This window comes from Cnephaeus nilssonii (assembly GCF_951640355.1).
Source record: "Cnephaeus nilssonii genome assembly, chromosome: 15".
NCBI classification, from domain to species: Eukaryota; Metazoa; Chordata; class Mammalia; order Chiroptera; family Vespertilionidae; genus Cnephaeus; species Cnephaeus nilssonii.
The window spans coordinates 70,133,706-70,276,523 of NC_137086.1; the positions used below are offsets into that span (position 1 = coordinate 70,133,706).

The window sequence follows — 142,818 nt, forward strand, 5'->3', positions numbered from 1 at the left end:
CCTGTTCCCGGCGAGGAAGCTGCCCCGGTCTGGGCGCGGGACGGACATCGCCCAGCAGGCACACGGCACCCCCCCTTCCCCCGGGGCCCAGGCCGTGCGGAGTCCTTCCCGTGAAGCCGGGGGGCCTGGGGCGCCCGGAAAGACGCTCTGTCACCGCCTGGGGCGAGAGGGAAGGGGCCGGGCCCAGCGCTGGCCACGGGCCACGGGCCACGGGCCACGGGCCGCCTCGCCTCGCGGTGGAAGGCCAGCCCGCTTCCGGCCCGCCTAGCGGTCGGACCTGCTGAGCTGAGGGTTGGGTTCTGCGGGCCGCCAGCCTCAGGGGAAAAGCAGGCTGTTCGGATTGGGCCTCAGCACAGCTCCTGCGGCCCCCCGGCGGGAGGGAGCACCCCCAGAGCTGGCCCTGCCTCCTCCGGCTCCAACAGGGGTGCCTGCAGCCCCCGTGGAAAACGGCGTGGCGTGTCCTCAACAAATAAAAAGTGTGGCTGCCTTCGGGCCCGGCCATCCCACTGCTGGGGCGCCGCCCAAGGAACCCACGCCGCCGACGCCAAAGAAGGCCGCACCCCGGGGCGTCGGCGCCACCCACACAGCCAGGGGGGGCACCCCACCGGACGTGCAGCAGGAAAGCGGTGGGCATGGCATGCGGGCGAGAGAAGACCGAGTCTTACCGGCCCGGCCCAGGGATGGGCCTGGAGGGAGCTGTGCTGTGCGACCAGCCAGACACAGACAAATCCCCGTGATGTCACCCAGAGGAGCCCCCTGAGCACACGGCCATCAAACCAGAGGACCAAGGAGAGCCGCCCGCGAGCTCCGCTCCTGCAGGCTCTCTGGACCCGCAGGTCCTGCGGCCTCGGCGCCTGGGAATCAGCACCCGAGGCCTCAGGCCGTCCCTCCTCCTGCCCCGGCCCCTGCCGGCTCCTCTCGCCCTCGTGCAGGTGCCCGGGCCCCGGGGGCCACGGGGCCGCAGTGTAACCGGCAGCTTTACTCCGGGTGCCCCCCCCCCCTCCACACTCAGTCCTCCGGGCCTCACCGCCGCTCTCACAGGGTGCGCCTTACAGAACCGGCCGGGGCTGTGGCTCCGGGAGCCCCGCGGCTGGCGGCCGCAGGGATCAGAGGTGGGGCCTGCCCGGAGAGCTGGTCACCCCGCAGCCGGGCAGCCGCACCGCGGCCCAGGCCCCTGCCTCCCGCAGACAACGCCCGTGGGCTCCAGGCCTGAGGGGGTGCCGGTTAGACGCTCGGTGCTCCGGAGTGAGTGTGTGGCCTGTGGCAGTGCTGCCTGGCTGTGCAGCGGACACACCTGCTCCGTCTGCGCCCCACCCCCCCACACCCCCCACACACACTCACCCCACCCCCCCACACCCACCCCACACACACACCCCACACACACACACACCCACTCCCACCCCCCCCACACACACACACACCACCCCCACCCCCAGGGGCGCACGGGGAGAGGAGAAAGGCGGGCTCACACATGACCTCGGCAGCTGCACTAAGTCATTCCCGCCTTCCGCCTGTGGTCCCTGCTGTGGCCCGCACAAAGCCCAGGGACAGGCACCCCCCCCCCCCCCCCGCAGGGTCCTGGTCCATCCGGGAGGGGCTCCCCAGGGACACTGGCCTCAGTGCCTGGGGCACGAGGGCTCCGTTCGGCTTGTGCCCCAGGCCCTTGGCAGAGTCCTCAGGGACAGCTGGGCGCTGCTCTGACGTGTCCGGTGGCCACAGGCCTGCCTTGCCCAGGTCCCAGGGAAAGTGAAACCGGACACCATGGGCCAAACCCCAGAGGCAGGGTTGAATCCTATCTGAGCGTTTATGCCAGTCCTGCTAGCAGCATGGGGAGCAGCAGGTCCCCCTGGGAATTCTGCTCTGACCCCCTCGCCAGCTGCTGGTTACACACAGGAGGGGAGACAGCTACTGCAGCGCCAGTGTCACAGGGAAAGGGGAGGGCGGGTCCGCAGTCGGCCTTCGGGAGCTCAGAGTCCGATAACAAGGTGGCTAATCTTCTGTGATGTTACACACAGCTCAGCCCGCACCTGCGCCCCGAGGACGGTCAGCCTTCCTTCCTCCCCTTCCCCTGTTCCCTCCCCTCCCCCTCCTCCCCTGCACCCCTTGTCCTCCTCTTCCCCCTTTCCCCCACCCCCTCTTCCCCTTACCCCCTCCTCCCCTTTCTTTCTTCTCCTTTCCCCTCCTCCTCTCTTCCCCTCTCCTCTCCTCCCCCCTGTCCTCCCCTTCCTCTTCCTCCCCTCCAACTTCCCCTCTGAGACTAAGAGGAAGGACCATCAGAAGCTCCTGGGGCAGTGGAGAAACTGACAAGTATGCCCAGCCACCAGCGCTCACTTCCCTCTGGGCAAACCTGCCCTCAAGTGTTTCCCCGACCAGCTCATCCCCCACCGCTCCCTTCTGTTAACCGTCTTCTCCAGGAAACCTCTGCCCCCACACAGGTGGGTTCTGGTGGTGCTACCTGATCACACGGCTCAGGCCAGGCCCACCCCACCCCCAGGCACACCTTCACCACCCTCCATGGACAGATAGCATCATCTGGGTGTGCAGAGGGCTCAGGGAGCTGTTGAGAACGTTCTGGAACTAGGCAATATTGTGACTGTGCTGGGAGTCCCTGAATTGCAGTTTTCAATGGCTGAATGGTAAGTTCCACATTAGATGAATTTTACCACTTTAAAAAAAAATTAGGCTGAGTGATAAAAAAGGGGCAGTGTCTGACCTGAGGTTCCTCCCATAAGTGCATGACAATGAGTCACGTTCCAAAGAAAATCTACTCCACCTCCTGCCTAGGGCAATGGTAGTGAGCAGGACAGGACGCGGCACTACTTCTCACGGGTTCTCTGCCTTTGAGCCAGTGGAGGCAACACCTGCCACGACCCACCGTGGCCTGTGGTGTTGTACCAGAGAGGCCATGCGCCCACCCCAAGGCAGGGTCTGGGGAGGAACTACCCTTCTGGTTGGGCCCTGCCATCTGCGTCGAGTCCTCAATGACCTTGGAGATGCGGGATGCCGCGGCCAGAGGGGCCCTGGAGGTGGCACGGGTACCAGAGTGGAAAGAGAAACGCAGCCTCTGGCGGAAACGGGGCAGCGGGTGGGCTAACTGCCTCTGGGACGTTGCGGGAGGGTCAGCCCTGCGAGCTCGCCCAGGGAAGACCCTCATGGCTTTGAGGATCCCATCCCATCCCCACACTGCACACTAGTGAGAAAACGACTCTCATCGAGCTGGGCCACCTGAGGTCAGGTGAGCATCTGGAAGGGCTGAGTCCAGAAATCAGCGCACTTCTCTGTCCAAAGGCACTTTTTTCCAGACGCCCCCAAGTTGCTGGTATTTTGGGTGGCAGCCACTGCCACTGGTTCGTGCTCGCTCTGGGAGAATCCCATAAGGGACAGCTGGTGTCATCGCCGCTCTGAGGGGAAGCAGGGCCACCAGACACGGGTCTGGGTGACCCTCAGGCAGAGCGGGCATGGACACGGGGCCTGGGTGACCCTCAGGCAAAGCGGGCGTGGACACGGGGCCTGGGTGACCCTCAGGCAGAGCGGGCGTGGACACGGGGCCTGGGTGACCCTCAGGCAGAGCGGGCATGGACACGGGGCCTGGGTGACCCTCAGGCAGAGCGGGCGTGGACACAGCTGGCCGTGGGCTGTGCACCACGGCCTCCCCGGGCCCCACCCTTACACCCGGGCTTCAGCTCTCCCTCGCCTCTTTCTTGTCTGGCTGCTTTCCTCTGCAGTTCCCATGGGCTCCTAGAGGGTGTCCAGGTGCGGGTGCAGTGAGATGTGCGTGAGTGCTGTATGGTGGCCAGTGATTGCCTAGACATTTGGCCCAGGGGCAGATGTGGTCCATGGCAGCGGGGGTGGGGCGGGGGGCAGATGTCCAGGGAAGGCAGCAACGTGCAGGCTCACCAAGGCCCTGACCCAACTCAAGCCAAATACTCAAGGAGCCAAACATTCAAGGACTGACAACTTCAATCTGTGCTCCTCCCAGGTCACCCCCACCCGCAGGCTGATGTCTGCCTTTGTGTTAATGTACTAACGTTTTCAATTTACATATGAAAGTCAAATACTTATACTTTTGCCCTTTACAATTTAATCATTATGATCAAATTCACCTCTTCAGAGTAATACTTTCTAATTGAGTTATATAGATATATACATATATACATACATATCCTATATAATAAAAGACTAATATGCTAATTGTCTGGTTTGGTCATCTGTTCAACCAATCAAAGTTTAATATGCTAATGATATGCTAATACCGCTCAACCACTTGCTATGACGTTCACTGACCACCAGGGGGCAGTCAACCAGTTGCTATGACATGCATTGACCACCAGGGGGTAGATGCTCCGACTGGTAGGTTAGCTTACTGCTGAGGTCTGGCTGATCAGGACTGAGTAAGATGGGCCTGACATGCCCTGGAGCCCTCCCAAGATCCCTCCCTGGCTAGCCAACCTCCCGCATCCCTTCCCAGCCCTGATTGTGCACCAGTGGGGTCCCTTGGCCTGGCCTGCACCCTCTTGCAATCCAGGCTGAGGGACCCGTGCGCTCCCCTCCCCCCCTCCCCCCCCTCCGCCACCCAAGTGCGCAAATTTCCTGCACTGGGCCTCTAGTATACACACACACACACACACACACACACACACACACACATGTATGTATACACTGAGTGGCCAGATTAGTATGACCACCCCATCAGTACGTCGTTGGGCCACCTTTGCCTTCAATACTGCGGCGATTCTTGGCATTGACTCCACAAGACGTTGAAAGGTGATGCGAGGAATCTGACACCATGCCTGATGAAGAGCACTGTCCGGTTCTGTGAGATTGGATGGTTGTGGAACCAGCTGCCTGATGGCTCTTTTAACTCCGTCCCACAAATGCTCAATTGGATTGAGATCTGGGGATTGTGGGGGCCACCTAAGCAAGGTAAAGTCTCCCTCGTGTTCTTGAAACCACTCCTGCACAATACGAGCACCGTGGCATGGCGCATTGTCTTGTTGGAAGAAGCCATCTCCATTGGGATACGCCATCAACATGATAGGATGAACTTGATCAGCAATGATACTTAGGTATGTTGTGCTATTCAGACATTGTTCCACACGAATTAAAGGGCCCAAATCATGCCAGGACAACAAGCCCCAAACCATAACACTGCCCCCACCAGCTTGAAGGGTTGTACGCATGCATGTGGGGTGCATGTTTTCATGCTGTTTCCGCGAAATTCTCACTCTGCCATCTGCATGATGCAACTGGAAACGTGACCCATCGGACCACATGACTTTTTTCCAATGCTCGACTGTCCAATCCTTGTGTTCCTGTGCGAATTGGAGACGTTGTATCTTGGTAACTGCAGACAGCAAAGGTGTTCGAACAGGCCTTCGGCTTCCATATCCCATACGATGCAGTGTACGGCTAATTTGCCTCCAAATGTCAGGTGGTCATAATAATCTGGCCACTCAGTGTATATTCACTTACGTGTTTTTTAAACTTAATGGATTTTCAGCTTAATAGATTTCCTAACATAAATAACCCTGGGTGGCCTTCACAGCCTGTGAATTCCTGCTTCCTTTTTCAAAATGCATGGCACAGAGTTGCCTGATCCAAATCCCCGCAGTCCCCCTGGGAGAGCCCCTGGTCTGCGCAGCTCACTGCAGAGCCGCGTGGCCCCCTAAGCGAGCATGGAGACGCGACAGGCTTATTCACTTAGATCTTGTGGGAACCACGCCAGGGTCCCCAGACAGTCAAGGCCAATGGGAGCACAGAGGCCTTGTCAATACATCAGAACGGCCAAGGCCACTCTGAGCATGAGCCTAACCAGGCCAAGATACCACGCACCAGTGCACGGACACAGTGCCCCTCTGCAGGCAACGATGGCTGTCACCGTGGGCAGCCAGCCTTCTTTGTCTTCGGATAACAGACAGGCCACTGACCAGAGCGCGGCTGAGAGCAGCTGGGCAGAGCAGAGCAGAGAGGCGTGGAGAAGCAGAGGCAGCAGGTGCAGGGGAGAGGAGAGCTCTGGCAGCTGAGAGCTGGTGCTGCTGCGATGTGAGGCTGAGCTCAGAGAGCTCAGATACAGCTGCGGCTCCCTGGCCAGGGGCCGGTGCCGGCGCCGGGCTGCGGAGGCTGCGGAGGCCGCTGAGGCTCAGGCTGCAGCTCTAGGGAGAGCGCAGGCAGGTTGCTGTGTCAAGTAGGGGTCTGGGGCAGCGTGCGGCTGCTCAGATCATCGCTGCGGGTGCAGAGACGGATGCTGCTCTGTGGGAAGACAGACATGTTCACCAGCGGTGTCCCGCTGCCTGCCTGGGCAGCGCTGCCGTGCCACTGGCTGTGCAATGAAGACTCGTTTTATGCACCACAGCCTCTCGCGGCTTCTCCGTCTGAGGCCCGCGTCCAGAGGTCCAGCCCCAGGCAGGGGGGCTCGGAGCCAACACCCGTGACCAGAGCAGAGGACAGAGGAGGAACTGGGACTGGGCTCCCAGCAGCCGGCTCAGGGGCCTGCGCTGCGCCGTCGGGAAGGTGGGGGAGAAGACTGGACGCGGCCCGGCTCCCACACGGACGGGCTTGTGGGTCACACCGAGCAGGGCTGCTCCAGCGTCGGTGCATAGGAGCCAGGCGGAGAGCTGAGGGACCCACAGGCCCCGGGCCCCCAGGAACAGCGGGGCGGGGCGGGGCGGCAGGGACCCCATTCAGCAGGCGCGGCCTGGAGTGAGACTTGGAGGGAGACCTGCATGACGTCACTGACCACGTGTGCTGGGGCGGGACAGTGCTCCGGAGAGCCCCTTGGGAGTGTGGCGCTGGGGTTCGCCCATCTAGTCGTATCAGCAGCCACGGGGGGTATCTTCCAAGAGAAAAAGAACTTTTAAAGTAAAAATAGCGAGAGATTTTTAAAACTTGGTTTGAAAAGGGCCTGCGACAGTGCGATTACCGAACGGAGGGGCTTGCTTGGCCGGGTGAAGCGGAGTCAGGATGGGACCCTGCCGGCCTGTCCGTGCGGCTCCCACGGTGCGCCCCACGGTGCGCCCACGGCGGCCAGGACCGACCCAGAGGGAGCGGAGCAGGAGACCCCGGGGGGCTGGGGGGGGGAGCTCCTCTCCTGCTCTGGCTCCGGGCCACCCCTGGGCTGCCATCGGAGAGGGGGGCTTACCCCCTGGGCTGCCATCGGAGAGGGGGCCTCCTCACCCCCTGGGCTGCCATCGGACAGGGGGGCCTCCTCACCCCCTGGGCTGCCATCGGAGAGGGGGGCTCACCCCTGGGCTGCCATCGGAGAGGGGGGCTTACCCCCTGGGCTGCCATCGGAGAGGGGGGCTTACCCCTGGGCTGCCATCGGAGAGGGGGGCTTACCCCCTGGGCTGCCATCGGAGAGGGGGCCTCCTCACCCCCTGGGCTGCCATCGGACAGGGGGGCCTCCTCACCCCCTGGGCTGCCATCGGAGAGGGGGGCTCACCCCTGGGCTGCCATCGGAGAGGGGGGCTTACCCCCTGGGCTGCCATCGGAGAGGGGGGCTTACCCCTGGGCTGCCATCGGAGAGGGGGGCTTACCCCCTGGGCTGCCATCGGAGAGGGGGCCTCCTCACCCCCTGGGCTGCCATCGGAGAGGGGGCCTCCTCACCCCCTGGGCTGCCATCGGAGAGGGGGGCTCACCCCTGGGCTGCCATCGGAGAGGGGGGCTCACCCCTGGGCTGCCATCGGAGAGGGGGGCTTACCCCCTGGGCTGCCATCGGAGAGGGGGGCTTACCCCCTGGGCTGCCATCGGAGAGGGGGCCTCCTCACCCCCTGGGCTGCCATCGGAGAGGGGGCCTCCTCACCCCCTGGGCTACCATCGGAGAGGGGGCCTCCTCACCCCCTGGGCTACCATCGGGCGGGGGGCCTTGCCCCCTGGGCTGCCATCGGACAGGGGGGCCTCCTCACCCCCTGGGCTGCCATCGGAGAGGGGGGCTCACCCCTGGGCTGCCATCGGAGAGGGGGGCTTACCCCCTGGGCTGCCATCGGAGAGGGGGGCTTACCCCTGGGCTGCCATCGGAGAGGGGGGCTTACCCCCTGGGCTGCCATCGGAGAGGGGGCCTCCTCACCCCCTGGGCTGCCATCGGAGAGGGGGCCTCCTCACCCCCTGGGCTGCCATCGGAGAGGGGGGCTCACCCCTGGGCTGCCATCGGAGAGGGGGGCTCACCCCTGGGCTGCCATCGGAGAGGGGGGCTTACCCCCTGGGCTGCCATCGGAGAGGGGGGCTTACCCCCTGGGCTGCCATCGGAGAGGGGGCCTCCTCACCCCCTGGGCTGCCATCGGAGAGGGGGCCTCCTCACCCCCTGGGCTGCCATCGGAGAGGGGGCCTCCTCACCCCCTGGGCTACCATCGGGCGGGGGGCCTTGCCCCCTGGGCTGCCATCGGACAGGGGGGCCTCCTCACCCCCTGGGCTGCCATCGGAGAGGGGGGCTCACCCCTGGGCTGCCATCGGAGAGGGGGGCTCACCCCCTGGGCTGCCATCGGGTGGGGGGCCTTGCCCCCGGGGCTGCCATCGGACAGGGGGGCCTCCTCACCCCCTGGGCTGCCATCGGAGAGGGGGCTCACCCCTGGGCTGCCATCGGGGCGGGGGGCTGCTGGAGAGGACTCTGGTTCCCCCTTTATGTAGGAACGTAATGTGTAGTATGACTGTGGTGGGGCAGGGGCACAGCCGTGTACGAAGCCCTGGTGACACTGAGGTGTTCGTTATGACACTCTTCCTCAGGCATCTGTGACCTGTCTTTGGAAAGTCCCCGTGCCCCCGCCCCATCACCACAGAGAAAGGTCAATGGCCTGTGGTCCATCACTAACGTGGCCACCACCACACTCCTGCCTGCAGGCACACACTGGGCTTCTCTCCCTGTGCCTGTGCTGGTGGCCATTGAATTGCTCTGGTCAATACTGAAACGTGAGTGAAAGTGATGTGTGTCCATCCTAGGAGGAGGCTTGAAGAGCCAGGACATGATTTACCCCTCTCTCTCTCTCTCCACCCCCCCTCTTCTCCCCCCCCCCCCCCCCCCCGCCGCCCCACGGCAAACAGAAAGGCTCCAGATGGTGGCTGATCTATTAGCTTAACCTGGTGAAGAAGACATGGGGAGCAGGATCCCCAGCCAGCCCACAGTGGATGTGTGCACACTGAGAAATCAACCTCATTGGTCTGCATCAGAACCTTGGGGGGTTGTTACTGCAGCCTGACCTAGCACCGCCTTACTGATTCCGTGGTAATGACAATGGTTCACAGATGGCCTTTTCAAGAACAAGGACCTCTTTTCATTTTAATGTCCATTGACAAAGAAAATACTTGTTGTCTAAAACCTACTCGGGCCCTGGCCAGTGTGGCTCAGTTGGTTAGAGCATCATCCTGGACACCAACAGGTCGTGGGTTTGATTCCCGGTCAGGGCATATACCCAGGCTACTTGTTCAATCCCTGGTCGGGGTGTGTGCGCGTGCGGGAGGCAACTGATCGATGTTCCTCTCTCTCTCTCTCAAATCAGTAAATAAACATATCCTTGGGTAAATTTAATCTACTCTGAATTTAATACTATTTTAATACATTTTTTATTAATCATAACCTTTTATGATTAATCATAACCTTTCATATATTTGAAAACTAGTACCAAACCCATGAGTGGCGGACATCAGTGGCAGACAGTTCTTGGTGACGTGGCAGGTAGGTTGGAGGGCCCTGTGCGGTGTGCGTTCCGCAGGGTTCAGGTAACACAGCCTGAGCCGGGAGACGAAAGCCAAGAGGTTCTGGGAAAGCGCGGCCTGCCGTGATCTCACCGTGTGCTTGGAGATGCAGCTTCCCTGCCGTGTGGGCGGTAGTTGTCCACAAAGCAGCGATACGCCGCCTCTCCCCTCGTTCCACAAGGGATCCCACGATAGTGTGAGAATAAGTAAGAATTTTGAAAACAGTAAGAGCGATTTTAAAGTATATAATAGTATTTCCGTTCCCAAGTTTGTGTGTCCTCAAATGACATTTAATCTTTGCCTTAAAAAAATACCCAAAGAAAATGGCTTCATGGCAGTGCTATTATAAACTGTCTGACAATTAGAGGCAAGTTCATTTGTCCTTTCAAAACAGTGCCTCATGCATTCACAACCAATATCTAAACCTCTGAAATACCGACAGCTAAGCAAAGACTCAATATTATTTCAAGAAATGAAGGAAGAGAAACTAGCAAAGCTCAAGAATGAAAGCAAAATAATCAAGACATAAACAGTGAATTCCTGTATAGGGGTGGGCAAAAGTAGGTTTACAGAGTGTATTTTTGTAATATTTATTCTGGCATTATGTATTTGTAATACAATGGTAAACCTATTTTTGTCCACCCCTGTATAAGCATAACACTAGAGTTTATCATTTCTCAAGGGACAAGGTCAAAATCCAAGAATAAGAAAACTACATTTTTCGGAAATTAGTCCATGGTCCTCCACGGCGTGCGCATCGGAAACTCCTGAGGGCTTGCCCAGGGATGCGGGCCTCCTCCCTCCACCCGCCCCGGGTTAGGGTCAGTAGGTCGGGGTGAGCCCAAGAATTTGCATTTCTAATCAATTCCAGGTGATGGCCCTTTGAGAACCACACAGCCACCGGTGGCCACCCTCCCTGCTTGCCTGGACCGGATGTGCTGGCAAGAAGGAAGGTTCCCAGATGCCCCTCCGAGGTGCTCTGGGCACAGACCAGGGTTGAGCTATTATCCATCTGCTCACACTAGGACTGCCTCGCCTGACAGCCAGCAGGGGCCTCTCCGTCACCCTGGAATGCCCGGGTGCGCCTCAGGGAGTCAGGCGTGACTAGTCGGGGGTGGGCCCTGGGTTAAAAGCAGGTTGGGGCTCCAACGCCCAGAGTGAGGCCATGGTTCAACCCCGCGTGCTTGCGTGCTCGCGGGCAGTACCTGAGCTCCTCTCAAAGAACACCCAGTCCCGGCTCCACTCCGGGCGCCTTATCAGAACATCTAGGGCAAGCGGCCGGGCCTTGTCCTGGCTTTCTGGTTTTTGTTTTTAATCAATAGACTTTATTTCTTAGAGCAATTTTATGTTTACAGACAGAATGAACAGAAATTACAAAGCGTTCCCATATACTCCCTCCCACACTCCACTTCTCCTCCCTATTAATAGCGCGTTGGTGTGGTGTACTTGTTACAACTGCTGGCCACTCGGGAATCGGTGAACAAATGAACTAAAGCCCATCGTCTACATCAGCGTTCACTGTGGTTAAGGTCTGTGGTTTTGGCGAATGCATAATGTCACGTATCCACATTGTGTATCACACACAGTGGTTTCAGCCTTGCTGTTTAAAACAAACAAACAAAAAACCCAGGAGATTCAGAGGAACAGCCCGCTGAGAACTAATAATTTATTAATTATCAAGAACAGGTAACAAAATAACTAAGAACTTCTCCATCTTTGTTATTTCTTTAAATTCCTCATCTGGTTCCAAGTAATGATGAACAGCAAAATCAAAAGGGACTGGAGGTCCATCAGAATAAAGAGCAATAAAGAGACGCACACCAAAGAAAGCCACTCGGATGCTGTTTGCCGGCAACTGGCAGAGGCCTAACGTCTGCTAATGCGCTGCAGGGGCACCTCTCCCCTCCCCCGGGGGCCGCTAGTGGAGTGGAGCAGGTAAAACCTCTTTGGGGGAGCATTTTGGCACTACCTACCAAAGTACAACGGCACCAACCCTTGCGCCCACCAATTCTGCTTCTAAAAATCTATTGTGTAAAGGGGCAGAGGTGCAAGGTTATTTGTTGCAAAATTGTTGGTAATGGCAGAAGATTGATGATGATAAGCTAAATGCCCATTAGCTGGGACTGGTTAAATAGATGATGGAACATTCAGGCAGCACTATACAGCCTAACAAAGGCTGCTCTTTGTGAGCCATTATGCAAAGATCTTCAACAAATAAATACGTGAAAATGGAAGGTGCAATGCATTTTTTAATATTCTACCCTTTGGGGGAGAAAGAAGGATAAAAAGTAAATATATAAATTAATTTGTTGTATAATTATAAAAGTAATCATATTGGAATAATCTACAAGAAACTGATTGGTTGCCTCAGTATGGAGTAGCTGGGACAAGGGTTGCAAAGAGTATACTATATTTGTACCCTTGAACTTTAAATCATGAGAATGTATTATACTAAAAAGAATTGGTGTTGTTTTTTAATATGTTTGTATTGATTTTAGAGAGAGAGGAAGAGAGAGGGATAGAGAGATAGAAACATCAATTGGCTTCCTCCTTCCTCGATCCCCAGTGGATTGAGACCAAAACCCTGATTGGGAATCAAACCCATGACCTCTCGGTTCATGGGTTGACACTCAACTACTGAGCAACACCAGCCCTGCAAGAATTTGTTTAATGGGCCCATTTTTAGGTCCAGCAATTTCAACTTTAGGAACTGATTCTATGGGAGAAGAATTAAATTATTGTGCAATTTTTCATTGATAAGTACTATAAATTTAAAATCTACATTATAAAAGGCCAGGGGCCATCACGACCTAAACGACCAGACGGATGACTGGTCACCAGGAAGTGCATGGAGTATCTCTTGGTCCCTCCCCCACGGCCCACAGGCTCCAGGCGGATGGTGCGGTGGGGGGTGGGGGAGGCAAGGTCATTAGCCTCTGGCCCAGGGCCAGGCCAGAGGCCTAATGACCTCGCCGCTGCCGAGGCGGCTGCAGATCAGGCCCAGAGAGAGGCCCGGAGAGAAAGGCAGAGCCTGATCCGCAGCCACCTTGGCTGCTGGTGAGGTCTGGAGAAAGAGAGAAGCGGGTCCTGATCCGCAGCTGCCATGGAGGCTGCAGATCAGGCCTGGAGATAGGCCCAGAGATGCTGACTGGCATAGAAACCGACCAATTAGAACCAAATCTGGGTGAACTGCGAGGAGCCAATGGCTGCCTAGGAGGCAGAGCTTTTGATGCTGACTGGCATAGAAACTGACCAATCAGAACCTAATCTGGGTGAACTGCAAAGGCAGAACCTAAGATGGGGGCTGAGAAGAAGTTTTAAGGGCAACAGCTGTTTGGTGTAAGGTGTAAGAAAGCAGTTCAAATTTTTAATGACTGGTTGGCAGTATAGTGCATATGGCTGGCTATCAGTCCAGATATAGGGATTATGTATTTTTGTCTGCCAAGAGCATCTCCTCCTGATGAAAAAGGCTTTTCCCCCATTTAAGCAATCCTGTCCTATATAATCTACCTATACTAATAAAAGAGTAATATGCTAATTAGACCGAGTCAACCAGCCATTTCCTGGACATCCAAATTCCTTCTGGACAAAGCCATGGTGGTGGGGGCCGAGGCAGATGCAGTTAGGGGCGATCAGGCCAGCAAGGGAGAGAGTTGGGGGCGAGATCAGGCTGGCAGGGGGTTAGGGGTAATCAGGCCAGCAGGGGAGGGCAGTTGGGAGCAACCAGGCTGGCAGGGGAGGGCTGTTGGGGGCGAACTGGCCATCAGGGGAGGACAGTTGGGGCGAGATCAGGCCTGCAGGGGAGAGCAGTTGGGGGCAATCAGGCCAGCAGTGGAGGGCAGTTAAGGGTGACCAGGATGGCAGGCAGAGAGGTTAGGGGTGATCAGGCAGGCAGGCAGAGGGGTTAAGGGCAATCAGGCAGGCATGCAGAGTGTTAGGGGTGATCAGGCAGGCAGGCAGGGAGCAATTAGGAGCCAGCGGTACCAGATTTCAAGAGGGATGTCCGATTGCAGAGGGTGCAGGCTGGGCTGAGGGAACCCCTCCTGTGCACGAATTTCATGCACCGGGCCTCCAGTATTATTATAAATGATAGGCAGAAAAATTTATATATATAAATTATAAACAAAAAAACTGTTTTTATTTATAATATTAAAAATAAAAAACAACTTACATGTCCAAAACCAGGAATTGATTATAAAAACAGTGCTGCTTTCGAACGCTGAAATACCATGTAGCCAATTAAATGGTCGTGGAGAAGTGCATTCATGGTATAGAAAAAATGTTCATGAGACTTTGCTGAGTTTTTAAAAGGCAAATTAAACAAACTATGCATTTATTTTGTCATTTAAACAAATATTTACAGGGTCATAGAAACAAGACTAGAGTGTGGTTTACCAAAATTTGATAGTATTTCTCTGGTATAATTATGGTATTTTTATTTTTTTCAATTTATCTATATCTTGTGGATCATTTTACTTTTACAATGAACATGTATTATTTATTTATTTATTTATTTATTTATTTATTTATTTGTGTTTACAAAGCCAGGGCACAGATTGTAGCCTTTAAAAAAGCATTTTATTTTAAAAAGAAGAAGATTCCCGATAGAAATGGCTGCTGGTCAGCCAACTTCAGAAAGCAAGGGAGACATCTAAGAAGCCCATCAGTGGCAGAATGTGACCTTCAAGAATAACATCAAAGAGTTGGATCTTTGGAGGGAGTTGGGGATTCATTATTCTGAAAATGGAGAAATAAAAGAATTAAACATTTAAACTTGCACTTCTATTGGTTGAGGGGTAATTTCTTTTTACAGTATTCCAGCTCATAAGTGAAGAAGGAATGATAGAATTAGAATATCACTACTTTGCAAATCCTTAATAAAATAACAGATTTAGTTAATGACCATCAGTGGCCACTAACATTACAAAACAGAAAGGCACCCAACATAATGTGCTCTCAGATGGAAGTGCCCAGCACCACCCATGAGGTGTTCTTGCCAAAAATCTAAGCTGTATCAGATCAGATCTCAACCTAACTACCAGTTCTGAGAAAATACAGGGAACAGAAGAATATGCTGAACTGCCATCAGTCAGAATATCAAATACAGAAAGGGGGAAATTATGCAGGATGGGTTTGGATAAGGGGACACAGAGCCCAGAAGATCTAGGATATGGATTGGTTAGGACCGTGGTTGGCAAACTGCAGCTCACGAGCCACATGCGGCTCTTTGGCCCCTTGAGTGTGGCTCTTCCACAAAATACCACTGTCTGGGCAAGTCTTATTTTGAAGAAGTGGCGTTAGAAGAAGCTTAAGTTTAAAAAATTTGGCTCTCAAAAGAAATTTCAATCATTGTGCTGTTGATATTTGGCTCTGTTGACTAAGGAGTTTGCTGACCACTGGGTTAGGGGAAGGACCCAATGCAGCAAGCCCCTGCAGGCCTGGGAAATTGATTGGCTGATTTCAAAAAGCACCTTGTCCTGCCCTGCCCGGTGGGCGTGGCTCAGGGGTGGAGCATTGACCTAGGAACCAGGAGGTCATGGTTGGATTCAGGTCAGGGCACATGCCAGGAGGGGACAAGCAGAAGGCAGCTGATCCATGATTCTCTCTCATCACTGATGTTTCTATCTCTCTCTCCCCCTCCCTTCTTCTGAAATCAATATATATATATATATATATATATATATATATATATATATCCTCTCTAATAAAATGGTAATATGCAAATTAACCATCACTCCACTACATAAGCCATGCCCACCAGCCAATCAGGGCGAGTATGCAAATTAACCCCAATCCAAGATGGCTACAGCCACAGAGAGCAAGGTTTCCCAGGTAACAGAGGAAGCCAAGCTTTCCATAGCCATTGCAGGCCTAAGCCTCCACTCAAGCTACAAAGTTTCAATTATAGAAGGTAAACAAATTCAAACAAATGGCGGCAAAATGGAGCTTGAGAGAGCAGGCCAGGGTTGCCGGCGGCAACAGGGGAAGCAAAGCTTTCCGCACACCCTGGCCGGGCTCACCCGCTTAAGGCTACAAAGTTTCAATTGTAGAAGGTGAATTAACTGCCACCGAAATGGCTGCCGCCCCAGGAATGGCTGCCGCCCCAGGCTACAAAGTTTCAATTGTAGAAGGAAAATAAATTCCAGATACCAGGGCCTCCTCTTGGGTCGCCAGGGTGCGTGGCCGGCCTGCAAACCACCACAGGCCCCTCACTCAGGCTGCCCCATGGCCCAAGGGAACCCCACCCTGATCCGGGACACCCTTCACAGCAAACCAGCTGGCCCCTACCCATGCACCAGGCCTCTATCCTATCTAATAAAAGAGTAATATACAGATTGATCATCACTGCAACACACAATATAGCTGCCTCCATGTGGTCAAAGATCCTGCCCCCATGTGGACACAAGATGGCCACCACAAGATGGCCAGCAGGGGAGGGCAGTTGGGAGGCACCCAGCCTGCAAGGGAGGGCAGTTGGAGGTGATCAACCCTGCAGGAGAGGGCAGTTAGGGGTGACCAGGCTGGCAGAGGAGGGAAGTTGGGGGCAAACAGGCTGGCAGGGGAGCAGTTAAGCATCAACCAGGCTGGCAGCAGAGTGGTTAGGGGCAATCAGGAAGGCAGGCAGGCAAGCAGTTGGGAGCCAGCAGTCCTGGATTGTGAGAGGGATTTCCGACTGCCCGTTTAGGCCCGATCCCAGTAGGATCGGGCCTAAACGGGCAGTCGGACATCCCTCCAGGAGTCCCAGATTGGAGAGGGTACAGGCTGGGCTGAGGGACAACCCCCCGCCGTGCACGAATTTCGTGCACCGGGTTTCTAGTATGTATGTATATATATATTTAAAAGTGCCTAGTCCTTCCCAAGCTTAAAGCAGCACCTGGGGCCCACAGCAGACCACATGGGCCCCAACGTGCCGCGGCACAGAGCAGCAGCCTAAGCCAGCCGGATGGGGCCAGGGACTGAACTGCACTGAGCCCATGGCACAGAGTTTCTGGGTCTGATGAGGAGGAGGCTGGACTTTTTCCAGAGCAGGACAGACAGCTGAGACCTGGGGACATTTATTTCAATCCCAACGAATCTTACCACTAAACCTTATCCTCCCATGTGTGGGTCCCAGAAATGCTTTTCTTACAACTCCATGAAAAGACCCCATTTCCATCAGCAACAGAGCTATGGACAAATTTTTTGTGTGATTATGTTTTTGCTTTTTAAAAATTGTGATAATATCATGATTATGTTTTGTTTTTGAACATTAAAATGTTTACAGGTAAGATGATATGATGTTGTGTAGGTAGAGAAATAGTTTTCTTTTCTAAATTCTTCTGGCTGGACTAGTAATCAAATTAACATGAGACAGATTAACAGGATAAAATTACCAAATATATATATTAAATATATTTTTATTGATTTTAGAGAGGAAGGGAGAGGGAGAGAGATAGAAACATCAATGATGAGAGAGAATCATTGATCGGCTGCCTCTGGGGATTGAGCCCAAAACCCGGGCATGTGCCCTTGACTGGAATCGAACCTGGTACTTTTCAATCTGCAGGCTGATGCTCTATCCACTGCACCAAACCGGCAAGGGCACCAAATATATTATTGAAAGGAGTTTTTTGGGTAAAATTTGAGTTTTTAGGGGTGAAATAGGCAAGTTTAGGAAATTTTAAAAATTAAGGGGTCCATGAAAAAAAAAAGGCCACAGAGTTGCAAAACGGTACATTTCCATAAGACAAGGGAGCCGCAGAAGTTACATTTCCATCAGAGGAGCTGGGAGTAGCAAAAGGTACCAATTTACAGAACAAAGGGAAGGAGGAAGAAGCCCAGAGGGAACAGGACAATGAGGGAGGGGAGCCCAGAGGCCCACAGGAGGTTCCCATGTGGGTTTGACCTTTGCTCAGGAGTTGCCATAATGACCAAATCAGAAGGGCTGGTTACCAATCAGAGGGATATCAAGGCACCAAGATCTGCAGCCTTTATAACCTGCAGGGAAAAGGCACTCGGTGGACTCTCTCCCCCTCCCCACGTGGGAGTCTGTACTTGTTCTTCAATAAATGTTCACCTTTGCGGTCCCATCTTCCATCTGGTTTCATTCTTCTACTGAAGCATAGTAACCTCCATCTTGTATAAAACTGCTGTTTGAATTCTCTGCTATTGTTAGCTAGTCCCTAGTCCTGTAAACTCTATCACTTTAAGACAGTCTCTTATTCTATAAAATGACTGTTTTTAGTTCAAATAATAGAAAAAAATAAACTTAACTGTCTGACCTTGCAAGTTAGCCATCCAATGTAATAGACTAATATAGACTAATACTGATAACAATTCCCATATTCTTATGCCAAGTACTAACTCATTATGTGTTCAAGGTTACAACTGTCTGTAACAAGAACTCACACAGGGTCCTTTGTAATATCTGCAAGCAAAGGGGCTCGAAAAGTATAAATACAGAGACTTCCTGTATGTGGTGCTCAGAGATTTGGAAGAGACACCTCCCTCTGGGCCTCGAGCAATAAACGACTCCTAATTAATTGGCTCATTATGATTGCAAAGACAGACAGAAACTCCCTATTGGAGAGGGCTCCCCTGAGGGCTCCCAGATTGGAGAGGGTGCAGGTCGGGCTAAGGAGCCCCCCACCCCCACCCCCCCACCCGTGCACGAATCTTCATGCACCGGGCCCCTAGTTAATTAGCCAACAGGAAAGGCGCAAAGGGGAGGCCAGTCAATACAGGCAGCCGTTTGTGCCCCAAAGCTGCAGTTTAACACTCCACATCTGTTCCCCACAGACCCTGGGGGAAGGGACTGGACAAAACTGGCAGAAGTCTGCCCAGCGCAGTCTAGGTGACGGGGAAGGGTGCTTGCCTGTCCGTCACCCCTGGGAACAGGGCATTGGCCAGAGCAGGTGTACAGGCATGGTCCCTGCAAGCACAGGGAGATTTGGTGTGTAAGCTCCTACACAAAGCGTAGCTCCTGCCCTTCTCTCTCACTGCTCCTGCCTGACTCCTGGCGTGTGGGGCTCCTGCCCTGCGCTCGCCCCTGTGGCCCACAGCTGCGTGGACCCCACACGCCATGAACTAACGGACTGCAACTAGCCTGGTGCCCTGCCCACTCAGCTCCACCAGGGAACGGAAACTGGACACTGGCATTGCTTTTAGCTCTGCTGGCCCAGCTTCACCCTTTCTAGGACTAGTTTAAGGGAAATGGGACTTTGCAAATGGAGGAATGTAATCCCACTCAAATAAAGATTTCCACCACATCTCATCCTCCTCTGGGGCCTCCGGAAATCCCTATTCCAGCGGCGCCCTGAGAACCCCACTCCCACTAGCAAGGCTCCGGGCGCACTGCGCCTCACTTACCTCCCTCTCCCAGGCATGCGGGCCTTCCCGCCTTTTAACCAACTTCCTGCTGAGAACGGGACAGGAAATTTCAACTTCCAGGGAACCTTGGGATGTGGGCCAGGCTGCATTCTGGAGCACAGTTTTAAACACAGTCCGAGACAGATGGGTAACAAACAGAGAATGTGAGAGCGTCTCAGGCCCAAAAGGAAGGCCTGTGGGAGTGGCAACAGCTGCCGGGCCAGTACAGGCGCTGGGACGAAGGAGGGAGGGGAGCTAGAGGCAACTTCTCCTCCTGCAGAAGTTTCCAGGCAGGTTTATTTATAGCCAAACTAGTTTTTTTATTTATTTATTACTGTACAATTTAAGTTTGATGCACTTACTTCAAAACTACATATTATAGCCCTGACTGGTTTGGCTCAGTGAATAGAGTGTCGGCCTGCGGACTGAAGGGTCCCAGGCTCGATTCCGGGCAAGGGCATGGACCTTGGTTGCGGGCACATCCCCAGTAAGGGGTGTGCGGGAGGCAGCTGATCGATGTTTCTCTCTCATCGATGATTCTAACTCTCTATCCCACTCCCTTCCTCTCTGTAAAAAATAAATAAAATACATTTCTTTAAAAACTACAGATTATATATATTAAAAAAAACACAATAAAAGGGTTCTTGTGAGTATAACACTTGAGAAAAGCCTTAAGGAATCATTAGCATTACAAAATTGGTAACAAAACGTTTCTGGAAAATGAAGCTTTGAATTTTTTAATTGGATTTTTAAGTGTCTTAGACAAGCAAGTCCTTTGCCACAGTAAATTCTTCATAAACAGCCCTAGCTGGTTTGGCTCAGCGGATAGAGCATGGGGCTGCGGAGTGAAGGGTCCCGTGCTCATTGCAGTAAAGGGCCATGGGCTTGATCCCCAGTAGGGAGCGTACAGGAGGCGGCCCATCAATGATTCTCGCTCATCAGTGTTTCTCTCTTCCCTCTCCCTTCCTCTCTGAAAGTAACACAAAAAATTAAAAATTAAATGCTTCTAAAAAAAATTCTTCATCAACATCCGCTGAGTAGTGTTACACAATCCCGCTCCCACGCCTCGCGGAGAAGCTTCCCGTTTCTCGGCGGTCACTTACCCGTGGCTTCCGGGGCACCGGGGGTCCCCCTTGCACAAGGCTGGCCCGGGGCTCCCGCCGCCTGGGCGCCAGCGAGGGCGTGGGCTGCGGCGCGAGCTCCTCGCCCGCGGGCTCCTCCGGCTCTGGGCCCGCGCGACCGCGAGCCACCCGGGGCTCCGCAGCCCACTGCCCCTCCCTCCGCCGCCCCGCCCACTGCCCCGCAGCCCCGCCCACTGCCCCGCAGCCCCGCCCCTCCAGTCCGTGGCCCCGGCGCTCCTCCTGTGGCCCCGCCCCTCCGTCGTCCCACCCACCCCTGCTCTACGCCGCGTGCGCGTGCGCTCCGCCCGCCCACCGTTCGCGCTCTCCCGCCGGCGGCGGACGCTCGGCCCTCGCTCCTCAGCTTCCTCCGACGCTGGCGCTCCCGCAGGCCCCGGGGAGCCCCGCCCGGCCGCTCCTCGCTGGTGGCGGGTCCATGGCGCGGCGGCCCGAGGCCGGCGGCGCGGTCCGCGGGGCGCTGGCGCTGCCGGCGCTGCTGGCGCTGGCCCTGTGCGCGCCGGGGGCCGGGGGCCAGGCGCTCGAGTGGTACTCGGCCGTGGTGAGCCTCCAGTACGTGGACCGGCAGACGAACCGGACCGTGTGCAGCGTCTCGGAGAGCGGCCGCTTCGGCGACAGCTCCCCCAAGGAGGGCGCGCTGGGCCTGGTGGGCGTCCCCCGCGCCGGGGACGGCGACCCTGAGGGTTGCGCGCCCGACACACGCTTCGTGGTGCCGGCGCCTGGCGGCCGCGGAGCCGCGCCCTGGGTCGCCCTGGTGGCGCGTGGGGGCTGCACCTTCAAGGACAAGGTGTTGGTGGCGGCGCGGAGCAACGCCTCGGCCGTGGTGATCTACAACGAGGAGCGCCACGGGAACCTCACCGGGCCCATGTCCCACGCGGGTGAGCGGCTGGGCGCTCGGGCAGGGGCGGGGGCGGTCCCAGACTCAGGAAGCCCTGGATTTGCTGGGCGACCCCCCTGGGGTGCTGTTAGGAGGGACGCCAGCCTACCCGCAGATGACACCTTCGCCTTGGGCCCTTTTCCGAGGGCCGGGGTGGGGGGCGAAAGAAATTAAAACCCACAGGGGGAGGAGTGTGATTCTAACCTGGAAGGTCTCATGATTGCTCATCGTGGGTCCCTTTCCACTCAGCGTCCCCAGTCGGGTGGGGCAGGAACCTGAGCTTCCCCCGGGCACTGCAGGCCTGGCCGTCCCTTCCCCGGAGTAAAGGGTGCTCGGTAGCACCGGTTTCTTGACTTTCTGAAAACATGTCTGAGCATTCTCAACTGAGCCGGAAAATCGGACTTTCCTCTGAGCCAAAAAGCCTGGATTTAAGTTTGGGTATGTTGTCTCACTTACTAAATGTAAGGTTATGACACTGGCTTGACTGCCAATCAGATTCGTTTAGCCTTGAGTTTAGATGAAATTTTTAATGCCGTGTTGATTCCAGAAAAGATCCTGCTTTTTGCCAGGTGAGCCTTCCTACTAACACTCATTCCCCAGGGCAACAGGTTGCATCTTCAAGAAGTAGCGATCGGTTAAAAGTGTCTTTTGTAAGATACCTTCAGAACTGGGTCCGAGTGCCTTTTGACCAGTACGCAGCAGAATGTTTTTCTGTTTTTGCAAGATCATGACTCATTCTGAACTTACTGTTGTCAAAATCTTTTCAAGTTTCTGCTACTTCTGCAACTTTTTCATTCTATTTTGGCTTTCTGAATGCAAGTTCAGAACCTGACAATAAAGTGAAGACGGGAAAGTGTCTTTGGATTTGTCCTACTTTAGCCGAGTGATAGGAACGGAAGTCAGCTGGGAGGTGAGGAAGCGGACACAGGTTGCCTGAAAGGGTGTGGGAGGAGCTGGGACGTGGGCCGAAACTGTGGGCCCGGGAGGGCGGTGGCGGCGGGTGGGGGTATTGGAAGTGGGAAGGGATGGTCTGCAAGAGATGGGATAGAGAAGAGGAATCTGGCAGAGGAGGGTCTTGGAGAGATGGTGTCCAGGACACTTGTGGAGGGCTTGACCTCAGATAGTAGAGGCAAAATTCCTCAGTTGCAACAGAAAGGAAGTGGGTTTGGAGAGGAAATGGAGACGTCCATTTAGAGTATTGGGCAGTTATTCCAATGATTACAAATCTACCCAATTGTCATTGTACTCAAGCCTCATGAAAAGTCCTGCCCGTCAGATTGCACATAGCATTCCAGATCCATCCGATGCCGAGTGTTTCCCGAGTTAGGCAGTTGTGTCAGGATCCTTTCAGTCCCTTCTCAGTCTACAGCATCTTAATGTGGCCATTTTCTTTCCAATGGCAGGCTCATCAGCCTGCAGTTTCCTAAATCTGCATTGTTTTAAAAATATGTTTTCATTGGTTTCAGAGAGTAAGGAAGAGGGAGGGAGAGAGAGACATCAGTGATGAGAGAATCACCAATCGGCTGCCTCTACACACCCCACACGGGATCAAGCCCGCAACCTGGGCATGTGCCCTGACCAGGAATCGAACCATGACCTCCTGGTTCACAGGTCAACGCTCAGCCACTGAGCCACACTGGCGGGACTTAAATCTGCACTTTTTTATAATGACACTAACATCTTTCCAGACTAACAGGACTGGTCCTAACCATGGTTCAGCAGCCTTGCTTGTATTATTGACATACAGTTTATCCAGGCCCAGGAAGACCCTTCTTATTTTAACTCTTCTCCTTGTAAGCATTTGTTCCCATTATCAGTGTCCATTCTAGCCTTGTTGCTGTGGGAATAATTCTGTTTGAGAAAAATGAAGAAAGGAACAGCAGTTTTTTAATGTGTGAAAGTACCCAGTGCTTAGGCATAGCGCTCAGTGTTCTCCGTGCCAGCGGTTGCCGGCCGGTGGTCCGCCGACTACTGGTGGTCCGTGAGGTCCGAAAGGTTGGCGACCGCTGGTCTACAGCAGCACGTAATCCTCCTGACAGCCCTTTACGGTGGTATTTTAGCCCCATTTTGCCAATGAGGAAACTAACATTCAGAGAATGTAAATGACTGGCCCAAAGCAACAAGGTGACATAGGTCAGATCATTCTTTGTTGTGGGAGGGACTGTCCTGTGCATTACAGGGTATTGAGCAGCGTCCCTGGCCTCTGCCCCCTAGTTGTGACAGCATGTCTCCAGATACTGCCAAGTGTTGGGGGGGGAGGGGAGGGGCGTGCACGGAATGAGGAGTGGGGATGACTAAATCATCCAACTTTTTGCACCACTGACTGAAAGGGGGATGACCAGTTTGGGAGCAGTATGACTAATGGATTAGACACAAGAAAAACCGGAAGTAGAGAATCCAGTTAGACTGTTGGGCTGGTCCAAGTAGAAACATAAGGGCCAATGTAGCGGTGACTGTAAAGATGGAAAAGAAGGACCCTCACAGAACTTGATCCAACTGGGGCTAAGGGTCGAATGTATCATGACTTTTTGAGAATGGGATAGAATTAAAATAGAATGAATGTAATTAAGTCAGAAGAACCAGTTGTGCCAAACTTAAATCTGAAATGTTACACACAACCTTGAAGGCAGTGCAGACTTAAGCTTCTAGTATTTTGTCAGAATGAGGCTAGAGCCAGTAAAAACCTTGGATTTTTACTCAGTGCTCCTGTGTAACCCTGGTGTTAGACAAAATCGGTGGAGATGGCCGCTTCTCAAATTGAATCATGAGAGTCTCAGGGAGAATTTCTCCAGTTTTTCTAAACATGTTGCTTGATTCTACTAGAATTCAGTATAAGACATTTTGGGTTTATATCGGTATTATAGTGTGGCTCTAAAGTAAATCATGACTTTAAGATAATTATCTGTCAGAACAGCTATAAGAAGTGTTACACTAATGCCCAGAGTGGATGCCCTTTAGCAAACGGGTACTGAGCCCAGTATTGTGTCTTCTCAGAGACAGAAATACATAAGACATATGCCAGCTTTGAGGAGTTTGTGCCTAGTGAGAGCAATAAGCAACAATGAAGATATTGCAAAGATGGCTAGAAGTCAGTTTGAACATGATCAGTAAAAACTGATACAAATCAAATAATTGAAATGAAAGCTTTTATACAGTAGTAGAGGCCCAATGCACAAAATTCATGCAAGAGTAGGCCGTCCTTCCCCCAGCTGCCGGCACCGGCTTCCCTCGCAGAGGGAGACCCCACCCACCGCAGCCTGCCTGTTGGTGGCCTGGGCCTCCCTCTTTGGGGCGATCATGCAGCTCCCCGATTGATCACCCCATGGGCCAGTGGCCTGGGCCTCCCTCTGCGGGGCGATCATGGGGTGATGGCCGGGCCCCCGACCAATTGCATTCACCTACCTTGGCTGGCCTTGTGCCAGTGGGTGTCATAGCGTGATCCCGGATGGTTGTCCGGAAGGTCATCTAGACAGTCGTTCGATGTTCAGCTGTTCGGTCTAATTAGCATATTACGCTTTTATTATAGACTAGAGGCCCGGTGCATGAAATTCATGCACAGGGGAGGGCGTGTCCCTCTGCCCAGCCTGCACCCTCTCCAATCTGGGACCCCTAAATGGGCAGTCTCACAATCCAGGACTGCTGGCTCCCATCTGCTCGCCTGCCTGCCTGCCTGCCTGATCACCCCTAACCACTCCCCTGCCAACCTGATCGACGTCTAAATGCCCTCCCCTGCTGGCCTGGTCACCCCTAACTGCCCTCCCCTGCCAGCCTGGTCACCCCTAACTGCCCTCCCCTGCCAGCCTGGTCACCCCTAACTGCCCTCCCCTGCCAGCCTGGTCACCCCCTAACTGCCTTCCCTTGCCGGCCTGGTCACCCCCAACTGCCCTCCCCTGCAGGCCTGGTCGCTCCCAACTGCCCTCCCCTGCTGGCCCGGTCACCCCTAACTTCCCTCTCTTGCCGGCCTGGTTGCCGCTGACTGCCCTCCCCTGCCGGCCCAATTGCCCCTAACTGCCCTCCCCTGCAGACCTGGTCACCCCTAACTGTCCTTGCCTGCAGGCGTGGTTGCCCCCAACTGCCCTTCCCTGCTGGCCGGTCACCCCTAACTTCACTCCCTTGCCGGCCTGGTCGCCCCTAACTGCCCTATTGCCCCTGACTGCCCTCCCCTGCCAGCCTGGTTGCCCCCAACTGCCCTCCCCTACAGGCCTGGTCGCCCCCAAGTGCCCTCCCCTACTGGCCATCTTGTGGCGGCCATCTTGTGTCCACATGGGGGCGGCCATCTTGTGTGTTGGAGTGATGGTCAATTTGCATATTACCTCTTTATTATATAGGGTTGGCCTTAGTGTAGTTACTGTCAGTTAATAAGTTGGATGATTCTTTAGCTGAAATCTTGGTATGGCCTTTTAGGATTGGTGCTTTCATTCTGTTGATAGTTGTTTACTAAGTGCCAAGTATGGCAGGGCTTAGAGCTGTGAGCTGTGTTTGGGGAAGAGGCCATAGTAGGGGTGGAGGGAGATGACAAAGATGTGTAAGAAGTCTTTGACCTTCCCCCAACTTGCTAGCTCAGTTGATTGTAGCATCATCCCATACACCAAAAAGGTTGCAGATTTGATTCCAGGTCAAGGCATATACCTAGGTTGTGGGTTCAATCCCTAATTGGGGCATGTATGGGAGGCAACCTATCAATGTTTCACTTTCTACGTTGATGTTTCTCTCTCCCTCCCTCCTTCTTCTCTCTCTCAAATCAATAACCATATCCTCGAGTGAGGGTTTAAAAAAGAAGTCTCTGACCTTAAGAGAGATGTGCATTTTGTGTTTGCAGAGCACAGTAGTCTTTTATGAATAACACTTTTTTTTATTTTATATAATTCTTATTTTTCAGTTACAGTTGACATACAATAATGTATTCATCCCAGGTGTACCACCTGGTGATTAGACATTATATAACTTACTAAGTGATCATCCTGATAAATTTCATACCCAGGTGACACCATACATAGTTATTAGAATATTATTGACTATACTAGAGGCCCAGTGCATGATTTAATCATGCACCTGGTGCACCAGCTGGCTGGCTGTCCGCTGGTGCACCAGGCCTTCCGAAAGCCTCCGGCGCGGCGGAGGCTTTCGAAAGGCCTTGTGCCGGAGCAGACAGCCGGCCAGATCCCCCGCTTTGGCTTTTGATCGCGGGGGAGCTGGCTGTCTATCCGCTGGTGCACCAGGCCTTCCGAAAGCCTCCGGCTCAGCGTCCTGCTGGCCCAATCAGCTACCCCGGCCACCCTGAGTCCCGCCCCCTGCGCCTCCTGCTGGCCCAATCGTGGGCGTAGCGGAGTGATGGTAATTTACATATTACCATTTTATTATGTAGGATTCCCAATGCTGTACTTTACATCTCCATGACTATTCTGATACTACCAATTTTTACTTCTTAATCCTTTTATCTTTACATCCATCCTCCAAATCTCCTCCCTGGCAACTGTCAAAATGTTCTCTGTATCTCTGAGTCTGTTTCTGGTCTGTTTGTTCATCTATTTTATTTTTCAGATTCAAATGTTGATAGATACGTGTTTGTTGCCATTTTATTCTTTTTCTTCTTCAAGAAGACTCTTTAACATTTCATGTAATGCTGGTTTCGTGGTGATGAACTCCTTAAGCTTTTTCTTGTCTGGGAAGCTCTTTATATGTTCTTCAGTTCTAAATTATAGCTTTGCTGGATAGAGAAATCTTGGTTGTAGGTCCTTGCTTTACATCACTTTAAATCAGTTCCTTCTGGCCTGCAAAGTTTCTGTTGAGAAGTCAGCTGACAATCTTATGGGAGCTTTCTTGGAGATAACTAACTGCTTTTCTCTCGCTGCTTTTAAGATTATCTCTTTGTCTTTAACCTTTGGCATTTTAATTATGTGTGTTGGTGTGGGCTTCTTTGGTTTCATCTTGTTTTGGACTCTGAACTTCTTGGACCTACATGTTTATTTCCTTCACCAGATTAGGAAAGTTTTCCAACATTATGTTTTTTAATATATATATATATATATTTTTTTTACAGAGGAAGGGAGAGGATAGAGAGTTAGAAACATTGATGAGAGAGAAACATCCATCAGCTGCCTCCTGCACACCCCCTACTGGGGATGTGCCCGCAACCAAGGCACATGCCCTTGACCGGAATCGAACCTGGGACCCTTCGGTCGACAGGCCGACGCTCTGTCCACTGAGCCAAACTGGTTAGGACCCAACATTATTTTTTCAAGTAGGTTCTTAATTTCTTGCTCTTTTCTCCTTCTCGCGTCACCATTTTGTGAATGTTGGTATGCTTGAAGTTGTCCCAGAGGCTCCTTATACTATTCTTTTGGTTTTTTTATTCTCATTTTTTGGATTCCTTTTTCTGTTCTGATTGAGTGTTTTCTGCTTCCTTGCCTTCCAAATATCTGATTTGATCCTTTGCTTCAGCTGTTGTACTGTTGATTTCCTGTAATGTATTCTTCGTTTCAGTTCATATAGTCTTCATTTCTGACTAGTTTTTTTTGTGTGTGTGTGTGTGTGTTTCTAGTTCCGTTTTTATGTTTCCTATCTCTTTATTGAAGTTTTAAGTTCATCTACTTTTTCCCTAAGTTCATTGAGCATCCTTAAAACAAGTGTTTTGAACTCTGCATCTGGCATATTGCTTGTCTCCATTTTGTTTAGTTCTTCTGGAGTTTTGTGCTGTTCTTTCATTTGGAACATGTGTCTTTGTACCCTCATTTTGGCAGCCTCCCTGTTTGTATCCATGTATCAGGTAGAGCTGCTGTCTCCCAGGGTTGATAGAGTGGTCTTATGTAGTCGGCGTCCAGTAGTAGAGTCCAGTGGCACAGTCTCCCCAGTCATCAAGCTGGGCACTCTAGGTGCACCCCTGTGTGGGTGTGTACACCTTCCTGTTGTAGTTGAGCCTTGATTGCTGTTGGCACGTCAATGGGAGGGATTTACTCCCAGGCCAGTTGGCTGCCAGGACTGCCTGTGACCACCATGGAGGATCAGCTGTGCAGGAGCTGGCCCCACAGAGTAGGACTTAGCAGGGCTCTCGTGCCCGCTAAGTCTGCCCCTAGAATGTGGTGCTTGTGGAGGTGGTTGGTGGTACTCCAATGTGGTCTGAATCTCAGACCTCCCAGGAGGTGCAGGCCAAGGTCAGCCACCACCTTTGCCCTGCTTAGAGCCACCCATCAGGACCTGCAAAGCAGTCTGCAGATGGCTGCTACTTGTGCTGGACTTGGAGGTGCCCAGGAGAGGCCAAGCTACAAACTAAGGCCAGCCGCCACTAGTGCCAGGACTGGGGCAATTTAGTGAGAGGTATGAGGCACACCAAGGCCAGATGCTGCTTGTTTGAGAGATTTTAAGAATGTCTGAGCATGAGCCAAGACAGGCCATTTGTTTGGAAAAGCCAATGAAAATAGATTGGGTGGACCCACAAGTTGGATGGGGCGGTGCTTCAGGGAATCGCCATGGTGGGGCAATAGCTTTAGCTAAGTTGATGGAGGCTCAGTTATGGTGCCCACCTGCCAGCTCTGTCGGGGGAGGACTCATCAAAAGAACAATGGCCTCTGCCAGCATTTCTGTCGGAAGAAAGCTGCCCCTCCAGTTCTCACTCTGGTGCTGGACAATTTAGTTTCTCCCTGTATTTCCTGATACCTTTTGAGCTGCTGCCCCAGTGCTGAAGCTCAGAGGGAGTGAGTCCTAGTAAGTCCGTGTGCCGGCCCTTTAACCTTTTGCACTTGGATGTCGAGTGTGACTCGACACGGTTAGCATCGGTAGCAGTTCTTTTTATACTCTTTGAATGTATCAATAATCCTACCTAATAATAGACAAATATGCAAATTGACCATACCTCTGACACACCCACAAGCTACGCCCACTATCCAATCAGAGCGAGTATGCTACTTAACCCAAACCAAGATGGCTACAGCCACAGAGAGGAAGGTTTCCTAGGTAACAGAGGAAGCCAAGCTTTCCGCCTGCCCTTGCCAGGCCTAAGCTTCCACTCAAGCTACAAAGTTTCAATTATAGAAGGTAAACAAATTCAAACAAATGGCGGCAGAATGGAGCTTGAGAGAGCAGGCCAGGGTTGCCGCCGGCAACAGGGGAAGCAAAGCTTTCCGCACACCCTGGCCGGGCTCACCCGCTTAAGGCAACAAAGTTTCAATTATACCCCCAACACAAATGGCTGCCGGCCTCGGAGGGAGCCCTAGGCTTGGCTCCACTCCAGGCTACAAAGTTTCAATTGTAGAAGGAAAATAAATTCCAGGTACCAGGTCCTCCGCTTGGGTTGCCAGGGGGTGTGGCCAGCCTGCAAACCGCCACAGGCCCCTTGCTCAGGCTGCCCCACACCCCAAGGGAACCCCACCCTGATCAGGGACACCCTTCAGGGCAAACCAGCTGGCCCCCACCCCTGTACCAGGCCTCTACCCTATCTAATAAAAGAGTAATATGCAGATTGATCATCACTGCAACACACAATATAGCTGCCCCCATGTGGTCAAAGATCCTGCCCCCATGTGGACACAAGATGGCCACCACAAGATGGCCAGCAGGGGAGGGCAGTTGGGAGGCACCCGGCCTGCAAGGGAGGGCAGTTGAGAGGGACCAAGCCTGCAAGAGAGGGCAGTTGGAGGTGATCAACCCTGCAGGAGAGGGCAGTTAGGGGTGACCAGGCCGACAGAGGAGGGAAGTTGGGGGCAAACAGGCTGGCAGCAGAGTGGTTAGGGGGTGATCAGGCTGGCAGGCAGAAGCGGTTAGGGGCAATCAGGAAGGCAGGCAGGCAAGCAGTTGGGAGCCAGCAGTCCTGGATTGTGAGAGGGATGTCTGACTGCCCGTTTAGGCCCGATCCCCGGTGGGATCGGGCCTAAACGGGCAGTTGGACATCCCTCAAGGGGTCCCATATTGGAGAGGGTACAGGCTGGGCTGAGGGACAACCCCCCTCCGTGCACGAATTTCATGCACCGGGACTCTAGTTTGAAATATTAAAAAATCCAAATAAATAAGTTTGTATGAGAAGAAACTCCAGTTTTTTATTCTACTGCCGCGCTTTGTAAAATCTGGGGTATTTAAAAAATTAAATCCTGAGTAGAATAAAGGAATCGAGAAAAAAGCAAGTGAGTGCAAAGGGTTAAGAGGAACTGCCTGGGACTCCAGCAGCCTCTGTCTCACTTAGCCACAATCGCTGCAGGTTTTTACAGCCCAGAGTTATGGGAACTTCTCTTCCTGGCATTGGAACCTTGGGCTGAGGGACCTAGTGTGGGGCTGGGACACTTCACCCTGGGGGGGGGGGGACCGCTGTACCTGAGATATCCCTCCTGATTTTATCGGTATACATAGGTGTGGTACCAGCCTCTCGTTCTGCATCTCTTCCCTTCCTACCAGTATCAGTGTGGCTGCTGCTTTAAATCCTTAGTTGTAGGAATTCTGTTCAGCTAGATTTCAGGTGGCTCTGAGTGTTGGCGGTTCTGCAGTTCTGTTGTAATTTTGTTGTGATTTTGGGAGGATTCAAATACTGTCTCAGCCTAGACTGATAAATTCTTGATGATCTTTAATGCTCACTCCCACAAACGATCTAAAAATTTAGCTTTGAATTTAGTATGTATTTTGGTGCTATAACAAGACAGAAAGGACAGCTGACAGCTTCCTAGAAGGTGGAATTAATTAACTAGGACAGTTCGCAGAAAGATTGAGTTTTGGAGGACAAGTTAAGATAATAGAGAAAGTGTCTCTGGGGATGTGTGGTGTGAGGTAGGGGTGGCAAAAGGCTGAATGATTGAAATAAAGTAATGCATTTAGGAAAATTACAGAGTTCTCAGCAAGATTGTTAAGTAATATATTCACTAAATACAAAATATTTTTAAGCAAGCCAAATTATTGAAAACATAATTTAACATTCCAGGAAGAGAACTGCATTTGTTTTGGGGTCCTCTTCACTCTGATCCAACCATAAAAATGTAAAATAGCTTCAAATTTCAGAGACATTTACATTTATATTTAGTGTACTATTTCCCCTTATTGGGTCATTTCAACTATAATACCAGAAGATAATCCATTTTTTTAGATTGATTCATTCAGAAACCCTTCTCTGGGTCATCACTGTTTGATGCTGGGCTACAAAACTAATAAATAAGAACAGGTAGTACTGGTTTAGTGAGGGAAAGAGACCTATAAAGAAATTATAATAGGTATATAAAAAGAAGCATCTCTAAGATGCTTTGACGCATTGCATACTCAAAGGGGTAGATGGTGCTGAAAGGCCGTAGGTGGAGCTGATGCTGAATCTTAACCTGAAGTCTCCAGGTTAAGGGGACAAGGTGGAGAGGGTATAGAAGTTTAAGTTTTTGGAAAAAGAAAACCTGAACGTTCATGGGTTTTCTTGCTAGAGCTTTAAAATGTATTCCTTGCTGCCTGAATTAGTTTTCTAGAACAGAAATCTGATCTACTACTTTAAATATTTCAGTAGTTCTCATCTCTTTCAACAGAATGTTGCGATCTACTTTAAGTAGTTTCCTTGGGAGGAGAAATGGTACGCTAGACTCAAAGGTAACCCTCTAGAATTTTGAAGCTATTGACTGCAAACCAGATTTTATTTTTTATTTATTTTTTTTTACGTTTTTGACAAGGTATAGGAGGAACACAGAAATTTTAAAGGAAATGGCAATATTTCCAATTTTATTTTGGGCATAGAAGAGTTTTGTGGATAATTTGGCTTGCTAAAGAATACTTTATTTGATATTTATTATTATTTTCAAGTAGGTTTTTTATTGTGTACTCTGTGCAAAGACCTTGTGCTAAAGTGTAAGACAAAAATAAAGCAAACTGCCTCCAGTTCTCCTGTCTGATGTTGATGTGTATAGATTTGGGGGCAGCGGGTGGGGGAGAGTTGCACAAGATGACTTTCTTAGTCCAATGTGATTGATAGCAATGGTCAGGCCTAAGGAAGAAAAGTAATTCTAAGGGCTTTTCCTCACCTGTCCCGGGTCTTTAGGTGCGTGTGCCTTCTGTGAAGAAGCCCAGCTGTTCGGTTTGGGAGTGAGCTGTGATGTGCTGTCATAGCCACTGAGGCCCCTGGGAGTGAGGTGCTCCGGGAGCAGGGCAGGGCCAGCGCCCGTGGGGTTGTGCAGGCAGCGACCCAGCAAGTGCATTTTTACTCAGCTGCCCCGCCTCCTGTTCATCCCAGAAACGTCCCAGAAAAGCACATCACAGGGCAGGATGAGTCTTCATTCTGAGTTTTACTAATTTAAAGTAGTTCTCAGAAGTAGTCTTGCTGATGTAATTACAGTATACACAGCAAACAGGTTAGCCTTCATCCTAGGCACAGAATACTTTTTAAATTATTTCTTTTAACTCTCTAAACTAAGATTAATTTCCTAGGTGAAAATTTCAAGTTGCTATGACAAGTGTTTTCAGTTCAGGGGACCTTTCTCATGATGAGCGTGCGTTGCCTCACCCCTCTCCCACTTGATTTTAGGTGTTGAAGAACCTCTCTCCTCTCAGTTCCTTTTTCACCTCTCATTCATTCGTTTGTTTGTTTATTCAAGAAACATTTACTAAACACTTACTATGTGCCAGCTTCTATGTGAAGTGCCAGGGTTCTTGTCCCAGCCTTACAAAGGGTTCAGCAATCTGGAGAAAGGAGCTGCATGTAGATTAAGAAGGAGCCCAAGGACGAAAGATAATTTTGAAAGGCACTGGGGGTCAGAGGAGCTTCAGCTAAAGGAACAGAAGACTACCCCTTGTCTAAGGACCCTGTGCTATTTATTAACACAATTTGTCCTAAGGCAAGGTGGAGACATACACTTCAAAGGGCAAGGTTTCAAAGGGTAGGGTTTAGAACAATGATGGGCAACCTTTTGAGCTCGGTGTGTCAAACTTCGCCAAAAAACTGAGCATAACTCGGGTAGTGTGTCACTTTGAGGAAAAAACATTTCGCAAATGTTTCATCCTCGGCATGTGGCCGCCTCAGCGGCCACGTGTCATCAGAAATGGCTGCGCGTGTCAGTGCTGACACGTGTGTCATAGGTTCGCCATCACTGGTTTAGAAGCATTGTCAGTTCGGGGAATAGCCCACAGCTAGCTGTCCAGGTGTTTGGCCAACAGGAGGTAATAAAATGCCCTGAGCTGTCTGGCAGCAGACAATCCTATTCAGGTTTGGGGGAAGTGCCATTTAGCCATTCCAACATTTGACTCAACCCTTGTTGAGCTCCCCAAGCTTCACAACCTTTTGGTGAAACTCTTGTAATTATGACATGCTGGAATTGGTTCCCAGCAGCGAGGCACTAGGATAATGAGAGTAATACCTTCCGTCACCCAAACCGGACCAGTTACCATCCCAAATATGTTTTTATGTTGGTTTCACAGCCTGGGTGGTTTCACAATTTCCTTTGCTTGTAACCTTTCCGGTCCTCCACGATGTAACTGAAATGCCTGTCTCCCCAGGTAAAACAATCACCTCATTTCTGCAGCTCGGTTTTCCACTTCCTTATTAAACAAGTGACAGTTCAAAATAGAAAATCCTCCTCTCTGTTTTGTAGCTGAAGACATATTCTCAGAGAAGCTGCATTCTCCTGACCCGGACAGGAGTAGCAGAATGAAGTTGAACCCAGGCTGTGCCTCGGAAGCCTGTGTCCCCCATGACGGTTCAGGTGCTGATTTTTCCAGACCCGGCCTTTCCGGGTGCTGGACGACACTGAGCAGCTCTTAAGATTTCCGAGCCTCCTCTGTAAGATGATCGCGTGGCCTCTTTCCGCTTCGAGTGAGATGTGAACGGGAAGTGCTCCAGAGCTCTGCACTGTCACGAGAACGCCGCAGCGGTGCTGGGTGTGAGTGTGGCTGTCAGCATGGCAGAGACAGTTTTGTTTTCTGTGTGAAGGTTGTGAACTGAGGCTGGTCTTCCTGCATTAGTATGTTCCTGAAACTTCCGCAGAGAGGAGCTTTATATAAAGGGCTTTGGGCTTGTGAAGTGCCATGTGGTTACGAGTGGTGGAGCCAGCATAGTGGTTTCTGTACGTGTCTTTCTTAGCTACCAGGTGTTTGTTTCCTGAAGGTGGAAATGCCCAGTGGTTGTGGGAGCGCTGAGACAACGTCAGTTCTTTCAAAGTGCTGCTTTAGGCCCAGTCACAGGATCAGCTTCCAGACGGGCCACTGAGAACGGTGCCCTTCTGGTGTCTCAGTAATTAAATTCCACGGCGAGCGGCGCAGTGGATTTGCTACAGATTAAATTTCTCTCTTAAGATAAAACGGTGTTACAGTGTGGTTTCAGTGTAATGCCGGAAAACATTATATATGGATTTTTAAATTAAGTTTTGGGTAGTAATATGTGCACACAGTACAGAATTCTTCCTATGCCAACTCCTCTCAGAGAGGCTGCAGTCTCTGGGGCCGCCTCCCAGAGGTGGTCTAGACCAGCGGTCACCAACCTTTCGGCCCCCTGGACTGATACAGCCATGTAGATCTCTGGTCCACGCAGTGTGACATGATGCGTTTCTCTCCTCTGTGTAGCTTGAGTGCTATCCGTATTGACAGAGCTGCTGCCTCCATCTGTGTACAGACACTGTTATTATAAGTGGCTTTCTTACTGATGGGTGTTTAGATTGTGATAGAAAAAACATTGGCATTCAATATCTTTATAGGTACCTCACGTGTACATAGGTACGTATATCTGTGCCATTAAGTTCTTGGATGTGGAGTCAATGGGTCAAGAGACGTGTGTTTAGAAAACGTGTTGATACCCATTGCCCTCCACCCCAGGCTGCAGTAATGCGCGAACCTCGGTGTGTAAGGGTGCAGATTTGTGCGCTCTCTTGTCCGTACAGTGTGTCACACACGCTTGTCTTTGGCAGTGTTACAGGTGAAGTGTTTTTATCTATTCCACTACGTTTCATATGTCTAAAATCCACTTACTAGAGAGAAACTGTACAGCTTCTTTTTGAGGTGATAAAAATGGTATGGAATTAGACAGTGATGCTTTCATACTTTCGTAAATATACTTAAAATCACTGGATCGGACCCATTAAAAAGGGTGAATTTTGTGGCGTGGGAATTATATCTTGCTAAAGCTGCTATTTAAAAAAATAAAACCCATTTGTATTTTCCTTTCTGCACATTGACTTCATTTCCCTTGTTTCTCTATTGTTCTTTTTCTTATAGGAAATTAGTTTTGTTTTTGTTATGTTTCATGTATTTTTCCACAGTTGCCCATTTGCTCTTTTAATCTTGATTCCTTGATTTTGCTCCTTAGACATGTAGAACTTTTTCATTTTTATATATGGTTAGTCAGATCCCCTTTTTTTTTCTTTAAAGAAAATTTGGGGTGGATTTTCATACTTGGAAAGGTTTTTCTTTAATATCATATATATTTAAATTCCCATGTTTCTTCTAGCTCTTTTATATTTACTGTTTAAATATATTTAAATCTTTGCTTCTAAATCTTTAGAATTTCTTTTGGCCTAAGTTGTGAGGAAGGGATAATAGCTTTTTTTCTTCAGGTGATACCCAATTGCCCCATACTTAAAAAATAAAAATAATAAATGGCTGCTTCCTACACACCCCACACTGGGGATCGAGCTCGCAACCCAGGCATGTGCCCTTGACCAGAATCGAACCAGGAACCCTTCAGTCCACAGGCCTATGCTCTATCCACCGAGCCAAACTGGCCAGGGCTGAAATTCCACCTTTATCATTTCCTAATTTCTTTTATGTTTTGTGGTCTAAATTCTGGACTTTTTATTCTGCCCCATTCTTGTTATCTCATATGTTACTATCACACTATTTTAATAACTTTAAATATAAAGACTTGTAAAACACTGTTTAAAAGTTTGCCTTATCATTCTTTTTTTTAAAATATATTTTATTGATTTTTTACAGAGAGGAAGAGAGAGGGATAAAGAATTAGAAACATCGATGAGAGAGAAACATCGATCAGCTGCCTCTGGCACCCCCCCCACTGGGGATGTGCCCGCAACCAAGGCACGTGCCCTTGACCGGAATCGAACCTGGGACCCTTGAGTCCGCAGGCCGACGCTCTATCCACTGAGCCAAACCTGTTTCAGCTGCCTTATCATTCTTGATTATTTTTCCCTTAAGTGACATTTTATTGTTCTTGCATTAACTTACAGAGATGTTCATGAACTTGATTATTTCACTCCTTTGCTGTTTCTCTTATTTTCTTGTCTTATTATCTGTTCATTGTCTGTCAGATCGATCTATAATAATAAAAGCAATTCCGAACGAAACTGTGGCGGCAGGGGCCAAGACAGAGGCGGTTAGGGGTGATCAGGCAGTCAGGCAGAGTGGTTAGGGGCGATCAGGCAGGCAGGTGAGTGGTTAGGGGCTATGAGGCAGGCAGGCAAGCGGTTAGGAGCCAGCAATCCCAGATTGTGAGAGCGATGTCCGACTGCCGGACACCCTCCGAGGGGTCCTGGATTGCGAGAGGGTGCAGGCTGGGCTGAGGGGATCCCTCTCCCCCCCCTCCAGCCCCCCCTCCCAATGCACAAATTTCATGAACCGGGCCTCTAGTGTTAAATAACAGTGATCACAGGAGACATCCTCAGCTTGCCTCCCTTAGTGTAGTGCACATGCTTTAGGCATGAGATAGTAATATTCATACGTGAAATTGGGCTGTGTGGTTCTTTTGCTTGTTTTTTATTACCAAGTTTGGTTCTATTGTCTTAGAACTAATTTTAAAATGTATTTTTTAAATCAGCTGTGGAACAATTTAAATGTCATTGGTGTTGCTCATCCTTAAGAGGTTTGGTGGTAGAATTCACCCATGAACCTGAGTGGGGCTCTTGTTCTTTGGGGAGGCAATTCTTACTGATTTATTCTACTTCTCATGTAATCACTCTATTTTCTCTTGTGGGACCACTATGTTTTCCTTAAAAATTACCCATTTTATCAAAGTTTTTGGATGTATATGCATGGATGAGTCATACTATTCTTAAGTTTCTCTTAACTTTTTCTATCTTATTTTGCATTCTCTATATTGATTTCTTTGTTCTTTTTTACAGGAACAGGAAATATAGTGGTCATTATGGTTAGCTACTCGAAAGGCAAAGAAATTTTGGATCTAGTACAAAAAGAAATTCAAGTCAAAATGACCATAGGGGTTGGGACCCGCCATGTCCAGGAGTTCATCAGTGGCCAGTCAGTGGTGTTCGTGGCCATCGCCTTCATCACCATGATGATCATCTCATTAGCGTGGCTAATATTTTACTATATACAGCGTTTCCTTTATACTGGCTCACAGTTTGGAAGCCAGGTAATTATGGATAATCCTTTTTAACTTTGCTTTTTAAAAGATAGTTTGTAGATATTTTCCATATATATTGCTTGAAGTTGTATTGGACCCTATTCTTAATTTCATTTTCACTCATAATAGTTAAGTATTGATATGATGGTTTTTCTGCAAATAACTTTTAAATTAGAATGTATTAAGATTTTCTGTTCTGTGGGGAATCAGATATCTTTAAAGCCAGGTCACTTTTTGCATGTTTTGCAAACATAATGGAATGACAAAGGGGCATGAGGTAGAGGGGACCTGGTTCTGTTCAACAAGAGGACTCTGGGCCCTACGCCGGGGAGGACCGGAGGGGGCTCCCTGTCTCCTGTGGAGCAGCTGCAGAGTCAGAGCTCCAACACCGGGTTTCACACTCTGGTCTCTGTTGTCTGGAAAAGTCACCCTTCCTGACTGGAGGCATGAGAGGGGCATTTCTGAGTCATCTTCTGCTGTTGGCTAGGAAGCCCCTTTCCTCTTAGGAAAGTTAATAGGAGGTAGCCCCATCCTTAGCTTACTACTTTGTAGCCAATATTTAAACACTAGAGGCCAGATGCACGAAAATTCGTGCAAGAGAAGGCCTTCCTTCCCTCCGGCACCCGGGACCAGGGCTTCCCTCCTCTGGCTGCTGGCAGGCACCCGGGACCCAGGCTGGCTTCCCGCCCACAGGCACCCAGGACCCAGGCTTCGTCAGAAAAGACGTCCAGAATGACGTCCAGAAGACATCCAGTCTAATTAGCATATTACCCTTTGATTATTATAGGTAAGAATTGGAATTGGGTTCTTGTTAGGCATGGAATTGAAAATAGTATCTCCCCCCCATTGCAGTTTACATTCAGTATTGTTTTGTACAGCTTAGACAAACATATACTTTATAAAGTGCTCCCCCCCGCCCCGATATTTCTAGCACTCGCCTGGCACTATTCATAGTTATCTATCTAATAAAAGAGTAATATGCAGATTGACCATCACTCCAACACACAAGATGGCTGCCCCCATGTGGACACAAGATGGCCACCACAAGATGGCCAGCAGGGGAGGGCAGTTGGGAGGGACCAGGCCTGCAAGGGAGGGCAGTTGGGGGCAATCAAGCCTGCAGGGGAGGGCAGTTAGGGGTGACCAGGCCTGCAGGGAAGGGCAGTTGGAAGGGACCCAGGCCTGCAGGGTAGAGCAGTTGGGGGGGACCCAGGCCTGCAGGGGAGAGCAGTTGGGGGGGAACCAGGCCTGCAGTGGAGGGCAGTTAGGGGCAAACAGGCTGGCAGGGGAGGGCAGTTAGGGGCAAACAGGCTGGCAGGGGAGCAGTTAGGCATCAATCAGGCTGGCAGGCAGAAGCAGTTAGGGGCAATCAGGAAGGCAGGCAGGCAAGCAGTTGGGTGCCAGCATTCCTTGATTGTGAGAGGGAAGTCGGACATCCCTTGAGGGGTCCCAGATTGGAGAGGGTGCAGGCTGGGCTGAGGGACACCCCCGTGCACGAATTTCATGCACCGGGCCTCTAGTATATATATATATAAAAGGCTAATATGCTAAGTGTCCGTCTGACCAGTAGCTATGTTGCACACTGACCACGGGGGCAGACGCTCAATGTAGGAGCTGCCGAGCTGCAGTGACTTGGCAGCGGTGGTTCTCAGGTGACACACCCCGAAGCCAGAGAGGAGGGAGCCCAATTCCTCATGGGGCTGCGCGATTCCACCGTCGGCCGTGGATTATGTTGTTGCTGGGGCACTGTCAGCCCTGAATCTGGTTTACTGCACACTTGTGTTTGTGTTCCACACCCTGTATGCCCGCAACTTTGAAGAGTGCCCTCTCGCATTCCGGGACCCCTCGGGGGATGTCGGAGAGCCGGTTTCAGCCTGATCCCCGCAGGCCAGGCCGGGGACCCCTCTCACTCCGCAGATGCCCTTCAAGCCACGTCATCACCCCAGGGGCGGCTGGCCAGGGAGAGTCCATGGGATGTTGGCTCCAGGGCGTGTCTGGCCCAGTCCCACCCCACTGGCCACCTTCTAATTAATTTCCTTTCAATGTGCACAAATCCATGCACCAGGTCATTCGTTAGTTATATTTCCTGTGCTACACTTTGCATCCCCATGACTAGTCTGTAACTACCAGCCGGTACTTCTCAATCCTGTCACCTTTTTCGCCCAGTCCCCCAACCCCCCTTCCATCTGGCAACCCTCAGTCTGTTCTCTGTGTCTCTGAGTCTGTTTCCATATGTGTGTTTGCTTGTGTTGTCCTTTAGATTCCACATGTAAGGAAATCACATGGTATTTGTCTTTCCGTGACTGGCTCATGTACAGCAGCATAGCTGGATCTGGAGGGTGTTATGCTAAGTGAAAATAAGTATTCTTGATCAAATAGCTCTTAAGTTATATGTGCTTATTCTATACATTAAGACAAATGGTAATTTTAAAGTTATTTCATTGTAGTCATTTAACTTGGCTTTTTAAATGAATTTCTTCTATAAGCTTCCTTATATTTTATGAGTTTTTTTTAAATAATGATTTTACATAAATTTTCAATAATAATAATTTTTTTCCTACTTAAGAGCCATAGAAAAGAAACCAAGAAAGTTATTGGCCAGCTCCCACTTCATACTATAAAGCATGGAGAAAAGGTAATATTTTTGTGGTTTGTGCTTTCTGTTTTGTTTTTGTTTAGACTAGAGTATATGTCTGTCTGTGTCTAAGTAAGCCTTTCCAGTCTGCTATATTCACAGTGTCGAGCGCATGAAGTTTTAACTAGTTGAGTGAATACTAACTCATTTTATATGTGTTAATTTTAGAGCAAGGTTGTCAGAAATAATTCGGTTGCATATGTGATGAGCTTTTCAGCCTAGGGTAGCCACGAGCCATACACAGCTACTTGAATTAAATTAACCCTAAAGTTCAGTTCTTTCGCCGCACTAGCTACATTCTAATGCTCCATTAGCCACAGTGGCTGGTAGCTACACCCTGGGCAATGCAGGTATGTCCATCATCGAAAACCTCTACCTGGTGGTCAGACTTAGATGACGCTAAAGAAGATAAAGAAGCTAAAGTCCCTACCACAGACCCTTGGAAATTTAAATTTATCTTTTTTGAATCTGGGACTGTTTATTCTCTCAAATACCTTGGATATGTATTCTCTCAAATTCCTTGGATATGTGAAGAAGGGGAGAAATGATGTTTGTAAAAGTACTTTTTTACAAAAGAAACATATTTACATGGCCAACCTGAGACTCAGCAGGACAGAATCATACCACAGTTTAACCATTTTTAGAATTGGACAGATCCTGGATCTAGAACCTCAAATTTTGGAGGGTAGATTCCTTAAAAGGAAAACATTTGCTAACACAACAGTGTTCATTCTTTTAATAGTCTGTTTTTTGTGCCATGAAATGTTGATAGCTATGTTGACATAGCTGTAGGTTTGTTCAGTTTTGATCTTCATTTTATCTCACTAAGTTGAGACTCAATCTATTTCACCCTCTAGTCTCGCCTTAAAAAACAAACAAACTGTACTTGTATTTATTTCTTCCTCAGACCTACTTAAAGAATCAAAATAGAAATAACACATTAAATTATAGACCTTTGGTTTGAAAGCTTTGGAATCTGATATTAATGGTTTATGTGATGACTTTCACATTAAGATACTAGAGGCCCGGTGCATGAAATTCGTACACTCAGTGGGGGTGTCCCTCAGCCCAGCCTGTGCCCTCTCGAAGTCTGGGAGCCCTCAGGGGATGTCCGACTGACAGCTTAGGTGGGAGCGGGCCTAAGCCGTCAGTCAGACATCCTTAGCACTGCTGCGGAGGCAGGAGAGAGGCTCCCACCACCGCTGCTGCGCTCGCCAGCCGTGAACCTGGCTTGTGGCTGGGCGGCACTCCCCCTGTGGGAGCGCACTGACCACCAGGGGGCAGCTCCTACATCAGTGCACGTCATAGCGACTGGTCGACCAGTTGACTGCCCCTTGTGGTCAGTGAACGTCATAGCGAGCAGTTGAGCGGCCTTAGCATACCATTAGCATATTACACTTTGATTGGTTGAATGGATGACTGGACACTTAGCATATTAGGCTTTTATTATATAGAATTCCTGGAATTGTATTGTTGGCTGCCATTCTTTGCCTAAAGCCTTCACATTGTAGTAGCAGTTGAGTTTGAATAGTTTATGCACGGGCTCTTACAGATGTACTGAAGAGAAAAAGTTAAAAAACATTTCCCTTCTTAAAGGTTAAGGTTGGCCTCCAGTTTATAAAGCAAGGTCCTTGGGGAGAGAGTCTCCAGTGGTGAAGGCCGTGACAGCCACGCCCTTGGTGCATGGGCACGCCGTCTCCGTGCCTCCCGCACTAGGTCTTCCACTCTCCGTGGCAGGATTTCTCACCCTTCCGTGAGAAGACAGATTAACCTTTTGCACTCGGATGTCGAGTGTGACTCGACACGGTTAGCATTAGAATAAAGGAATCGAGAAAAAAGCAAGCGAGTGCAAAGGGTTAATATGTATAATTTACTGAGTTGAGACTTTGAGAACATAAGTAAATTGATAGTATCCTGTTTCTATACAGAACATTTTGGAAAATATACTTCCATGGAGTGGTTTTTGAAAGTTGTCAAAATAGTGGTTTAGAAAAGAGGATCCATATAAGTGGCCCATGAGATATACAAATGAATTTTTTTGACAATTTTATGTTTTAAACTTGTATGCAAAAATGTTGTTATATATATATATATATATATATATATATATATATATATATATATACCCACATACACACACACATATACACTGAGTGGCCAGATTATTATGATCTCTGAACGCATAATAATCTGGCCACTCAGTGTATATCCTATATAATAAAAGGCTAATATGCAAATTGTCCCCTCGACCAGCAGGCAGGCCAGCCAACTGCCCATGTTCCCTCCCCCTGGCCAGGCTGGCAGGACCACACCCATGCACAAATTCATGCACTGGGCCTCTAATACACACACACACACACACACACACACACACACACACACACACACACAGTGGCCAGATTATTATGCGTTCAGAGATCATTATAATCTGGCCACTCAGAGTATATATACACACACATTCTGTGTAATAAAAGACTAATATGCAGATTATCCCCTCAAGAATGCAACTGCTCGTTTTGACGAGTGCTGATGGGGTGGGGGGGGAGGTGGCGCAGAACAAAGGAAGGCCCTGGCCAGCAGCCAGGCCTAGGGGAGAGGGAGAGGGAGAGAGGAAACGCTGATTTGTTGTTCCACTTATTTATTCATTCATTGGTTGCTTCTTGTATATGCCTGACCCCTGACTGGGGATCGAACCCCCAACTTAGCGTACTGGGACAACACTCTAACCAACTGAGCTGCCTGGCCAGGGTCTTCTTAACTCTACATCTTGTCCAGTTCTGGAGACTAGTGTTTGTTTTCCAACTCTTCTTTTCTTGTGGACTCGTTCACAGTCATGTATACGTTTTTAAGTCATTACAGACTTTAAAAATGATTTCATCATCTTGCATGGCATATGATAAATAGTGAGTGATATTTACTTTAGTTGTAACATAATTTAAGTGTTGCTATAAAGTTCATTTTAATACAGTCTTTGATAACCATATCTACATATAAAATCAGTTTTTATTGCTTATTTGTTAACAAGTGATACACATGGCTAAATGTATTTTAATATAATTACGGTCTAACTGAATTCCATACAATTAACTTGCCAAAGTCTCAGCCACCTGACTGATGGGTGATTCCTGAATCCTCGTCCCAAAAGCTTGGGAATAAGCGTCTCCTTGGTCTTTCTGGGTCAGAGGGTCGTCCGGCCCCACCTGCTGTGGTTGATGGGATGAGGCCCGGTGGGTAGACCCCGAGGGACCGGGAAAGTGTCGGGTAGTGAGGTTGACCCATGGATTCTTAGAAGTGGAAATGTTGTCAAAAGACAGCGTCTCCCCTGCCATTTTCGTTTCTTTTACCTTGTTAACTCGATAGGTGAGAAAATGGTGATGTTTCCCTGTGTGATTCTGTCATCACAGCGGAGGCATTTCCGGAGACCGCCGCTGCACCTCCTCTTGTGCAGGTTGACGGCTTTAGCAGCCTCTCATGACCGAGCTCTAGTTTTTCTTTCTAGTGATCCCAGAAAACAAGCAGCCTGCTGGATATTCTTCCTCTTCATAGACTTCCCGACGATAATTAGTTTTGTCATAGTAAAGCAGGTATTTGCATTTTAAAGCCCTTAAAACATGAACACTTTAAAAAATGAACACTAGCCTAGTATATAAACGCTGTTTGTGTCTGATTAGATAGTCAGTGACTTTTTTATCTTTTCAGCCACATTCTTTAAATATGCTCTTGACAGTGGTAAAAAGGAAGTGCCAAGTAGAAACGGTTTGTTCAGTTTCAGGCTGTACCCAAGTAACACTGAACTGGAGTCCACCCCAGTTACGCAGGAGTCAGGGGGCTGTCGCAGGACATGCTGCTGGGCCCGGGTTAGTAACTCCTCCTCTTTCCACAGGGACTCGACGTCGACGCTGAGAACTGTGCCGTGTGCATTGAGAATTTTAAGGTGAAGGATGTTATCAGAATCCTGCCGTGCAAGTATGTTCTTTTACCTCCTGATTCACGGCTTAAATGAATCCGGCTTCCGGGCCGCAGGAGTCTCGTGTCTCTAGCTCAGTGATGGGCAACCTTTTGAGCTTGGTGTGTCCAACTTCGCCAAAAAACTGAGCATAACTCGGGAGTGTGTCACTTTGAGGAAAAAACTAACTCCAAGACTCTAGTCGCAAATGTTTCATCCTCAGGAGCAACAAATGTTTCATCCTTGGCATGCGGCCGCGTGTCATCAGAAATGGCTACGCGTGTCAGTGCTGACACGCGTGTCATAGGTTCGCCATCACTGCTCTAGGACATGAACACCTCGCTGTCGTGATGGCTCGTGGCCTCCTCCTCTAGCAAAGACGGTTCCCTGTGTCCTGTAGCGATCAAATGCTTGGCTCAGGAGTCTGGGGGGAGACCTGGGAGACCCCTGCTGTGTCTTTGTCATGGATCGGCTCTTTCCGGGGTGCTGTGTAAGGAGAGGGAGTGCAGCCCGACAGGCGAGGCCCAGGCCCGGGGCTGGGGTGGGGTGGCGGGAGGAGGGGAGGCGGTGCTTTGCTGTTGCCTGCACCCTGGGCTTGGTCCCTCGGGGGGTTGCATACGGTAAATATCCCCCCTTACTCTACGTACATTAGGGCTGGATTGTTTTAGCAACAGAGAGTTATGTTTCCTTTTTAATGATGGGATATTTGATACCTCTTTTTAAAAATTGCTTTGTTAGCAGAAGGTTGTGCAAAATTTATATGTTCAAGTGTGACCAGTTTTAATTATAGTTCACAGCTATTAGAAGCAAGTCAGGAGGAGTTCATACAGGTGAGGCCAAAGTAGGCTTACAGTGTGAGTACGAGAAACACAGAGTTTATTCTTGTTATTATTTATTAATTATTGAAGCATTTCCCATGATGAACTGTAACCCATAATTACATTTGCTTTATGTTTGCAAAGTATTTTAATATATAAACAAGTATTTTATAGTGCATTAAGTTTTCAATAATTGTAGAAGAAATGAATAAATATCAGAATAACAAAATAAAAGTTTCCTCAATAAAGATGTATAACTTAAATCTATAGGCATTTACAGGGGGTTGGTGCGATGGGTACTTAATGAATTGGAGTCAGTATTAAATGTTGCCCATGTCCTCTAGAAAATTTAAAATAATTTGTAAATATATTTGTATTGTTTCAGAGAGAAAGGGAGAGGGAGAGAGAGAAACAGCAGTGATGAGACAGTCATCGGTTGGCTGCCTCCTGCACGCCCCCTACCGGAGACATGTGCCCTCGGCCAGAATCGGACAGGGGACCCTGCAGTCCACAGTCGGTGCTCTATCCACTGAGCCACACTGGCTAGGGCGAGGAAGTTATTAAAATAGAAAGGTTTTTTAACTCTAGGCTGGTTTAGGACAAGTCTTCACAGAGAAGCAAGCTGAGGCTGATTTCCTGTTCTGTGTAGCAACAGGTACCTCCTGACAGTGGAGCTGGAGTTTCTACCGGACCCCCATAAGCAAACGTGTGACATGCACACATCTCCTCGTCTCTTTCTGAGATTCTTGGGGTTTTGACTTTTTCCTCCATTTTCTCTGGTGCTTTATTGAATGGCTTTTCCAATGTGTTTTTTTCAAGTTTTTGTAAAAATAATTCCTTTGGGTGAGTCAGTTTCAAATTGAGGATGCAGAGGTCAGGAGAGAGGCTGGACTGGAGTGTGCGTGTGGGCTGCTGTTCTAACCGCACCAGCAGGCTCTGCGGTGCCCAGCTCCTGTCTGTGTGCCCGCTCTGCTGCAGGCACACACGTGTGGGCCCTGGTGCCGGAGCAGGGGGCTCGGGACAGGTGCGGAGGCACAGCGTCAGGTCACAGCGTGGTGTTGGGGCCCAGCCTGTCTGATCCAGCACTGTGCTCTCACCTCCTCACCTCACCACATAAACGCCAACTAAGACAAGTCAGTAAAAGAAAAAATGTGCATGCGATTTGTTTTCATTCTGAAAGTGATGTGTTTGTTACAGAAAATGTTTTTTAAGACTACAACCCAAAGATGATTTGTTAACCCTTTGCACTCGCTTGCTTTTTTCTCGATTCCTTTATTCTAATGCTAACGGTGTCGAGTCACACTCGACATCCGAGTGCAAAAGGTTAATATTTTGCTGTATTTCCATTTGAGTCATTTTATAGACAGATATAAGATGCTATCAGTTTTGTATTAGTTTAATGTTGGTTTACTTATGCCACGTTTGTTTCCAAAGGGCTTCAAAAACACACAAAAATACAACCTAGCATAATGTGAAAGTAAACCATGATATTTTCTGTGGCATAAAAGGGAAGTTTCTCTGTAAGATTCTGTTTAACATGGAAAATAGACTAGGTAAGAACTTAGGGTAAGTGAATAGACTAGAGTGTTATTTGCATTATTTTAAAAATACATTTTTATTGATCTCAGAGAGGAAGGGACAGGGAGGGAGAAAGATCAGTGATGAGAAAGAATCATTGATTGGCTGCATCCTGCACGCCCTCTACTGGGATTGAGCCCACAACCCAGGCCTGTGCCCTGACTGGGAATTGAATCGTGACTTCCTGGTTCGTAGGTCAATGCTCAACCCCTGAGCCATGCTGGTTGGGTGGGATGTTATTTGATTGCAATGAGAAGATAAGTTGTTAGAATGTGTTGTTTCCTTGATAAGATGTAAGTGTTGCTTGTAAAACATTAACACGACTTACTTTTTCAGGCATATTTTTCATCGAGTGTGCATTGACCCCTGGCTCTCTGATCACCACACGTGTCCGATGTGTAAGCTCGACGTCATCAAAGCCCTGGGACTCTGGGTTTGTTGCCTTTTGTTTCTGTTCAGTCTTTGCCCCCTGCTTCCTGAGGGTGCGTGTCCTTACTGACCAGAGACTCCTCTGAGGAAATTTTCCTTTTTGTTAAAAATGAAATCTTAGGGTATTCCAAAGAAAAGGAGGGACCTAATTTGTGATTGTAGAAGAATACGCTGTTTCCTCAGAGAGCTGGAACGCTGGAAGGGTGTGTTTGGGACACGCACTGCAGCGTGTGCGCTGGCCAGTCCCCGGTGACGCGGCGGGGAAAGGTCCCACGGGAGGAGCGCAGGCGGCCTGTGGCTCCGGCTCAGGGGCACGTCCTGCGGGGAGGAGGCCGAGGCCAGGGCTCCCTGAGGCCGCTCTCCGAGGCCGGGCCAGAGTCCTGTCAGGGAGTGGCCCCGCACTGACTGCCCCCTCCGCGAGGCCGTGGGCGGGCCCCAGGCCCTCCGCAGAGAGCAGGCCTCTAGGACAAGTGCTGCCGGGTCTGTTTGCTTCTTAGAAACTCAGCTTTAGGAGATGCAAGTGGCTCGCCCAGGACACAGCTAGTTAATGGGGAGTCAGCTTTCAGAAGCAAGTTTCCTCAGTGCCAGGGTCCAAGCTCTTAACTACTGTCCTGTCCAAAAGGGGGCAAATGGAGGGAAGGAAACAGGTTTTTCTGGCTTGTCCTATTTTTATTGTTTTTAGAATCTTTATATAATCAAGTCAATGTTTCCAAATATTCTTGATTTGACAGTCATTAGTTTTGAGATAAAGATCTTTGAAAGAAATAATATAAAATTTTTTTTTCTTCTTGCTAAACATATTTTTAGAGTTGGGTTTTTTGCCAACTTTTTATTTTCCAAGTAACATAAACAAAAACTTGATGCCTATAATTTAAAGTAATTTCATAAGATAAAAAGATATTTTAACTTCCAAAATGCAAAATGAACAAACAAGATACCTCCTGACAGAGACTGAGCCTCTCAGTTGAACACAGAGTTTTAGGAGAAACTCACGCTGCTGACGGGTGATGCTAGTCCAGCTGCACAGCGGCGCTCCCCTGATCGGACGCTGCTCTGCTGCGGGTGAAGATGCCGAGAGGGAGGAGTCTGTGTTGGGCGTTTTCTCATCTTGTAGCTTCGCTTCTCTGCCGAAGGTGGTTAAGAGAGCACCACCTGAATAGCCGGCATAATTCTCTGTGAACCACGCATTTCAGGCGTGAGGTCTGGAATGCGCTCGCAGGGCGCACGGGAGGGTCAGCATTCAAGGACAGCTCTCGGGGCATTAAATCTCCAGAACTGTTCTCCGGGATTCCTGACATCCGTTTACTCGTAGTTTTTAATGATGCCTCTGTTCAGCATGGCGGCACCTGCTTTCCTAGGAGCTTGCTCCTCTCCTCTGCTCTGGCGAGAGGCTGTGCCGTCGGGGACAGCAGGGACACGGAGCTGGCAGAGTGGCCTCCTCCCTCCCCTTCCTCAGATGCACTCTGACGCTCATTTCAAGTAACTCACTTCATGAGTCAGTGATTTTTGACCTGCTTTGCATTTCTAAAAATCAGTATAAAAGGGATTTCACTGACAATTAGTATTGAGACTTTATTTTTTTAAATTATTTTTTAAAATATATTTTTATTGATTTCAGAGAGGAAGGGTGAGGGAGAGATAGAAACATCAATGATGAGAGAGAATCATCGACTGACCGGCTGCCTCCTGCACGCCCCACACTGGGGATTGAGCCCGCCACCCAGGCATGTGTCCTTGACCGGAATCGAACCCGGGACCCTTCAGTCCGCAGGCAGATGCTCCATCCACTGAGCCAAACCAGCCAGGGCAGTATTGAGACTTTAATCCTCATGAGTTTTGGTTTTGGAAATTCATATATTAAAAGTCAGGATTCTTCATTTTACATCAGGTTGGGTTGCTTTCTTAGAATGTTAATGTCGGAAAGCTAGACTCCGTGTCCCCAGGAAGCTCACTTTCTTTCTGAAGGACAGAAGCCTGTAGGAACTTTAAATCGGACTAAGTCGTTAACTTGTCTTGCCTTTAACTTTTCAAATCTTTTGACAAGTATGCCATTTCCTTAGGTCGTCGGCCCCTCCAGTGTTGGGTGGTCACGACACACTCTCTGTAGCAGCTGTGACTAGTTGTTGTTTCCAAGGAATGTCCGCGGCCTAGCGCAGCCACTGCCCGTCACGCAGACCACAGGTGGTCTTTGGTGAGCAGCCGGCACCACTGTTGGCATTGACTCGGCCAGCCTTTATCAGAGGGCAGCAGTCTAGGGGCTGGACCTCATCTGGGCCCCAGGGAGACAGGGATGAATAAGACACAGCGCTTCCACTCTCTGGACTGGTGGGGCGAGGGCACCACCCAGGCCCAGCAGGACAAAGCGGTCCCCGGAGCCCCGGGGGAGCGGGACCACTGCCGAGTGCAGGGTGCGGGGCGGGGAGCCGTTCTCTGAGGGCACCGCTGGGTGGTAGGGTTTGCGGACCAGGAGTAACGTGTTGCAGGCTGTGAACATGTGGGGTTTGAGCCGGCGGGAGCAGAGTTTGCAGGCACTTAGAGAAATGCCTGGGAAATGGTCAGAATGGGCTGAGCGGGTCTGGACAGTAAGGCTGTCAGCAGGGTTTGGCGTGAGGTATCAGGGTCATGTTCTGGGGTTTCCACTACTGAGAGCAGCCATGTGCCCTGGGGTACTCAGGAGGTGGGTTCGAGAACACAGGTGGAGCTGCAGGCCAGCAGGCCCTCGGCCCTGAGAGCCCAGACGGGAGTGGAGGGGGAGGGGGTGCAGGGTTGTCACTCAAAGCACAAGGTGACCGTCTCAGCCAGGGCTCACACAAACCCGCCGTCACCCTCCCTTCGTTGCCACTTACCCAGCAGTTTCATCCAATCACAGCACAGCTGCGACTCTGGCCTCAGTCAAACAAGGTTTCCGGATGGCCCCCAAGTTGAGACTTAAATGTAGGAATCATTCTAGAGTCTTGGTCCTCACTTTCGTTATTTTATTTTCTTTAAAGCAGCAAATGGGAGGAGGGGGAGTTAGAGGCAAATGGACAGCCGATGTTTTTAAATGAACCCAAGTCCAGTGTGGACCCTGTCCAGGGCTCTGTGAACAGCTGCAGGGAGGGGCGTGGCCGCAGCAGGCAGCCGGCTGGTCCCCATCCTCTGTTCCAGAAGGCAGGAGAGTGTGTGTAATAAAGCTTCACTTCCTGGCAACAATGATAAAAAAGGTGGCGTTGCTTGTATCAGGGGAAAATGGTGGTTAGAATGAAAGTGGCCAGATCTTGGGAAGCTGCTTTTTGAGAAGTAATTCACTGTCGGATGATGCTAGATAAAGTAGGTATCGTGTGCTTTTTGCTATATTCTGTGTATAAGTAAACATTTATGAACAAAATACGATAACTGTGTGAATTATGAACAAAAGGTGATAAGTGAGCTTTGGTCGTTGGACTTAGAAAAGACATTTCCTGTGTTCTGACTCCAAGGGAGAGCCTGAGGCTGCCCCGGAGGTGCCCGCTGCTGAGGGTGCTGTGGCTGCGGGTGTGAGTGCCACTGTTCGCAGCGAAGACAGGAGTGTCGGGAGCCCCTCGCCGCCGCCCTCCAGTGACCCCACGCCGCAGTGCAGCGCACACCCTAAAGACGACGCCGGGGAAAGCACAGCCCTGCTCGGTGAGTAGCTGCAGATCACAGAACAAGCCGACATTGGGCACTGAAAAAGGAGAAATAACATGAAATGCAGAAAAACTAAGGAAGAATGAAAACCATCATCTCACACCTGGAAATACCATTTTAACATTTTGATAAATATGTTTTTGAAGGTTTTTTGTGTATTTGATGATGGGGAGAATGTCATTTATGTGCTACTAGGTAACCTGTTTTTTTCTTAGCGTCTGACTATGTTTTTGTATGAGTAGATATATAATTTTGTACAGATGCATAGTCTTGCATTTTGGATTTACTCGAGTAATTTCTTCAAGCCACACCCTGTGTGTGGCTTTTGTCAGTACATAACATCTTCATACCGCTTGTCTAATTTGTTTTCTGTCATTCTGATTGATAAAACAGAGTGAATTGCATTTTTTTTAAAGATTTTTTAATTGATTTTTAGAGAGAGAGGAGGGGAAGGGAGAGAAACATCAGCGTGAGAGCAAAATATTGATTGGCTGCCTCCTGCATAGGATCGAACTAGCAACCTTTCAATGCCCGGGACAGCACCCTGCCAGCTGAGCCACACCGTCCAGGGCTGAATTGCATTTTTTTATTATTCATGAGATTACCTTCTTTTCATATTTGTCAGTCATTTGTTTCTTTTATGAGTTGTCCCTTTCATTCTTAGCTTATTTTTCTATAGAGAAACTAATCTTTCATACTGATTCTAAGCACTTTGGTCTTTGTCATATGTATTAAATATCACCCCCTTCCCCCAATTTCTGTATACTTTGACTTTCTGAGGTATTTTTCTTAGATACAAAATTTAAAATTATAACTAATATTTGTGGTTTTGTACTTTACATTTAATATTTAATGCACATAATTTAAGGGGAGATCGAGCTTACAGTTTCCCCTAAATGTTTAACCAATTATCCTAATACTAGTAGCCCGGTGCACAAAATTCGTGCACTGATTGGGGGAGGGAAGGGTGTCCCTCAGCCCGGCCTGCACCCTCTCCAATCTGGGACCCCTTAGGCTTAGGGGATAACTGGCAGTCAGACATTCCTCTCACAATCCAGAACTGCTGGCTCCTAACCGCTCACCTGCCTGCCTGATTGCCCCTAACTTCTTCTGCCTGCCAGCCTGATTGTCCCTAACTGCTCCCCTGCTGGCTTGATTGCCCCTAACCACCTCTGCCTCGGCCCCACATCCGGGACCCAGGATTCCCTCCTCCAGCTGACCACAGGCACCCGGGATCCAGGCTTCCCTCCCTCTGGTCAGCCATAGGTGCCCAGGCCGGCTGCAGCCACAAGGGATGGTTGGCAGGTGGTTTCGCCTGGGCTGCAGCCGCAAGTGCTGGCACCCGGGACTGCGGGGTGGGCGGCTTCTCCGTCTCCCGGGCCAGAGCCAGGTGCAGGTACTGGTGCCCAGGACTGCGGGGTGGGCGGCTTTTCCGTCTACCAGGCTGTAGCCAGCCACAGGTGCTGGCACCTGGACCGCAGGCGGGCAGCTTCTCTGTCTTCCCTGGGATGCAGTGTGGGTGACTTCTCTGGCTGGCTGTGGCCTGGGATCAGGGGGCAGGTGGCTTCTTCGTCTCCCGGGCTGCAGCCAGCCTCAGGCGCTGGCGCCCGACTTCTCCGACCCCCACAGGCCTGGAGTGGCAGGGGGTGGGGCTGCTGCCATGTTTTCAGGTTAATTTGCATACTCACTCTGATTGGCTGGTAGCATAGTAGAGTGACGGTAATTTGCATGTTTCTCTTTTATTAGTATAGATTGTTTAGTGAATAGCAATTATTTATCAACAAAATGTTTTGATATTTGCAAGGCAATGCAAATTCCTTCATCTTTATTCTTTTTTTCTTTTTTTTAAATTTTTGGCCTTTTCTGAATGTTTTAAGGTTAATGTTGACTCTGATAACTGTTTCCTTCCTATTGGGGCCTTGCTGGCAGGACTGTGAGTCCTGGTAGTGATCGCATGGAGGGTACCGGCCTGGCTGAAGTTAATCTTCCTTCTGTGGACTTGCCTCCTGAATTGGACCTAAGTGACTGTATTTCTTTTTCTCGTTTTAGTATTATACACTTTCTTTATCTTTAAAGTATAAATACGTACACAAAATAAATACAAGGAATTCACTAAATGCCACCATTAACAATTGCTGTGTAAATAAAACTTGTAAGCAGAGTAAGTACTTGAAGTAAGTTCCGTGAGGCTGTCTGCTTTATTAACCGCATTTGGAGAAGAAAAGGAATAAGCTTTTTTCTTGCCAGATTTCTCTTCCAAGGTGGGCACTAGCCCTTCAGCCTCTTGAGACTGACCATACTAGCAGCTTCAGTACTGTAACTCTGTCTGCCCTTGAACCTCCCTGTGGGCAATATGGGGTTACTCACAGAGTATAGGACAGTTTTTCTTTTGGTCAAAGTATATTTTAAATTAAAACATAACTTTTCCTGTAGTCCTCAGGATGATGTGAAACTTCATTTGTTTGCCAAGTGTAGTTTCTCACTGTCTTTGGCCCGGGTCTGAATTGTATTAGGTAAGTGCTACTAGAGGGTAACAGTAACTAGCATAGTTCTCTCAAGTCTTAGAACATAGTCATAGTTTTTACTGATTTCATTTGCATTGATGACCTTCCTATAATGTTACTGGTTTCAGTATATTTGACTTTAAAGGTTAGGTAGCATTTTCAAAAGGGCATTTTTTAGTCCTGTGACTTCAGAATAACGGTTTTCATGGTAGCTTAGGAACTCACGCTATTTTTATCTAGAAAAGTCACCGTTTTAGAGTCCATACTGTTGGAGGGAATAATCCCTAAAGGATATAATAATGGAATAATTTATCGTCATAAAGCCATATGGTTATTTTGAGTCATTTCCTTTTTAAAAAATGTTTTTATTAATTTCAGAGAGGAAGGAGGAGGGAGAGATAGAAACATCAATGCTGAGAATCATTGATTACTTGCCTCCTGCATGCCCCCTACTGGAGGTTGAGCCCACAAGCCGGGCATGTGCCCTTGACTGGTAATTGAGCCTTGACCTCCTGGTTCATAGGTCGATGCTCAACCACTGAGCCATATAGGCCAGGCACTTTGTTTGGAGAAGATAAAATTATTTTGTATTTCCATGAACATATTCAAACAGCAGAGATTGGTATAAAAGAGGCATAAAACATGTAAGTTAGTGTTGGAAAATCAGATTTTAATTTGCATTAACTAATTGACACAGTTCTCAGAAAAAAAGTCTGACCTCTGGGTGGAAAACTGATTTTTGTATTGAATTCATATTATTTTGATGTCAAAGCAGTGTCTAAAATATGAATTCCCAAATGTAGTAAAATTCATTAATTAGAACGTCACTGCTTCACAACGTTTAAAAACAAAAGTTAAATAGAAGTTTTTAAAAGGTTTAGGGAAACAGAGACAGAAGCCTAGCCCTTTAAAAATATCACTTGCTTACTGACTGTAACTGGAGTAGAAGTGAGCTTCATGGTGCTTTGAATGAACACGGGAGCATTTGTGTGATTCTGTGCCAAGCAGTGCCTCTTACTCTTTTGATAGGTTAAATAAAGTTACAGCATTCTACCCGTCACATTGATCTTCCTTGGTTCCACTTAATGAAGTTTTACTATGTGCATTGCATTCTGTGAATTGGGTTTACCTACACTAATAAAAGAGAATATGCAAATTGACTGTACCTCTGTGACACCCACCAGCCAATAAGGCATTAGTATGCAAATTAACCCAACCAAGATGGTGGGTTAATTTGCATACACAGTCACCAAGCGAAGACTGAAGAGGCTTGACTTCTCCGCTGCAGCCAGAGTAAAGGAAAACCGGTGCCGGCAGCCAGGGGAAGGAAAGCCTATTGCACAAATCTTTGTGCAATGGGCCTCTAGTGTGTGTGTGTGTGTGTGTAATAAAAGAGTAATGTGCAAATTAACCATCACTCCGCTACACCCACAAGCCACACTCACCGGCCAATCAGGAGCAAATATGCAAATAAACCCAGCCAAGATGGCTACAGCCACAGAGAGCAGGAGGGAGGCTTGGGTTTTGCTGGCAATGGAGGAAGCCAAGCTATCTGCCTGCCCTTGCCAGCCTAGGCCTCCACTCAAGGCAACAAAGTTTCAATAATAGAGGATACATAAATCCAAACAGAAATGGTGGCAGCCACAGAGCAAGCAGGTTTGGCTCCACTCCAGGCTACAAAGTTTCAATTGTAGAAGATAAATAAATCCCAGATACCAGGGCCTCCGCTTGGGTCGCCAGGGGGCATGGCTGGCCTGCAAACCACCACAGGCTCCTCGCCCAGGCCGCCCCACACCCCAAGGGAACCCCTACCCTGATCCGGGACACCCTTCAGGGCAAACCAGCTGGCCCCCACCCAAGCACCAGGACTTTATCCTATCTAATAAAAGAGTAATATGCAGATTGACCATCACTCCAACACACAAGATGGCTGCCCCCATGTGGTCAAAGATCCTGCCCCCATGTGGACACAAGATGGCCAGCAGGGGAGGTCAGTTGGGAGAGACCAGGCCTGCAAGGGAGGGCAGTTGGGGGCAATCAAGCCTGCAGGGGAGGGCAGTTATGGGTGACCAAGACGGCAGAGGAGGGAAGTTGGAGGCGACCGGGCCTGCAGGGGAGAGCAGTTGGGGGGACCAGGCCTGCAGGGGAGGGCAGTTAGGGGTGACCAGGCCTGCAGGGGATGGCAGTTAGGGGCAAACAGGCTGGCAGGGGAGCAGTTAGGCATCAATCAGGCTGGCAGGGGAGTGGTTACAGCGTGATCAGGCTGGCAGGCAGGAGCAATTAGAGGCAATCAGGAAGGCAGGCAGGAAAGCAGTTGGAAGCCAGCAGTCCTGGATTGTGAGAGGGATGTCCGACCGCCCATCTAGGCCTGACGGGATCGGGCCTAAACGGGTGGTCGGACATCCCTCCAGGGATCCCAGATTGGAGAGGGTGCAGGCTGGGCTGAGGGACACCCCCCCCCTCATGCACGAATTTCGTGCACCAGGCCTCTAGTATATATATAAAAGGCTGAGCAACCATCTGACCGGCTGGTAGGTATGACATGCACTGACCACCAGGGATCAGACGCTCAACACAGGATCTGCCGAGCTACAGTGACTTGGCAGCGGCGGTTCTAAGGTGACGCACCCTGGAACCAGAGAGGAGGGAGCCCGATTCCTTGCAGGGCTGCGCGATTCCACCTTCGGCCGTGGGTTATGTTGTTGCTGGGGCACTGTCCGCCCCGAATCTGGTTTACTGCCGACCTGTGGTGACCGCCAACGCCCTTTGAGCAGTGGCGCCGCCCCAGGTGCAGCCAGCCAGGGAGGGACCTCGGGAGGCTGACCCCAGGGCATGTCAGGCCCGTCTCGCCCAGTCCCACCCCGCCGGCCACCTTCTAATTAATTTCCTTTCAATGTGCACGGATCTGTGCACGGGGCCTCTAGTCTTCTAATAAACATCAGGAAGAAAATTTGACTTTTTTAAAAAATTGCATTGTAAAAGTATTTCATTTGTTGGAACATTTAAGTAAACAGTACTTTCATTACTTTATTTAAAGTAAAAAGACTTTTTATACTATTGCAATTTATTTGGAAAATTACTTTGTAATAAAAATGTAAATGGTAAACATATATTCATATATAAAATTTACAACTTTTGTTCTCATTTTCATCTTCAGGCATAATATTATACACAACTAGAGGCCCGGTGCACGAAATTAGTGCACGGAGTGGGGGGGTGTCCCTCAGCCCAGCCTGTACCCTCTCCAATCTGGGACCCCTCGAGGGATGTCTGACTGCCCATTTAGGGATCGGGCCTAAATGGGCAGTTGGCTATCCCTCTCACAATCCAGGACTGCTGGCTTCCAACTGCTTGCCTGCCTGCCTCCCTGATTGCCCCTAACCGCTTCTGCCTGCCAGCCTGATCACCCCCTAACCACTCTGCTGCCAGCCTCATTGATGACTAATTGCTCCCCTGCCAGCCTGTTTGCCCCCAACTTCCCTCCTCTGCCGGCCCGGTCACCCCTAACTGCCCTCCCCTGCAGGGTTGATCGCCTCCAACTTCCCTCCCTTGCAGGCCGGGTGCCTCCCAACTGCCCTCCCCTGCTGGCCATCTTGTGGTGGCCATCTTGTGTCCACATGGGGGCAAGATCTTTGACCACGTGGGGGCAGACATATTGTGTGTTGGAGTGGTGGTCAATCTGCATATTACTCTTTTATTAGATAGGATAGAGGCCTGGTGCAGGAGTGGGGGCCAGCTGGTTTGCCCTGAAGGGTGTCCCAGATAAGGGTGGGGGTTCCCTTGGGGTATGGGGCAGCCTGAGCAAGGGGCCTGTGGTGATTTGCAGGCCAGCCACGCCCCCTGGTGACCCAAGCGGAAGCACTGGTATCTGGAATTTATTTACCTTCTACAATTGAAACTTTGTAGGCTGGAGCGGAGCCAAGCCTCCTGCATGCTCCACTGGCAGCCATTTCTGTTTGAGTTAATTCACCTTCTATAATTGAAACTTTGTAGCCTTAAGCAGAGGCCTGAGCCCGGCCAAGGTGTGCAGAAAGCTTTGCCTCCGTTACCGCGGGCAACCCTGGCCTGGTCTCTCCAGCTCCGTGGCTGCTGCCATTCTGTTAGAATTTGTTTACCTTCTATAATTGAAACTTTGTAGCTTGAGTGGAGGCTTAGGCCTGTCAAGGGCAGGCGGAAAGCTTGTTTCCCTCTGTTGCCTGGGAAGCCTTGCTCTCGCTGGCTATAGCCATCTTGGTTCGGTTTATTTGCATACTCGCCCTGATTGGCTGGTGGGCGTGGCTTGGGCTGGTGGGCGTGGCGGAGGTATGGTCAATTTGCATATTTGTCTATTATTAGGTAGGATGGTATATTATAAAAGTAGAAAGTAAGACTTGAGCCCTTGCTGATTTGGCTCAGTGGATAGAATGTCAGCCTGTGGAGTTAAGGGTCCAGGGGTTTGATTCCAGTCAAGGGCGGGTACCTGGGTTGCAGGCTCCTCCCCAGCCCGGGCCCTGTTCGGGGCTCATGCAGGAAGCAACCAGTCAATGTGTTTCTCTCTCATCAATATTTCACTCTGTCTTTCCCTCTCTCTTCCACTCTCTCTAAAAATCAATGGAAAAATATCCTCGGTGAACATTTAAAAAGAAAAGAAAGTAAAACTTTCAATTTTCCTAGTCTAGGCAGTATTGATAATCAATATTGCAAGTAGATCATGTATTTTGCTTATCAAATCCCAAGCCTTTTAATGTTAGCATCTATATTCTTCTTTTTATTCAGGGGATGTGAGAATACACTGGTTACCGCTGAGACAGTGGAACAGGAAGGCAGCAGCAGGAGCCTGGCGGGCTGCTGTCAGCTCAGCTCCCTGGGAAGTCAGAGAACAGGGGCCTTGGGACAGGGTTAGGGGGTGGGTCTGGGATGAGCTGTCCTTGCTCAGCCCTTCACTGGTCCAGGTCTCCTGGGGTCCTTGGAGTTCAGGAGATGCATGGCTGCTGGGGAAGAAGAGGGAGGAGGGGAGGAGGGCTGCTCTGTGGAGGGAGAGGCCCAGCATCCATATTCTTAAGGAACTTTGAAAGGGAAGTATTTACTTGATTCACACCTTTGTAGAATGTAAGAGACTTCGAATATCTACCCGTGTTTAGACTTTAATTTGAGAAGATAAACTGGAAAGTGTTTGAATGATAGTGTTTGTTCTAGTCTTAATACCAAGTGATTTTTAAATAAATTGTGCTGCAATGAAAAATTTTTTCCTGGCCTGTTTAATATATTTTTAAACAAATTTTTATTGATTTCAGAGAGGAAGGGAGAGGGAGAGATGGAAACATTGGTGATGAGAAAGAATCATTAATTGGCTGCCTCCTGCACGCCCCACGCTGGGGATCGAGCCCACAATCTGGGCATGGGCCCTTGACCAGAATCGAACCCAGGACCCTTCAGTCCAAGCCCATGCTCCATCCACTGAGCCACACCAGCTAAGGCTGCTCTACATTTTTAGATTAATCTTAAAATCATTTTGCCAAGTAAAAGTAAGTCCCATCAGAATTTTTACTGTCTTTGAATTATTCTATAAATCATGGCGGCTGTGGTTTTAAATCTGCCATCCTAGAAGAGGAAGTACAGTGAGAGCATAACCATGTTTAGGATCTGTGAGGCGAGGATAGACATCAGAGCATAAGTGTTAAGTCGGTGCCAGGGGAGGGAAGGCTGCTTTGTGGCGGAAAGGAAGACTCGTTCAGAGGCGGCGGAAGTGGGGGCTTCATCTGCTGGGGCATTCTTCTAACCTGCGGGGCCGACACCCCCTTTCCAGGCAGCGCGCCCCTTCTCCGCGCTCCTGCCTTAGGCACGCAGCGTCTGCGCCCACAGCCTGTGGCCGCTGTCCCTGCGGCAGTCTGCGGGAAAGGGGATTGCTTCTCTAATACTTGGTCACTCCTGAGATACTTAGCGGACGCTTTACCCTGACTACACCGCCCTCGAGAGCCTCCAGGGCTCTCTTCATTCTTGTTACTTGCAGTGCATTAGTTTGTCAGCATCTTCCCCAAATGCCCTCTTAAAATGAAGGTGGTTTCAAACAACAGAAATAAAGGCGTGGGAAGAAGCCGGGTGACAGAATGCCCACGGCTCACACTCCCTGGGGAAGTCGTTTCCCGGTTGGTTAGTGCTCCTTCGTCCTGGCGACCTGCACTTAGCTGTCCTGCAGTGAGTCACAGCGTTTGTCCCACTGTGTCCAAGGAGGCGTCCCCTCTCTGTGAGACCCTTGTGTGCTGCATTACTTTGTACTCCTTGTCCTAGTAACGTCAGCCTGCAGGGTTTGAATACCAGATTCTCTTCCGCGGCGCTCCCTCTGAGCTTCCCTTCTGCGTCTGTAAACTGGGGGTGATGGCATGGATAGTGTCCACCTCATTGGGCCAACATCTATTGCCCGGCAGATGCTCGCTGGTTTCATCGGCGGGGCATCCTCGTCTTCCCCAAAGCCACTTGATTTCCTTTACAAAACCCGCCCCAGCCCAGGCTGCGTCGGACTGTAGCCCCACGCTGACCGCAGGCCTCGCTGCGGGAGGGGGGCCTTTATAGACTTCCTGTCTGGAAGGGGTGCCAGTTTTACCATGGTATTTTACACTTTCTGTAATTTGTTTGAATCAGTCTCTAAACGAGTAACTGCTTTTAATTCAAGTTCAGAATGTGCCTTGACTGATGTTGGCCTTTGTTATTTGTTGCAGAGACGGGCAGGAGCGACCCTCAGGGCGGAGGACCTGTCTCCTCGCTCGGCCACTGACCGCCGCCCGGCTGGAGCTCTGAACTAAAGGACATTTTATTTTTTTTACTTTAGCACATAGTTTCTATATTTGAAAATAATGTGCCTTTTGATGAATTATTTTGCCTTTCATGGTCTGATTTGATATATAAAGGGCTAAATATTTTATTCTTAAAGAGACTTTTTGATTACGGTTCATATATTTATCTGCTGGAGTGTATCATTTACAATAAGTACATGTTGTTTCAGATTGTTTATGAGGAGGTGGTAGGAAGTGTTTCTGAATACTCGGCGAGCTCCTATGTACTGCATGAGTGAGGCTCATTCCATCTCGCAAGGGTGGTTTTAGACTCAGCACGCTGAATTTAGATGAGTTGGAGTGGCATTGTGTAATTAAATCCCATAAATCTACCACATCAGTTTTCCCTGGAAGAAAGGCATTTTTAGAACATTATACTTGTAAATGAAATGAGAGGTATCTACACCTTGGTATTATATAGAGAGATTTCACTTTTTCATTGTTGTATTACCCAATTTCTTGTGACACTTTGATGGGAAGTTTGTTCATTTTTTTTTCAACAATTAAAAATGCTCAGAATCTGTATTTCTGTGAATATTGGGTTCCCCGTTGCCTGTGTGGAAAAGCGATTAGGCAGCGACCAGTTTTCTTTGTAAATGATGAATTACAATATATTGGTTCCAACAACAATCTGATATTTAAAATTATAAGGGTGAAAAGTGGAGAATTTCTTATTGTTGTAACAAAATAAACAACCAGTTTCCTAATTAATTTTAAAGCAGACTAATAACCATGCCCTTGTTGAATCAGCTACCCTTTTTACTTTGTTTGCTGTTCTTACTTGTAGGTGAAAGGAGCAGCAAATAAAAAGCATTTGGAGACTTAAGTTTCATAAAGTGATTAAATACACACACACCCTGCTCTCCTGTCACTGGTTGGAGGTAGAAGTTGAAGATAAAGGAGAGTTATTTTGTGTGGGTTAAAAATGTTTAGTAAGAAAATATATTTTAAAAAATTTAAAAGAATTTATTCTTATATCTATCTAAATCTGAGTTTTATAGATACCTTATTTTCTTCAAACTATTTACCACTCATAGTGAACTGAAGTACTTGGTGAGTGAACAGTTTTACTAAAGTAGACTTTGGCCAGATTCAGCTTCAGAAGCTACTAAAATAGAAAATTTGTCTCATTTGAGCTCTCATTTAAACAGACAGCCTCAAAGTTAGTTTCTGTAATAGTCGTTATCTTTAAAATCTGCCTTCTCTGGTTCATTATGATTAGGGAAGTATGCCCTGGATTCTATACCACGTAGATGGTTTGCTTCTTCGTATTTTAAGAAGCTTTCTAGAACCCTGGTTGGTGTGGTTCCGTTGGTTGAGCATGGTCCCATGCACCAAAGGGTCACTGGTTCAGTTCCTGGTCAGGTACCTTCCCAGGATGCAGGCTTGATCCTGCTCCTTGGTGGGGGGCGTGCAGGAGGAAGCTGATCGATGTTTCACTCTCCCATCAATGGTTCTCTCCCCCTCCCTTTCTCTCTAAAAATCATTTTTAAATTTTTTTTAAAAATTGGCTCAGTGGATGGAGAGCATCAGCCTTCGGACTGAAGGGTCCCAGGTTCGATTCCGGTCAAGGGCATGTGCTTGGTTGCAGGCACATCCCCGGGGGGGCGGGGTGCAGGAGGCAGCTGATGGATGTTTCTCATCGATGTTCCTAACTATCCCTCTCCCTTCCTCTCGGTAAAAAGTCAATAAAATATATTTTTTTTAAAAAAAAGAAACATACTAGGGAGAAATGATTTAACAATGTTTCCCAGTAGTCAGTGAGGCTGACTTTTAAAAGAATGCTATGATTTCATAATCCGGTGTCAGACACAATTTTCCTTAATTCAAGTTTGAACACTAAATTATAAATAGAAGAGATTGTGAGAACTGTAGCCTCATCTCTTTAATAGCAGGAAAAAAGGTGAACTCTTCAGTACTTCAAAAGGAAAAAGGGTGCTTTGGTAGGTGTTTTAATAACTATGAAGAGTCAGAAACTAGCAGAATTTTGGCTGAAACATCAAGTTGATAGACTAGCCGTGGCCAGGCAGCCCAGTCGGTTGGAGCGCAGACCGGCACACCAAAAGGTTGCAGATTCAATTCCCCGGGGGTGGGGGGCTTCGATGTTTTTCTCTAAAAATCAATAAAAACATGTCCTCAACTGCAATTAAATCTTCCAGGGGGAAACCAAGTTGGCGGCATAGGTTAAGCACCTAACCTGCAGCCTGGCACAACAATTTCAAGAATACAACTAGAGGTCAGAGCGGATATCATCCAGAACCACAGGAAAGCTGGCTGACTGAAATGCCCACAACTAGAAGGAAAGAGAAAACCACAGGGAAAATCAGAGGAGCCGTAGGAGCCTGAGGTATGGAGACACGGGCGGAGACACGAGCCCGCGCGCGTGCGGGGAGGACGGAGCCGGAGAGGAAGGGGCGGCTGACAGCCTGGCCGGCGTTCTCTAGCGGGAAGGAGATAAAAGCTCCAGATTGCACTGAACCCCAGCTCCGACTGCACTGAACCCCAGTTCCGGACGAGACCCTGGGAAGCCAGGCTCATGCTGGAGGGATCTGGGCTGTAAGGCAGAAATGCAGAGAAGCGGCGAAGGGCAGAGCTCCGGAGGCGCGCACGTGAATGCGCGCAGAGGACGGACTGTTACCTGTGCCGCTGAATTGCCCTGGCGGGGAGGAGACAGGGGCTCCGGACCGTGCTGAACCCCAGTTCCGACTACACTGAAACCCAGTTCCAGGCGAGAATCTGGGAGTCCAGATTCATTGGGGGAGAGACTAGACTGTTTGGTGGCGGGTGAAGCTCCAGGGCGCTTTTCTCTCAGAGGTGTTTGCAGGGAGTACAGAGGGACACTGAGACACAGGAACCTCATAGGGCGGGGCTGACAGGAAGCCAAGGCTGTAGGCTCCACCCTGAAACTCCGCCCCATCCAAGCTGAGCACAGAGGCTTTTACAATTTTGCAAGTCTAGTTGAATAAGGCTGTCTCCCGGCATAGACACAGCTGATCCTCACAGCCAATTGGACTGGAGGTCAAATCCTCCCAGTGTACCAACAGCAATCAAGGCTTAACAACACCAAGACTTTGCACTCAGCCCACAAAGGGGGGTATCAACAGCGACCACCTAGGGAGATTGGGGAAACTGAGCTATAAGGAGGCAACCAAAAGGTGAAGACACCGAAGCAGGTCACGAATAGAAGGGATGAAGGAAAGTAAACTAATGGATGACACAGTGTTCAGAACCACATTTATAAGGTTACTTAAGAATCTTCTGGAGGACCGAGATGGCGGCATAGGGCAGACGCCTGATTGTTGCCTACCACAACAATTTTAAGACTGCAACTGGAGGTCAGAGTAGACACCATCCGGAACAATGGCCGGAGGAGTTGCTGGGAGGGGGTTGATCGATGGGAGTTGGGATCGGGAAGACGGGGCCCCGCTGGGTCCCGGATCCGGGTGCGCTCGCCCGGCGACTGGTCACCGCTGCAGGCCCGAGTGTCGCCGCAGCGACCTTGGACCGGCCCGCCGCCGTGCACCGGTCGCACCAGAGCTTCGCCGAGCCCGCCGCCCGGCGAGTTCCGCAGCGGCCGCCCCGGAGCATTGAGAGGATGGCCGAAGGAATTGCTGAGAGGAAACTGACCGACAGGAATTGGGATCGAGAAGATGAGGCTCCGCTGGGTCCCGGGTCCGGGTGAGGCCGCACGCCCCTGGGTCCAGGTGAGGCTTGGTCCCGGGTCCGGGCGAGGCTGCGTGCCCCTGGGTCAGGGTGAGGCCATGAGCCCCTGTGTCCGGGTGAGGCCACGCGCCCCGGGTCCGGGTGAGGCCGCGCCCCTGGGTCCGGGAGAGGCCACGCGCCTCTGGGTCCGGGTGAAGCTGGATCCCAGGTCCGGGTGAGGCCGTGCGCTCCTGGATCCGGGTGAGGCTGGGTCCCGGGTCCGGGTGAGGCCACGCCCCTGGGTCCGGGAGAGGCCACGCGTCCCTGGGTCCAGGTGAGGCCACGCGCCCCTGGGTCCGGGTGTAGCTGAATCCCGGTTCCGGGTGAGGCCGTGCACCCCTGGATCCGGGTGAGGCCGCCCCCCTGGTTCCGGGCGAGACCCAACCAGAGGGAGTCGGACCTGCATTACCACCATTTGTCCACCATCCAGAGCTGAAAAGTCAGTGCTGACATGTACACATAAGGAACTGGTGGACATTGATATTGGGTCTCAAAAGAACTGTTGGTCCAGAAAGAAACTCACTACAGACTGATTCATTTGCCTGTCAGCATAACTATTATTGCTCGTCTCACATTCAGTTCTTATAAGTATATCTCTAGTGACACATGATCTCGCTCATCTAGGGGAAATGATGAACAACATAGACTGATGAACAAGAACAGAACCAGAAACAAGGAGGCATCGATCGGACTGTCAGGCCTCAGAGGGAGGGTAGGAGAGGGTGGGGGTAGCGGGGAGAGATCAACCAAAGGACTGTGTGCATGCATACGAGCCTAACCAATGGTTAAGGACAACAGGGGGGTGGGGTGGGCGATGGGAATGGGGGGATGAGGACAAATATGTGACACCTTAATCAATAAAGAAATAAAAATAAATAAATAAAAATAAACACATGTCCTCAGGTGTGGGTTAGAAAGAATGCTGGGAATATGGGGCTGACCTGAAGGCAGGGTGTACTGAGTCAGGTCGGTGGGTGGTGATGTCAAGGTGACCATTTCCTAACTGGGCGTTTGCAAACAATGTACCAAGTGTTCCCTTTGAAATCCCGCAGGAGTCTGGACGGCAGCCGGCCCCTGAGCTGCGGGAGCGCGGGAGCGCGGCAGGTGAGGTTCTTCCGTGGGGCGTGCGGGGCACGCGGGGCGGCCGTGTCCCGGGAACAGCCGGTTACTGAGGAGTGATGACAGGAAAGGCCGAATTGCAGTGCTCCGCCAGCAGTTTGCTCTCTGCGGCCACGATGACAAAACCTCCTGAAGCGAACTCCGTCTGACCTCAGTAACGGGGCGGAGGCCGCGGGCGGGGCTGCCCAGGGCTCCGAGGGCTCCAAGATAAAGTAATGACCCTGGGACAGCCCCGGCCCCAGATGAGGACCAAAGCCTCTGAGCTCACGCTGTCCTCGCTGAGGGTGACGGTCGCCCAAGCTGGAGAAAGGTGTGCCCCACCTGGAGGAGGGACGGGTGCCCAGTCCCGGTTCCGAGCCCCGCTGAGCAGCCGTGTCCGGGAAGCGCGCTGCAGGGCCTCTGCGCACGGAGGCCTCGGGGCGGGGCCGGCGGGGAGCGCTCGGGCTCGGGTGCACCTGCTTTGTGGCGGGCGGGGCGGGGCGGGGCCAGAAGCAGAGCCAGTCTCAGCAGGACCCGGCGTGCTTCTGACAATAACCAGTTAGAAAACCGCCCTCACCTTCCTACTGAATTTCTGAAGTTTTAAAAACAAGGATTTCCTTTTCAAAAACACTGGTGTGTTGTAAAAGTGAAATGTCTACAATGTCACCATACAGCTAGAAATGGACTTCCTAACGAGTATGAAGCTGTGAGTTGAGAATGGCATTTGCATTCATTTAAAATTAATGGGAGACGAGAGCCAGCCGGTTCGCGCGGCCGAGCTGCAGCTTGTGCGTGTGGGCTGAGGGCCTGGCACCCTGCTCAGCCGAGGGCAGTGCCCGCGTCCCAGGCTGAGGGGCTGCTTTCGGAGCATCTTGGTTTGTTCCTGAGAACAGCAGTGACTGCAGACCGACCAGACAGAAAGTGAAATCAGCCAAGTGTCTTAGGTCTTGAACTTGAATGGATATGTAAAAAGTTCTTCCATGCATTGGTTTCCAGACCCTTAAAAGGGATATCACTCAGAATATTTAAAATACAGAGTGGGTCACAAATGGATTTACAGTTGTTCACATGGAAAGTAATACAGTAACAAACAATACAAGAATAAACTGTTTTGCATACTCAACTGTAAACCCGTTTGCCCCACCCTATAGGTATGCGACCCTCCCTCCCCACCGGAAGAAGGATCATCCCAGAATGTGTAGAACAGTGCATGCTGCTTCGAATTCCATGACAGTGTGTGTGCTCTTAAGGTCAGTGAGTGGTACCATTTCTTACTTAGTCATTGCTTCCGTGAATAATTACTGTTAGAGAAGTATATTTCAAATAGTTATAATTTAGGGTCCCAAATATTCTTTTTGAAGTAACTTATTTTGCCCTGTTACTCAGTGTTGTCTTCTTTTTAACAGGTGACTTGAAGACATGAAAGCAATTGGAACTAGGAAATCCAGAGAATTCAAGATGTTGGGGTTTTTAAAATAAGTTAAATTGAATCTGTCTGAGTGCACTTAAAAGTTGATTGTACAAAAAAAAAGGACATCAGTCGGGCCTGGGGCCGCGCTCCTCCAGTGGGCAGTGGTGGAAACTGCCGTTTAAAAAGTGTTTGAATCATGAACTTCTGTTTCCCCAATGCTAATATGCAAAACCGCAATGCCCACGTTTAGGGAGAGGAATCAGATGTCTGAAGGTGCTCCTGTCATAGCTTGGGTCCTTAGTTTAAGCAAATCCTACCTAATAAAATAGTAATATGCAAGTTGACCACACTTTTGCTACGCCCAAGCCACACCCACCATCCAAAGCCACGCCCACCAGCCAATCAGGGCGAGTATGCAAATTACCCAACAAAGATGGCGGTTAATTTGCATACGCTGAGGGAGGGAGGAGTGAAGACTGAAGACAACTTAGAAGATGGAGGAAAAGCGGAAAGCAAGATGGCTGCCAGAGGGAAAGCCCGGGCGGGGCGGAGCGCGGCAGGGTGGGGCAGGGCAGAGAGGAGCGGGGCGGGTGGCAGAGGCGCGCGGGTGCAGGTGTAGCGGCTGCAACAGCGGCGGCAGCGGCCGCGCATGCGGCCGCAGCAGCCGCTTGCAGGATTTTTCCTGCAAATGGGCTACTAGTCTATAATAAAAGCGTAATATGCTAATTAGACCAGACGTCCTTCCAGACGACCTTCTGGACGAAGCCAGAGCTGCGAGGGAAGCCTGGGTCCTGGGTGCCAGAGGGAAGCTGGTGCCGGCAGCTGGGGGGAAGGAAGGCCTACTCTTGCACGAATTTTGTGCATTGGGCCTCTAGTATATTTATAAGTCCCTTCCTTTCATGAGGATATACCTGAGATCAAATTATAAACCTAGGAGTATTAAAGATTGAAACTTGTACTTCAGATCACTTGGCTTGGTTTTCTTGAACTTTTGCTGAAGATTGCAATGGAAAGTAATTCCTGTTGAAGAGATTATCCTATATAATAAAACCCTAATACGCAAACCAACCAAATGGCAGAATGACCGGCTGTTATGATGTGCACTGACCACCAGGGGGCAGACGCTCAACGCCTCAGAGGGAGGCGACTGGCGGTGGTAATCAGGGCAGGGCCGGCCAGCAGGCAGCACTAGGCTGTCAGCCAAGGTGGGTGCCAGCAGGGCCCCTCCCCCCATCACCCTGTGAGGCCATCGCCCTGCAGATCAGCTCTGATTGCCGGCCAGGCCCAGGGACATTACCCTATAGATTGGGAACAGTCTCTTAGATTTAACCTTTTGCACTCGGATGTCGAGTGTGACTCAACACAGTTAGCATCGGTAGCCCATCCCTTCCCTCCTCCTTTATTTGGGCTTTTCTTACATTAAATAAATTTGTATGAAAAGAAACTCCAGTTTTTTATTCTACTGCTGTGCTTTGTAAAATCTGGGGTATTTAAAAAATTAAATCCCGAGTAGAATAAAGGAATCGAGAAAAAAGCGAGTGCAAAGGGTTAAAAATTAAAACCTGGAAAGGCTACTAACACTGAAAAAAACAGGATGATGCAGTGATGACATGCATGGACTCTGGCTTGCACCTTTTGTGGTCAGCCCTGACTCTGACACTTCTGATACCTGTGTGACAGAGCCAATTACTTACCTTCTCTCTGCTTCAGTTTTCCACCCCTAAGATGGGAAAATGGCACTACTGCTTCAGAAGGATTATGCCATGTACTACGTTTTATAATCAGGGCAAAAACATGGAGCTGCCCATACAACAGCAAGATGCCTTTCATCTGTGTGAAAAGTATGGTCACTGGTGCATGCAGCATCCTGGATTGTGAGAGGGATCCCCAACTGCCGGTTTAGGCCCCACATCCCCCAAGGGGTCTCAGATTGCAAGATGACGCAGGCTGGGCTGAGGGGGACCGTCCCCCCACACACACCCTCTATGCACGAATTTCACGCACCAGGCCTCTAGTTTCCCTGTAAAATACAGTGGAACCTCGGGCTCAAACTTAATTTGTTCAGAAGGCTGTTCGAGAAGTGATTTGTTCCAAAACTTAATCATTTTTCCCATTAGAAATAATGTAAATGGAATTAATCCGTTCCAGGCCCCTAAATGATTCCATGTTAACCTTTCTCATGCACAGCACGTCTAATGCACTGTTTAATCTATAAACAAACACTTCTTTGCTTACATTGATCGAACCACCTCCTACTAAGCTTAAAGGAACCACTTCCAGCACGGGTCCCAGGGGTGTCTTTCAGGGCAGCCTGCGGCACCTTCGCTTGTTCACACGTCACTGCCTGGAAATGCTGCCGGGGCTAACTGCTGTTCCTTTCTCCAAGTCAAGTTCTCCTGCCTCTCCAATGGCCTGTGCTCACTGCTGCTTTCACAGCCTTAGCAACATTAGCACTCTTGATGCCTCTTTATGTTTTAAAATTGTGCTAATCATCCATTTCACCAGCAACAAAACACAAAAATGTTCACAGCTCAGCAGTCACAAACCAAAGTTTGGTTCCACAACAGACATTTTTTCCATTGAGAACTGAATTGTTTGAGATGAGAGACGTTTAAGAAACAAGGTTTAACAGTATGTGCTTTGAAAATACCTTGGTACATGAATAATTTTTTACAATCAAGAAAAAATGCATTCCAATCAGAGTTTATAAAAAACAACTTTAATATAAGGCACTGCTGTCCAGTTAACGCGGATCTGAGCCCACACGACGCCCTCCCTGCACCCCCAGCAGAGGGCAGAGCCCACTCGGCAAGCAGCCTACAGGGCGATTCCTCGGGAGATTCCTTCCCAAAGCACAGACGATGTTTCTCCTCAAAAATTATGATCCTAGACTAATAACAGAACTAAAGAACATCTCGAGAAAAAGAACAAAACAGAAAACTATACCAGCTATTGTAACCCTGACCAAGGTTCCTAAGAGTTCCCATGTTTATAAGAGGCGCAGGAATTGACTTTATTCTTGTTATATCTGTTAAGTCCTCAAAACAAGAAAGGATGAAGTTACAAGTATGTCCTTGGTTCAAACTCTGCTTAATGAGAAGTTAAAGAGTTACCTTTGTAATGGGTTCAAGGATCAACCTTCTGTTTGCCACTTGACCCAAAAACATTGAACTGATTTCACCTCAAGGTCAGTACAACCAAGTCTTAGCCTTCATTTTCTCTCATTAAACACGTTTAACATCGGAACCTGAGGAAAGCTGGATTCTTGACTTAATCAGCAGCCTCCATTTGTTTTAACAAAAACACCTTGCTTTTTAGTGCTAAGGACCTCACCTACCTTTTTGCAATAATCTTTCTTTTGGATAACCATTCCTTCTGTACGACACCTAAAGACATTTTTCCAAGTTCTTACCAAAAATTCTTCTGAAGGAAAAAGTCATCCAGGAAAGTAAAACTTGGCTTTAAGTAGCTAAAGTGTTGTTTTTTATGTATTACAACAAACAACCCACTCAGGGTTATAGCAGTTAAAACTGACATCACAGCCCAGCTGAACACAGGTGGTGCTGATGATGTACTACTTTGACATTTTGGTCTCGGAAGGCGTGTCCCCCGTGTCCAAAGTCTTCAACAACCGGAAAAGGCCAGCAGCTTCTCGGATCCTACTGAACTCAATGCAGAATGCCTGCACTTCTATAAACAAGTCCTGCACGTTAATGATTTTGTTCCGGATCAAGGATTGGAGAAAGACACACACAAGACGCACCAAACGATTCTGAAAAAGAAAAGAAAAATTTAGTGTGCCCATTTGCTTGGCAGGTTATTTATAAAATTTACTAAAATTCCTATTAGTTACCTGCATATACTTATCCTTAATCTGTTCACAAGTAGAGATGCAATTGGATATATAAAGGTGGATGAACTCAGGAGGCAGGTCAACAGCTGTAGTCAGTCTGTTTCAGAGTAGAAAAGTAGGGTTGTTTTATATGCTAACATCCAAGAATATTGTTAACCATAAAATACGTTTCCTTTGGTCATTTAGTGTAAATCTCTGATGACCTATTTACCTAGTTTTAAATATGCTCATGTAAATAAACCTAAGAGCCATGCCCATCTATTAATAAATGACACTTGCATTTTCTAAGTGTCACTTTGCAATCACATGGTGCTCACAGAATTAAGCAACCAATTCTGTGAGCACCATGTCTGTTTTGGCTGAATCAATTCAGTTATTTCTTCCAAGCTCTAATAACCTTGACAATGATTCCATTCATTTACTAAACCCCGATCACATATAAGTGCTATGCAAAGCAGTGTGTGTGAGGGAGGTGTTAAGTTTAGTAGCTAAACTGTACAATATAATTTAAGTGATAAAATGAGGCACTTGCAAAAAGAGTAATAACGTAAGTGACAAGTGTTGGGGAAAAGTCTTAAAAGGACGAATGACTTGACACTTAAGTAGGTGTCAGTGGTCGGAGTAAGCTTGGAGCTAGGGGCTCACAGGGCGCTCAAGACCGACCCCTTCGGACCTCCTGGGGGCGGGGCGCCGGGCTGCAGGCTAACAGAAGGCAGGGTACAGGAGATCAGCTCAGAGTCTCAAAGGGGGAAGCTGGTGTTTTTAAAAGGACTCCATGGAATGTTTATGGGAAAATTAAAACAAGGTATTCATGCTAACTATACATATGCATTTCGGGAAGAAACAAAACGTTTTAAGTCTAGAACTTTATCCACTGGGCTCTGCGGAAACTCCGCCCGAGGCTGCTGCGGCCACAGCTGTTTCCCACTCAGGGTGACTCGCGATGACTGGTCAGGGCACAGAGCGCAGGTCTTGTTCTTGAGATCAATGAGTGCTTCTTGGACTTGATGCCAAATGTCTGGCAGTAACTTCCACAAGAACGTGGCGAGGGGAAGAATGAACCTTCGGCTCGGTCAACCCCATGGACTTGGCCGAATTCAGCCCCAAATAGAGGACTCTAACAGAAGGCCTCAAGGCTGAAGCAGCGTGCTTTAAATGTGCAGCTTGCCAGTTGTGCGAGGACAGCTAAAACCCCACGCTGCTTTTCCCGCCCCTGTACTTGGAGTCACCTGGCTTCAGTTACACTTTTTTCACTAGTTTATTATCTTAAAAGTTAATTTTTTTTTAAATATGGAATGCTTCACGAATTTGCATGTCCTCCTTGCACAGGGGCCATGCTAATCTGTATCGCTCCAATTATAGTACACTAGAGGCCCGGTGCACTTGGGGGGGGGAGGGTCCCTCAGTCTGGCCTGCACCCTCTCACAGTCCAGGAGCCTTCAGGGGATGTCCTACTGCCATGGAGGCGGGAGAGGCTCCCACCACCGCCACTGTGCTCACCAGTCGTGTGCCCAGCTCAGGGCTTCTGGCTGAGTGGTGCTCCCCCTGTGGGAGCGCACTGACCACCAGGGGGCAGCTCCTGTGTTGAGCATCTGCCCCCTAGTGGACAGTGCATGTCATAGCGACCGGTCGTTCCACCGTTTGGTTGATTTGCATATTAGCCTTTTATTATACAGGATGTGCTGCCAAAGTGAGCACAGGACATGTTCTTTAGTACAACTTCAAATAGGTTAAAAATAATCCCCAACTCAGAAGCAGGCATTCAAAAAATGTGCTCTCGTTGAAGTTCCATTGGCATGCACTTGGAATGGGCTCCCACAGAGCAGGACCATGTAAATGTAGCTGAGCACCCAACACGGCTCCACGTGAAAGGCGGCCGAGAAAGGCTAACAGGGACCACCCAAGACACCTGGACATATGGCCACCCTATGAAACAGCTGCACAAACAGGCTCCCGAGCTAGCCCCCAAACCTATTAAATCCTAACTTACCTAAAACAAATACTTAAGGAAAACGGTATAAAACGTCAGGAAGGGAAGGCATTGTACTTTTCTGACCGTCAAGGACAAAGGAGTAAGGAGAGTTGGGCGGGAGGACAGTGCAAGGCTTCCCAGGACGCCTTTCTCAGGACCCTCGCAGCTCTGAACCCCTTTCCCATGACCTAGTCACTAACCAAAACCAACGCAACATCTGTGTTTGTGTGGAGGTCAAGAATACACAACGATAGGGAGAAATAAATTTCAGCAATTATATGTCTACTAGAGGCCCGCCCAGTGCACGGAATTCATGCACCTGGGGGGGAGGGGCGCGGCCTCAGCCCAGCCTGCACCCTCTCGCAGTCAGGGAGCCCTCAGAGGATGTCCAACTGCCAGCGCCGAGGAGGGAGAAGCTCCTGCCACCGCTGATGAGTACAGGCACTCACCAGCCGTGAGCCCGGCTTCTGGGTGAGCTGCGCTCCCGCTGTGGGAGCACACTGACCACCAGGGGGCAGCTCCTGCATTGAGCATCTGCCCCCTGGTGGTCAGTGCACATCAGAGCAACTAGTCGTTCGGTTTATTTGCATATTAGCCTTTTATTATATAGGATTAATGCTAAATATTTGAAATCCTACCCTCTCGGTTCTTTCCTGGGGAGGCTAAGTTCACATGCAGTGAACACTAAGGCTCAGATTATTATTTACTGGGTTTTCTCAGGCTAAGACCAGAAAAAAACTTCGTGGTAGTTTTCCCTGCTGGCCATGTAATCCGGTCTCTACATGCCCCATCGGACCATGCGTAGGGACTTACCGGTTCACCACTTCCATGGAATGTAAAGACATATCCATATTGACCAGGACGGAGAAGTACTCGGTGATCTGGCTGGACTGCATCAGCTTCAGCAGCATCTCTATGGCGACGAGAGGGTTGTTCTCCACCAGGTCAGGAAGCTTGGCTGGCGTGAGGCCAATATGATAAACAAGTTTGGGATCTTTTTCCAACTCACCAAGGAGCTAAGTGTTTGTTTTTTTTTAAAAAAAATAAGAGAGGTTCTTGAGTCAAAGTAGGCATTCCCCTTGCCGTCTACAAAAACACATATTTTATTTACAAACAACTACAAAATTACCCGTGTTGAACCAATTTCATAAATTTCTTCCCTGAAATCCATGATCATAATGACTTGATACTTTCCAATTTGCATTTGAATTATAACGATTTTAAAACATAAACAACCTCTATTATTGTTATTACTTTTTCCTCACCTGAGGATATGTTTTATTGATTTTGAGAGAGAGAGAGAGAGAGAGAGAGAGAGAGAGAGAGAGAGAGAAACATCAATTGTTTGCCTCCTATGCGTGCCCTGACCAGGGATCAAACCAGAAACATAGGAATGTGCCCTGACTGGGAATCAAACCCCCAATCTTTTTGATGTATGGGATGACACTCCAACCAACGGAGCCACCGGCCAGGCGGTAAATTAAGACAGTGTATAAATGTGCCAGTGATGACTCCTGGGCATTAAGCCAGAATCAATATTGTCTGATTGAATGAAATATTTGTCTGGATTATAACAACAGCGTCCTTAAGTCCTTTGTGTGTTTCTTTTTCTGTCAAAAATAATTTACCAGCCCTCGCTGGTTTGCTCAGTGGATAGAGTGTTGGCCTGCGAGGGCTGGTAAATTATTTTTGAATAACTGAAGGGTCCCAGGTTCGATTCCGGCCAAGGGCACATGCCTGGGTTGTGGGCTCAATCCCCAGTGGGGTGCATGCAGGAGGCAGCCAATCAATGATTCTCTCTCATCATTGATGTTTCCATCTCTCTCTCCCTCTCCCTTCCTCTCTAAAATCAATAAAATATATTTTAAAATAATAATAATAATAATAATAATAGTAATTTACCAACCAGTTCCCCTAAAAAACCCAGACCGTAGAGAATTGAGGGACATCTAAAACAACTGCACAGCCCCACTCCAAGTGGGAAAAGGAAGCCCAGAGAGGGAGCAGGCTGGGAAGGGGGAGCAGGCTGGGGAGGGGGAGCAGGCTGGGGAGGGGGGAGCAGCCTGGGGAGAGGGGGGAGCAGCCTGGGGAGGGGGAGCAGGCTGGGGAGGGGGAGCAGGCTGGGGAGGGGGGAGCAGCCTGGGGAGGGGGAGCAGGCTGGGGAGGGGGGAGCAGCCTGGGGAGAGGGGGGAGCAGCCTGGGGAGGGGGAGCAGCCTGGGGAGGGGGAGCAGGCTGGGGAGAGGGGGGAGCAGGCTGGGGAGGGGGGAGCAGCCTGGGGAGGGGGAGCAGGCTGGGGAGAGGGGGGAGCAGGCTGGGGAGAGGGGGGAGCAGGCTGGGGAGGGGGGAGCAGCCTGGGGAGGGGGAGCAGGCTGGGGAGGGGGGAGCAGCCTGGGGAGGGGGAGCAGGCTGGGGAGAGGGGGGAGCAGGCTGGGGAGAGGGGGGGAGCAGCCTGGGGAGGGGGGAGCAGCCTGGGGAGGGGGAGCAGGCTGGGGAGAGGGGGGGGAGCAGGCTGGGGAGAGGGGGGGAGCAGCCTGGGGAGGGGGGAGCAGGCTGGGGAGAGGGGGGGAGCAGCCTGGGGAGGGGGAGCAGGCTGGGGAGAGGGGGGAGCAGGCTGGGGAGAGGGGGGAGCAGGCTGGGGAGGGGGAGCAATCTGGGGAGAGGGGGAGCATTCTTGCAATCCACCCGCTAGCAGTATTTATGGTTCAAGTCACAAGCACACTTTGTAATTAAAAAACAACTTTCCAGCCCACTAATCGATTACTGTTACTTTAAAGTTGTCTCTGTTCTGCCCCGTGTGCCTGTGTGGACCAGAGTGGGCTGTGCTCGGAAGGCCTCGAAGTCTAGTGAGCCTCCAGCCGCTTGCCCTGCCTCGGAGCGGAGGGTCTGGTGGGACCTGCACTTCCCATGTGGATGTGCGACCTGATCGGAGTCACCAACCAGACACCCCCCAGGGAGTCCCCGCCTTTCCCTCAAGGGCCGCAGGGCCCACTGTGAGCCTCAAACCCACCACCACCCAGCGGTGTGATGGGCGCATTACCCCACCTCACTCCCTCCCTCCTCCCTGACAGGCTGAGAAATCCGCTTGCTCTCAGGAGCCACATGGATTGTCCCCAAAAACAAGCTCCTCCCCCACCCCCAGAGTCACACTGACCCCAAACACACTTCAGTACATGGATTTCATCAGCTTCCTGCCCCACCAGTGGGCGGCCGAGCAGAGCTTCCGAGACCCCAACACTCCCCACTGCTGGCTCCTGTGAGCAGGGTCGCCCTAGGGGTCACTGATCACCAACGAGAAAACAAAAACCAGCGCATGACGGATTAGAGAAAAGGTTTACCTGTGTTTGTTGAGGAGAAGATAAGGGGCTTTTGAAGGCTTTGGCCATTATTCGCTTGATCTCTACACCTGTGCTATTCTTAACGCACATGGACTTATCCCACTGAATGGAATGGTCGGGCTCTGTCGGGTTCAGCCAGGCCAGCTCGTCCTCACAGATGTGGAGTGGAGGTGGTGGACGAATGAACTCCGGCCGGAAATGGCCTGTAAGTGAGAAGTAGCGTGACTGCTTCTCTCAGCGAGCTCACACCGCACACACGTGTATGCACCGCACACACGTTTCACTCAATGAAGGACACCAACACCCTTTAGTAAGAACAGCATGATAAAACTGTGACTTCAGAGCCACCGCACAAGGGACGCAGGTCAGGGTTCACTCGTGACAGAGAAGAAAGGGCGCACACACATTATTATGCCAGAGACCGAATCGCCGTATTTTTGGAGAAGAGCGGACAACCTTCCTGCGAGCACGGTTACCACTCCACGGCAGAAGGACACCACCTCCCCTCCTGATGGAAGTTTCTTGGTGGGAAAAATGAAACCCTACTTGATCTCACTCATCCTATCCTATCCCGAGACCACGATGATGTGTACTAGCTCAGCCTCTGCACCTTACGACCTCGAAGTGGCAATCACATGGAGATGCAATGTCAGGGGAAATGTATGGCTGCCCAGTGGTTGAGTGTCGACCTACGAACAAGGAGGCTCAGTGGCTGAACATTGACGTTTGAACCAGGAGGTCACAGTTCGATTCCTGGTCAGGGCACATGCCAGGGCTGCTGGCTCAATCTCCAGTAGGAGGCAACTGATCAATGATTCTCTCTCAACATGGATGTTTCTATCTCTCTCCCCATCTCCCTTCCTCTCCGAAATCAGTAAAAGTATATATATTTTTTAAATGTATGGCTGACTTGACATTTTCAAATGAATCTTCCATAAATTCACCAATACCATATTAATTTTCATAAAACAGTGAAAGTACAACCGGAAAATAAAGTGACTCAACACTTCAACTATGTCATAAACGCGATTGCTCTCCAAGTTAGAAACCCACTAGGAACGCCGCTGGGCTTCTGCTGCACAACGCCGCGCCCTGGCCCTCCCCCGGCCTGATGGCCGTTCCGCTGTGGACCCAGCCGCGGGGGTCTGAGAGTCACTCTCGTTTACTGAATAGGTCTGTCTTCGGCCAAGAAGGAACATGTCTCACCACCTTTTCATTCCCACGCAGAACTAGCACCTGCCGCTCTTTCCAACAGAACCCGCGTTTCCCAACACTGGGAGCACGCCCCGCGCAGGTGCCCGCGGGAGGGCGCCTGTGCCTGACCGTGTCTGCAGGTCTGCTGCCACTGCCTCGCGTGGCCCACGCGTCAGCGCTGGGCCTGGCCTGTGAGCTACACGCCAGGGGCGTGAGCTTCAGGCACACCTGTGACCGGCTGAGACTTCAGTATCGCCCTGACGCGGAGACTTCCTGCAAATGGCACAGTCAGTGTGAGCTTCGGGCGCATGGGGCACTGCGGTGGGAAGAGCCTGTTCGGACCCCTCAGCAGAGAGCAGGCCTTCCCCAGTAAAACCACACAGAAGCCGCTAAACCAAGATGCCACTCTAATACTTCAGTTCAATCGGTGTTCTGCTTGAATTAAGAACTATAAGATCAGGAACTTTACAACGGAGAAATTAACGATAGTGATAAAATTAATAAAGAGGTATAATGACAATAAGCTACAAAATAGTCTCATTTCAGTAAAATCAAGAGAATTTATATCTTCACATACGCTGATGACAGACATGTATAAATATTTGGTATGTGATTTTATTACAGAAGAGAACTTTTACCAAGCATCTCCGCTGTGCTCTAGACACTATACTAAGAAGTTTCTCATTAGATTCTAGTTTAAGCAGCAATGAAACCAACAATGTTTTAGAAAAGCAACTCAGGACAACGATAAAATAAAACCAGGAGCATAAAACATGTACCTACTTTCAATAGGCGGCTTCGGTCCACTGACTAAAGCTTCCGTGATCTGAGAGGCAACGGAGCTGTCAAATCCAGAATTAGAAGAGTCCGGGTCGGGGTCACTGAGAATACTAGGGAAGCTAGCCTTACTTTGGGTTGGCAATTCAGATTGGCGTTCTGAAAAGGTCAAAAAAGGGGACATTTTAAAATTGAGGGCGCCTCAAGAATGAACAGACAGGCTACTAACTGCGGAAAGCTACCTGCAACACATAAGCAAAGGGCCAGATTCAGAATATGTGTATTTTTCTTCGAAACTCCTACAAATCAATTTTTTAAATATATTTTATTTATTGATTTTTTACAGAGAGGAAGGGAGAGGGATAGAGAGTTAGAAATATCGATGGGAGAGAAACACCTATCAGCTGCCTCCTGCACACCCCCTACTGGGGATGTGCTCGCAACCAAGGTACATGCCCCTGACCGGAATCAAACCTGGGACCCTTCAGTCCACAGGCCGACGCTCTATCCACTGAGCCAAACCGGTCAGGGCACAAATCAATTTTTTAAAATGGGGAAACACGGGCTAATGACTTCAACAAGCATTTTACTTTTAAAAAACCAAAAAGCCTGGACCTGGCTGGTGTGGCTCCTTTGGGTGGAACATTGTCCCGTGCACCAAGGTTGCGGGTTCAATCCCTCTTCGGGGTGTGTGAGGGAGGCAACCAATCGATGTTTCTCTCCCTCCCTCTCCCTTCCTGTCTCTCGAAATTCCATAAAAACATGTCCTCAGGTGAGGATTAGAAATAACAAAAACAAACAAAAACCATAAATTCTGAATGGCCAATGAACATTTGAAAAGAATTCCCAATCCCATTAGGAACCAGGGAGAAGTCAGTTAAAACACAAGGTGTTACTACACACCCACCAGACTGGCAGAGATGAACAAGCCTGACATATCAAATGCAGAGGAGGCTGCTGGGTGACTGGCACACTGCTAATGGGCATGACAACTGGCACAGCGACTCGAAAACCAACTTCCCACCCACCACCTGGTCAGTCTGAGCCAGCAGAAACCGCCACGTGTGCACCAGGACGGTATCAACCATGTTCACAGCATCAGTACGCCCATCAGCTGTAGAGCAGATGAAGAACTTGTATTCCGCCACATGGAACATATACTTACAACTCGTTATCAAAAAACAACCCCATTAAAAAGTGGGCGTCCTGGCCAACGGGTGTGGCTCGGTCAGGGCATCACGGCTCCCAGTCCGGGACATGCACCTGGGGTGTAGGTTTGCTTCCCCGACCCCAGTCCGGGTGGGTGCATGAGGCAACCAATCGATGTGTTTTTCTCACATCGATGTTTCTCTTTCTTTTTTAAAATATATTTTTATTTATTTCAGAGAGGAAAGGAGGGAGAGAGAGATAGAAACATCAGTGATGAGAGAATCATTGATTGGCTGCCTCCTGCATGCACCACTGGGGATCCAGCCTGCAACCTGGGCATGTGCCCTCATCCTGGTTCATAGGTCAATGCTCAACCACTGAGCCAGGACAACCGGGCTCTTTCTCTTTCTCTCTCTCTCTCTCTCTCTCTCTCTCTTTCTCTCTCCCTCCCCACACCTTCCTCCCCTCCACTCTCTCTAAAAATCAATGGAAAAAATATCCTCTGGTGAGGATTAACAAAACAAAACAAATCCAAAACAATGGGCAAACGGTCTGAAGACCCATTTTCCCAAAAAGGACAGGTGGCCATGAAAAGATGCTCAATGTCACTAATCATCAAAGAAACACAAATCCAAACCACAATGAGGTATCGCCACACACGTCAGAACGGCTGTCAGCAAAAACACGAAACCTGGTTAGGTAGCTCAGTTGGCTAGAGCGTCATCCCAATATGCCAAGGCTGTGTGTTTGATCCCCAGTCAGGGCATATACAAGAAGCAACCAAGGAATGCATAAATAAGTGGAACAACAAACCAATGTTTTATTTTCTCTCTCTCTCTCTAAAAAAGAAAATTAAAAAAAAAAAAAAAAAAAAAGCTTGGCTGTTGTGTCTCAGTGGTTGGGCTTCGACCTATGAACCAGGATGTCACAGTTCAATTTCCCATCAGGGCACATGCCCAGGTTATGGGCTCAATCTCCAGTGTGGGGCATGCAGGAGGCAGCAGATCAATGATTCTCTTTCATCATTGATGTTTCTATCTCTCTCTCCCTCTCCCATCCTCTGACATCAATAAAAATATTTTTTTTAATTCTTAAATTTCAAAATATATATTAAAAAGAAGTTGCGATGATAAATGCTGGCAAGGATATAGAGAAAAGGGAACCTTCATGTACTGTTAGAGGAAATGTAAATTGGTGCGGCTACTATAGAAAACAGTGCCGAAACCGATCATTGTCTCACTAACAGAAAGATGTGCACAGGAAACCCGGAAGGCTGGTCAACCTTAAATGCTCTGAAAGGTCAGAGCTAATCACTCACGGTTTAGTTGAGACATTGTTAGCTGAAGCAGCCTCCACCTGTTTGTCTTATGTAAATTTCTGTTACTGGAGTTTCCTGCCTAAAGGCTATGGGTGTATCCCAGAGTCTTAATAAAAGGGATAGCAAGGCCAGGGCGGGGTGTAGTCCTCTCTTGGGCTCCAGCCTGGCCCCCAATATTCCCAAATTGTGCGGCCTTCTTCAGAACCCGAACCGGAACCGGAACCCTGAACCACACGGGCCGTGAAAGGGGTTCCCACAAAACAGTATGGAGATTCCTCAAAAAGTTAAAAATAGAGCTACCATATGATACAGCAATTCCATTTCTGGATGGATGCACGCGCGCGCACACACACTCACACACACACACACACACCCTTTGGTCCATGGATCCGCTGAGAGATCCGAGTTTCAGGCCTCTGCGAAGAGGATCTGTGTCGCTAGTTCCAGTGAGATAGGTGGACCTGCCTTTTCTCTTCCCCCACGCGGGAAGCGAATGGCTTACGACATCTTAAATTTGGGTAGGGGACAGCGAGCAGCAGGCTTCGCCAGCCACTCGGCCTAGCTTCTCAATCCTACTCTAGTCACGTATTCCTTTCTGAGCTTGACACACCTTAACACTTCTCACAGGCTGACTCACGTCATCACAAGTGGAGGGTCAGATTTGGTTCTCACATTGTTGAACACAAAGCTAGCATCCTCAAGACATATATCACTTCTGAAGGTAAGGCCACTGAAACTGTCTATCACCTCTGTACCCTGTTTTCATACTACCTTTGGTTCTGGAAAGTATCATCTTATTTCTGTTAATAGGTTGAATCTGGCACTAGAGAATAATAAGCACTTCTGTGTACCTTCAACCTTAAAAGTCTTGAAAAGCTTTTTCTGGACTTCAAAAAATAACCATTATTATACTGTTAATACCCAGTAGTTAAGAAGTGAGGTCAGAATGCTGCAAGGAAAAAGCAGTTTACAGGAAGGTGTCACCTTATATAAGCAGCCAATGTCACAGGTGTATTTAGTCTAAGACTGGGGGCACTGCCAGAATTAATACGTGGCTCATTTAGTCACAAGGTCAAGGGCTCACAAATCTGCCTACATATTAGTTTCCCTAATGAATCACTCTCAGCGGTGAGACCCAAGCATCTGTACTTCTGTTTAGAGCAGGCAGCAGGTGCCTCTTCCCCTTCACTCCGACTGCCCTGTTTTCTATCACAGCACACTGGTTTCCAGAGCACCACGCATTTGCCTGGATGGGCAGCACAGAAGTTGCCCAAACCATCTTGAAACAGAAGAACAAAATGGAGGTCTCGCACTTCCTATTCTTAAAACTCATTATGAAGCCACTATACCCGAAAGTGTGGCACCGGAATACACACAGAACAGAAGTGCCAGGAATAAGTCCTCCCAGACATGGTCAAATGATCAACAATGGTGCCCAGAGAACACCGTTTTGGCTCCTCAGCATCCCTGGAGATTCCACATGGAATTTTATGATGGGTTTTTCTATTTCTGCAAAACATAACTTTATAGGAATTGCATTGAATGTGTGATCTCACTTTGAGCAGAACTGACATGAGGAACATCTTTTTTATGTTTTTAACAGACTAAATTTTATTCGGTGGTTCTTCTTAAATTGAAAAAGCAATCCATTCAAGTGAAAACTCAAAATGAACACAGATTATGAAGGGTTTTTCTATTCTCGTCTCTTGAATTCCCCATGTATCCTACCCTCCAGCTGCACAAAATCTCTCCGCTTCTGAGTCCAGATTTCAAGACGTCCAATACTCCCAGTTCCTTGCGACTGCAGGGCCTCCCCTCCCTCCCACCACCACCCCAGCCAAAGGACTGGAGCGACGTTTTTCATGGAAAATACTAATCTGTTAGCACAGCCACAGACCTGCATGTGAAGGAGAGTAACTTAAGAAAAAAGTCCTAATATAATACACAGAAATGCCCAAGTCACCAATCCCTCCTCACCAGCCAAGGCCAGCTGAAGCCCGCTGATGTCCACAGACTGGCCCATGTTCCCGACGTCCATCAGGGCAATCTGTCGCGGTGTCTTTTTGAAGAGTTCCCTGGGGGGTGCCAGCATTAGCTGGGAAAGAAAAAACTTCTCTGGCGGAGTGATAGGAGGTAAAAATCCTGAAACAAAGATGTAGAACAATTTCTCCAGTGGTTATTTTAACAAATTAACATGAATCTGGTAAAATTAGCATTTGCTACTTGCCATCTCAACTTATGTATGTTTAAAGACAAAATTATTTGAAGTTTGTTACTCAAATATATATTTATGAAAATATAATTAAATGTCATTTGATTTGTGGCAATATCAATGAAACTTAAGATTTCTATAATTATTAATAATTTTGTTTTTAACATGCCTCAATTCCTGCAAAGGCCAAAGCTTACGTACGGCAAGCGAAAACAAATATAAAACTACAACATTCCAAAATGCTTTTCCTCTGCTACCAGCAACTGTGTGGAGGTTAGAGACAAGGAAGCAGTCGCCGGCAACGCCCATGCCTTCCCTCCCTGCCTCAGTACACAGCGCAGCTACAATGTCCCGTGTGAGGCCGCTTCCTTTTCGTCCCATGTTCGCCTGCGCACCGAGCCCCATCCATCCCACCAAAGCAACACTGCCAGACTCCCCCACTCACCATCCCCTCTCCCTCCTCCTGCCTGGACCACATACAGGGCAGCCTTCCTGGTTTCCCAAGCTCCCGGTTCTGACTCTGCTGACCCAGGACCCACAGTCCACACTCCCACTTACCTTTTAGTTAGATTTCTAGGAACAAAGCTGCTTACACTACTTAACCTGTGACACTACTTAATGCTGCAGCTGCATAAAACCTCAGCTTCTGATTCCAGATTCCAAAACACCCAATACTCCACGTTCTCTGAGACCTACAGGGCCCCGCCCCTCCCTCCCTCCCACCACCTCCAATCAGTACCCAGCAAACCGTCACTCCTCGGAGCCTGCAGGCCCAGCATTCTGGAGATGGCGTCTGGCACAGCCCTACCACACTGTGGACTAGGGTCACGTCTCCCCAGCCAGCCTACGACTTTCTGGATTATAGGGAAGCCTTCTTATTTACTTCCACAAACATTCTCACCCCTGGCTCCGCATCAGAATCATCAGAAGTTTACAATATACACCCATGAGAGGCTCACCTAGGTGTCCCGTCCCTTCCGCCTGGGCACTGACATTCCCTGCTGTGTATTTCAGCACCATCCCTAGCTAACTTAATAAAAGTAGTTCTGATAGTGGGTAGCACTTACCAAGACACTTTTATTCCTCATAATAATTCTACCAGCTAGAATGTGGCATTTTACTTACTGTCTGCATTTTCAGATAAAAAAAACTCAGGTATAGAGAGAAAATAAGCAACCCAAGGATTCCTTCCCTGGGAAAATTGTGTTTGCAATGAAATCTACTGTCTAGGTTTATGTTTAGACTCCTCAGATTTGAGAATGACATCATATAAATCATTACGCCTTTGTCTAACCTGTCTGAGGAATTCAAAGGGCCTTGTGACCTAAATCCCAACCTGTCCCGGTTTCCTCCTCTACGGGCACCTTGGGGGGCGGGGGGACAACACGCATATACATGTTGCATGCACTCTCGGGCATCCTCAAACCTCCTGAAAGCCAGGTCTAAGGCCTCTCATCCACCGCAGGTTCCCCTTCGGACCAGCGCGGAGCAGGGAACAGGCCAGAAGCTCTCCTCCAGGCTCCGGGCAGGGCCGCAGGCGAGCTTCACGCGGAGCCCGCTGGGCCACCTCAAACCCGCGGCCTTAACCCTGACTCCCCGCATCAGCACCTGCCTTGGACTGACCTTTGCCGCTGGAGTTAAGACCAAGTGCGCCCCCTACACTGGTCCTTGGCCGTCTCCCAGGGACCCTCGCACCCCCTGTGCCTTTCTCCTCTGCTGGCTGCGAATCGCATAAAGCATCAACAGTTTAAAAAAAAAGAGGTGGTCTCCCCTCGACCCCACCTCACAGATGTTGCACACGCACAAGAGATGTTACCGGGCATCTTCTAAAACGCCCAGCAATCATGCGTCTCCTGACCTGGCCTTGAACCTGAGACGACCCTCTGCTCCCATCGCATTATCCAAGGACTCCTAACCGCCAACGGAGCCGGCTGCAAAGTTTCCAAACGCTAATTAACGTGTCCTCGCCGACCACTTCCTCGGGTTCTGAGCCAGGGCCCCGTTTACTCGTCCGAGGCTCAGCGCCAGGGGTGACCCAGCTGGTCCCTAGACGCGTCCCGCCCCTCGGGCGGGTTTTTAAGAAACTACGCACGTCCAGCGCCACACGGCGCCGCGAGGCGGGGCCCGGGCCGCGGAGAGGAGCCCCCTGGGCGGCAGGACCCGCCACTACACGCTGCGCGCCGGGGCTGGGGAGGGCGGCGAGCAAGTCAGAGGTCCCGGCCCGCGGCGAAGGCCCCGAGGCGCGGGGCGACCCCGCAGCCCCCTCCCGCACCGGCGGCGGCCGCCCACCTGAGAGCGGAGGCCGGTCGGGCTCCTGGCCGCCGCGGGCGGGCGGCGCGGGGTTGAGCAGGTGCGCGAAGCTGGCGGCGAAGGGGTTGGCGGCGAGCGGCTCGGTGCGGTACATCTCCCAGAGCAGGTAGAGCGCCGTGAGCCGCTGCGCCGCGCTGGGCAGCAGGTCGGGCTGCTGCAGCAGCAGCACCAGCACCGAGCCCAGGCGGAAGTGGTCCGCCTTGCTGAAGTAGTGGTGGAAGGCGGTGGACAGGCCCTCGAACGTGCTGCCGCCGCCCGCCTCCTCCGAGATGATGCTCAGCAGGCTCGACAGCTCCTTGGGGCTCAGGCTCATCCTGCCCGCGGGACCGCCGCCGCCGCCGCCCGGGCCTCTGCCGCCGCCCGAGCCCCCCGGGCCGCCCCTGGATGCCGCCGCCGCCTCGCGAGCCCCGCTTTGGTCCGCGGCTGTGGGAAGCCGGCCAGTCGCCGCGCCCGCCCCGCCGCCACGCATCCACCTCGCCCGCCGCACCGCTCCCCCCCGCAGCGCTCCCCAGGAGTGGCTCGGCGCTGGCTCCGCGCCCGGCCGTAAAGCGCGCCCTCACGACAGCGTCGCACGCCGAGCCGGGAAGCCAAACCGCCACCACGGAGAGGGGGAGGAGCAGGACGGGAGGATCCGGAAATGGCTTCGGCGGGACCGGAAGTGGGTCGGGCCTTGCGTCACCTCCCCCCCCCCCCCCCCCAAACACATCCGGCCTGACGGCCGCGTGAGCGAGCTCCCCGGGCAGTTCCCGCACCGCAGAGTCGCAGTAAGTGCTGTCAAGGAAAGAAACGTTCAAACCTTTTTAATGTTTTTATTGGTTTTAGAGAGAGAATCACGGGTTTTGTGAGTTTATTTCAGCTAAACTGACCATTGCTGGGAAGCAAAACCTCAAGGGATTGAGAACACGCTCAGGAAAATGGCACTTTTGAACCTTATTTTTTACATTACAATTAGAAGACGTAAGATTGGCTACATAAAATCCATTGCTGATAGATTAGGGAGGCGGGAGAAGGCACAGTGGGGGAACCTCTGGGACTGGATGAACTGAAATGATAGACACAGGCTTCTTTTACTTAGGTGGGTGCAGGATGGTGACAGTGAGAGGATTTGTGGTCTCCGCTCTGGTGGGTGCCTGTGATTTGAGGGCTGTGTAAAAAGAGAAGTTACTTAGTTACTGCAAAGGCATGTTGTCAGGTATGTTATCCTAGATGCATAAACAGCAGACAGGCTCAGTTCAGGTGAAGATTGGCCTCTGTTAGGGAAAAATAGTTTAAGGGTTTTAATTTCACACCATCCTGTGTGGCTACTTGAAGTCTCTGAGTTGGTAAGGCCGCATGCAGGTCCCCCTCCCCGCCCCCGCCAGCTTGTCAGGTTTCGTGGCCCCTTTAGTACATGAGCTATGTTACTCAACCGAAGTTAATTTCCAGTCTTATACTCCGTTTTGCAGAAATGGAATCAAATTGCATGAGAGCTTTTGTACATGGTCATTTTAACAAGATTTCAGAGAAGTTTTTCCAATAAATACTCATTTACAAAATTGTTTTGCAATTTTTTTTTTTTTTACAACTCTTTACTTAGCCTGCTCTAGGATGCTGATTCTGGGTCTTGGTTGCACGTTGAAAGCCCTGAGGTGTCTTAGTGCCTGGTCCCAACCCCAGAGATGATGACTGTTAACTCAGGAATTCCAGACAAAAAGCAAAAACACCACTGCAAGTGACTCTCGTGTGCACTCAGCTGAGAAATGCCAGTGGCATTTCCCAGACTTGCCCAGTTCCTTCCTGGACCTACAGAAGCCTGCAGGCATTTACCTCACCAGTGATTCATTTCCACCAGGCCCGTTTTGGAAATCCAGTCTGCACTCAACAGTGCTCAGTAATTACCAACTTAAGTGCCACCTTCTAAAGTAAAATTGAAACGGTGGAAATTGCTGGGTCATGAGGTATGCATATTTTTAAGGCTTCTTCAGTTACTTGATAGATGCCCTTCAGAAAGATCCTGCCAATTAACATTCCTAAAGCAGCTGTTAAAAAAATTCAACACAGTGAATTTGAAGATCTAATTAGCTTTTTTTTAAAATATATTTTTATTGATTTCAGAGAGGAAGAGAGAGAAACATCAATGATGAGAGGGACTCGTTGATTGACTGCCTCCTGCATGACCTCCACTGGGGACCGAGCCTGCAACCCAGCCATATGCCCTTGACCAGAATCAAACCTGGGACCCTTCAGTCCGAAGGCTGACACTCTATCCACTGAGCCAAACTGGCTAGGGCCTAATTGGCTTTTTTGAAGGATTAATAAATTGGGCAGTATCCCATCTAATCTTCTGTCCTATCTAATAAAGAGGGAATATGCTAATTGACCCTCATGCCGTTGCAAAGATGGCGGCGCCCACAGCCAATAAGGAGGGGATATGCTAATTGACTGCCCTGCCCTCAAAGATGGTGGTGCCCACAGCCAATAAGGAGGGAATATGCTAATTACTGTCACGCCCTCAAAGACTGGTGCCCACAGCCACAAGATGGCAGTGCCCAGTCTCCTCAGCCCTGCCAGAGTTGCAGACACGCGGTAAGGCCGGCCTGTCCCCAGGTGGGCCCAGCCACTCAACACACCTGCCTCCGGAGTTCCCCAGACCCCTCAGCCTCCTCCCAGGGCCGGCCTGAGGCGCAGGCAAGCCTCAGATGGCGGCTGCCCAGGGCCGCCCGAGGCTCAGGTAACCAGAGCCAGCCGAGGCTTGCGCTGCCGGCAGTGGCAGCAGCAGAGGTGTGATGGGGTGTCGCCTTCCCCTGATCACCGGGTTCACCTCCTGCCCCTGAGGGCTCCTGGACTGTGAGAGGGTGCAGGCTGGGCTGAGGGACCACCCCCTCCAGTGCATGAATTTTCATGCAACGGGTCTCTAGTATATATATAAAGAGGTAATAAGCAAAGTAGCTGGGACATTATAATAGTCACGACCGGCTCAGGAGGAGGTTGCATGTGCAGATGGATGGGAGGGGACTGCTTGCACTGTGAGGCAAGCCATGGATGGCTCAGCCCCAGAGCGGAGAGGCAGGAAGGCTTACCAAGCTGCAGCCACCACCCGGCCCCAGCACACACACCTCTGCGCATGAGCTGCAGAGGAAACACCTTTTCCAACTGCTCATTGGCTAAGCTCCTGGTATGCCACTCGCAGCGTTCTTGGTAACTTTGGTGATAAGAATCCAAGAAGGTGATCTAGGGTTTCTCCACCTCACTCCTGGTAGAAAACAAAGGTCCGCTGCTGGAGGGGCTAAGAAATGTCATATCCTGCCCTAGCCAGTTCGGGTCAGTGGATAGAACCTTGGCCTGCGGACCACAGGGTCCAGGTTCGATTCTGATCAAGGGCATGTACCTAGGTTGCAGGCTCTTCCCTTGTCAGGGCCCAGGTCAGGGCTCATGCAGGAGGCAATCAATTGAAGTATCCTTCTCACATTGATGTTTCTCTCTGTCTTTCCCTCTCTCTTCCACGCTCTCTAAAAATCAATGGAAAAATATCCTCAGGTGAGGATAAAAAAGAAAGAAATGTCATATCCTATGAAAGACACATCTTGAAAATGCCTAAAGAAAGTTGTCATTTTTTCGTGGTGAAGGGACTGGAGTCCATGTTGATGAAAACACCTTGGTGGCTGGCAGTGGCAGCAGCAGCAGGGTGATGGGAGTGGCGCCTTCCCCTGATCAGCCCACAGAGGGAGGCCGTGGGGAGCAGGCCTAAGCCGTCAGTAGGACATCCCCTCAGGGCTCTCAGACTGTGAGAGGGAGCAGGCTGGGCTGAGGGACCCCCCCTCCCCAGTGCACAAATTTCCTGCACTGGGCCTGTTGTGCTATATAATAAAAGGCTAGTATGCAAATTGTCCCTACAGGCAGGAATCGACTGACCAGAAGTTAGATGTGCAGTGACCGCCAGGAGGGAGCACGAAACATGGCGGCACTGGCAGTGGAGGCGCAGCCAGCCCCAATGGGCCCCAACAAGAGGGGGGCGGCAGGCAGCCAGGGGAAGGGAGGCCCTGGCCAGCAGCCGCTAGGGACCCTACCCATGCACGAATTTCATGAACTTGGCCTCTAGTCTATCTACCTAATAAAAGAGTAACATGTTAATTGACCGTACCTTTGCGACGCCCACCAGCCAATCAGAAGTAAGTATGCAAATTAACCCAACAAAGATGGTGGGTTAATTTGCATACGCAGGTGCCAAGCGGCCGAGGGCAGGGCAGGATGCAGGCGTTCCGCACCACCCCAGCCACTCAGGGCCTCTGGGCAGCATGGGAAGGCGGAAAGGTGGCTCTTGCCAGAGCAAAGGCGGTGCCGACAGCCAGGGGAAGGAAGGCCCATTCTTGCACGAATCTTCTAGTGCATCAGGCCTCCAGTCCTACCTAACAATAGACAAATATGAAAATTGACCATACCTCTGACACACCCACAAGCCACGCCCACCATCCAATCAGCGAGTATGCAAATTAACCCAAACCAAGATGGCTACAGCCACAGAGAGCAAGGTTTCCTAGGTAACAGAGGAAGCCAAGCTTTCCGCCTGCTCTTGCCAGGCCTAAGCCTCCACTCAAGCTACAAAGTTTCAATTATAGAAGGTAAACAAATTCAAACAAATGGTGGCAGAATGGAGCTTGAGAGAGCAGGCCAGGGTTGCCGCCGGCAACAGGGGAAGCAAAGCTTTCTGCACACCCTGGCTGGGCTCACCCGCTTAAGGCAACAAAGTTTCAATTATAACCCCAACAGAAATGGCTGCCGGCCTCGGAGGGAACCCCAGGCTTGGCTCCGCTCCAGGCTACAAAGTTTCAATTGTATAAGGAAAATAAATTCCAGATACCAGGGCCTCTGCTTGGGTTGCCGGGGGGCGTGGCCAGCCTGCAAACCACCACAGGCCCCTCACTCAGGCCGCCCCACACCCCAAGGGAACCCCCACCTGATCCGGGATGCCCTTCAGGGCAAACCAGCTGGCCCCCACCCCTGTACCAGGCCTCTATCCTATCTAATAAAAGAGTAATATGCAGATTGCTCATCACTGCAACACACAATATAGCTGCCCCCATGTGGTCAAAGATCCTGCCCCCATGTGGACACAAGATGGCCACCACAAGATGGCCAGCAGGAGAGGGCAATTGGGAGGCACCCAGCTTGCAAGGGAGGGCAGTTGAGAAGGACCAGGCCTGCAAGGGAGGGCAGTTGAGAGGGACCAGGCTTGCAAGGGAGGGCAGTTGGAGGTGATCAACCCTGCAGGAGAGGGCAGTTAGGGATGACCAGGCCGGCAGAGGAGGGAAGTTGGGGGCAAACAGGCTGGCAGCGGAGTGGTTAGGGGGTGATCAGGCTGGCAGGCAGAAGCGGTTAGGGGCAATCAGGAATGCAGGCAGGCAAGCAGTTGGGAGCCAGGAGTCCTGGATTGTGAGAGGGATGTCCGATTGGAGAGGGTACAGGCTGGGCTGAGGGGCAACCCCCCTCCGTGCACGAATTTCGTGCACCGGGCCTCTAGTATATATATATAAGTCTAAGCAACCATTCAACCAGTAGCTATGACATGCACTGACCACCGGGGGCAGACGCTCAAAGCACAGGCATGGAAACATGGAACAGACTGATGAATCTCGGGGGCAGGGGGGAGATGGAAGGGCAGGAAGAGATTAACCAAAGATCTTATATGCATTCTAGAGGCCCGGTGCACGGATTCTTGCACTGGTGGGGTTCTTCAGAGGGGATTGGGCCAAAACCGGCAGTCCAACATCCCCCAAAGGGTCCCAGATCCATGCACTGGGCCTCTAGTAAACAAGAAGAGAGGTTGCTCCAAGGGCCTGTAAAAACGGAAGGTTTTTCTAGGAAACTCAATGGGACAAAAAAGTTAGTAGTAAAAGAAAAAAAAGATTGTTTCAGGCAAGCTCACCTGTCTTTGGAGGAAAGGTGTCAGGGGTCTTATCAACTAATGTTTTCAGATCACATTCCTGAGCTTGCATGGTGTTACTGTTTGTTTAAGATATTACAAAGTATTTGTACATTGTGTTACCCCCCAAAAGAACTTATTAAAAACTACAGTCCCAAAATAGTGTCACTCATGCTAAAAGCCCATGATACCAAACCTAGATTTAATACCTGACGTAATTGTTATTTCAACCTCTCCCAGTAATTTTAATTAACCAGTTGGAATTTTCTGGTCAAGCACCAGTAAGGTAATGTGTCACTCAATCCTCCATCCCCCATGAAAAGAAGAGGCAATCTGCATAATATACACCTTTCCCATTCCTGCCCCAAAAAATTATGTCCTGCCCCAAAATAAACTTTTATTTTCTTTTATTAATAGTTGCCTTGCCCCACTTTGCTTCCTGTAAAAACCTTCCATTTTGTATGGCCCCTGAGAATTCCCTTCTGTCTGCTACATGGGATGCTGCCCAATTCAGTAATCACTTAAGAAAGCCAATTAGACCTTCAAATTTACTCAGGTGAATTTTGTTTTTTAATAAACAATACTTCTTTTTCTGTAGAAGCATTTTCAAACTTAAGCTATCCAGAGCTTCCTGTGTGTTCCCTAATCAAACCAGCAAACTGGGTGTCTTAACCCAACAGAAATGTGTTCTCTCATGGTCTGGGAGCCAGTGGTCTCAGTGAAGGTGGCAGGAAGCCGTGCCCCTCTGCAGCCCTGAGAGAGTGCCGCTGGTCCCCGGCCTCTGCTGGAGGCAGCCACTCTGCTGGCCCAAGGCTCACAGCTGCACGTTCCAGTCCCTGTCTCTGCATCACAGAGCTTTCTTCCAGGGCCTTGCCATGAGGACACCAGTCAGTGGATTTGGGGCCCACTCTAATCCGGTGTGACCTCATCTTAACTAATTACACCTGAAAAGACCCCATTTCCAAATAAGGTCACATTCTGAAGTTCCAAGTGGACATGAATTTTGGGGAGATGCTGTTCAACCCAGTAGAAGCCCTAAGCTCTCATGAACATATGTCTTGGTGGTTCACCCCCCCCCCCCCCATCTCTGCCCTTATTTTAATAACCTAAAAGTAGAAGGCAAAGAGAGGCAGCAGCATTTATTTGAGATCAGAAGCAGAGCTATTTGGGAAGCACTGGTTCGGGCAGAAACCCAAATGATGTTTCAAGTAGGAGATGAGGAGGAGAAGGCCAGGGTCACTTACGAGACCGGGAAGGAGAACAGTACATCAGTGAAGGAAGGTTTCCCGGGTGCAGATAAGCGACCACAGTAATGCTCATTCTGAAGGATGGCTCTAATTTTCAGTCCCATAAGTAGTCATCACTCCAGTAATCAGAATATCTGCTTTCTTGTTTCCTTGGCAAACAGTCCTTTGGTCCTCTCTACTCTGCTGGCTGGCAGCCCTGACTTGAGCTTACAAGGTTCTCTCGGGTCGAGCTCTGGAATGTGGTTTCTGTAGAGTTGGTCAGTTTTCCCCAGCTGGCTCCAGGCACGTGGGGGAGACCCTGTTGCAGTTCCCTGGACTAGAGCTACCCATGTGTCCTGTGATAAGGTTTGGGTTGCTTATGACACTGAACACATGATGACAGTAGCATCTTTGGCCTAAAATTTTCAATTGTTAATACTAGAAGGAATGTCAGTATTTCAGAGATCTTGGTACTCTGTGGATGAGCCCCCTTGGGGATTCAGTTTTTCCTCGTGCGGTTAGCTGTTTAGGATCTAATGATGCTGCTGCAAATCAGCTGATTTAATTTAAACTGTTGGTCAGTCCTCAAGATGGAGCTCCCCGCTGTGGGGACTTCTGTGGCTCAGCACATCCGTGGTATGCACATTCGTGTCAATCACTTGTCTACTCAGATCTGAACGTGTGATGCTCACACTTTCCTTCTTTTCTTCCAGGGCAGCCTTCTGAGATGGTCGACAGCAATCCAAGGAAGGCCCAGATTAAAGCATGCACAGCCCTAGCTGGTGTGACTCAGTGGAGACAGTGTCCGGCCATGGGCTGGAGGGTCCAGGGTTTGATTCCGGAAAAGGGCACGTACCTCGGTTGCAGGCTCGATTCCCAGCTCTGGTTGGGGCATGTGCAGGAAGTAACCAATCGATGTGTCTCTCACATCGATGTGTCTCTCTCTCTCTGTCTCTCCACCTCCCTTCCACTCTCTCTGAAACTCAGTGGGGAAATATCCTCGGGTGAGGGTTAACAAATAAAGCAAGCATGCACAGGTGTCCTGGCTGCCGCTGCAACACGTGGTGTCACACTTGGCTCCAGTCATGTTGGCCATGGTGGGCAGCACAAGAACAAGATAATTTTGATCACACTTACCAAACACGACTCTGACCTCACAGGCTCATTAACTTCTCCTGTGAATACGGAGTTGGCTTTTTCAGAAATCAAGTTGCACATTTATCTTTTTATTTTTATACTAGAGGCCTGCTGCATGAAATTCGTGCAAGAGTAGGCCTTCCTTTCCCCAGCTGCCGGCACTGGCTTCCCTCTAACACCCAGGACCCGGGCTTGCTTCCCTCCAGCTGCTGGCAGGCACCTGGGACCTGGGCTTCCCTCTGGCCCCGGCTTCGTCGGGAAGGACGTCTGGTCTAATTAGCTTATTACCCTTTTATTATTACAGATATTTTCATTGATTTCAGAGAAAGAGAGAGAAACATCAATGATGAGTCATTGATTGACTGCCTCCTGCACACCCCCCACTGGGGATCAAGCCCACAATCCAGGCATGTGCCCTTGACCAGAATCGAACCCAGGACCTTTCAGCCTGCATACTGACACTCTATCCACTGAGCCAAACCAGCCAGGGCTGCACATTTATTAATTTTGTAATTTAGTAGAACCTTTAATCTTAATCTCTAAATGGCTTGTGGGACTACATAGGGTGTCCCAAAATATATATATACACACACTTTGAATAATTATAAAGGCAGTGTTTATTAAAATACATTTCATTTTCAAAATTGAGCTATCAGGTGTTAAAGTGTAAAGTGTATACATTTTGGGTGTACATCTCTGAACACATAATAATCTGGCCACTCTGTGTGTGTGTGTGTGTGTGTGTGTGTGTGTGTGTGTGTGTGTGTGTGTGTTTTATATATACATTTTATATATAAAATTAAAGGCCCGGTGCATGAATTCGTGCATGGTTGGGGTCCGGCCAGCCTGGCCATGGGGAGGGGACATGGGCGGTTGTCGGGCTTCCTGCTGGTCGAACTCCTGGTCGAGGGGACAATTTGCATGTTGGCCTTTTATTATATAGGATTATTATGTGTTCAGAGATGATACCTTTTAGAAAAATAATGTGGATTCTAAAAACCATTAATAGACTTTTTCTAAATAATTCCACTGTGAAAGTCTATCAGAATTAGAAAACCTCTTTTGGCCCTAGCTGTTTTGGCTCAGTGGATAGAGCATCAGCCTTCGAACCAGAGGGTCCCAGGTTTGATTCCAGTCAAGGGCACATGCCCAGGGTTGCAGGCTCGATCCCCAGTAGGGGGTGTGCAGGAGGCAGCCAATCAATGATTCGCATCATTGATGTTACTCTCTCTCTCCCTCTTTGAAGTCAATAAAAATATATTTAAAAAATAAAAAAAAGAAACCTCTTTTGGATGAGAAATTCAGTAACATGTGTTCATCAGCAACACCTAAATGTCCAACAATAAGGGAATAGCTACAGGATATCTGCCAGCAAGAATATTATGCAGTCACCCAGCTGGCGTGGTTCAGTGGTTGAGTGTCAACCTATGAACCGGGAGGTCACAGTTCAATTCCCTGTCAGGGCATGTGCCTGGGTTGCAGACTCGATCCCCAGTAGTGGGTGTGCAGGAAGCAGCTAATCAGTGATTCTCTCATCATTGATGTTTCTGTCTCTCCCTCTCCCTTCCTCTCTGAAATCAATAAATATATATTTTTTAATGTATTTTTATTGATTTTAGAGAGGAAGGGAGAGAGAGAGAGAGAAACATCAATGATGAGAATCATTGATTGGCTGCTTCCTGCACACCCACTACTGGGGATCGAGCCTGCAACCCCGGGCTTGTGCCCTTGACTGGAATCGAACCTGGGACCCTCTGGTCCACAGGCCGACGCTCTATCCACTGAGCCAAACCAGCTAGGGCAAAATATATTTTTTTTAAAAAGAATATGCAGTCATTGTAAATGTTACTTACCAACCATTTAACATTATATGGCAAATCAATGCATGGGATACTGCTCAGCAATTGAAAACGAATGAACTATTAGATGGATCAACTTGGGTGGATCTCAAGGGAACTGTGCTTGGTGAAAACAAAAAATACAAAAAAGTCACTTACGTTCCATTTTTATAACCTTTTGAAAATAGCAACATCTTAGAAATAAAAAATAGATCCATGGTTTTTCCAGAGATCAGGGTTGCCGGGGGGCAGAGAGGTGGGAAGACTCAATGGGAGAAGGAATGCTTTTTATTTGCGTGGAATTACATCCCTGGGTTTCTAAAGTTCCATCTCCCTTAGTCCAGTCATAGAAGATGCAGCTGGAGTTTCAGGACAGCGAGAAGCAAGGACGGTGCGCGTTCCCATTCTGTGGTGGGGCGCCAGGCTGGCTGCAGTCCATGAGTCCATTGTGACGGGTCCACATGGCCACGGGCCACCTGGGCGGTGCTGGGGAGCCCCAGGAGCAGTAAGAGCACAGAGAGCCGTCTTCTTTGTGGAGGGGCGCAAATGTCCCAGCTCTTCTGCCCTTGCAGTGGCCACGCCCATTCTGGCCAATGTCCTGTGTTCCAGGTGTGATTGACAGCCAGCTCCTTCCCTATGTCACCCACTTTCCTGGGCGTATTTCCCTTTGTTGTGCCACACCCTGGGGAGCGGGGAGCTGCCCAGAGGTCATGCCTGCAGTGTCTCTTCTCGTTAATAGCCAGCTGAGTACAGGGGAGCTCTTCAACACAGGCAAAGCCGCTCCGCCTGCCAGGTGCCAGCCGCTCCCGAGGCTGGTTTGCCTCCTGTCCCTCTCAGGTGACTCAGACAAACGGAGAGGCAGAAAAGAGGAAGGAGGCGGCTTCGGTGGAAACACTTGGTTTTCTGCCCAGAGATGCATAGTCACCGCCTGTGAGTATGTGAATATCAGAAAGCTCTTCGCATCTCTGATTCTCCCACAATTCCCTCTCTATTCTGCATGTAGTCATCTCTCATTTGGGGCTTCTCAAGTGAGGGCATTCAGATGACCTGACAGCCCTGTCAGGAGGAGTGAGCAGGGAAGTGGGCACAGGCTCAGGCAGGGTCACCTGGCCTGCGACGTGGGTGCATCAGTATCGCCTGCAGACAAGGGCATGCCCTGGTGCACCCGCTGGGCACAGCATGGAGGAGGCCTGGTCCCTGCCCTGAGAAGCCTTCAGGCTACTGAAGCGGAGCCGAGTTTCCCCGTTTGTGAGTTGCTGACCCCGGTAACCCTGTTTCCTTTTCTGGGTAACAGCAATATCCACAGGAAAGCTCCCTCACCTATCTTGAGAAAAAGGAAAAAGAATTGTGTTTTTTAATAGAATTAATCTATCTTTGTGGATTTTTAAGCATAAAACTGGCTTTATTGTTCACCTTCAAACAACTTTTATTTTAGACTTTAAATTACTTCAACATGACACTTAACTGAAATTAATTTTAAGCATTTTAAAAGCCTTCCAATGAAAAAGACCAAAACCATGAATATACTTTGAACACCCCTTTCACTCCTGCTGAAGAGAATGGGAGCGTGCTTTACTTTGTTAACAGCAGTAACGAAATGGAAAACACCCATATGTGTGTGTGTGTGTGTGTGTGTGTGTGTATAGCACCTTATAAGCTCAAAAGGGTACACAAAGAACTAAGTGGTGATAGTTTCCATTTCTCTGTTGAAGATAGCTTGCCGTCTTTGCCCTGTCTTCATTTCATTGTGCTGGAATTCATTCGACCCAACCAGTTCAGTATGAGCTGTGGTGCAGGCACTTTGGTATTTGCAGGGCAATAAATAGGCAGGACTTCCATGAACCATCTCCGTTCATTAGGAAAGACAAGGAAACTACTTGTGTCCAGAGCAGCATGATGTCACAGTTACGAACATGGGACCGAAGGCAGCTGGCTGGGTCCGAGTCCCACTCACCGGCCAACTTTGTGAGCTGAGGTCTGAGTCTCAGTTTCCTCGTGTGTAAGTGACTGGCCTGGACAGGCACCTCAGAGACACTGCGGGTTTGGTTTTCAGACCACAGTAAAGCAAGTCGCAGAGGGTCCTGTGGTCAATGTGTAAAAAAAACACATCGATGAAGCAAAGCACAATGAAACAAGGTATACGTGTACCAACTTCAGAGAACGGTAAACAGGGTCCGGCCACAACATTCCGGCTCTCTGGTATCTAAGATCACGCCATCCAGGCCCTGGGCTGGCAGCCCACGCAGCTCTCTGTCTCCCAGATCCGCCTCATTGTCCTCGCCCTGCCAGCTTTTCCTTCCACAGACGAGCAGTTCTCATTGAGAGCCCCAAAGAGTGCTTGTTTATAGGCTTGTATCTATCAAGATTTATCACATTAAAAATTAAAACTTCCTCAAAAAACTAAAAATGGAACTTCCATTTGACCCAGTGATCCCACTTCTAGGAATATATCCCAAGAAACTAGAAACAGATTAGAAAGGATATATGCACCCCTATGTTCATAGCAGCACAATTCACCAGAGCTAAGATTTGGAAACAGCCTAGGTGCCCATCAGCAGATGAGTGGATTACAAAACTGTGGTACATCTACATGAGGGAATACTATGCTGCGCTAAAAAAGAAGGAATTCTTACCATTTGCAACAGCATGGATGGAACTGGAGAGCATTATGCTAAGTGAAATAAGCCAGTCAGAGAAAGATAAATATCACATGATCTCACTCATTTATGGAATATAATGAACAACATAAACTGATGAACAAAAACAGATCCAGAGACAGAGAAACATCGATCAGACCATCAAACCTCAGAGGGAAGGGAGAGGAGGGTGGGGGTAAGGGGAAGAGATCAACCAAAGGACACAGACTACAGGGGGGTGAGGGCATGAGTGGGAGGGATGGGGGGGTGTGATGGGAGAATAAAGACACATGTAACACCTTAATAAAGAAATTAAAAATAAATAAAAATTAAAACTGATACAATGCTAAAATTTTTACTCACTAAAAATAATGAGGCGAGGCCATCTCTCGCCTTTCCCCACCCCTCTCCCAAGGCACATTCTCTGAAGCTGCTGGGGCCTTTGGCCTCTGTAACTTGTTTCCTGGACCCACACAGGCAGCTGGTTCGCCTCTTTCACAGATCACGTCTTCTACCCCTTTGACTTTCTAAACAACTTTTTGCTTGTATTTGAGTCTTAGCTTTGAATTCTTTTTATTCTTTTACAGACAAATGAAATGGAGATAAGAAATTTATCTGATACTAGGAGCCCAGTGCATGAATTCATGCACCTTGAAAGGAACTGTGGGCTGTGAGGCTGCTGTGGGCACAGGGGTGGGTCTCGACCCATCCTCTGCCCCCAGCCTGGCTCCTCCCACCGCAGCCCCTGTCCACTGTCTGCCAGCAGCCCTGCTCCTGCCACTGCCTCACTCACGCATTGACAGTGCCAGCCCCGCTCACATCTGCTGATGGCACAGAGCAATTGGGGCTGGCGCCAGCAGAGAGTGCGAGCAGGGCTGGCGCCAGTAGCAGGTGCGAGCACTGGGCAGGACCGTGGTGTGAGGGAGCAAATAATTTTTAGTAACCACCAGAGGCTTGCCCTGATGACAGCAAATGGCACTCTGCCTTGGTCTGTGCCCCCGCTCACCTACTTTACCATCCCACCGCGGCCAATGCCCGCCATGTTCCGTGCTCTACCACCTGCTGCTGATGCCGCTATGTTCCACGCATGCCTCCTGGTGGTCAGCACACGTCATAGGGACCAGTTATTTGGTTCTTCGGTTGTTCCACCATTCGGTCTATTTGCATATTAGCCTTTTATTATATAGGATAGAGTTTACAATAATAGTGGTAAAAGTGCTCAACAAAATGAGAAAGGATATAGCAACTATGAAAAGAACAGTCAGAAATAAAGAATGACATAGCACTAATAAAAAACACATTCAAAAGAGTAAACAGATTAGGGGAAGCTGAGGATAAGATCAGTGAATTAGAAGAAAGGGTAGGGAAAAAAAATCAGAGAACCAAAAAGAAAAAAACAAAAATTAGGACAGCTTAAGGGAGCTCTGGAACAACATGAAACAATATTTGCATAGTATGTGTGCCAGAAGGGGAAGAAAGAGAACAAGGGATAGATAATATGTTTGAAGAAATAATGGCAGAAAACGTCCCTAACAGACAAAAAAAAGAAAAGAAAAAAAGGCTAAAGGAGTTTATCACCACCAAGCCAGCACTGCAAGAAATGCTGCAATGAGAAGAAGAAATTGAGAAAGTGAGACATGCAGAATTAAAATTGCAATAAATAAGTACCTATCAATAATAACCTTAATTATAATGGATTAAATGCACAATCACGAGGCATAGCATAGCTGAATGGATACAAAAACTATATGCTGTCTACAAAAGACCCACCTAAGAACAAAAAACTCACAGAGGATGAGAGTGAAGGGTTAGAAAATTTTTTTCATGCAAATGCAAAAGAAAAAAAGGCTGGAGTAGCAATACTCAATATCCAAAAAAACAGACTTCAAAATGAAGGCCATCACAAGAGACAACAAAGATCACTACATAATATAAGGAGCAACTATAGTGTTAAGCTTCAGATTGACCTGTGGCAGGGCCACAAACAAGTCCCAGCCTGGAGGGAAGAGCTCTCCTAGCATAATTAAGCCTGACCTTGTAGCCCTCCCTAACTCCTTCCTAAGTAGCTAATGGGCCGTGGGAGGTGCAGCAAGTATTGCCAAAATAAGAGAAACTCACAAGAACATTGTAACCATGTTGACCACTACCTTGTTCTTCTCTGACTATAAAATAAAGCCTCAGCTTGCTGGCTGGATCTTTCTGTGTCCTCATCCAGGCATGAGAGATCTACCGAGCCCCAGCTGTATTCTCTTTGTCTGTCTTCTTTAATCCTTCACCACCCCTTCTCAGGCTCACCAAACCCTTGGCTGTGCTTGCAAGGCACATGTGGCACCCAACGTGGGGCATGAGTACGGGGGAACTACAATTGCAAGGTGAAAGGACATTCCAGTGAAGCATGTGCAGAAAGCAAAAAGGAAGGTAAGGAGCGCAGTTTAGTAATAGCTAGGCGTAAAACATAGGAAATTCGGGATCAAAGGAAAAGAACTTATATGTAAAGCTATGCTCCAAGCACGGGGCTGTTCTGTGAGGTATCAACAGCTTCTCAATTTGTTGGATTTATATAGCTGAAGGTCCAGGGAAAATTCTTACCTCTACTTTAAGTCTGTGGTCCCTGATTCGGGGATGCCTAGAGCCCACTCCCAAAAGGGAATGGATGACTGTGGCAGGGGAACTAAGACAGATAGTGGAAGGTTAACAGAGGCTTAATATTGTCACAAAGGCTTGTCTCTCACCTGGAGACTACTTATTATGAAAGTATTTTATTCGTGTTTGTGCTGACATTGGACCAACCTACGTCCAGGGAGTGGTATTAGCTGCCGCATTAAAGGAGATGTTACTCGATGGTCAGCAGAAAAAGAAAGGAGGATGTTTTAACTGTGGTAAACCAGGGCATTTTGCTAAAGACTGTAATGCTAGAAAAGGAAGTCAAAAGGCTATGGGGAGTGGGGACAAGCAGCCTGGACTATGTCCAAGATGCAGGAGAGGAAAGAATTGGGCAAATGAATGCTGCTCCAAGACTGATGATGATAATCCAATGCCCCCTAGGCAGGGAAACTTCAGACAGGGCCAGCCCTGGCCCCACCAAACAGTAGGGGCCTTATCCTTGACCCTACTGCAGCCTTTCCAGCCGGCTTGATCCCAAAACCAACCGTTCGAAACCTCTACCGTGCCACCCCGGGAAGCACAGGATTGGACCTCAGTCCCACCTCCCGATATGTACTAACCCCGGAGATGGGGCCTCAGGCCATTGCCACGGGAGTGCATGGTCCCCTTCCTGCGGGCATGATGGGACTAATATTAGGGAGGGGCAGTTTAACATTGAAAGGGTTTCAAGTTCTGCCTGGGGTGATAGATCAGGACTATACTGGAGAAACTAAAGTAATGGCACAAACAATTAATACTATAATTCAGGTCTTAGCAGAAACAAAAATAGCACAAATTCAAGGTCAGGCAATAGCGGAAAGAGCCAATCCTACTCTTGAAAAGCAATTGTAAAAACAAAGAAAATGAGGGGAGAAGGATGTTCTGTGTTAAATTCTTTGAATTACGATGCAGAGAGTTGTACAATGGCTGAAAGGCATCGGACCTCCAGTGCAGTAGCCTCCGCTGAGTTAGCCTGGTAGAAGGATGCACAAACCAGACAAGAGTTTTACCAGATCCAGTAATGATGTGGGAAGAGGTTGTGTTTTATATCTTTCCAGAAGGAGCAGCACAGCCAGTTGGGTGCCAGAGAGTTACATACGTCACCACAATGGACCCAGAGAAGCTCCTTGTCCCTTCGTTCAAAAGACTGAGAGTTGCCCCGATGACAGCAGAGCGGAAGAAGAAAACGAAGGCTAAGGGACCGAGGTGCCAACATGGGGTCAGCTGAAGAAGCTAACAACTGAGGCCCAGCAGATGGCAGAAAAGCAGGAAGTGGAAGCTACTCCCTCAACCATGTTTCTGGCTATGCCAGCATTGGTTAGCTGCCAGTCTTCTGTAAAGTCTTGCTCAGCCAAGTCTGAGGACTCTGAGTAACTATACACCAGCAGCAAAAGAAACTTTCATTTTATAGCTGAAAACGTTAACATGTCTGTAGTTTGATTTCTCTCTTATTGCTGTGTTGCATTGGCATTGTTTTGTTATTTAATTTGGTTTTTGCATTGGCATTGTTTTGTTATTGTTTTAGTAGTCAGAGCTTTGTTCTTGATGTTTAAGTTTTAATTTTATAATAGCTTAAAAACAAAAGAAGGGGGAGATATAGGGAGTGGCTATACGATTGAGCCTTGGATTGACCTGTGGCAGGGCCACAAACAAGTCCCAGCCTGGAGGGAAGAGCTCTCCTAGCATAATTAAGCCTGACCGTGTAGCCCTCCCTAATTCCTTCCTAAGTAGCTAATGGGTCATGGGAGGTGCAGCAAGTGTTGCCAAAACAAGAGAAACTCACAAGAACATTGTAACCATGTTGACCACTACCTTGTTCTTCTCTGACTATAAAATAAAGCCTCAGCTTGCTGGCTGGATCTTTCTGTGTCCTCATCCAGGCATGAGAGATCTACCGAGCCCCAGCTGTATTCTCTTTGTCTGTCTTCTTTAATCCTTCACTGCCCCTTCTCAGGCTCACAGAATCCTTGACTGTGCTGGCATGGCATGATATAATACTAAAGGGATTGATTTAACAAGAGGATATAACCCTCATAAACATATATGCACCCAACACAGGAACACCTAAAGATTAAAAAAAAAAAAAACAACCTCTGGAGGACTTTAAGGGAGATATTGACAATACTGTCATAATAGGGGACTTTAACACTCCACTGACTTAACTGGATAGAACTTCCAGACAAAAAAATTAACAAGGTAACAGTGACTCTAAAGCACACACTGGATCAGATAGATTTAATAGACATTTATAGAACATTTCACCCCAATGCAGCAGAATATACATTCTTCTCACATGCACATGGATCACTCTCAAAGATAGACCACATGTTAGGACACAAAACAAGTTTCTACAAGTTCAAGAAGATTGAAATCATATCAAGCATCTCAGATCACAGTGGAATGAAGTAAAAAATCAACTACACTAAAAACACCCCAAAACATTTGAACACATGGAGGCTAAATAACATGTTATTAAATAATGAATGGGTTATCAGTGAGATCAAGAAATAAATAAATAAATTCCTGGAAACAAATGAAAATGAACACACAACAACCCAAAATCTCTGGGACACAGCAAAAGCAGTCCTAGAGGGAAGTTCATAGCACTATAGGCATACCTAAAAAACAAGAAACATTAATAATAAACTATTTAACCCTACAACTTAAAGAATTAGAACAAACAGAAAAGCCCAGAGTAAGTAGAAGGAAGGAAATAATAAAAATAATAGCAGAAATTAATGACATAGAGACAAAAAAAAAAAAAGTCAATGAAACCAAGAGCTGGTTCTTTGAAAAGATAAATAGATTGATGAACCATTAGCCATACTCATCAAGAAACAAGAGAGAGGACCCAAATAAAATCATAAAAGTGGAGAAGTAATCACTGACTCCACAGAAATACAAAGGATTGTAAGAAAATACTATGAACAACTATATGACAACAAGCTGGACAATGTGAATGAAATGGACAGATTCCTAGAAAAATATAATCTCCCAAATCTGAATCAGGAGGAATCAGAAAACATGAATAGGCTTTAATAACAATTGATGAAATAGAAGCAGTAATAATAATAATAAACAACCCAGCAAACAAAAGCCCAGGTCTGGATGGCTTCACAGGGGAGTTTTACCAAACATTCAAAGAAGAATGAACACCTATTCTCCTCAAATGATTCAAAAAAATCCAAGAGAAGGAACATTTCCAGACTCTTTTTATGAGGCCAGCATTATCTTAATTCCAAAACCAAGTAAAGATACTATAAAGAAAAAGAATTACAGGCCAATATCCCTGATGAACATAGATGCTAAAATCCCCAACAAAATAACAGCAAATCAGATCCAGCAATATATTAAAAACATCATACACCATGACCAAGTGGGATTTATTCCAGGGATTCAAGGCTGGTATAATGTTTGCAAATCAATAAACATGATACATCACATGAACAAATTGAAAGACAAAAATCTCATGATCATATCAATAGACACAGAAAAAGCATTTGATGAAATCCAATACCCATCCTATATAATAAAAGGCTAATATGCAAATAGACCAAATGGCAGAACGACCAGTTGCTATGACGCACACTGACCACCAGGGGGCAGATGCTCAACACAGGAGCTGCCTCCTGGTGGTCAGTGCGCTCCCACAGGGGGAGCGCTGCTCAGCCAGAAGTTGGGTTCACAGCTGGTGAGTGCAGTGGCGGTGGCGGGAGCCTCTCCCACCTCTGCAGCAGCGCTGAGGATGTCCAACTAACAGCTTCCCTGTGGGGAGCGGGCCCAAGTCGGCAATTGGATATCCCCTGAGGGCTCCCGGACTGCAAGAGGGTGCAGGCCTGGCTGAGGGCCCCCCACCCCCAAGTGCACAAATTTTGTGCACCAGGCCTCTGGTTTTTTATAAAAACTCAGCAAAGTGGAAATAGAGGGACCATATCTCAACATGATAAGGCCATATATGACAAAGCTACAGTGAGCATCATACTCAATGGGCAAGAACTAAAACCATTTCCCCCGAGAACAGGTACAAGATAGGGATGTCTGCTTTCACCACTCTTATTCAACATAGTACTGGAAGTTCTAGCCACAACAATCAGACAAGAAAAAGAAACAAAAGGCATCCAAATTGGAAAGGAGGAAGTAAAACTCATTATTCTCAGGTGGCATAGTGTACATAGAAAACCCTAAAGACTCCACCAAAAAGCTACTAGTCTTGCTGAAACCGGTCTGGCTCAGTGGATAGAGCGTCAGCCTGCGGACTGAAAGGTCCCAGGTTCGATTCCGGTCAAGGGCATGTACCTTGGTTGCGGGCACATCCCCAGTAGGGGTTGTGCAAGAGGCAGCTAATCGATGTTTCTCTATCATCGATGTTTCTAACTCTCTATCCCTCTCTCTTCCTCTGTAAAAAATCAATAAAAAATATATTTAAAAAAAAAAAAAAAGCTACTAGTCTTAATAAATGAATTTGGATATAAGCCTAATCAATGGACACAGACAACAGAGGGGTAAGGGCATGAATGGGGGCGGGGGGGGGGAGTAATGGGTGAATAAGGACACATATGTAATACTATAATCAATAAAGAAATTTAAAAAAATGAATTTGGCAATGTAGCAGGATACAAAATCAACACTCAAAAATCAATGCCATTTTTATACACCAACTAGGGGCCCAGTGCACGAATTCATGCACCTTGAAAGGAACTGTGGGCCGCGAGGCTGCTGTGGGCACAGGGGTAGGTCTTGGCCCATCCTCCACGCCCCAACCCGGCCCCTCCCGAAACGGTCTCAGTCCCCTGTCTGCTGGCAGCTCCACTAACACTGCTGCTGCTTCCACGCACTGACAGCACTGGCCCCGCTAGCATCCGCTGATGACGAGGAGCGACTGGGGCCGGTGCCAGCAGCGGGTGCGAGTGGATCTGGTGCCATCAGCAGGTGTGAGTGGCAGCTGCTGCCCGATCGCCCCTCAGGAACAGGGGGAGGTAGAGAAGCCCTTAAGGGTGATCGGGGCTGGCAGCTGCCACTCACACCACTGATGGTGCTTAGTGATCAGGACTGGCTCTGGCCGCCAGCAGCAGGTGTGAGCAGCGGCTCCGGCACGGCAGTGGGTGCCAGTGGTGGCTCTATTTCCGGCAGCGGGTGTGAGTGGGGCCATCTACAGCAGTGGGTGTGAGAGGCAGCTGCTAGCCCGATCACCCCTCAGGAGTAGGGGGAGGTGGAGAAGCCCTCAGGGGCAATCGGGGCAGGTGCAAGCACTGGGTGGGACTGCAGTGCGCAAGAGCAAAGAGGCTCACCCCGATGACAATGACCGGCGCCCTGCCTTGGTCTGCACCCCCACTCACCTGCTCCATCATTCCACCTGCTGCCAACACCTGCCGTGTTCCGTGCTCTGCCGCCTGCTGCCAACACTGCCATGTTCCATACTCACCCCCTGGTGATCAGTGCACATCATAGCGACTGGTTCTTTGGTTGTTCCACTGTTCAGTCTATTTGCATAATTAGCCTTTTATTAGGAACTAGGGGCCCGGTGCATGAAATTTGTGCACGCGGGGGGAGGGGTGTTCCTCAGCCCAGCCTGCACCGTCTCCAGTCTGGGACACCTTGGGGGATGTCCAACCTGCAGTTTAGGTCGGACATCACTCTCACAATCCCGGACTGCTAACTCCCAACTGCTTGCCTGCCTGCCTGCCTGCCTGCCTGATTGCCCCTAACCACTTCTGCCTGCCAGCCTGATCACCCCTGAATCACTCCCCTGCCAGCCTGATTGATGCCTAACTGCTCCCCTGCTGGCCCAATCGCCCACACTGCCCTCCCCTGCAGGCCTGGTCCCCCTGAATTGCCCTCCTCTGCTGGCCCAGCCCCCCACAACTGCCCACCCTCCCCTGCAAGCTTGATTGTCCCCACTGCCCTCCCATGCATGTCTGGTCACCCCCAAATGCCCTCCCCTGCAGGCCCAGTACCCCCTAACTGTCCTCCCCTGCAGGCCTGGTCCCCCCCAACTGCCCTCCCCTGCAGGCCCGGTCCCCCCGAGCTGCCCTCCCCTGCAGGCCTGGTCACCTCCAACTGCCCACCTGTCCCTACAGGCCCAGTCACCCCCAACTGCCCTCCCCTGCAGGCCCAGTCGCCCTCAACTGCCTTCCCCTGCTGGCTTGGTCGCCCACATGGGGCGGCCATCTTGTGACCATATGGGGGTGGCCATTTTGTGACCACATGGGGGCTGCTATCTTGAGCAAGGGTGTGATGGTCAATTTACATATTACCTCTTCATTATATAAGATTCCCAGAAAGAGAAACTAAACAATAATCCTATTTACCATTGCAACAAGAAAATTAAGATAATTAGAAATAAACTTAACCAAGGAGGTAAAAGACTTGTGCCCAGAAAACTACAGGACATTGAAAAAAAGAGATAGAAAAAGATGTAAACAAGTGGAAGAATATACCATGTTCATGAATTGGTAGAATTAACCTCATTAAAGTGTCCATACTACACAAGGCAATCTATAGAGTCAATGCAATCTCCATTAAAATACCAACAGCATATTTCACACATCTATAACAAATACTCCAAAAATTTATATGGAACAGGAAAAATACCCTGAATAGTTGCAGCAATCTTGAGAAAAAAGAACAAAGTTGGAGGATCACAATACCAGATATCAAATTGTACTACAAAGCCACCATATTCAAAACAGTCTGGTACTGGCACAAGAACAGACATATAGACCAATGTGATAGAATAGAAACCCGAGAAATCGACCCAAGCCATTACACTCAATTAATATTTGGCAAAGGAGGCAAGAGCATACACTGGAGCAGAGACAGTCTTTTCTTTTTAAAAAAATATATTTTATTGATTTTTTTACAGAGAGGAAGGGAGAGGGATAGAGAGTTAGAAACATCGATCAGCTGCCTCCTGCACACCTCCTACTGGGGATGTGCCCGCAGCCAAGATACATGCACTTGACCGGAATCGAACCTGGGACCCTTCAGTCCGCAGGCCGACGCTCTATCCACTGAGCCAAACTGATTAGGGCAGAGACAGTCTTTTCAATAAATAGTGCTGGGAAATTGGACAGATACATGCAAAAAAATGAAACTAGACCACCAACTTACATCATACACAAAAATAAACTTAAAATGGATAAAAGGCTTAAATGTAAGTCATGAAACCATAAAAATCCTAGAAGAACCCATAGGCAGCAAAATCTCAGACATTTATCGTAGCAATATGTTTACGGATACATCTCCTAGGGCAGTGGTGGGCAAACCGCAGCTCGCGAGCCACATGCAGCTCTTTGGCCCCTTGAGTGTGGCTCTTCCACAAAATACCATGGCCTGGGCAAGTCTATTTTGAAGAAGTGGCGTTAGAAGAAGTTTAAGTTTAAAAAATTTGGCTCTCAAAAGAAATTTCAATTGTTATACTGTTGATATTTGGCTCAGTTGACGAATGAGTTTGCCGACCACTGTCCTAGGGCAAAGGAAACTAAGGGGAAAATAAACAAATGGGACTGCATCAAAATAAAGGACTTCTGCACAGCAAAATAAACTATCAACAAAATGTAAAGGGAGCCCACTGTATGGGAGAACAGATTTGGCAATGATACATCTGATAAGGGGTTAATATCCAAAATATATAAGGAACTCATACAACTTAACAAAATGTAGACTAACAATCCAATTTAAAAATGGGCAAAAGCCCTAAATAGACACTTCTCCAAAAAGGACATACAGATGGCCAAGGAAAAATGTTCAATGTCACTGATCATCAAAGATATGCAAATTAAAATGACACCTGTCAGGATTGCTACCATCAACAAATCAACAAATGACAAGTGTTGGTGAGGATGTGGAGAAAAGGGAACCCTAGTACACCACCCCAGTCTGGTGGGAATGCAGACTGAGGCTGCCACAATGGAAAACAGTATGAAGTTCCATCAAAAAATAAAATATGCAACTGCCATTTGACCCAATGACCCCACTTCTAGGAATATATCCTAAGAAACCTGAAACACCAATCAGAAAGAATGTATGCATCCCTATGTTTGTAGCAGCACAGTTTACAATAGCTAAGATCTGGAAACAGCCCAAGTGCCCATCATTCTTGGCTTTGAATTCTTTTATTTTAAGTTTTAAAATATATTTTTATTGATTTCAGAGAGGAAGGTAGAGAGAGAAAGATAGGAACATCAATGATGAGAGAGAATCACTGATCGGCGGCCTCCTGCACATCCCCCACTGCAGATTGAGCTTGCAACCTGGGCAAGTGCCCCTGCCCAGAATTGAACCCAGGACCCTTCAGTCCATAGGTCAACACTCTATCCACTAAGCCAAACCAGCCAGGACTTGGCTTTGAATTCTTTAAAAACAAAACAACAATGAAAATGGCCATATAGCCCTGACCGGTTTGGCTCAGTGGATAGAGCGTCGGCCTGCGGACTCAAGGGTCCCGGGTTCGATTCCGGTCAAGGGCTTGTACCTTGGTTGCAGGCACATCCCCAGTAGGGCATGTGCAGGAGGCAGCTGATTGATGTTTCTCTCATCGATGTTTCTAACTCTCTGTCCCTCTCCCTTCCTCTCTGTAAAAATCAATAAAATCTATTAAAAACAAACAAACGAAAATGGCCATATATTTCCAATCAAAACACATTTCATGAGAAGAGTGGCATTCCATTTTTACAAGTGCTTTTAATGCCTGGCTTCATGAAAAATAACTCAATTCTCATATCTGCTTCTGTATTTAATCTGTTGGAATATGTTGCTTTGGTTCATGTATATGCAAACAATCCAGCTTTACTTTGATATTAGATAATGAACTTTTTACAAAACTGTCTATTCTCTGATACAACACCAAAACTTAACAAGTTGTAGTTTGCTATCTTAAAAATAAGGCGAGCCCCCCAAGTCAGGGGTCCTGGTAGAACACAAAACATACTCGGGAGCCAGGCAACATCTTTACTTCTATGTAGAAAGGTGCGCACACATGGTCTGGAAGCGCATGCACACCGAGCAGGCGGTCTGCTCAGCTTTATAACCAACCCCTAAGGCACATGACCTGTCCCTTGCTCTTGATTGGAGCTCAGGTGCAGTCTTTCGCGATTGGCTAATGCAAAGGGAGGGGTGGGCCTTCACTGTTGCAAGATGGTGGCCCCCAGGGGAGCTGCAAGCCATGTGGCCAACATGGCGGCTGCTAAGTCACGCAGTCCAAAATGGCGGCTGTCTAAACTGTTCTTTGACAGAAAAGATGACTTGTTTATTCTCACAACCCCCCCATTTTCTTTATTTAAACTCTTTTCTTCAAACTCGGCTGACACCCCTTGACTTTCCTGCTCTGCAGTGTCTAGAAGACTGACTTGCTATTTGGTCAATGCGGTTCCAATTAGCCCGTGGATAAGACATGGGACGATGTGACACCCTGTCACTATAGCTCCTACTCAAAGGGGTGAAGTGGACACCATTGCTCTAATGCATCAGAGAAAGGACCCTCGGTCCCAGGCTCCAGCTCACGCGTCACTAAAGCTGCCGATGCCTGTGGGGCCTCAGTGTTGGTCCGTGTGCTGTGTTGTCAGGGATGAATGCACAGCACTGGCCCCAACATGACACATCTTCCTCCTTCTCCTGCCTGTTCTCCCAGGGCACCCCGCTGCTGGCATCTAGCTGTTCACTATCCCTTTAGCTGCCTCTCGAGTGTAGTTAACGAGCCTTTGCTGGTTCTAGAAAATATAACTAATCCACCACATTCTTGTTCACAGTAGCCACCAGCACAGGACAGATTCAAACCCTGTGGCAATCTGAGTTCTAGCCTTAAACTCCTTGGCACCCCTCCTGGAACCCCAATGGGATCTGTGTGTATATGGGGATCAAAGGAGCCCCCGGACCCTCTCTCCTCTTCCTAGTCTGTCTGTCCATAGAAAAGGTTTACGATGTGCCAAAGTGAAAGGAATAGCCAATTGTATCAGAGCGCAAGGTCCACTTCATTCACTGGGCAAGGCCCAAGTCAGGGTCCCCCATGACACCACCAGACATCAGCACGGGGTACCGACAGTGCAGCACGATGGGCTTCTGAGGATATTCAGCCGTTGACGCATCTGGATAAGTTTCTCATAAACTCTGAGCACTGTTCCCCCCCACCCCCACCCCCCTGAGAGGCAGGAGGTATAGTTTACATTGGAGGACAGGGGCCAGATCTTTACCTCTGTTGGATGGGAACAACAGGGCGCGTCTTACAGGAAGCGTTTCCCCAGGCGGTTTCCTCCTGGTACAAGGCAAGCACACATTCCATCCCGTTACTGTCTGAGGTCCGTCCGAATGGGAATGGGACCACTTGGGCCTCTAGCCTTCCTGTCGCGCAAGCGCAACAGTCGCTTTTATTCAGGGCGTGAACAGAATACCTAATCCATTCCACCCAGCCATTCGTTCCCTTATGTCCTACTTCTCTTTGCATGGTGGTGGCAGTGGCCTAGGGGATCTTGTCCTGTGACATCTACTCCTAAATCTAGTCCTAGCCAATCTTTTGACCTAAAGGCTGAAATATCCATGTCATTCAAGTTAACTATAACCAATAACTTAACTGGGTAAGCATGATCCAGATTGTACACATTTCTCCAGCCCACATTGTAAGTCCCTGCAATTTGCCAGATCCATAAAGCAAATAGAACTCAGAACATGATGGTTATTAAGACCGCTCACAGTTTTTAGCATCACTTTCAAGGGGATATGTCCTGGTATGGCTGTTCAAGTTGAGGTGTGTCCACCCTTAACCCGTGTGTGATAGGTCCAACCTCACTCTGCAGTCAGAACAGCAGTCTCTGTTGTAAGCAAGGCAGGTAAGGTCCTTCCCAGGAGGGTTCCAACTTGCTTCCCTTCCAAGTCTTTATTAGAACAAACGTAGCCTTCCAGTCGATGGTGATGAACTGGAAACTCCAGAGGGCCTTGGGTCAGGAGGCCTTCTAACCTGAGAGATTAAAGTAGAAGAGCTACCCAGTACTCAGTTCTGAAGAAATTGGTCCCTAGTTTCCACTGTAGGAAGATCTTGAGGCTTTCCAGGGCCTATTGGAATCACCTACAGCCAACCCTAGGTAAAAAAACAAACAAACAAACAAAAAACAAAACAAAAAAACTTTTCTTAAAATTCAAACCCTAGGAAGGTTGTCAAACTTGCTTTTACCAAAAGATTATATATTAAAGTGTATTAGACAGGAACATAGGCCAGCAAACTTCAGTTCCTATGATTAAAAGATGGTCTTTTTATCAAATACCTGATAAATATAATTATTTTACTAGAAAAGAACTAACCAAAATAAGGCTTATTTGCTAACTTCATTTGTCCTTGGGTGTGGACAGCAAATGACACTAATTGGATTTCTCCCATCAGTCTTCCTGAGAACTTTGGCATAAACTATTTACCCTCTGTTTAGGGAGGCAAAATACACATCATTGACTTTTAAGTGTCCTTGGTTTAGGGAAGACAGAGCTTTCTACATGGTTGCAAACTGCTGTTTTAATATCTGTTTCCCTGTTCTGCTTGTCCTGGCTTACTGACCTGTATCATTTAATCAATTTCCTTTTAACATTTCTCTTTCCTTCTTATCACAGACACAACTTTCACAAATTTCACACTTTCAGATTAGCCTTCAAACCTTCTTTCTATGTCCTTCAAAAATGCATAACCATGCCTCAGTCCTTCCATTAAACATCTCCACTCCAATATTCTTCCTGTCACACCATCAGCAATTTGTACAGATCTTTTTTTTTTAATGTATTAGAATTATTAATTCTTAGAAACCTTATTTTTTCAATAATTTACCAAAAAGTAAACAGCCAGCGTTTTTTAGATTAACATTTATTAGCACATTTTTTGTAATGATTCTAAAAGACATTAATTAAAATTAAACTGGTTTTAACATAAAAAAAATTTGGTTTGGACCAATTAATCCTTTCTTATCAGGCCAATAAAATATTATATCCTAGGTGAAATTTTACCACACATATTACACATAAAGACTACAATATATTTTGAACTACTAATTTTTCCAGAGAAAATACAAGAATTATTTTTCTCAAAAATGAATTTCTATACTTTATGCATTTTTTACAACCATATAATTTCTCCCAACTTAATTTGAACTTTTAACCTTTTGCACTCGGATGTTGAGTGTGATGGTTATTGAATGTATCAATAATTTGAAATATAAAAAAATCCAAATAAATAAGTTTGTATGAAAAGAAACTCCAGTTTTTTATTCTACTGCCGTGCTTTGTAAAATCTGGGGTATTTAAAAAATTAAATCCCGAGTAGAACAAAGGAATCGAGAAAAAAGCAAGCGAGTGCAAAGGGTTAACTCTTAGAAGCCTCACTCCACTTCACCCCTCCTCCCACCCTCCCCTGCAAGTTATCAGTCAAACCTGCCACGCAGGAGATCTGCAGCACCCAAGGTGCTGGCGCCTGCCCCGTGGTGGGTGCCAGTGCTGAGCGACCAGGCGCCCACCCCGGGAACCCCGCTCCCCCCGCCCAGTGTCCAGTGAAGGAGCTGGTGGCTGGCATGGAGCATGTGCAGCTCCTTCCCCAGCACCACCCGGCTGCGGGGAGCCTCTGGCAGAGCACAGACCTTCTGTGAGCAGCAAGACGGAACCAGCCGAACCGGCCTTCTCCCCTGGCAGCCTGCTGTGAGCCCAGTCTCAGAGGCGAGGGGGGGGCACCCTGAGTCCCACTGGCTGTGCCCTGCCCTGGGGTTCAGGTGGGAGCTCACCAGTGCTTTCTCTCAGCACAGCGTCCCCCGGCATGGTGTCCCCCGGCACAGCGTCCCCCGGCACGGCGTCCCCCGGCACAGCGTCCCCCCCAGCACGGTGTCCCCGGCACAGTGTCCCCTGGCACGGTGTCCCCGGCACAGCGTCCCCCCCAGCACGGTGTCCCCGGCACAGTGTCCCCCGGCACGGTGTCCCTGGCACAGTGTCCCCCGGCACGGCGTCCCCGGCACAGTGTCCCCCGGCACAGTGTCCCCGGCACAGTGTCCCCTGGCACAGCATCCCCAGCACGGCGTCCCCTGGCACGGTGTCCCCCTGCATGGCGTCCCCTGGCACGGTGTCCCCAGCACAGTGTCCCCGGCACAGTGTCCCCTGGCACAGTGTCCCCAGCACAGTGTCCCCGGCACGGCGTCCCCTGGCACGGCGTCCCCGGCACGGTGTCCCCGGCACGGTGTCCCCCTGCACGGCGTCCCCGGCACAGTGTCCACTGGCACAGCATCCCCAGCACGGCGTCCCCTGGCACGGTGTCCCCCTGCACGGCGTCCCCGGCACAGTGTCCCCGGCACAGTGTCCCCGGCACAGTGTCCCCTGGCACGGTGTCCCCGGCACAGCGTCCCCCCCAGCACGGTGTCCCCGGCACAGTGTCCCCTGGCACGGTGTCCCTGGCACAGTGTCCCCCGGCACGGCGTCCCCGGCACAGTGTCCCCCGGCACAGTGTCCCCCGGCACAGTGTCCCCGGCACAGTGTCCCCTGGCACAGCATCCCCAGCACGGCGTCCCCTGGCACGGCGTCCCCGGCACGGTGTCCCCAGCACAGTGTCCCCGGCACAGCGTCCCCGGCACAGTGTCCCCCTGCACGGCGTCCCCGGCACAGTGTCCCCCTGCACGGCGTCCCCGGCACAGTGTCCCCTGGCACGGTGTCTCTGGCACAGCGTCCCCGGCACAGCGTCCCCCGGCACGGTGTCCCCGGCACGGCCTGCGGCTCTTTCTTCTGTGGAGCTTAATCTGCATCCTTTCCACGCAATAAGCCATAACTGTGAGATACATGCTAATTGCTTATTAAAACTGAGTATTCTGCCCTGACCGGTTTGGCTCAGTGGATGGAGCGTTGGCCTGAGGACTGAAGGGTCCCAGGTTCGATTCCGGTCAAAGGGCATGTACCTTGGTTGCGGGCACATCCCCAGTGGGGGGTGTGCAGGAGGCAGCTGATCGATGTTTCTCTCTCATCGATGTTTCTAACTCTCTATCCCTCTTCCTTCCTCTCTGTAAAAAATCAATAAAATATATTTAAAAAACAAAAACAAAAACAAAAAAACCCTGAGTATTCTGTCTTTGTCAAATTTCATCTTAAAATGGCATTGCTGCTCAGAGTTCTTCATGACTCTCATTAACAGGTATCTAACTTACTTACAGAAATAATCTTGAATACGACATCCTTGAGAAATATCTAATGGGGAAAAAACCTCAATTTTAAGACATGTGAAGTATGTTCCTAGCAATTTATTTATTTCAAATAATTTTTAAAATTGATTTTAGAGAGAGAGGAAGGAAGAGGGGGAGAGAAACATGGATGCCGCGCTAAACTGCGGCCGCCTCCCATTCTGGGAATCAAAGTGGCAGGGGATGATGCCCAACCAGCTGAGCCACACCGGCCAGGGCTCGCATTCCCAGCATTTCAGGTCATTCGCTACATTGCTTAAAAGCCCTGTGGCTTCCTGGTGAAGTTGGAATAAAACCCTAACCCCTCTCCCTGGCTTACAAAGGTAAACCCTGACCTACGCGTGTCACTGTCTCGGGCCGAGCTCCCTCGCCTGGGTCTCGCTCCTCCTCTGTAGGCGGGCAAGCTCGTCCCGTCCCAGCCGGCCTTTGTGCACGCTGCTCCGCTGGCAGCAGGCAGGCTCTCCACCCTTAGCTTCTCCAGGCTTCTCTGGCCTTGCGGATAGCAGCGCCCACCATCGCCCTCTCTGAAGTCTCTGCAGAGACTCATCACTGCCTGATCGGGTCTTGGTTTTTATTTATTGATTCATGTCTTTCTTCTTTTAATAGAATATACATTCCATAGGGATGTATGGATCTTTTATATATAAACATATATATATATGTTTTTTAATTGATTTCAGAGAGGAAGGGAGAAGGAGAGAGAAATAGAAACATCAACGATGAGAGAGAATCATTGATTGGCTGCCTTCTGCACGTCCCCCACTGGGGGTCAAGTCCGAAACCCGGGCATGTGCTGGAATCGAACTTGGAACCCTTCAGTCTGAAGGCTGATGCTCTATCCACTGAGCCACACCAGCTAGGGCGGGACATATGGATCTTGAGTGTCTAATTACTTTACTCTCCTAGGACCTAGGAGAGTGCCTGGCATATAATATGGGCTCAATAAATATTTTCTGAGTGAATGAAGAAAAAAAGAAATGATTTGTCATTGTAGAACCACTGTAGAAGTTGAATGTTTCTCTCATTCGTTTTAGGTCAGTGGTTCTCAGTCTAGGCTTTGCATTAGGATAACTTGAGGAGCTTTCTAAAAACTCCAGATGCCCAGGCCACACCCAAATTAGTCAGCATCTCTGGGGTGGATCCCAGATGTCAGTATTTGTTTTAAACCTGGGTATTTCCTAGGCTGTCTGAGCAGCTACACCCAAAGATTGTACTGTCGTTACCACTAGATGGCAGTAGAAACTCTTCAAACACCACCAGCCAAGGCTGAGGCCCAGTCTCTCAGCTAAGGATGGACCCATTATTTCACTTCCTTTTATTCTAAAATTAAGCAAAAACAAAACTGAACTGAAATTAACATAAGTTATATAATTACTTTCAATATAAACACCAACCTTGATCTGATGAAGCAAATACAAATCTATAGTAGATGAAATTACTTTTCTGAATTAATTTTGGCTATTTCTAATGACTTAAAGAAATAATAATTTCTAATTATTAAAGAAATAATTCTAGACATTACCATAATAAGCACCTATATGTCTGTCACAGAGGCTAATAAAATAAAAAATACAATATAATTGTAACCCCCTGAATATGTTTCTTTTCTCCCTGCTCCCCCCCTCCCCCCAGGTTTCCTATTCTAAAAAGCCTAAACCTGGCTGGCCAGTGTTGCTCAGTGGGTTGAGCATAGTCCCATGCACCAGGAGGCCACTGGTTCGATTCCCAGTCAAGGCACATGCCCTGTTCTCAGGATCAATCCCCAGTAGGAGGCATGCAGGAGCAGCTGATTGATGTTTCTCTCTCTCCCCTCTCCCTTCCCCTCTCTGAAATCAATAAAAACATATTTAAAAAAATAAAAAGCCAAAATCTACGAGTATGCTCAAATATGCCTAGAATCCCTCTATAGGAGCCATAGCTATACCAAAAAATGTAAGCTTATATCTGGGTGTGGTTTTTTTTCCAGGAAAAAAACTTTTTTAAATTTCTTTATTTTATTTTTATTTATTTATTTTTAAAATATATTTTATTGATTTATTACAGAGAAGAAGGGAGAGGCTAGAGAGTTAGAAACATCGATCAGCCACCTCCTGCACACCCCCCACTGGGGATGTGCCCGCAACCAAGGTACATGCCCTTGACCGGAATCGAACCTGGGACCCTTCAGTCCGAAGGCAGACACTATACACAGAGCCAAACCGGTTAGGGCTAATTTCTTTATTGATTAAGGTATTACATATTTGTCCTCATCTCCCCATTACCTTCCCAACCCCGCCCCCACTCATGCCACCCCCCCGCCCCTGTTGTCTGTGTCCATTGGTTAGGCTTATATGCATGCATACAAGTCCTTTGGTTGATCTCTCCCCCTTACCCCCACCCTCCCCTACCTTCCATCTAGGTTTGATAGTTTGATAGATGCTTCCCTGTCTCTGGATCTGTTTTTGTTCATCAGTTTATGTTGTTCATTATTTTCCATAGATGAGTGAGATCATGTGATATTTATCTTTCTCTGACTGGCTTATTTCACTTAGCATAATGCTCTCCAATTCCATCCATGTTGTTGCAAATGGTAAGAATTCCTTCTTTTTAAGCACAGTGTAGTATTCCATTGTGTAGATGTGCCACAGTTTTTTAATCCACTCATCTGTGATGGGCACTTAGGCTGTTTCCAGATCTTAGCTATGGTGAATTGTGCTGCTATGAACATAGGGGTGCATATATCCTTTCTGATTGGTGTTTCTGATTTCTTGGGATATATTCCTAGAAGTGAGATCACTGGGTCAAATGGAAGTTCCATTTTTAGTTTTTTGAGGAAACTCCATACTGTTCTCCACAGTGGCTGTACCAGTCTGCATTCCCACCAGCAGTGCACGAGGGTTCCTTTTTCTCCGCATCCTCGCCAGCACTTGTCGTTTGTTGATTTGTTGATGATAGCCATTCTGACAGGTGTGAGATGGTACCGCATTGTCGTTTTGATTTGCATCGCTCGGATGATTCGTGACTTTGAGCATGTTTTCATATATCTCTGGGCCTTCCTTCTGTCTTCTTTCCAAAAGTTTCTATTTAGGTCCGTTGCCCATTTTTTGATTGGGTTGTTTATCTTCTTTTTGTTAAGCTGCAAGAGTTCCTTGTAAATGTTGGAGATTAAACCCTTATCAGTGATAACATTGGAAAAGATGTTCTCCCAGGTAGTGGGCTTTCTTGTTGTTTTGTTGATGGTTTCTTTTGCTGTGCAGAAGCTTTTTATTTTGCGGTAGTCCCATTTGTTTATTTTCTCTTTAGTTTCCATTGCCTTGTCTGAGATTTTGCTGCCTGAGGATTCCTCTAGTACTTTTATGTTTTCCCATCTTAGGTTTAAGTCCTGTATCCATTTTGAGTTTATCTTTGTGTATGGTGTAAGTTGGTGGTCTAGTTTCATTTGTTTGCATGTATCTGTCCAATTTTCCCAACACCATTTGTTGAAGAGACTATCTTGACTCCATTGTATGTTCATGCCTCCTTTATCAAATATTAATTGAGCATAGTGGTTTAGGTCGATATCTGGGTTCTCTATTCTATTCCATTGGTCTGTATGCCTGTTCTTGTGCCAGTACCAGGCTGTTTTGAGAACAGTGGCTTTGTAATACAGCTTGATATCTGGTATAGAGATCCCACCTGCTTTGTTCTTCTTTCTCAGGATAGCTGCAGCTGTTCGGGGTCTTTTTTTAATTCCAGCTGAATTTTTGGAGAGTCCGTTCTAGGTCTGTGAAATATGCCGTTGGTATTTTAATGGGGAGTGCATTGAACCTATAGATTGCTTTGGGTAGTATGGACATTTTTATGATGTTGATTCTACCACTCCATGAACACGGTATGTTCTTCCATCTGTTTACATCTTCCTCTATCTCTTTTTTCAGTGTCCTGTACTTTTCCGCGTATAGGTATTTTACCTCCTTAGTTAAGTTTATTCCTAGGTATCTTAATTTTTTTGGTGCGATGGTAAATGGGATTGTTTTTTAGTCTCTCTTTCTATAAGTTCACTGTTGGTGTATAGAAATGCCATAGATTTCTTGGCATTAATTTTGTATCCTGCTACATTGCCAAATTCATTTATTAAGTCTAGTAGTTTTTTTATGGAGTCTTTAGGGTTTTCTATGTATAGTATCATGTCATCTGCGAATAAGGAGAGTTTTACTTCTTCTTTTACAGTTTGGATGCCTTTTATTTCTTCTTCTTGTCTGATTGCAATGGCTACTATTTCCAGCACTATGTTGAACAGGAGTGGTGAGAGTGGGCATCCCTGACTTGTGCCTGTTCTTAGGGGAAATGGTTTTAGTTTTTGCCTATTGAGTGTGATGTTGGCTGTGGGTTTGTCATATATGGCTTTTATGATGTTGAGGTATGATCCTTCTATTCGCACCTTGCTGAGAGTTTTTATCAAGAAGGGGTGTTGGATTTTGTCAAATGCTTTTTCTGCATCGATTGATATGACTATGTGATTTTTCTCCCTCAATTTGTTTATGTGATGTATATTGATTTGCGGATATTGTATCATCCTTGCATCCCTGGGATAAATCCTACTTGGTCATGGTGTATGATCTTTCTGATGTACTGCTGAATCCGATTTGCTAGGATTTTGTTGAGGATTTTGGCATCTATGTTCATGAGGGATATTGGCCTGTAATTCTCTTTCATTGTGTTACCTTTATCTGGTTTTGGTATTAGGGTGATGCTGGCTTCATAGAAGGAGCTTGGAAGTGTTCCTTCCTCTTGAATTTTCTGGAATAGTCTGAGGAGATAGGTTTTAGTTCTTCCTTGAATGTTTGGTATAACTCCTCTGTGAAGCCATTTGGTCCCTGACTTTTGTTTGCTGGAAGCTTTTTGATGACTGCTTCAATTTCTTCCATAGTTATCAGCCTATTGAGATTTTTAGATTTTTCCTGATTGAGTTTTGGAAGGATGTATTTTTCTAGGAATATGTCCATTTCCTCCAGGTCGTCTAGTTTGTTGGAATAGAGTTGTTCATAGTATTTTTTTAAACAATCCTTTGTATTTCTGTGGGGTCTGTTGTTATTTCGCCTCTATCATTTCTGATTTTGTTTATTCTTGGTGAGTCTGGCTAGAGGTTCATCAATCTTATTTATCCTTTCAAAGAACCAGCTCTTGGTTTCATTGATCTTTTGTATTGTTTTTTTTTTTTTTTTTGGTCTGTATGTCATTTATTTCTGCTCTAGTCTTTATTATCTCCTTCCTTCTGCTCACTCTGGGCTTTTCTTTCTTTCTTTTTTTTTAATATATTTTATTGATTTTTTACAGAGAGGAAGGGAGAGGGCTAGAGAGTTAGAAACATTGATGAGAGAGAAACATCAATCAGCTGCCTCCTGCACACTCCCTACTGGGGATGTGCCCGCAACCAAGGTACATGCCCTTGACCAGAATTGAACCTGGGACTCTTGAGTCCGCAGGCCAACACTCTATCCACTGAGCCAAACCGGTTAGGGCATCTGGGCTTTTCTTGTTGCTCTTTTTCTAATTCCTTGGGTTGTAGAGTTAGATGATTTACTACCATTTTTTCTTGTTTTTTGAGGTAGGCTTGTAGAGCTATAAACTTCCCTCTCAGGACTGCTTTCATTGTGTCCCATAGGTTTTGGATTGTTGTGTTTTTATTGTCATTAGTTTCCAGGATGTTTTTAATTTCTTCTTTGATCTCATTGGTAACCCAATCAATATTGAATAAAATGCTCTTCAGCTTCCAAGTGTTTGAATTTTTTGGATTGTTTTAATTGTAGTTTATTTCTAATATTATGCCATTGTGGTCTGAGAAGATGCTTGATATGATTTGTATCTTTTTGAATTTGGAGAGACTTTGCTTGTGACCCAATATGTGGTCTATTTTTGAAAATGTCCCATGTGCACCTGAGAAGAACATATATTCTGTGGCTTTGGGGTGAAATGTTCTGAAGATGTCAGTTAAGTCCATCTGATCTAGTAAGTCATTTAGGATTGCTGTGTCTTTGCTGATTTTTGTCTAGAGGATTTAGCCAGTGCTGTCAGTGGTGTATTAAAGTCCCCTACTATGATTGTATTGTTGTCAATCTCTCCCTTGATATCTTCCAGGAGTTTTTTTATGTATCTGGATGCTCCTGCATTGGGTGCATATATGTTTATCAGGGTTATACCCTCTTGTTGTATTGATCCTGTTAGTATTATGAAGTGGCCTTCCTTATCTCTTGTTATGGCCTTCACTCTGAGGTCTATTTTGTCAGATATAAGTACTGCTACCCCAGCTTTTTTTTCATTTCCATTTGCCTGGAAGATATTTTTCCATCCCTTCACTTTCAGTCTGTGTGAGTCCCTTGTTTTGAGGTGGGTCTCTTGTAGACAGCATATGTATGGGTCATGTTTTTTTTATCCATTCAGCCACTCAATGTCTTTTGATTGGAGCATTTAGTCCATTTACGTTTAAAGTTATTACTGAAAGGTACTTGTTTGTAGCCATTTTTATTTTTTGAGGCTGTGTTCCTTCTTACCTGTTTATTTCTTCTTTTTACAGCATTCCATTTGGCATTTCTTGCATTGCTGGCTTGGTAGTGATAAACTCCCTTAGCCTTTTTTTTTTGTCTGCGAAGCTCCTGATTTTCCCTTCAATTTTGATTGATTGATAGTCTTGCTGGATAGAGTATTCTTGGATTCAGACCCTTGCTTTGCATCACGTTGTATATCTTCTTCCATTCCCTTCTAGCTTGATGTGTTTCTGTTGATAAATCATTTGATAATCGGATGGGGGATCCTTTGTAGGTAACTCTCTGTCTCTCTCTTGCAGCTTTTATGATTCTCTCTTTGTTGTTAACATTTGCCATTGTAATTATGGCGTGTCTTGGTGTGGGTCTTTTGGGATTCATCTTGCTTGGGACTCTCTGTACTTGTGTAACTTTTTTCTTCCCCATATCAGGGAAGTTTTCTGTAATTATTTCTTCAAATACATTTTCTAATCCTTGCTGCTCATCTTGTCCTTCTGGCAGCCCTATTATACATATGTTATTTTATTTTGCATTGTCCCAAAGCTCCCTTAGGCTCTCCTCCTGCTTTTTAATTTTTTTCTCTAGTTGCTGTTCAGATTGGGCTTGTTTTTGTACTTTATCTTGTAATTCACTAATTCGGTCTTCTGCTTCTTCCAGTCTACTGTTGAAGCCTTCCATGGTGTTTTTGATTGTCACTATATCATTTTTCATTTCTTCTTGATTTTTGCATAGGTTGTTGATTTTCTTGTCCATCTGGTGTATGAACTGTATGACCATTACTCTTAATTCTTTTTCTGTCATGTTGCATGCTTCCGTTTCACTTATTTCCTTTCTTGGAGATTCCTCCTTTTCTTTCCTCTGGGGATTATTTCATTGTCTCCCCATTCTGACTATTACCAGAGGGTTCAAATGTCAAGTTGTGGGGGCCTGGGCCATGTGCAGTGGGAGTTTTGCACCCCCCAAGTGTCACTGAAGAGCTCTGACACCACAACGTGTGGCTGCTATGGGATTGTGGGAGCCACATTCGCCCCGGGTCAGAGTCACAGGCACTTAGTATGGCCACGTGTGTGCACCTAGAATCTGGGGCCCTGCCTGCACCATGTTGAAACAGAGAACCCACTGGCATGTGCCAAAAATCAAAGTCCCCTAGTGCGTGTCAGGAGTCAGATGCTCCCTGTGTCTGTGCCGAGAATCGAGTATCAGAGTCTGTTGCTTTGTGCTACCTTGCACTGAGAATCAGGGTCCCTGCGTGCGCGTGTGCCAAGAATTGGAGTCACTGGTTCTTAGTGTGAATGTCTTGGGAATCAGGGATCCCAGACGCATGCAATGAGAAACAGAGTCTAGTCACTGGTGCTCATTGCTGCCTCTTGTGTGGAGATTCAGGGTCCCCGGTCTGCTCAGGAGACCAGGTTGCACCGTCGCACTGTGTTGGCAGAAGGTCCACTCCTGCCCTGTGGTAAACAGCCTTCTGTGTGTGCTTGCCCTGAGTCAAAGTCAGGTGGCACTGCCACTCAGTGTGGGTGTGGGGTCTGGTCCCGCGGGTGTGCACTGCGGGAAACAAACTCCCCGGGTCCATGCACCCAGGCTCAAACTCAGCACTGTCTCCCCGCGTGGTGCAGGATTTGTTTGTGGAAAACAATCTCCCCAAGACTGCGTACCTCGGCTCGAATTCAGCACTGTCTCCCTGCCCTGCGTGGGTGTGGGTCACAGAAAACAGTCTCCCTAAGGATGCGCACTTAGGGTCAAATTCAACAGTCTTCCTGCCTCGGTGCAGAGCCTGCTCATGGGAAACAAACTTTCCGTGTCCGACACCAAGGCTTAAAGTCAGGTAGAGCTGCCACTGCCGTGTGTGTGTGTGTGTGTGTGTGTGTGTGTGTGTGTGTGTGTGTGCAGAAAGCCCTACCTAACGGCCGGGGTCTGGCAGTTCCTATCCGCTGCCACAGGGGTGGTGCGGGAGGGGGATTGGCTTTGTGACTCACAGAAATCTGCAGCCGGGTGCCTGGAGTCTTGGTGTTCCTGGGTCTGCAGCTGTGGTCGCAGGTCTTCTACCAGAGCGGCTGTATGGTACCGGTTTGCTATCGAGACCAGACTGGGTGGTGGCGACGCTGGGATCCTAGTCTCAAGCAGTTCTGGTTTTCAAGGTGGCGAGGTCTCTGTGCTGCCCGTGTTCTCCCCGGAGTGTTTGCGGCGGCCGCGGGGTTTTGCCGTCTAAGACTGCCCGGACTGGCAGCCCCGTGGAGGACCCGCAGGGTCTAACTGTCCCTATTTCTCTCTCACACACACACACTCAGGCCCACACACTGCTCTACCGCTCCCTCACTCTCTCACACTCTCCCTCCCTACCTTCCTGCCAGTCATCTCTTTTCTTATATCTGGGTTTTAAAAGAATCTGTCTTCTCTTTTTACTAATCTGACTTGGTCTGAAATCCTTTAAAAATATTTAAAATCCTTATTTTATTACTAGTAGCCCATTTGCAGGAAGAATCCTGCAAGCAGTCGCTGCGGCCGCGTGCACTGCCGCTGCCGCCTCTGTTGTGGCCTCTGCGCCTGCACCCGAGCGCCCCTGCCGCCCGCCCCGCTCCGCCATGCTCCGCCCTGCCCCACCTGGGCTTTCCCTCTGGCAGCCTCCTAGCTTTCCACTTTTCCTCCCTCTTCCTTCTAAGTTGTCTTCAGTCTTCACTCCTCCCTCCCTCAGCGTATGCAAATTAACCGCCATCTTTGTTGGGTAATTTGCATACTTGCCCTGATTGGCTGGTGGGCATGGCTTGGGCATAGCGAAGGTGCAGTCAATTTGCATATTACCATTTTATTAGGTAGGATTATAATAGCTTTATTGAGAAAGAACTCACACGTCACACATACGCTTCACCCACGTTCAGTCTCCGGTTTGCTGGTTTAGGTGTGGGCCGCCTCTTTGGGAATCCGCCTTCCCTGGTGGGCTCTGGCCGTGGGGGTGCCCCTGCCTGTCCGCCTGGCCACGCATGACACCGTGGAGGTGCCCCTGCCTGTCCGCCCGGCCACGCATGACGCCGTGGGGGTGCCCCTGACTGTCCGCCCGGCCACGCATGACGCCCCCTGCTGCGGGGCTCCTCGGCCCTTCACAGCCTCCCGCGCTCGGCCGCAGCCCAGGCGGCGGGAAGGCCTGGCGGCGCTCCCAGCAGACCGCGGAGGGGCGCTGGGCGGGACTTAGGGGTGTCCTTAATAAACTCTGTGGTCTCAAAGTTTCCTAAGTGGCATGTCTACTAGTTTAATTTTTTCCAAAAATGTCCTTCACGTCTCTCTGTCCCCAGCCTTTGCCTAGTTCTCACCTTCCCGTGGGAAATGCCAGGAGGGCGCAGAGCAGGCTCAGCTCCAGGCCTCGGGCCACTGGCGGCTCCTCCTGCTGGGAGGGGGGGGGATGGAGGTCCCCATGCTGAGGTCCCCACCGGACTCACCTGCAAGCAAAGATGGGGTTACTGCCTTCAGGCAGAGAAACGTTTAAGTCACAGGATTCCTTTTAACAGAAAAACGTACTAGATAAAGACCAGCCCACTGGCCTCCAAAATGGAATAAACAGCCGAACCGTGTTAAATCCCATGGAAGTCCCGGCAGCAGCTCCGCTGGCCACGGTGGCCGGGGCTCAGCGTCCCTGCCTGGGCGCCCGGGGAGACCCAGCCCCTGAGCGGAACGTGACCTGCTGGCTTTCCCAGGGAGAGGCACCCGCAGCCCACCGCGCCTCACAGCTGCCGGGGGGCGGGGGGGAGGTGCACATCCCTCGCAGCACCAGCGCAGCCGGGGCTGCCCGGCCCGCTTCCAGGGAGCCCGCCCCCAGCGGGTACACTGCAGGAGCCGGACCAGCCGTGAGCCCATCCTTTCCCATGGGCAGCAAGCATGTCTGACCTTGTTCAGGGAGGAACCCTGAGGCCCCCTCCTTCCTGCTGGCTGCTCATGGTGCCCAGGTTCCTCGCAGGACATCCAAACCACGGCAGCCAGGGCCCTGCTCCATCGGACTGGGGAGAATCGTCTCTCAGCAACTCAAGCTGCTAAATAAAAAATACCCACCATTACTAGTTGCATTTTAAATTAAACAGGGTGCTTTAAAAAGTATCTACATACTAGTATATATAAAAGCCTAACTGGTAGCTATGACACACAATGACCACCAGGGGCAGACGCTCAACGCAGGAGCTGCCGTGACTTGGCAGCTGTGGTTCTTGGGTGACGCACCCAGAACCAGAGAGGAAGGAGCTGATTCCAGGGTGAGTCACCCCAGAACCGCCATCTTACAATCTGAGACCCCTTGGGGGATGTCAGAGAGCCGGTTTTGGCCCAATCCCCACAGGCCAGGCACAGGGACCCCACCCGTGCACGAATCCATGCCCTGGGCCTCTAGTCTTACTTAAAATTCAACTCTGTATTTCCTTACTAAGCTACTTAGCATCAAACAAAGGCGAAACTAAATTTCACTTTAGACATTTTGAGAGTGTTATCTCTAGGCTGAGGCCTTATGGGAGAGAAACAGTGAGTAAATTCATTTTCCTACGCAGACAGATCTTCCTTTCTTGCTACTTTGTTACTAGAAAGGAGAAAAATAAATCTTAGCAAATGTGCTTAATGTCAAAATGATTTCAGATAAATTTACTGTGACTAGGAAAACATTAGCTCCTATTCCGCCTTCCTGTGCTGCAGCCTGAGGTGAGAGCTTGGTTTTCCTGAACGTGGTTTGCAAGGGGACCCAGATGGGCAGAGGCGCCGAAAGGCCTGGGGAGGGGGGAGCAAGGAGTGTGCAGGACGAGGAGGAGAGAGGGAGGGAGGTCTGGATGAGAGGAGATATGAGATTGTGAATTGGTGCAGCCACTATGGGAAATAGTGTGGAAGCTCCTCAAAAAATTAAAAATAGAGCAACCAAATGATCCAGCAATTCCACTTCTGGGTATTTATCCAAAGAAAACAAAACACTAATTCAAAAAGATATATGCACCCCTATGTTCATTGCAGCATTATTTGCACAAGATTTGTGCAATGGGGAGGAGGGTCCCCTCAGCCTGCCCTGTGCCTTCTTGCGGTCCGGGTCCCCTTGGGGGATGTGCGCCTGTGGCTTAGGCCCAATCCCCCCATGGCAGTCAGACATGCCTCTCACAGTCCAGGACCCCTCACTCCTTACCGGCTGCCTTCAGCGGAGGCGGGAGCTTGCCAGCTGTGAGCCCGGCTTCTGGCTGAGTGCTGCTCCCCATGTGGAAGTGCACTGACCACCAGGCGGCAGCTCCTATGTTGAGAGTCTGCCTCCTGGTGGTCGGTGCACATCATAGCGACTGGTCATTCTGCCGTTCGGTCGATTTGCATATTACACTTTTATTATATAGGATACACAAGGTATGGAAGCAACCTAAGTGTCCATCACTAGGCAAATGGGTAAAGAAGATGTGGTACATATATACAATGGAATATTACCTAGACACAAAAAAGAATGAAATCTTGCCACTTGTGACAGCATGGATGCACCTAAGTGGTATTGTGTTAAATGAAATAAGTCAGACAGTCAAAGGCAAATATAATCTCACTTATATGTAGAATCTAAAAATCTAAGTAAATGAACAAACAAAACAAAAACAAACTCATAGATACAGAGAACACTTTGACAGTGGCCGACGGGAGCTGGGTGGAAGGGGAAGGGGCTGAGAGTACAAATGCCAGCGGCGAAGACAGTCCGGGGCTGGAGCGCGGCCCAGGGGTGCTGCCAGCAATGTTACAATATGTGCACGGTGTCAGGAGGCACAGGCTGACCGGCGTGCCACTGCTAGGTCATGTAAATGTCCCGTCCCTGTGCGGTGTACCTGAAACTAACATAGCTTCGTATGCCAGCTGTAACGGAAAACGTTCTTTAACGAGGCGCTAGTGACCACCCCGGCAAGTGGAACTCTGGGTGAGAGATGCTGTGCAGACTTTTCTGATGTTTCCTGGTGTGGTGCTGTGGAACCTTTCCCTTCCTCTCCGTAGCGTTTTGTCCACATTATTTGGGGGTTTTCAGCAGTCTGGGGGTTTAACACACGGCTGGCCCTGGCGGGAGTGGCTGTCGGTGCTCCGAAAGGCCGCTGGCTGCATCCCCGTCAGGGCCCTGCCCGTGGCAGGCTGGGTGCCCAGTGGGGCGTGCAGGAGCCGGGATGGGGTGGCGCTCTCGCACACGGACGGCTCCCCTGGGGAGCCCAGTCAGATCTGAGGCCCCTGGTCCGCCTGTGCCGTGCCTGGGAGACGCCTGGGAAGAGACTGCTTCACCGCAGGCAAGGACGCAGCCATCTGCGAAGAACTGGGCTCCCTGCCAGCGTTTGCAGAGAAGGAAAGCGCCCGGCAGCACCCTCTCTCCTCACGGCACCGTCTGTTCCTCCGTGTTTTTCTGTCCTCCTCATACTGAGCAGCTCAATAGCCACCCCACCCCCCGCCTGAAACTCCCTCCTCCCTCAGGGCTGTGGTCACAGTGATGTCTATAACAATAAACGTGTGATATGCTAATTAGCCTGGACGTCCTTCCGGACGACCTTCTGGAGAAAGAAGCCCAGGTCCTGGGTGCCAGAGGGAAGCTGGTCCTGCAGCGGGAGGGCGGGGCGGAGGGGGGGGGGAGGCCTGCTCTTGCAGGAATTCCGTGCATCGGGCCTCCAGTAAGAATGAAGTAGCAAGGTCAGCGTGTGTGCGTGGTGTGCTCACACTCCACGCGGGCGTGTGCCTGCCCAGGAGGGTGGCGACCCTGTTCCGCGCCTTCCACTGAGCGGCCGCCCTGGCACCAGAAGCCAGAGGCCAGAGCCGGATGGAGGTCGCAGAGGACAGGTGCCAGGAAGGCGAACCAGCACCAGCCGGCCGCACTGCTTCCAGGCCTCACCCACAGGGGCAGGGGCGGCGCACAGGGTCACAGAGGGCAGACAGGTGTAGGCTCTTTGCCCATTACCTCATCCCAAACCAGCCCCCACCCGCCTCCCAGGAAGTGGAATGTCGGCCTAAGTGCTCCTCGGCAGGTATTGACTTCTGGTGTAAATTATTAAAGCGTCTTTCAGGCTATTTATGTCCCGATGCTCCAACCACACCAAGGCTTCGCGCTGGGAGGAGATGAAGCGTTTGCCACAGCATCGCCCTGGGCCTTCTCTCCACGTTGTGACCACATCCAGAAGAGAGAGAGAGAGAGAGAGAGGAGAGGGGAGAGGAGGGGAGGGGAGGGGCGGGGAGGGGAGGGGAGGGGAGGGGAGGGGAGGGGAGGGGAGAAGAAGAGAAGAGAAGAAGAGAAGAGAAGAGAAGAGAAGAGAAGAGAAGAGAAGAGAAGAAGAGAGGGAGGGAGGGAGGGAGAGAGGGAGGGAGGGAGAGAAGGAGGGACAGAGGAAGGGAGAAAGAGAGGAAGGGAAGGAGGGAAGAAGAGAGGGAGACAGAGAGAGAGAGAGAGGGAGGGAGAGGGAGGGAGAGAGGGAGAGAGATAGGGAGAGAGAGAGGGAGAGAGAGGCCGCAGGCTGGTTGGCACCGCAGAGCCAGCAGCTAGTAACCTGGGCCTGTAACACCAGCCCCAGCCCTGCCCACCCAGCCCCAGCCCTGCCCCACCCAGCCACAGCCCCGCCCACCCAACCACATCCCCACCCCACCACAACCCCGCCCACCAACCCCACCCAGCCACAGCCTGCCCCACCCAGGAACAGCCCGCCCCACCCAGTCACAGCCCACCCCACCCAGCCACATCCCCACCCCACCACAACCCCGCCCACCCAACCCCACCCAGCCACAGCCCGCCCCACCCAGCCACAACCCTGCCCCACCCAGTCACAGCCCCGCCCACCCAGCCACAACCCGCCCCACCCAGCCACAGCCCCACTCACCCAGCCACAGCCCCGCCCCACCCAGCCATAGCCCCGCCACACCACAACTCTGCCTCACCCAGCCACAGCCCTTCTCCACCCAGCCACAGCCCCGCCTACCCAGCCACAGCCCACCCCACCCAGCCACAGCCCGCCCCACCCAGCCACAGCCCCGCCTACCCAGCCACAGCCCCACCTCACCCAGCCACAGCCCCGCCCCACCCAGCCACAGCCCTGCCCCACCCAGCCACTGCCCGCCCCACCCAGCCACAGCCCCACCCACCCAGCTGGTGCTTAGGGCAGCGGCCTGGTCATGTCTCACTGGCTCCCACCATAGTCTGTCCCGAGGAAATGGAAAGGGGGTGGTGTTTGGCACCTTTGCAGTGCCCCTCCGCACACACGCCTGTCTCTGACCCACACAGGCCTCCCCGGGAGCGGGCCGCGCACCGGCGCCTCACCTGCGGCCGCGTGGCTGCTGCTCTGAGGGCGCGGAACCTGCAGCAGGGCTTCCACACGCGTCCAGGCCACGCGCGTCCCAACCTTCCCACGTGCACAGTGAGGCCACGTGCACCTAAGAATGAGACTTCTGGCCAAGGGGGTGGGGTGATAGCTGGGCCCTGGGGTCCTGCTGGCTATGGTGGCCTGGAGGCCGGAGGCCCCAGACGCCCAGCTGCGCTCGGAGGGGACGTGGACGGCCGCTCACCGGGTGGTCACCCGATGCTCCTGAGATGGCCGACCCTTTCCTGGCCATTCACAGGTACAGCTCAAAGCCGCGTTCACGTCCTTGTTTGTAATCGTTTCTTGTTTATTAATGTGAGGAACTATAGTGTGTTTTTTTGCTAATCCTTGCCTGAGGATACTTTCTCCATTGGTCCTTGGAGAGAGTGGAGGGGACGGAGGGAGAGAGAGAGAAACGTTGATGTGAGAGAGCCACATCCATTGGTTGCCTCCCACTTGTGCCCAGGGCCTGTCCAGGACCAGGGATCAAACTTGCAACACAGGTACGTGCCCTCAACCAGGAATTGAACCCTCGACCTTTCAGTCTGCAGGCGGATGCTCTAACCATTGAGCAAACAGCCAAGGAGTAATATTCCATTGTATATGTGTCCCACACCTTTTATTTTTATTAAATATATTTTTATTGATTTCAGAGAGACAGAGAGAGATAGAAACATCAATGATGAGAGAGAATCATTGATCGGCTGCCTCCTGCATGCCCAGCACTGGGGATCAAGCCCATAACCTCCTGGTTCATAGGTTGATGATCAACCACTGAGCCACACTGGCCGGGCTGTTCCACACCTTTTGTTGTTGTTGTTGTTTAAATTTCTTTATTGATTAAGGTATCACATATTTGTCCTCATCCCCCCATTCCCATCCCACCCCTCTCCCTATGCATGCCCCCACCCCCCTGTTGTCCTTGACCACTGGTTAGGCTCATATGCATGCACACAAGTCCTTTGGTTGATCTCTCCTCTTTATCCCCACCCTCCCCTATCCTCCTCTGAGGTCCGACAGTCTGATCCATGCCTCCTTGTCTCTGGGTCTGTTCTTGTTCATCAGTCTATGTTGTTCATCATTTCCCCTAGATGAGTGAGCTCATGTCCTACTAGAAATACACTTATAAGAACCGAAAATGAGACAAGCAATAATGGTTATTTCCTGGGAGGCAAATGAATCAGTCTGTAGTGAGTTTCTTTCTGGGCCAACAGTTCTTTTGAGTCCCAATTTCAATGTCAAACAGTTCCTTATGTGTACATGTCAGCAATGATATTTCAGTTCTGGATGGTGGACAAATGGTGGTAATGCAGGTCCGACCCTCTCTGGTTTGGTCCTGGGCAACCTGCAGTGAGGCACAGCTGCTGACTGCTAGTATGGCAAGGCGTTGTCAGCGTCTTCCATCTCTGGACTGTTTCTCTTCTGTCTTCATGGCTGGAGCACTCCTGTCAATTCCTCTCTGTTGCAGGAATCCACATGGTCTCAGAGTTGTTTTCTGAAAATATACAAACATATTCTTGATCAAAAGTTAATAAAGGAATCCTATCTAATAAAAAAGTAATATGCAAATTAACCATCACTCCACAACAAAATGGCAGTGCCAATAGCCACAAGATGGCGGCGCCCAGTCCTCTTAGCCCTGCCGGAGTCCCCAAGTCCACCCAGCAGCGACAGTCCAGGGTGTCTAGCTGGGAGGCGCCTGCCCCCCACGCAGCGATCCCTTTCCAGTGGCGGCAGCCCGGGGTACTGGCTGGGAGGCGCCAGCGCCCAGCGCAATCCCGGCCAGTGGCGGCAGCTTGGGCTGGGGTCTCAGACCTTCAGGGCCTTGCACCAAAGCCTCGGTGTCAGCCAGGCTGAGGTCTCAGACCGGCAGGGCCTTGCACAAAAGCCACGTGATCCCCTGGCCCCGGAGGCCGCCTGGGCTGGGGCCTCATGCCAGCAGGGCTGGGCACCCCCACTGCACGATCACCCGGCCAGCAGCGGCAGCCTGGGCTAGGGTCTCAGCCTGGCCAGGGTCCGAACCCCTTCCAGTGGTGGCAGCCTGGGGTCTCAACCATTGAGTCACACCAGCCAGGCAGATATGGAGGAATTTTAAATGTTTCTTTTTAAAAATATATATTTTATTGATTTTTTACAGAGAGGAAGGGAAAGGGATAGAGAGCTAGAAACATCTATGAGAGAGAAACATCGATCAGCTGCCTCCTGCACACTCCCCACTGGGTATGTGCCCCCAACCAAGGTACATGCCCTTGACTGGAATCGAATCTGGGACCCTGAGTCTGCAGGCCAATGCTCCATCCACTGAGCCAAACCAGTTAGGACTGTCCAATATGCTAAAGAAAAAACCCTATCTAATAAAGAGGGAATATGCAAGGGATGGCATTTGGGGGTGACCGGGGTTTCAGGGGAGGGCAGTTGGGGACAATAGGGCTGGCAGGGGAGCAGTTAGGCGTCGATCAGGCTGGCAGGGGAGTGGTTAGGGGGTGATCAGGCTGTCAGGCAGAAGCGGTTAGGGGCAATCAGGAAGGCAGGCAGGCGAGTAGTTGGGAGCCAGCAGTCCCAGATTGTGAAAGGGATGTCCGACTGCCTGATTGTCCATTGGATCGGGCCCAAACAGGCAGTCGGACATCCCCCAAGGGGTCCCAGATTGGAGAGGGTGCAGGTTGGGCTGAGGGACACCCCTCCCTTCCCATGCACGAATTTTGTGCACCGGGTCTTTAGTATTTCTATAAATTTGACTTGGGATCCTTTTTCATTTTTTTGCCCAAATGATTTTCTTCTGGCTTGTTTTGACACCATGTGTGTTTTTCATGGGTGTCTTGCTGTTAGCATTACAATTAATTTTCTAAAGTACAAATTTTCTAGATGTAATTTACTTACAGGATATTTTTCCTTACATGATATTCTTCTACTATCCCCCCTTTTTTTATTTAAATATTAGGAGGCTTTTGAAAATTTTATAAGAGATACCCTGGAAGATGGCGGCGGAGGTGAACGGCTGATCTGTTGCCTCGCATGGCAGTTTCGGAAATACAACTAAAAGATGGACTGGTGAGCGCGGCGACTCCTGCTCACGTCTCCCCAGGCCGGGCAGCTGCTCCTCTCAGTCAGCACCTCAGCCGGGGCCATGAGCTCGTGGGCAGCTGCGGCAGCTGCTGTGGCAGCGGCCGCGGACTCGGCGCAGTGGCTCTCAGTGAAGGAAGAGACCATCTTTCTGCGGGACGGGCCCATCCGTGTCACCGACCTGGCCGAGCTGCTCAGTGAGATCCTTGGGGCCCCGGAGACCGCCAACATCGACTTAGAGAATTTTTAGGACTTCCCGTCTTACATTCAAGTCCTTTAGCCATTTTGAGAGAGGAGAACCAAGAAGGCAGCAAAGTTAAACAAAGAAACTTCGCCGCGCACAACAATTTCAAGGATACAACTGGAGGACAGAGCGTCTGCCACCCAGAACCACAGGAGAGCTGGCTGAATGGTGGATTTACAGCTAAGAGGGAAGAGGAAAGAGCGAACTCGGAGGGGATGAGGTGCGGAGGCGCGTGGGTCGGGCTGGTGGCGGGGGAAGGGTCGTGCGGCTTTTGTTCCAACCCTAGGGGAGATTAGCTCCCCATCACCCTGAAATCCAGCTTCTGGGGACACGCGGGAGACCCAGACGCCTGCGGGGAGAGGCTGGACTCTCGGCCTTCGTGTCGGAGAGTGGGAATAACTTCCTTGTGGAGGTGCGCCCAGCAATCAGTGTTTGCTGCGCTGGAGTGCGGAACGAGGGGGCTTAGAAACGTGGAAAGCAGAAAAAGCAGACTTGCAGCCAGTGCGGTTCACCACGCCATGGCCTGGTGGCGCCCTGAGGCCCCGCCCCGCCCTGAGGCCCGCCCCGCACTAGGACCCGCCCCGCACGTTTTGCAGACTCGCCCCGCACATTTTGCAGGCCCACCTGGGCTCCAAGCAACGGCTTTTGCATGTGCGTGGCCTGCCCTGTGGCAGCTTGACCAGATAAACTGCGGTTCTAGTCGGACTGCTCCAGGGCCGCTCAGACAGGAGGAGGAAACTGCAGTTTTTGCTGTAATTCCTGCTGAGTGGCCTCAGGCAGTAGCTGACCTACACTCCATTGGAGACCCAGAAACGAGGGCATCTAGTGGTCGGTGTGAGATGACACCAGATTTCAACCACTCACATAAGGGACACATTCAAGAGGCAGACTCAGTGAGCGCCAAAGCCTTGCTGCACCAAGACCCGGCCCATAAACATGTCTCCTACACAGCAACTCTTCCTTTATAGACACAGAGGGTCCGCACGGCCAATTGGCCTGGAGGAAAATTCCTCCCAGCGACACCAACAACAATCAAGACTTAACTATACAAAGGAGGACCAAGATGAAGGCATAGGGCGGAAGCCTGATTGTTGCCTACCACAACAATTTGAGTCTACGACGGGAGAGCAGAGCAGACACCATCCAGAACCACCAGAGGGCTGGCTGAGCAGATGCTCTACAACTAGAATAAAAGAGAGGGGTACGCGGGATGATGCTGATGCCGGTGACCCAAAGATCACACTTTAAGAACTACGGCTCAGGCCGAAACCGGTTTGGCTCAGTGGATAGAGCGTCGGCCTGTGGACTGGAAGGTCCCAGGTTCGATTCCGGTCGGGGGCATGTACCTTGGTTGCAGGCACATCCCCAGTAGGGGGTGTGCGGGAGGCAGCTGGTCGATGTTTCTCTCTCATCGACGTTTCTAGCTCTCTATCCCTCTCCCTTCCTCCCTGTAAAAATCAATAAAATATATTAAATAAATAAAAAAAAAGAACTACGGCTCAGGCGACACAATGGCGGCCTGGAACATGCTCGGCGCAGTTCCCCCAGCGGTCTCCGGCTGAGGGGAAGGCTCCACTCGCTGCCGAGCACAGACAGACGAGCCACTGGGAGACATGGGGTGGGAGACCCCGCACTTGCTGACCTCCGAGTCCTTCAAGAATCTCAACGCCCCAGAAGCGGCCAGGTGCGCACGCTCGGCGACCGGCCACCCCTGCAGACCCAAGGGCTGACGCAGCCACCCTGGACCAGCCCGCTGCCGCGCACCGGGCACACCGGAGCTTCGCCGAGCCCGCCGCCCAACGAGTTCTGTGGCGGCTGCCCTGGAGCTCTGAGAAAATGGCCGAAGGAATTGCTTAGAGGGAATTGACCAACAGGAATTGGGATCAAGAAGACGAAACCCTGCTGGGTCCCAGATCCGGGTGAAGCTGCGCACCCCTGGGTCTGGGTGAGGCTGGGAACTGGGTCAGGGTGAGGCTGGGTCCCGGGTCCAGGTGGGGCAGCCCCCCCTGGGTCCGGGTGAGGCTATGCACCCCTAGGTCCGGGTGAGGCTGGTACCTGGGTGCGGGTGGGGCCGTGCGCCCCTGGACCCGGGTGAGGCCACACGACCCTGGGTCTGGGAGAGGCCAAGCGCCCCTGGGTACGGGTTAGGCCACGCGCCCCTGGGTCCAGGTGAAGCTGTATCCCGGGTCCGGGTGAGGCCATATGCCCCTGGATCCGGAAGAGGCTGGGTCCCGGGTCCAGGTGAGGCCTCACGCACTTGGGTCCGGGTGAGGCCACGCGCCCCAGGGTCTGGGAGAGGCCACGAGCCCCTGGGTCCGGATGAGGCCACATGCCCCTGGGTCCGGGTGAGGCTGTGTGCCTCTGGATTCGGGTGAGGCTGGGTCCAGGTCCCGGGAGAGGCCACGCGCCCCTGGGTCTGGGTGAAGCTGAATCCTGGGTCTGGGCGAGGCCGTGTGACCCTGGATCTGGGTGAGGTTGGGTCCCGGGCCCGGGAGAGGCCACGCGCCCCTGGGTCCGGATGAGGCCATGCGCCCCTGGGTCCGGGTGAAGCTGAATCCTGGGTCTGGGCGAGGCCGTGTGCCCCTGGATCCGGGTGAGGCTGGGTCCCGGGTCCGGGTGAGGCCGTGGGCCCCTGGATCCGGGTGAGGCCATGCGACCCTGGGTCTGGGAGAGGCCACGCACCCCTGGGTCCGGGTGAGGCCACGCGCCCCTGGGTCCGGGGGAAGCTAGATCCCGGGTCCAGGTGAAGCTGGATCCCGGATCCGGGTGAGGCCGTATGCCCCCTGGATCCGGGTGAGGCTGGGTCCCGGGTCCGGGTGAGGCCGCACACACCTAGGTCCAGGTGAGGCCACGCGCCCCTGGGTCTGGGAGAGGCCACGCGCCCCTGGGTCTGGGTGAGGCCACATGCCCCTGGGTCCGGGGGAAGCTAGATCCCGGGTCCGGGTGAGGCCATGTGCCCCTGGATCCGGGTGAGGCCACGCGCCCCTGAGTCCGGGTGAGGCCATGAGCCCCTGGGTCCGGGTGAAGCTGGATCCCGGGTCCAGGTGAGGCCATGTGCCCCTGGATCCGGGTGAGGCTGGGTCCCGGGTCCGGGGGAAGCCGTGCGCACCTGGGTCCAGGTGAGGCCACGCACCCCCTGGGTCCGGGTGAAGCCGTGCCCCTGGGTCCAGCCGAGACCCAACCAGAGGGAATTGAACCTGCATTACCACCATTTGTCCACCATCCAGAGCTGAGTGGTCAGTGCCGACATGTACACATAAGGAACTGGTGAACATTGATATTGGGTTTCAAAAGAACTGTTGGTCCAGAAAGAAACTCACTACAGACTGATTCATTTGCCTGTCAGCATAACTATTATTGCTCGTCTCACATTCAGTTCATATAAGTATATCTCTAGTGACACATGATCTCGCTCATCTAGGGGAAATGATGAACAACATAGACTGATGAACAAGAACAGAACCAGAAACAAGGAGGCATCGATCGGATTATCGGGCCTCAGAGGGAGGATAGGGGAGGGTGGGGGGAGGGGGGAGAGATCAACCAAAGGACTTGTGTGCATGCATATGAGCCTAACCAATGGTTAAGTTCAACAGGGGGTTGGGGCATCCGTGGGGAGGGGTGTGGGATGGGAATGGGGGGATGAGGACAAATATGTGACACCTTAATCAATAAAGAAATTAAAAAAATAAATTAAATTAAATTAAATTAAATTAAAAAAAAGAAAATTTTATAATGTAGTCTTGATAGCTTTTAAATTTTAATTTTTTGCACTATAATATGACTGCTTTAGGTTCATTACATGTTACATAATTTTATCATGAGATGAACTACCAATAAAAATTTTAGTTAACACTTTAGGAACTGCTTTTGTCCAGTACAATTAATTTTTCTAGAATATTCACTTATTTCAATTAGCCAATTTAAATTAGCCTGAAAACTTGATTACTATTTTACTGTCAAATTTATTACTCTAACAACAATCTTATTTTACCCTGTAAATATTAGTGGAAAGGATTTTTTGCCTTCTTGAGTAGGCCCTGAGCATTCCTGGTGGTAGGCTGGATTTAGATATCAAAAACCCACTTCCCCACACCATGGGTACAAGACATCTCAAACAAGTCTTGTTGCAATGAGAGGGCAGCTGCTGTCGGCCAAGTCTCTGTCTGTTACCCGGGTCGCAATTTCAGCTGGGCATGGGAAGTTAAGCAGCCATGGGGGCAGGAGACTTCCCTCAGAAGGGGTGAGGGTTTAGGCCCCTGCAAAGTTGGGGGGGGGGTGAGGGTCTGTGCCCACCTCTGTTGACCCCCAAGTTCTCTCCTGATGGCCCCTCTGTGACTGTGCCTGTCTTAGGTTGTTCCTTTCCTGAGGAATCTTACCCATCTCTGGCTAACCAGCCATCCTCCGGGGTCAAGTAGGGTGATGTGAGGTTCAGTTCTGTCTCCTTGGTACCTTATGCCCCCGTGGCCTCCACGCCCAGCACCTGCCTTGGGATCCCCTTGCCTGCTGGCGGGGCCCCAGCACTGATCACATATCTTGTGGAACCCGGGTTTCTTCTCCAGGGAGGGCCCAGCTCGCCCCATTGGGCGAGAGACAGATCCATGGTACCAGTCATCACGAGGCTTCAACCTCGACATGAACAGAAAGCTCAGGCAACCTCTGTGGGCAATTGGATTGTGAGAAGAGGGTCCCTCTTGTCCAAAAGGGCAAGAGACACCAATATAGAATGCTCAGGTGCCTTCCAGGGGCCCCTCTACACAATGGAAGGGATTAAATCCTTTCATGTCCTTTTTAAATTGCTGCCAGACATTCAAAGAATTAGTTTGTAAGTTTGTTTGGGATAATTGTATATTATGCTGTTGTAATTCTAAAATATCAAGAGATGTGTTACCTTTGTCTCCAAGCACCAAAAAGATGATTTTTTATTGATCTCCAAGGGTGCGAGGTACTATTATAAGTAATGGGGGTAACACAAATCTGGGAAAAATTATAATGACATTGTAGAATAATATCATGTAAGGATATTCTTTGCTCTAGGCCATGGCAATTCCATTTCAAACTGGCTATTCATTTCTTTTTGTATAGACAAGGTCTTAGCTACATTTTCTGCACCTCTCCCAGGGGCAAGTAGTGATAGTAGTGACACCCTTTCTTTGGTGTCCACACAAGCCAGAAACCTCTCTTTAATTTTCCACACAAAGGGGCAGTGTTTTGATTTTGTGTCATACAAAAGGGAAGCTGGGTGGAGACCCCTGTGTAATTGTACTTTCTTGCCCCACCCATGGTCCTCCTGGATGACCAAGGTGTTTGGTATTATTGGTGACTATATTAGGTGGGAGATCAGCCCACATAAGGGGTCTTACACATGAAGTGTCAGGAGCATGAGTCCAAAATACTTCCCCATTCGCCCCAGGTAATCTTACTGTACATCTGATGATTGCTAGCATGGCTAGAAAGGCGTTCTCAGGCATTCTTGGGTTTCTGGTTACCTCACAATTTCTTCTCGGAGGTTTGATGTTCTGATTGATGTTTCTCTGTCTCTGGATCTATTTTTCCCCCCATCAGTTTATGTTGTTCATTATTTTCCACAAATGAGTGAGATAATGTGATATTTATCTTTCTCTGCCTGGCTTATTTCACTAAGCATAATGTTCTCCATCTCCATCGATGTTGTTGCAAATGGTAAGAGCTCCTATTTTACCGCAGTGAAGTATTCCATTGTGTAGATGTACCACAGTTTTTATTCCACTCATCTGCTGATGGGCATTTAGGCTGTTTCCAAATCTTAGCTATGGTGAATTGTGCTGCTATGAGCATATGAGTGCATATATCCTTTCTGACTGATGTTTCTAATTTCTTGGGATATATTCCAAGAAGTGGGATCACTGGGTCAAATGGGAGTTCCATTTTTAGTTTTTTGAGGAAACTCCATACTGTTCTCCACAGTGGTTGCACCAGTCTGCAGTCCCACCAGCAGTGCACGAGGGTTCCTTTTTCTCCACATCCTCGCCAACACTTGTCATTTGTTGACTTGTTGATAATAGCCATTCTGACAGGTGTGAGATGGTACCACATTGTCATTTTGATTTGTATCTCTCAGATGATTAGTGACTTTGAGCAGGTTTTCATATGTCTCTTGGCCTTCCTTCTGTCTTCTTTCGAAAAGTGTCTATTTAGATCAGTTGCCCATTTTTTGATTGGGCTGTTTATCTTCTTTTTGTTAAGCTGCAAGAGTTCCCTGTAAATATTGGAGATTAAACCCTTATCGTTGATATCATTGGCAAATATGTTCTCCCATGCAGTGGGCTTTCTTGTTGTTTTATTGATGGTTTCCTTTGCTGTGCAAAAGCTTTTTATTTTGATGTAGTCCCATTTGTTTATTTTCTCTTTAGTTTCCAGTGCCCTAGGAGCAGTATGAGTGAAGAAGCTCTTTCGGCATATGTCTGAGATTTTGCTGCCTGTGGATTCCTCTAGTATTTTTATGGTTTCCCATCTTATGTTTAACCCTTTGCATTCGCTTGCTTTTTTCTCGATTCCTTTATTCTAATGCTAACCATGTCGAGTCACACTCGACATCCAAGCGCAAAAGGTTAAGTCCATGGTCCATTTTGAGTTTATTTTTGTGTATGGTGTAAGTTGGTGGTCTAGTTTCATTTTTTTGCATTTATCTGTCCAATTGTCCCAACACCATTTATTGAAGAGACTGTCTTGACTCCACTGTATGTTCGGGCTTCCTTTGTTGAATATTAATTGGGCATAGTGGTTTGGGTTGATATCTGGATTCTCTATTCTATTCCACTGATCTATATGTCTGTTCTTGTGCCAGTACCAGGCAGTTTTGAGAACAGTGGCTTTGTAATACAGCTTGATATCTGGTATTGAGATCCCACCTGCTTTGTTCTTCTTTCTCAGGATAGATGCAGCTATTCAGGATCTTTTTTTTATTCCAGATGAATTTTTGGAGAGTTCGTTCTAGGTCTGTGAAATATGCTGTTGGTATTTTAATGGGGAGTGAATTGAACCTATAGATTGCTTTGGGTAGTATGGACATTTTGATGATGTTTATTCTACCACTCCATGAACATGGTTTGTTCTTCCATCTGTTTATTTCTTCCTCTATCTCTTTTTTCAGTGTCCTGTGGTTTTTTTGCATATAGGTCTTTTATCTTCTTAGTTAAGTTTATTCCTAGGTAACTTAATTTTTTTGGTGCGATGGTAAATGGGATTGCTTTTTTAGTCTCTCTTTCTGTAAGTTCACTATTGGTGTATAGAAATGTCATAGCTTTCTTGGCATTAATTTTGTATCCTGTGACATTGCCGAATTCATTTATTAAGTCTAGTAGTTTTTTTATGGAGTCTTTAGGGTTATTTTATGTATAGTATCATGTCATCTGCGAATAAGGAGAGTTTTACTTCTTCTTTTACAGTTTGGATGTCTTTTATTTCTTCTTCTTGTCTGATTGCAATGGCTACTATTTCCAGCACCATGTTGAACAGGAGTGGTGAGAGTGGGCATCCCTGACTTGTGCCTGTTCTTAGGGGAAATGGTTTTAGTTTTTGCCCATTGAGTGTGATGTTGGCTGTGGGTTTGTCATATATGGCTTTTATGATGTTGAGGTATGATCCTTCTATTTGCACCTTGCTGAGCGTTTTTATCAAGAAAGGGAGTTGGGTTTTGTCAAATGCTTTTTCTGCATCAATTGATATGACTATGTGATTTTTATCTCTCAATTTGTTTATATGATGTATCACATTTATTGATTTGCGAATATTGTACCATCCTTGCATCCCCGGGATAAATCCTACTTGGTCATGGTGTATGATCTTTCTGATGTACTGCTGGAGCCGATTTGCTAGGATTTTGTTGAGGATTTTGGCATCTATGTTCATGAGGGATATTGGCCTGTAATTCTCTTTCACTGTGTTGTCTTTATCTGGTTTTGGTATTAGGGTGATGCTGGCTTCATAGAATGAGCTTGGAAGTATTCTTTCCTCTTGAATTTTCTGGAATAGTCTGAGGAGGATAGGTTTTAGTTCTTCCTTGAATGTTTGGTAAAACTCCCCTGTGAAGCCATCTGGCCCCAGGCTTTTGTTTGCTGGAAGCTTTTTGATGACTGCTTCAATTTCTTCCATAGTTATCAGCCTATTGAGATTTTTAGTATCTTCCTGAGTAAGTTTTGGAAGGTTGTATTTTTCTAGGAATATGTCCATTTCCTCCAGGTTGTCTAGTTTGTTAGAATAGAGTTGTTCATAGTATTTTTTAACAATCCTTTGTATTTCTGTGGGGTCTGTTGTTATTTCGCCTCTTTCATTTCTGATTTTTTTTATTTGGGTCCTCTCTCTTTGCTTTTTGGTGAGCCTGGCTAGAGGTTCATCAATCTTGTTTATCCTTTCAAAGAACCAGGTCTTGGTTTTATTGATCTTTTGTATTGTTGTTGTTTTTTTTGTCTCTATGTCATTCATTTCTGCTTTGATCTTTATTATTTCCTTCCTTCTGCTCACTGTAGGCTTTTCTTGTTGCTCTCTTTCTAATTCTTTTAGTTCTTGAGTTAGATGATTTATTACCATTTTTTCTTGTCTTTTGAGGTAGGCCTGTAGAGCTATAAATTTTCCTCTCAGGACTGCTTTCATTGTGTCCCATAGTATTTGCATTGCTGTGTTTTTATTGTCATTAGTTTCCAGGATGTTTTTAATTTCTTCTTTGATCTCATTGTTAACCCAATCATTGTTTAATAGCATGCTCTTCAGCTTCCAAGTGTTTGAATTTTTTGGAATGTTTTTATTGTAGTTTATTTCTAATATTATGCCATTGAGGTCTGATAAAGTGCTTGATATGATTTCAATCTTTTGGAATTTGGGGAGACTTTGTTTGTGACCCAATATGTGGTCTATTTTTGAAAATGCCCCATGTGCACTTGAGAAGAATGTATATTCAGTGGCTTTGGGGTGAAATGCTCTGAAGATGTCAATTAGGTCCATCTGATCTAGTGAGTCATTTAGGATTGCTATTTCTTTGCTTATTTTTTGTCTAGAGGATTTATCCAGTGATGTCAGTGGTGTATTAAAGTCTCCTACTATGATTGTATTTTTGTCGGTCTCTTCCTTGATATCTTCCAGGAGTGTTTTTTTATGTATCTGGGTGCTCCTGCATATATGTTTACCAGGGTTATATCCTCTTGTTGTATCGCTCCCTTTATTATTATAAAGTGGCCTTCCTTATCTTTTGTTATGGACTTTACTTTGAGGTCTATTTTGTCAGAAATAAGTACTGCTACCCCAGCTTTTTTTTCATTTCCATTTGCCTGAAAGATGTTTTTCCATCCCTTCACTTTCAATCTGTATGAGTCCTTTTTTCTGAGGTGGGTCTCTTGTAGACAGCATATATATGTGTCGTGTTTTTTTTACCCATTCAGTCACTCGATGTCTTTTGATTGGAGCATTTAGTCTGTTTACATTTAAAGTTATTATTGAAAGATACTTGTTTGTAGCCATTTTTATTTTTTGAGACTGTGTTCCTTCTTACCTTTTTATCTCTTCTTTTTACACCAGTCCCTTTAGCATTTCTTGCATTGCTGGCTTGGTAGTGATAAACTCCCTTAGCATTTTTTGTCTGTGAAGTTCCTTATTTTTCCTTCAATTTTGAATGATAACCTTGCTGGATAGAGTATTCTTGGATTCAGACCCTTGGTTTGCATCACTTTGTAGATTTCCTTCCATCTTTTCTGGCCTGATGTGTTTCTGTTGAGAAATCATTTGATAATCTAATGGGAGTTCCCTTGTATGTAACTTTCTGTCTCTCTCTTGCAGCCTTTAACATTCTCTCTTTGTCCTGAATATTTGCCATCGTAATTATGATGTGTCTTGGTGTGGGACTTTTTGGGTTCATCCTGTTTGGGACTCTCTGAGCTTGTGTAACTTTTTTCTTTGCCACATCAGGGAAGTTTTCTGACATTATTTCTTCAAATAGTTCTTCTAACTCTTGTTCTTCTTCCTGTTGTTCTGGCACCCCTATCATTCATATGTTGCTTGGTTTCATGTTGTCCCATAGCTTAGGCTCTCCTCCTGTCTTTTAATTTTTTTCTCCAGTTGCAATTCAGTTTGGCTGTGTTTTGCTTCCCTGTCTTCTAGTTCACTATTTCGGTCCTCCGCTTCTCCTAGTCTACTGTTGATACTTTCCACGGTGTTTTTTATTGCAGCTATATCACTCTTCATTTCTTCTTTTTTTTAAAAAAAATATATTTTTTATTGATTTTTTACAGAGAGGAAGAGAGAGGGATAGAGAGTTAGAAACAGCGATGAGAGAGAAACATCAATCAGCTGCCTCCTGCACACCCCCCTACTGGGGATGTGCCCGCAACCAAGGTACATGCCCTCGACCAGAATCGAACCTGGGACCCTTAAGTCCGCAGGCCAACGCCCTATCCACTGAGCCAAACCGGTTTTGGCTCTTCATTTCTTCTTGATTCTTACATAAGTTGTTGATTTTTTTTTCATCCATTTCTTCTTGACTCTTGCATAAGGTTTTAATTTTTTTTCCCATCCCATTTATGAACTCTATGACCCTTATTCTGAATTCTTTTTCTGACATATTGCATGTCTCTGTTTCACTTAGATGCTTTTCTGGCATTTCCTCCTTTTCTTTCCTTTGGGGGTATCTTTGTTTACCCATTTTTGGTCTCCCCAACTGATCTAGATGTCGAGCTGTGCAGGGGCTACTCCTTGGGTGGCAGTAGCTTCTCTGGCTGCAGGTGCTCCTTGGGCGGTTACGGTAGCAGCTGCTTCTCAGTTGGCTGTGGTTCCTCTGGTGGGTGCTGTTCGCAGCAGTGGTGCCTCCTCTGGCTGGTGGGGGAGGCTGCTCATATAGTTGCTGTTCCTTGGAAGGTGGTGGGATGATTATGAGGTTTCTGCGGATCTGGCTGCTCCCACAGCTGCTGCTCCTTGGACAGGGGCAGGCCACGTGAAGCTGCTGCTCTTAGGCCTGTGATGGGTTGCTCGCGGGGCTGCTGCCCCTTGGACAGGAGCAGGCTGCTCGCGTGTCTGCTGTTCACATGGTTGCAGTGCCTTGGGCTAAAGCGTTGGGCCGGTCAGAGGGGAACCTGCTTTCAAACTCACAGGAGCCTGTGCCCTGGGCAGCTGGAGCCTCATTGACTGTGGGATCACAGCCT

At 49.0% G+C, this 142,818-nt stretch overlaps 3 protein-coding genes across 3 annotated transcripts; 2 read left to right on the plus strand and 1 right to left on the minus strand.

Annotated features, from left to right (window-relative positions):
- The first annotated feature begins 20,458 nt into the window (after positions 1-20,458).
- RNF149 (ring finger protein 149) lies at positions 20,459-60,180 on the plus strand. The gene is made up of 7 exons (XM_079792900.1): positions 20,459-21,043; positions 37,050-37,300; positions 39,858-39,926; positions 43,810-43,892; positions 46,605-46,701; positions 50,156-50,339; positions 59,542-60,180. The coding sequence occupies exons 1-7, from the start codon at positions 20,584-20,586 to the stop codon at positions 59,595-59,597; spliced, it is 1,200 nt and encodes a 399-aa protein (XP_079649026.1). The 5' UTR covers positions 20,459-20,583; the 3' UTR covers positions 59,598-60,180.
- Positions 60,181-60,317: 137 nt separating this feature from the next.
- On the plus strand, positions 60,318-67,298 carry LOC307112307 (uncharacterized protein). Its single transcript, XM_079792901.1, has 4 exons — positions 60,318-63,333; positions 64,410-64,461; positions 65,607-65,705; positions 65,862-67,298. The coding sequence occupies exons 1-3, from the start codon at positions 63,050-63,052 to the stop codon at positions 65,655-65,657; spliced, it is 387 nt and encodes a 128-aa protein (XP_079649027.1). The 5' UTR covers positions 60,318-63,049; the 3' UTR covers positions 65,658-65,705; positions 65,862-67,298.
- Positions 67,299-68,563: 1,265 nt separating this feature from the next.
- CNOT11 (CCR4-NOT transcription complex subunit 11) lies at positions 68,564-84,603 on the minus strand. Its single transcript, XM_079792899.1, has 7 exons — positions 83,967-84,603; positions 81,443-81,607; positions 77,005-77,157; positions 75,028-75,230; positions 72,505-72,707; positions 69,720-69,816; positions 68,564-69,638 (listed from the first exon to the last, which is right to left on the minus strand). Exons 1-7 carry the CDS (start codon positions 84,454-84,456, stop codon positions 69,441-69,443), a joined length of 1,509 nt encoding a protein of 502 aa, XP_079649025.1. The 5' UTR covers positions 84,457-84,603; the 3' UTR covers positions 68,564-69,440.
- Positions 84,604-142,818: the final 58,215 nt, after the last annotated feature.

Bases quoted from the DNA above. Each gene is read 5' to 3' on its own strand.
- RNF149 (XM_079792900.1), top strand. From the start codon at position 20,584: ATGGCGCGGCGGCCCGAGGCCGGCGGCGCGGTCCGCGGGGCGCTGGCG. The intron at 46,702-50,155 runs GTTTGTTGCCTT...TCTGACTCCAAG, and splicing joins TCAAAGCCCTGGGACTCTGG to GGAGAGCCTGAGGCTGCCCC. The intron at 50,340-59,541 runs GTGAGTAGCTGC...TATTTGTTGCAG, and splicing joins GGAAAGCACAGCCCTGCTCG to AGACGGGCAGGAGCGACCCT.
- LOC307112307 (XM_079792901.1), top strand. From the start codon at position 63,050: ATGGGAGTTGGGATCGGGAAGACGGGGCCCCGCTGGGTCCCGGATCCG. The intron at 63,334-64,409 runs GTGAGGCCGCAC...GAAATCCCGCAG, and splicing joins CCGCTGGGTCCCGGGTCCGG to GAGTCTGGACGGCAGCCGGC. The intron at 64,462-65,606 runs GTGAGGTTCTTC...CCCACCCTATAG, and splicing joins GGAGCGCGGGAGCGCGGCAG to GTATGCGACCCTCCCTCCCC.
- CNOT11 (XM_079792899.1), bottom strand. From the start codon at position 84,456: ATGCGTGGCGGCGGGGCGGGCGCGGCGACTGGCCGGCTTCCCACAGCC. The intron at 75,231-77,004 runs GTAGGTACATGT...TCTCACTTACAG, and splicing joins ACCGAAGCCGCCTATTGAAA to GCCATTTCCGGCCGGAGTTC. The intron at 69,639-69,719 runs GTAACTAATAGG...TTTCTTTTTCAG, and splicing joins TTAAGGATAAGTATATGCAG to AATCGTTTGGTGCGTCTTGT.